Source organism: Nomascus leucogenys, chromosome 9 (genome assembly GCF_006542625.1).
Source record: "Nomascus leucogenys isolate Asia chromosome 9, Asia_NLE_v1, whole genome shotgun sequence".
Lineage (NCBI taxonomy): Eukaryota > Metazoa > Chordata > Mammalia > Primates > Hylobatidae > Nomascus > Nomascus leucogenys.
In genome coordinates, this window is record NC_044389.1 from 97,225,337 (window position 1) to 97,369,515 (window position 144,179).

The 144,179-nt window shown below is 39.8% G+C and overlaps 1 protein-coding gene across 4 annotated transcripts; it reads right to left on the bottom strand.

Annotated features, from left to right (window-relative positions):
• Positions 1 to 29,895: 29,895 nt before the first annotated feature.
• SLC39A12 (solute carrier family 39 member 12) lies at positions 29,896 to 113,056 on the bottom strand. Of its 4 annotated transcripts, none has more exons than XM_012499338.2 (13): positions 112,870 to 113,056; positions 111,305 to 111,651; positions 103,178 to 103,459; positions 99,324 to 99,531; positions 86,885 to 87,057; positions 83,486 to 83,657; positions 77,302 to 77,474; positions 73,661 to 73,813; positions 71,688 to 71,795; positions 69,021 to 69,087; positions 63,981 to 64,139; positions 61,184 to 61,371; positions 29,896 to 30,478 (listed from the first exon to the last, which is right to left on the bottom strand). In XM_012499338.2, exons 2-13 carry the CDS (start codon positions 111,563 to 111,565, stop codon positions 30,350 to 30,352), a joined length of 2,073 nt encoding a protein of 690 aa, XP_012354792.2. In that variant the 5' UTR covers positions 111,566 to 111,651; positions 112,870 to 113,056; the 3' UTR covers positions 29,896 to 30,349. The 4 variants fall into 4 exon arrangements, with proteins under 4 accessions (XP_012354792.2, XP_003257738.2, XP_003257739.2 ...); XM_003257690.3 differs by having other exon boundaries at positions 71,688 to 71,798; XM_003257691.3 differs by lacking the exon at positions 71,688 to 71,795.
• Between the last annotated feature and the right edge of the window lie 31,123 nt (positions 113,057 to 144,179).

Sequence of the window (144,179 nt, forward strand, 5' to 3'; positions counted from 1 at the left end):
TCCCATTTATCCTGCATAATTAACATGTGATTATTGATGATTTGTTATGTACCCAGCATGTCTTTACGATTTTTAATACTGCATTAGTTTTCTATGGCTGTTGTAATCATTTACTACCAAGTTAGTGGCTTAAAACAACACGATTTTATTTGATAGTTCTGTAGATTAGAAGTTTGATACAGTTATCGTGAGGCTAAAATCAAGGTGTCGGCAGGGCTGTGTTTGTTTCTGGAATCTCTAAGGGAAACATTTTCTTTCCTTTTCCAGCTTCTAGAGGCCACCCGCATTCCTTGGTTCATGGCCCCTTCCTTCATCTTCAAAGCCAGCAGTGGCAGGTCCAGTTCTTCACATCACACTGGCCTCTCTTCTTGCGCATCCCTCTTCCACTTTTAAGGACCCTTCTGATTATGCTGGGCCCACACAGATAATCCAGTATAATCTTGTTTAAAATCAGCTGATTAGCAACCTTAATTCCATCTGCAAACTTAGTTCCCCTTTGCCATCTCCTCAAGGTCCTTAATAGTAATCAAACTGCAAAGTCCCTTTTGACATATAAGTCAACATATTTATAGATGCTTGGGTTTAGGACATGGGCATCTTTGAGGGACATTCTTCTGACTACCCCAAATATTTCACTTAATTCTCACCATACAATTACTATTATTATTTCCCTTTTCCAGAGCCTCACAACCTTAGGACTGTCATTCTTCTATGCGATAAATAATGAACCTAACACTTAATGGAGTTAGATACAATGACCCCTAAAACACACAGATGTTACAGTAGCCAGGCTAGGATTTGATCCTATGCCTCCTGTGATGGATCTTTTTTTTTTTTTTTGAGACGGAGTCTCGCTCTGTCGCCCAGGCTGGAGTGCAGTGGTGCAATCTCGGCTCACTGCAAGCTCCGCCTCCCGGGTTCACACTATTCTCCTGCCTCAGCCTCCAGAGTAGCTGGGATTACAGGCGCCCGCCACTACACCCGGCTAATTTTTTGTATTTTTAGTAGAGACGGAGTTTCACCATGTTAGCCAAGATGGTCTCGATCTCCTGACCTCATGATCCGCCCACCTCGGCCTCCCAAAGTGCTGGGATTACAGGCGCGAACCACCGCGCCGGGGCTGTGATGGATCTTTTAACCATTCAACTGTACTAATTGTCACAGATGTCACTTTTCTCTGCCTACTCCTTTTCTGCCTCAGGGTATTCATCCTTCTGTGATACTCCCTCAAAACGTTACAGCAGGGAAAGATGTAAAACTTGTTGAATTTTTTAAATACAGTGGCTTAAATAGTGCATTCAGTGGTACCCAGGGGCACTCGCCTTCATAAAGGGTAAGAAGTGTTAAAGTTGCTGGGCATGGTGGCTCATGCCTATAATCCTAGCACTTTGGGAGGCCGAGGCAGGTGGGTTGCTTGAGCCCAGGAGTTTGAGACCAGCCTGGGCAGCATAGTGAGGCCTTGTCGCTACAAAATTTTAAAAAATTAGCTGGGCGTGGTGGTGCATGCCTACGGTCCTAGCTATTTAGGAGGCTGAGGTGTGAGGATTGCTTGAGCCCAGAAGGTGGAGGCTGCAGTGAGCCGCGACAGCACCATTGCACTCCAGCCTGTGCAACAGATTGAGACACAGTCTGAAAAAAAAAAAAAAAAAAGTCAAGGTAGATAACACTCGAGCTAAAGAAACTGAAGGAAAATCTGATAAGTTCAGGAGGGACATTTTGAGCTGGGGGCTTTCTCAGCACTTCTGGGGCATAGCTGTTTGTCTGCTTTGCTCATTGTAGGGAGCACGTGGACCACAGGACAAGGCTTTTGAGAATCAGAAGTGACAAGGTTTTGAGAGTGTTATCTCAGAGTAAGGTCAGATAGTGCCTTGCTGCCCTTCTTGTCCCGGGAGCCATCCACTTACAATATCAAAAGGCAAAATGGCCACATGTATTTAAAATTAGATCTGACTTAACAAACTAAGTTCATTTTTTAAAAAGAGAGAAAAGCTACAATGCTAGTGTAAGTTGTATCCCAAGTATGTGCACAATGAATGATTAGATATGCTCATTATGGCAATTCAGGAGTACCATGCACATATTTCAGTGAGAACTCATCTTTTGAAAGACAGTCCTGTTTTAGCTAAAAGAGGCATTATTCTATGGCCCATTTATTTTGCCTTGGCCTCCCCTGCTCCTTTGCCTTCTGGGTTGTGGTTCATTTCTTGATGTGAGTGCTGGTTATCCAGGTGTGTTCACCTTGTGGAAAGTCATTGAGCTGGTCTTTTTTTTTTTTTTTTCGAGATGGAGTCTCGCTGTGTTGCCCAGGCTGGAGTGCAGTGGCATGATCTCAGCTCACTGCAACCTCTGCCTCCCGGGTTCCAGCTATTCTCCTGCCTCAGCCTCTCAAGTAGCTGGGATTACAGGTGCCCGCCACCATGCCTGGCTAATTTTTGTAGTTTTTAGTAGAGATGGGGTTTCACCATACTGGCCAGGCTGGTCTCAAACTCCTGACCTTGTGATCCACCCACCTCAGCCTCCCAAAGTGCTGGGATTACAGGCATGAGCCATCGCGCCTGGCCTATGGTCATGATTTGTGTGCTTTACTGTATGTGTGCTATACTAATACAGCTTTTAAAAACTATGATATATTTTAACTTTAAAAAGAGAAAGAAAAAAGAGGGCAGGTCCTAAAAAGCTAAGTCATTCTTAAAAGAAAATCTAAGGCTGGTCATGGTGGTGTACACCTGTAAGCCCAGCTGCTCAGGAAGCTGAGATGGGAGGATTGCTTGAGCTCAGTAATTTGGGATCAGGTGGGCAAAATAGCAAGACTCTGTCTCTAAAAAGTAAATAAATACATAAATAAATGAAAAAAATCTATAAAGGGAACACATCATACCAATCATTAAGGTTTATCAGAGTCACAGTAATTTTTTAAAGTATGATTCTGGCAGCAAAGTAGACCAACAGAACAGAAAAGAGAGATCACAGGCAGACCCACATATCTAGGGGGACTTAATATGTCATAAAATGTCACCACAAATCATTAGGGAACGAATAAATTATTTAATAGCTAGTATTAGGAAAACTAGACCACTACCAGAAAAAAAAATAATGCTAAATTACTGTCTGGCACCAGAAGAGTGAACCCAAAATAGATTAAAGGTCTAAAGTTATTAGAAAATATAAAGAAATATTTCTGTGACTTGTGATAGGGAAAATTTTTTAACAAAATGTCAAAAGCACAAACAAGGCTAAAACTTGATGAGTTTGATTATATTAAAATTAAGAATTTCTGTTTAGTGAAAGACATCACGGAAAAAAGAGATTGAAGGAATGGACAAAGTCATTTGCAATACCCGGAACTGGCAAAGGATTAATATGTAAAAAATACAAGAGGCATTTGATATCAAGCAAGAGCAAGATAAGTCCAACAGAAAAGTGAGCAAGAGATACAAAGAGATTTATAGCATTGGAAAGCCACATGGCAATAAGGCATGTGAAATCATGGTGAAACTCATTAGTCATCAGAACAATACAAATTAAAGTGACAAAGAGCTATCACTTAATAAAATGATTGGCAAAACCTAGTAAGCTGTAAAATGACAAATGTTTACAGAGATGTTAAGAATACCCGAATCCTTACGCACTGCTAGGAAAATGTAGTCAGAGGCCATCAATCTGGGGATGATCCCGTGCTTGAGCATACTTTATGACCCAGGAATTCCATTCCAGGAATACATTCAAGGAACTCCTCACATGGGTTTATACGGAGAAGAATTTTACTACTGCAACACTGCACCTGGCAGCAGGAAGCCATGGGCAATATTGGTGCATGATTCTAACATCAGATAAGTCAAATGTACTCTTTTTAAAATTCACACATGCCCACACATGTGCACATACAGTTACAAAACTCAGTAGTTACAAAACTCAACAACCTTAAGAAAAACAAAGTCTTCCTTTCTTTAGATTTGATTTGCTGAACCTATTTCTAATTCCAATCAATGGGAAATCTCATGTTGTTCTTGAATCATAGCTCACCCACTGCACCCGTAACCTATCATGCTGAGTTTGGATAGCATGAATTTTTTTTTTTTTTTTTTGAGACGAAGTTCCGCTCTTCTTGCCCAAGCTGGAGTGTAATGGCATAATCTCGGCTAAGACTGAGCCACAAGCCAATAAATAAAGATACACTCTTTAAGTTGGAAAAGGCAAAAAAACTCCACATACTCTCCAGCAGAGCCTCGAGAAGGAACCAGCCCTGCCAACACCTTGACTTTAGCTAGTGAAACTTACTTTGGAATTCTGACATCCGGAACTGTAAGAGAATAAACTTGCATGGATTTAAGCCAATAAATTTGTAGTAATTTATTACAGCAGCAATAGGAAACTAATATACCCAATAATAACTCTCAAGATGTTACACCAAAGACCTCCTAGCCATGAAACCCAATGGTCTTTTCCTTTCCTCTTTCTTAGCAGCTCTTGGGAGCCTGCCAGATATAGTCATGGAAAGAACGTGAGTTTTAGAGGGGGGAAAAAACCCAGACCTGGTTCTAATTACTATTTCTATGCAAGAATTCTTTCTTGGCATTTCTCAGAAAATTCAGATTTTTCCAAACCCTGAAAATCAGTTGAAAACTTGGGGAAAGTATTATAATTCTCTAGCATGAACTGAAGCTTATCAATCAATATAGGAGAGACAAGTTCACAATTGAATCAGTTTGGCTTGTGGCTGTTGCTGTGTTGTGAGTCTATGTTTCTGGCCCTGTGTGAGGCTGACAATGAGTCACATTGGCATAGGAAATAAATATTAATAAGCTTATACCCACCTCATGCTCCCTTTAAATTCTACGAATGCTGTTCTAAGAAATACCAAGTTTTAGAAGCCCATCAATCCTTACGTTGGCACATTTCTATGTAGGATTCTTTGTAGTTCTGTTAAGCTTGCTAGGAAATCCAAATGTTACATTATTTGAATACCACTCGATACCATTTCCTAGCATTTTCTAGTATTTGAACATTCACTATACTTCATAAATGCTACTAAATACTTCTCATTTGTCAAACATACCTTCCAAAGATAGACATAATAATGAGTAAAGTGTATGAAAATGTTGAAACTATTTTTAAATAACTTATGATTGCAGAACTCCTGAAAAATCTTGTAAATTATAATATCTCATTCCCGAATCCTCCAAATTAGTACCAGTCAGGAATTTGGAAACACTAGTTCAAATCCCTGCCCTACCATTTTACTAGTAGTAGAGTCTTGAGCAAATTATTATAAGGTTAGATATCCTTATCAATCAAAAAGGGACAATAATATCATTTGGATTTGTTGCAAGGATTAAGTAAGATTACATATGAGAAGTGCCTGAGAGATACGTTAAAAAAAAAAAAACAGTTCACAAAAGTATGGGAGTAAATTTTCATGACCTTAGATTTGGTAAACAGATTCTTACACACCAAAAACATAACCAACTAAAGATAAAATAGATAGATTGAATTTCACCAAAGTTAAAAATTGTATGCATCACAGAATATTATCAAGAAGGTGAAATGATAACCTCTAGAATGGAAGACAATATCTGCAAATTATAAGGGATGTTTCTGAGCATCAAACCAGAATACATGAAGAACTCCCGACTCCCAACCACAAAAACACAACGCAATCAAAAAGCAGGCAGAGGGATTTCCAGTTTCCTGTACTCCTTGGAACTTGCCACTGCGTCCTAACAACAAGTAAAAGGTTGAAAAGTTGAAAAATCAACAACTCTTCCTGGATCCATAAAAGAAGTGAGGCTTCACAGGCACAGCACTGCCCCAGAAGTTGGAAAGACAGATAGGCCAATGCAGAGAATTGCAACTTACCAGAGCAGAAACCAGTGAGTGTCCCGCCTAACTGTAATTGTCAAATTCCTGGAGACTCAGTATGAACAAGCCTGGACATTAAAAACTCCAGGGGGCCCAGTCATAGGGGTCTCCATCCCTTTGTGAGTTTTACCTCCAGGAGTTTGACCAGATTCTTAGAGTGAATGGAGAAGAATCTCTTCCTGCTTCTAGGAGTGGGAGAGAAAAGGAACCAGAACCCTGCGTTCTTCTTAACAAGGTCCACCCTCAGGAAAATCCAGTTCGTTAATCAGAGCCCAGGCTGCTGGGGCTTCATCAGAGCCTAATTGACCTTGGGGAAGGGAACTACCAAATGCCAGCCATCAGCCGCTCAGACCTTCCACCTGGGAGAGGAAAAAATACCAAAATCCAGCCCACGCAAGCCATCCAGCCTCACCTCAGGAGAAAGAAAAACACTGAGAAACACTTGTGAAGTTCACAATCAGAGGCATCAGCCCACTAAAAGTCCTAATCAAAGAACTATAAAATCATCCCCTTTCCCCTTCGCCTTACCACCACACTACTGACGGCCTACGTACAGCAGTTCCTGTTACAATAAAACTGACAAACTTCTAGCCAAGTAAACTGCAAAGAAAAATAGATGCATCTGCTATTAGTTTCGGAGACTTCAACAGCTCTCTATCAGAAACAGGCCCAGCACGCAGACAATCAGTAAGGATGCAGCGGAACTCAATACACTATCAATCAAGTGACTATAATTGACACCTGTAGACGTACAACAGCCGAATACACATTCTCCTCAAGCTCACATGAAGTATTTACTGGGTTTGACCATATTTTAGGACATAAAAATACATATTAACAAATTTAAAAGAAATCATAAAATGTCTTCTTTCAGACCATAATAGAATTATACTAGAACTCCAGAACAGGAAGATAACTGGAAAGCCTCAAAATCTCAAAATTGAGATTAAACAGCACACTTCTAAACACGAGTCACAGAAGAAATTGCAAATGAAATTTTAAAATGTTTTATACTAAATGAAAGTCAAAACCCAACTTATCAAGAGAGAAAAGTACTTAGAGGGAAATTGATAGCATTGAATGCATATGAAAGAAGAGAACAACAATCTAAAATCAATAATCTAAACTTTCATTTTAGAAAACTAGAAGAGCAAATTAAATCCAAAATAATTTAAAAAAGAAATAATAAATAATTAGAGCAGAAACCAGTGACACTGAAAACAGGAAATTAATAGAAAAATCAATGAAACAAAAAACTAATTCTTTAATAAAATCAATAAGACTCTAGGCTAAATTTTTTCTTAGGCTAGCGAAGAAAAAAGAAGATCCAAATTACTAATATCAGAAACAAAAGAGGGGACATTGCTATAAATCCCATGAACATTAAATGTACAATACAGAAATATTATAAACAATTTTATGATGACAAATTGTATAACCTAGATGGAATAGGTCATTTCCCTGAAAGACACAATCTACCAAAACTTGCACACACAAAGAATAATTAATCTAAAGAGCTCTAGGTATGTTAAAGAAATTGAATCAATAATTAATAATCTACCAAACACAAAAGCACCAGGCCCAGATGAGTTCACCAGTGAATTCTACCACATCTTTAATGAAAACATTATACCAATTCTCTACAACATCTTTCAGAAGAAAGAAGCAGAGGAAATACTTCCTATGTCATTCAGTGAGGCTAGCATTACCTTAAGAATGAAACCAGACAAAGACTTTATAAGAAAAGAAAATCATAGACCAATATCTCTTATGAATATAGATGTAAAAATTCTCAACAAAATATTAGCAGATCAAATCCAACAATGTATGAAAGAAATTATACACCACAACAACCAAGTATAATTTATCCCAGGCATGCAAGGCTGGTTCAAAATTTGAAAACCAATTAATGTAATCCATCACATCCATTGGATAAAGAAAAAAAACACATGAGCATATGAATAGGTGGAGAAAAGGCATTTGAAAGAATCCAACACCCATTCATGATTAAAAGAAAAAACTCTCAATAAATCAGGAATAGAGGAGGATTTTCTCAGTTTGATAAAGAATATCCAAAAAAAAAACCTATTGCTCACATCATATTTAATGGTAAGAAACTCAAAGATTTCATGCTAAGATCAGGAACAAGGCAAGGATGTCCTCTCTCACCGCTCATTTTCAATATCATACTGGAAGTCCTAGCTAATGCAATAAAACAAGAAAAAAAGAAATAAAAATTATATTGATTAGGAAGAAAAACATAAAACTGTCTTTGCAGATGACATAATTGTCTATGCGGAAAATCCAAAAGTATCAGCAAAAAAAAAAAAAAAAAAAAAAAAAAACTCCTGGAACTAATAAGCACTTACAGTAATTTTGCAGGCTACAAGGTTAATATAAAAACTTTTTTTGATATTGGAATATTTGCAGTCTACTTACCAGTTCAGTATCCCTAATCCAAAATTCTGAAATCTGAGATACCCCAATGGGCATTTCCTTGGAGCATCATGTTGGTACTCAAAAAGTTTTAGATTTTAGAGAATTTTAGATTAGGGATAAGCAACCAGTATAAAGTTACAGGTAGATCAATGGAACATAAAAGAGGGCCCAGGAATAGACCCACATAAATATAGTCAACTGATTTTGACACAGGAGAAAAGACAATAACATGAGACAAAGATAGTCTTTCCAACAAGTGGTGCTGGAACAACTTGGCATCCACAGGCAACAAAACGAAACAAAACAAGAATATAGACAGAGACTTTATACCTTTCACAAAAATTAACTTAAAACGGATTGTAGATCTAATTATAAAGTGTAAAACTATAACACTCCTAGAAAATAACATCGGAGAAAATCTAGATGATCTTGGGTTCGGTGATGACTTCTAAGTGCAATATTAAAGGCACCACCCATGAAAGAAAAAATTGGTAAGAGAGACGCCATTAAAGACTTCTGCTTTCTGAAAGACACTGTCAGGAAAATGAAAAGACAAGCTGCAGACTGGGAGAATATGTTTGCAAAAAAACTTACTTGATACAAGACTGTTACCTAAAATATACAGAGAATTCTTGAAGCTCAACAATAAGAAAATGGACAACCTGATTAAAAAGTGGAGCAAAAGATCTGAACAAATACCACACCAAGGAGGATATAGATTGAGTATCACTAATCTGAAAATCTGAAATGCTCCAAAATCTAAAACTTTTTCAGTGCTGATATGATGCTCAGAGGAATTGCTCGTTGGAGCATTTCAGATTTCAAATTTTCAGATGAGAAATGCTAAACCAGTATGCTGCAAATATTCCAAAATCTGAAAAAAAGTCCTAACTCTGAAACACTTCGGGTACCAAACATTTCAGGCAATGAACATTCGACCTGTGCACACATGGCAAATAAGCATACGAAAAGATGCTCCACGTCATATATCATCAGGGAAATGTAAATTACAACAACAATGAGATATCGCTGTATACCTATTAAAACAGCCAAAATCCACAACACTGACAACACCAAATGCTGGTGAGGATGTAGGGCAACAGGAACTCCCACTAATTGTTAGTGGAAATGCAAAATGGTAGAGCCACATTGAAAGATACTTCGGTGATTTCTTACAAAACTAAACATAACATTACTATACAATCCAGCAATCATTCTCCCTGATATTGACCCAAAAGAGCTGAAAACTCATGTACACACCAAAATCTGCACACGGATGTTTATCGCCTCCTTACTAATCATTACCAAAACTTGGAAGCAACCAAAGTGTCCTTCATTGAGTGAATGGGTAAACTGTGGTACACCCAAACAATACAATATTATTCGGTGCTAAAAAGAAATGAGCTATCAAGCCATGAAAAGACATAGAGAAAACTTAAATGTGTATTACTAAGTGAAAGGTGTCAACCTTAAATGGCTAAATATGGTACTTCTTCAACTGTAGGAAATTCTGAAAAAGGGACAACTATGGATACAAGAAAAAAATCAGTGGTCGCCACAGGTTAGGGGGAGGAAAGGATGAACAGGTGAAACCCAGAGGGTTTCTAGGGCAGTGAAACTACTTTGCAGAATACTGCAATGGCCATTTGTCCAAATCCACACATTCCATAACACTAGGAGTGTCATAATGCAATACTAATGTTAGGCTATGTAGAATCCTAATGTAAAGTACGGATGCTGGGTGATAATGAAGAGTCAATGCAGGTTCATCAATTGTGATAAATTTACCACTCTGGTAGGGAATATTGATAATAGGATAGGCTATTTATGAATGGAGGCAGGTAACACATGGGAAATCTCTGTACTCTTCACTAAATTTTGCTGTGAACTTAAAACTGCTCTAAAGATCAAGTCTAGCTTTTCAAAAAATAGGTAAAGGATTTGAATAGATATTTCTACAAAGAAGATACACAAATGGACAGTAAGCACATGACAAGATGCTTAGTATCCTCAGTCATTAGGGAAATGCAAATCAAACAATGAGATAATTTCACACCTACTGGAATGAGTATAGGAAAAAACAAACAGCAAATGGAATATAACAACTGTTGTCAAGAATGTTGAGAAATTGGAGCCCTCTTACATTGTTGATGGGAATTTAAAACGGTGCAACTGCTGTGGGGAACAGTTTAGTGGTGCCTCAAAAATCTAAATATGATGTTTCTACGTGATGTAGCAATTCCAGTTCTAAGCATGGTATATGCCCAAAAGAATGGTGAGTGGGAACTTAAACCGATATTCATTGCGGCGTAGTCACATAGCCAAATGGTGGAAAGACCCAAGTGTCTTCCAACACATAAATGAAAACACAAAAAGTGGCATCAACATACTGGAATATTATTCAGAAATAAAGGGGAATGAAGTTCTCAAATATCCCATTACATGGATAAATCTTGAAAACATTTATGCTAAGCGAAATATGCAACACACAAAAGGACACACTTTACATAAATCCATTTATATGAACTATCTAGAATAGATGATTCGTAAGACAGAAAATAGAGGCGCCAATCAGAGGAGCTCCAGGATTCCCATCACACTCCTATAGCCAGAAAAACCTCAGTGATGGCTGGACTTTGTGAGATTTTGCTTGAGCAAAGGGTTCCATGGTTGGGAAACTTGGAAGCCACCTTCTCACCAGAGCTGTCCCCCAAGTATTAACTATTCTGTCTTAGCAAAGATATTTTTTACCTTTACCCAATGAAGTGTCTTTTGTTGTTTTATTTTTCTCATAACAAAAAAGACTTCAAAAAAGGACATATAGAAAACCACATCCACTCGAATGCAGCATGGGATAGTGATCCCACAAGCATCACTATCTCTTTTCTTTTCTTTTCTTTTCTTTTCTTGTCTTGTCTTTTCTTTTCTTTTTTTTTTTTTTTGAGACAGAGTCTCGCTCAGTCACCCAGGCTGGAGTGCAGTGGCACCACCTCGGCTCACTGCAAGCTCCGCTTCCCAGGTTCAAGCGATTCTCCTGCCTCAACCTTCTGAGTACTTGGGATTACAGGTGCCAGCCTCCACGCCCAGCTAATTTTTGTATTTTTTGTAGAGGCGAGGTTTCACCATGTTAGTCAGGCTGATCTCACACTCCTGACCTCAGGTGATCCACCTGCCTCGGCCTCCCGAAGTGCTGGGATTACAGTCATGAGCCACCGTGCCCGGCCACAAGCATCGCTATCTAATGCTCCATTCACAGAATGGAATCGGAGAGCCCCACTCCTCCTGTTCCTTTAACTTTATGTGTCTTCAGTCCTAAATTATAGGGCAGAAGGAAGGTGCCCATGCTAGATGTCTGCAAATGAAGAGATGTGAGAGAAGAATGGGATTTCAGTCTTATTTAAACAGCGGCAGTTCAACCTGGCGGAGTGGGAGGATGCTGGAGGGAAGACGCTATCTCTTACTTTGTTTTTCTACATTCAGAGAGTCTTAGTTTTTAAATTTTTAAAATTTCATTTTTTAATATTTATGGATACATAGTTATACATATTTATGGGATGCTTGTGACATTTTGATACAAGCATACGATGTGTAATAATCAATTTTAAGTCATTGGGTTATCCATCAGCTCAAGCATTTATCATTACTTTGTGTTAGGAATATTCAAAATGTACTCGTTATTTTGAAATAAACAAAAATTTTTATTGAGCTTTTGAACACTGTATTTTATTCTATCTAACTATATTTTTGTACCCATTATCCAACCCCTCTTTATCCCTCCTCCCCGCTACTCTTACAGTCAGAAATTCTTTTTGCTTTTTTTTTTTGAGACAGAATCTCGCTCTGTCTCCCAGGCTGGAGTGCAGTGGCATGATCTCAGCTCACTGCAACCTCTGCCTTCCCGGGTTCAAGCAATTCTTCTGCCTCAGCCTCCTGAGTAGCTGGGACTACAGTCACGCGCCACCATGCCTGGCAAATTTTTGTATTTTTAGTTGAGACGGGGTTTCACCATATTGGCCAAGCTGGTCTTGAACTGCTGACCTCCTGATCTGCCCGCCTCGGCCTCCCAAAGTGCTGGGATTACAGGCGTGAGCCACCGTGCCTGGCCCAGAAATTCTTAAATCCCTTCAGTCAGGAGTGGAAAAGAAGTGGGTGGTTTTGAGTCAGCCCTGACCAGACAACGGCAGCCATGGGCCCAGGTTTAGCCTGAGAAAGGCCAAGTATGGGCCCCAATACCCTCAGCGGGTTGACTTTTCTGTTTGCTTTTCCTCACAATAGATTCATTGCAATGGGAGACTCGAGCTGTCACCATAAAATACTAACACGAGGCAGGGCCTACTGCAGTGTTAACCTTATCTGAGAGGCATTATGCGATCAAGGGAGGCTTGGCAACCTTCCTGCGCTCTGCTCCGCAGAGCAGGCTGAAGTGCTGATTTTCGCTTCTCCAGCTCATTTTGACTCAGCTAAATGAAGGAATAGCAAACACGATGTCAGTGTGATGACTGAAAGGACACAAACCAGATACGGGCTCGCTAAGTTAAGTACATTCAAAGGAGAAATATTTATATTTTACATTTTAAATAGTCCCTGAGGGTTGCACAATATGTTTTCCATCTCACTCGTGTTTAAGAACTTATCGTACATGAAAAGCAAAGCAGCCCTCTCAAGCTGTGGATTCAAATGATAGTGATTTTCTTATCGTATAGATCAAAATAACAGACTCAGAAAACCAACAGAGCTTTCTGTGCAAACACAAGGAACACAGATCACTCAGAAGACAAGGTAAACGATTGCGCTGATTCTGAGCCTACATTCTGTTGTGAGCCCTGGCTTTTGGGATGCAAGCTGCTAAAAGGTAACATATGTCCCCACACTTCTCCTGCATGATCATGAAATGCAAATACACATTTTCTGGAATGTGTTTCCTGAGACTCTGGGGGAATGATATCCAGATTTGGGCAAAGGGGGAATGAGGAACAATCTGGGACTCTCACAGAGGGAAGGAGAAAGGCAGGAACATTTTTAATGAAAAGCTTGACCTATACCATACAGTGTGAAGGGAAATGAGGTTGTTTTGAATGGCAAGTCTCTTGAGAGAGAATGGCGATTTTCCAAGGCCACTATGTGATCAGAAAGAGGAAAGGGACCTGTGTCGTTGGATTGCTCTCTGTAGAAACAAAGGACCACCCAAGCAGGTGAAGAGAGAGAGAGAACTGGATGTTAGGGGATTGAAAGAAATTATTATCGGAGGAAAGGAGGGAAAGAGGTAACATGCAGAAAAACGCAACAGTGAGTCACACCCCTCATTTCCATAATTGGGTGCATCCATGGAAAATACCAGTACAGTTCGCTGTGACACTTAAGTGTAGGGGCTGCAGGAGTCAGCCTGCTAGGGTTGGGTCCCAACCTCACTACTTTCTAGCTGTGTGACTTGGCTGAGTTCCCTAATCTCTGTGATTAAGTAAACGTAATCTCTGTGATTAAGTAAATGGAGGAAATATGAGTATTGACCTTTTTTCACTTTCAGAAACACATATAGCACTTATTGTATGCCAGAAATGATTCTAAGTACTTCAAAGTATGTCACTTAACAAGGGGGGTATATTCTGAGAAATCCATCAGTAGGCAATTTCGTGGTTGTATGAACATCATAGCATGTGCTTACACAAACCTAGATGGTGTGGCGTATGACACACCGGGGCTAGATAGCACAGCCTATTGCTCCAAGGCTGCAACCTGCATAGCATGTGACTGTACTCAATTCTGTAGCAACTGTAACACAATGATAAGTATTTGTGTATCTAAACATATCTCAGCATAGAAAAGGTGTGGTGATAATATGGTATAGAGGATTTTCTTTTTTTTTTCTGAGACAGTGTCTCGGTCTGTCTCCCAGGCTGGAGTGCAGTGGTGAGATCTCAGCACACTGCAACCTCTGCCTCCCAGGTTCAAGCAATTCTCCTGCCTCAGCCTCCTGAGTAGTTGGAACTAGAGATGCCCGCCACCAAGCCTGGCTAATTTTTGTATTTTTAGTAGAGACGGGGTTTCACCATGTTGGTCAGATTGGTCTCGAACTCCTGACCTCATGATCTGCCTGCCTCAGCCTCCCAAAGTGCTGGGATTACAGGCATGAGCCACCATGCCCAGACTTAGAATATTTTTTAAAGTCCACCTCTCTGAGGCACTTACCATGAATGGAGCTTGCAGGACTGGACTTTGCTCTGGGTCAGTGACTGAGTGGTGAGTGACTATGAAGCCCTAAGACATTACTGTTGTGAAAGGAAAATAAATCTTGGGGCCCCCACATCACTAAGCTAAAGGGAAATGTCAAGCTGAGAACTACTTAGGGCAAACCTGTCTCCCATTCTATTCAAAGTCATCCCTCTGCTCACTGAGATAAATGCATATCTGATTGCTTCCTTTGGAGAGGCTAATTGGAAACTCAAAAGAATGCAACCATTAGTCTATATCTGTGTTTTGGTACCAGTAACATGCTGTTTTGGTTACTGTAACCTTGTAGTATAGTTTGAAGTCAACCCAAATGTCCATCAATGATAGACTGGATTAAGAAAATGTGGCACATATACACCATGGAATACTATGCAGCCATAAAAAAAGATGAGTTCACATCCTTTGTAGGGACATGGATGAAGCTGGAAACCATCATTCTGAGCAAACTATCGCAAGGACAGAAAACCAAACACCACATATTCTCACTCATAGGTGGGAATTGAACAACGAGAACACTTGGACACAGGATGGGGAACATCACACACTGGGACCTGTCATGTGGTGGCAGGGGGGAGGGGAGAGGGATAGCATCAGGAGATATACCTAATGTAAATGACGAGTTAATGGGTGCAGCACACCAACATGGCACATGTATACATATGTAACAAACCTGCACGTTGTGCACATGTACCCTAGAACTTAAAGTATAAAAAAAAAAAAAAGAATGCAACCATTTGTCTCTTACCTACCTGTGATCTGGAAGCTCCCTGCCATCTTCAAGTTGTCCTGCCTTTGCTTCGAGTTGTCCCACCTCTCTGGACGGAACCAATGTTCATCTTACTTATGTTGATTGATGTCTCATGTCTCCAAAAATGTATAAAACCAAGCTGTGCTCTGACCACCTTGGCCACATGTAGTCAGGACCTCCGGAGGCTATGTCACCTCAACCTTGGCAAAAGAAACTTTCTAAATCAACTGAGACCTGTCTCAGATATTCAGGGTTCACGCTGTACACTATTGTAGACTTTAGAAACGCTGTATACTTAGGCTACACTAAATTTATTTTCTAAGTAATTTTGCTATGATGTTATGATGGGTATGACATCACTAAGCAATAGGAATTTTTCAACTCCATTATAATATTACGGGGCCACCATCATAGATACGGCATGGTGTTGAATGAAGCAGTGTTGTGAGGTTCATGACTGTGTTTACTCACCAGTTCTCATAATGATACCGTGAAGTAGGTAGTAAAGGTTGTTGTGAGGATTAAATGAGATAATATAATCATTTATAAACAGTGCTCCAAATATAGAAATTATTCAACAAATGTTGCTGATATTATTATTACGATTGCTTTTGAATGAACTCAATTTAAGCTTTACTCATTTTCTAGAAACCAGGCAGGTAAATAATATTAACAGAAGTGACAATATAATGGTAGCTGTGGTTTGTTGAGTACTGATTACATGGAAGGAGCTGTGTTAGGTTCCTTACACATATGATGATCTTGCAAGACAGAAAGTATTAGATCCGTGATGGAAACTGAGGCTCAGAGAGGTTGAGGAATTTGCCTAAATTAACACAGCAAGGTTTTGTCAGGCTCCAAAACCTATGTTCTTCCCATACTTCATGCTGCAGAGGGTAGAACTAATAAACAGATTTCACCATTAGTAAACAGACTACAAAATGTAAGTTTATGAGAATTGTTGAATGATCCCTATATATGGCCATGTCTGCTCTCTAAACACCAACGTGTTCATGTAAGAGTAACTACCTCAAAGTAGTGGATAGCTGCATATTGCCTGGAACAGTGCCAGGCACACAGTTGGTGCTTGACAAATGGAGGTGTTGCTTGTAGTGCTGGCAGTCTTTGATATGCAGGGAGTAGCTACTCCCATTCTGTGATGTGGACATATTCATTCTAGAGTTGCGTAAATAATATTGTTAATCTTTTTGCAAGGGAAGTTCTTGCTTAAGAGGAAGACAGTTGAAGTCTAAAAAGAAGATCAGAGCAAAAGACAGAAAACAGACTCAAAAAGGCGGTCAGGAGGGCTGGGTTTAGAGTGCAGCTCAGCCCCTCACCCGCTGCAGTGCTATGGTCAGGGCCATCCTGCTTCCTTGGTTCCCAGGCCCTGGATTCTCAAATCCTCTGATGAGCCCATGGCAGGAGCAGGAGCAATCGGTCTAGCAGAGCTAACCTTGGGGTTGGTGTTGGAATTCAGACACACTCCTCTAGGGCTGAGGTGCAGGGACCCAACCATGATCCTGGTGGGAGCCTTGGACCACAGCCCACTAGACCCTGAGATCTGGATTCTTTGAGGTCATGTGGAAGGAGGACTTCTGGAATCAGAATTGAGGCTGTGACACCTCTTTAATATCATGTCTGAACAGCTTGTATTCCCTCTCCCAACTTCCTACTTTCTGCTCAGCTAAGCTAGCCTCTGCAAACCCCTTTCCGTTGCTTTCTCTCCTTTGTTGCTAGCCCCTTGTCATCCATAACCCTCCAACAACATATTTCTGATCACACCACATTGAGCTGCAGGTTATCAAAGGCTCCTTTAATAGCAGCCCATGATTCTGTGTAAGAAACTGTATCTGCTCACGTCACACATCTATTTCAAAGAAAAATTCTGTTTAACTGTTTAGGCTCTAAGTGACCAGATGAACAATTGTCTTGATGCAGGACATAATTGGACAGTCAGACAAATATTAGTACCTGACCTCAAATTTGACTGTGTTATTATTTATTTATTTCTTTAAATAAATTGTCAGCAGTAAAGTCATCTTCTGTTTTGTATAGAGAATTATGGTTGCATGTACTCTCAAATGCATTTTCTCTTGTGTTCCTTACACTGAACCTGAAAGATAGATGCTATTAACCCCTTGCCAATATCTTATAAACACCAGTGGACTCATGTAAGATTAACTACCTCAAAGCTGCATTAAAGATTAAAGGAGATGATACAGTGCCTTGCAGAGTGCTGGGTACAGGGTCAGTGCTTAACTTATAAAGATGACTCTAGTACTGGCAGTGGTATGGTTGGGGGAAGTTGTTTTCATTACATCATATGACGTAGATGTGAAATTTATCATCAAAGCTCATTTCTAAACTAAGACAACTAAACATAGATCCTGTCATTTATTTTTTATTTTTAAATTTTTATCTATTTATTTTTTTGAGACTGAGACACCCAGGTTGGAGAGCAGTGGCACAGTGATGGCTCACGGCAGCCTCAACCTTCTGGCCCAAGTGATCCTCCCACCTCAGCCTCCTGAGTAGTCAGGACCACAGGTGTGCACCACCACCACATCTGGCTAACTTGTCATATTTTTTACCTAATTTTTAATGTTAACCATAAAGGAAGTGTCTGAGCAGTAGCAAGTCAACAATTGAGTTCTGGAACTAGCAGTAGCTAAAAGAATCTGTTACTACTCACTATCATAGCATATTAGTTCCAGGAGCTTTTTTGTTAATTTTTTCAGATTCTCTACATAGATAATCATGGAATCTATATCAAAGGCGATTTTACATCTTCCTTTTCAATCTGTGTATCTTTTATTCCCTTTTCTTGTCACATTGCATTGGCTAGGACTTCCAGGAACATGATGTAAAAGAATGGTGAGAGGAGACATCCTGGTCCTCTTCTTGATTTTAGTGGGAAAGCTTCAAGTTTCTCACCATTTAAGCATGATGCTAGATGCAGGATTTTGCAGATGTTCTTTATCAAATTGAGGAGATTCCTCTCTATTCCTAGTTTGCTGAGAGTCTTTTGTCCATTTTTAAATCACGAATGGGTGTAGGATTTTGTGAAATGCTTCTTCTGGATCTATTGATACAATCATATAATTTTTCCCCTTTAGCTGATATGATGGAATAATCAGTTTTCCAATGTTGATCATACTTGCGTACCTGTGCTAAATCCCACTTGGTCATAGTATATAGTTCTTTCTATACATTTTTTAATTGTTTGCTAATATTTTGTTGAAGATTTTTCTATCTATATTTATGAAAGATATTGGTTTGTTATTAGAGTAACGCTGGCTTCATTGAGTGAGTTAGGAAGTAGTCTCTCAGCTTTTATCTTCTGGAAGAGATTGCAGACAATTGGTATAATTTCTTTCTTAAATGTTTGATAGAATTTACCAGTAAAGCCATGCGGGCCCAGTATTTTCTGTTTCAGAAGGTTATTAATGTTTGTTTCAATTTCTTTAATAGTTGTAGTCCTATTCACGTTATCTCAGTCTCTTTGTGAGTTTTGGCAGATTGTGTCTTTCAAGGAATCGGTGCATTTTATCTATTGTGAACATAGAGCTGTTCATAGTATTTCTGTATGATCCTTTTAATAACTGTGGGATCTGCAGGGATGTTACCTCCTTTTATTTCTGATATTACTAACTTGCATCCTGATTCTTTTTTTTTTCTTAGTTAACCTCACTAGAGATTTATATTGCTCAAGAACCAACTTTTGGTTTCTTTGATTTTCTCCATTAATTTCCTGTTTTAAATTTCAGTTTCTCTTTTATTATTTTCTTCTGCTTAACTTTGTGTTTATTTTTTCTTTCACTGGTTTCCTAAAGTAGAACCATAGATTGATTTTTGACCATTCTTTTTTTTCTAATATATTAGGATGATAATTTCCAAGTACTACTTTCAGAGCATCTCACAAATTTTAATAAGTTGTATTTTCATTTTTATTTAATCAAAATACGTTAGTTTCTCTTGAGAATACTTCTTTGGTTCATGTGTTACTTAGAAATGTGTTGTTTAATCTCTAACTATTTGGGGATTTTCCAGCTATCTTTCTATTACTGATTTCTAGTTTAATTCCACTGTTATCTGAGAACAGACATTATATAACTTTTATTGTTTTAAATTTGTTAAGGTGTGTTTTATGGCCCATAATGTAGTCTGTTTTGGTAAACGCTCTGTGTGTGCTTCAGAATAATGTGTATTCTGCTGTTGTTGGATGAAGATGAAATAGTCTATAGACGTCATTAGATCCAATCGATTGGTGGTGTTGTTCAGTTCAACTACATCTTTACTGATTTTCTGCCTGCTAGATCTATCAATTACTATTTATTTCTTCTATCTACTGATAGAGGCCAACTGAAGTATTCAACTACAATAGTGGGTTAATCTATTTCTCCTTGCAGTTTTATTAGTTTTTGGCTCACATATTTTGGCACTCTGTTGTTAGGCACATACACATTAAGAATTATTATGTCTTCTTGGAGAACTGACTCTTTTATTATCACGTAGTACTCCTCCTTATCCTTGACAATTTTCCTTTCTCTGAAGTTTTCTTTAATATAGCTACTCTAGCTTTCTTGTCATTAATGCTAGCACAGAATATCTCTTTTGTTTTTATGTCTATTAAAGTAAAATAGACATAACGTAGAGTTTACCATTTTAACCATTTGCAAGTGTACAGTTCAGTGGTGTTAAGTACATTCACATCACTGTGTAGCCATCACCACCATCCATCTCCAGAATATTTCGTTATCTGAAATTGAAACTTTGTACCCATTTTCCCGTTCTGCAATCCCTGACAACTAGCATTCTGTTTTCTATCTCTGTGAATTTGACTACTCTAGATACCTCACATATTATCGAGTCATGAAATATTTGTCCTTTTGTGTCTAGTTTATTTCACTGAGCATATCTTCACAGTTCACCCATGTTATAGCATTTGTCAGAATTTTATTCCTTTTTAAGACTGGATAATATTCTTTTGTATGTATACACCATATTTTGTTATTATATTCATCAATTCAGTGAAAATTTTTCACCTTTTTGCCGTTGCAAATATGTGGATATGAACATTGGTATACAAATATCTGTTTGAGTCCCTAATTTCCAAATTTTGTGGTACATACCCAGGAGTGGAATATCATCCCTTTAATTTTAAATTTAATTAATGCATTAAATTTTTTATGTACAAATGGTGTCTTGCTATATTGCCCAGGCTGGTCTTGAACCCCTGGCATCAAGAGATCCTCATGCCCTGGCATCCCAAAGGACTGGGATTATAAATGCGAGCCACCACACCCAGCCCCTTTTAATTTTAATGTTAAATCTGTGTCTTTATATTTAACCTGGCTTTCTTCATATAGTTGGGTCTTAGTTTTTGTATCCACTTTGACAATATCATGTCTTTTAATTGATGTATTTAGACCATTGGTGTTTAAAGTGATTCATACAGTTAATTTAATATCTATAACATTTGTTACTGTTTTCTATTCATGGCCTGTTTTTTACTTGTTTTGTTTTGGTCTTCCACTTTTTTCTGCATTCTCTGGTTTAAATTGACCATTTTGTATGCTTCTATTTTTTCTACTCTGTTAGCGTATCAAACTTCATTTAAAAATTTTTTTAGCAGTTGCTCTTGACTTTGCAATATACATTTACAACTAATCCAAGTCCTCTTTCAGATAACACTGCATCCCTTCCCATGTAGGGCAAGTACCTTAACAGAGTACTCCATATTTCTCTTCCCATTCCTTATAACACTGCTGCCATTCATTTCAACTACCTGTAAGCGATAATTACCAAATACATTTTTGATATTATTTTAAATAGTCATCTATTAGACCAATTAAGAATAAGAAAAATAAAAATTTCTTGTGTCTTGATTCTTTAGTGCTCTTTATTTCTTTATGCAGATGCAACTTTCTACTTCATTTTCTTTCTGAAAAATTTATATTTAACACTTCTTGCAAGGCCAGTCTACTGGCAATGAATTCCCTCAATTTTTGTTTGTCTGAGAGAGTCTTTATGTCTCCTTTACTTTTGAAAAGTAATTTCTTTAGATGGAGAATTGTAGGTTGGCAGCTTACATCCCTTGAAACATTAAATATTTCATGCCCCTCTTTTTGATGGCATGGTTTCTGAAGAGAAGGCCAATATAATTCTTATTTTTCTCCTTGCTCCTGCAAGGGTAAAAATATTTTTCTGTTGGCTTCTTTCAATATATTTTCTTTGCCTTTTTCTACAGCTTGAAAATGGCATGGTTAGGTGTACATTTTTTGGTGTTTCTCCTGCTTGGTGTTCTCTGAGCTTTCTAGATATGGGGTTTCATGGCTATTATTAATTTTGGAATATTTTAACTCATGATTGCTTCAAGTGGTTACTGTTCTTTTTTCTTTCTTCTCCTTCACATTCCCATTATGTGTATGTTACACCTTTTCTAATTGTTCTACAGTTCTTCAATATTCTATTTTGTCTATTTTATTCTTTTTTCTCCTTGTATTTCAGTTTGGGATGTTTCTATTGACATTTCTCCAAGTTCAATGATTCTTTCATTGGCCATGTCCAGTCTGTTGAGGAGGCTTTCAAAGGCATTCTTCATTTCTGTTCCAGTGTTTGGGATTTCTGGGATTTCCCTCTTCCATCCTTTCCTCCCTTCCTCTGTCCCCTTCCTCCCTTCCTTCTCTTCTTTTTTCTTTCTTTCTTTCTTTCTTTCTTTCTTTCTTTCTTTCTTTCTTTCTTTCTTTCTTTCTTCTTTCTTTCTTTCTTTTCTTTTTCTTTCTTTCTTTCTTCTTTCTTTCTTTCTTTCTTTTCTTTCTTTCTTTCTTTCTTTCTTTCTTTCTTTCTTTCTTTCTTTTTCTTTTCTTTCTTGTTTCTTTCTCTTTCCCTGTCTCTCTGTCTCTCTGTGTGTGTGTCTCTGTCTCTCTCTCTCTCAGGCTGGAGTGCAGTGGCATGATCATGGCTTACTGCAGCCTCGATCTGCCAGGCTTAAGCAGTCCTACCACCTCAGCCTCCAGAGTAGCTGGGACCACTGGCACATGCCACCATGTGCAGCTAATTTTTGAATTATTTGTAGAGATGGGTTCTCACTACATTGCGTAGGCTGGCCTCGAACTGTTGGGCTCAAGTGAGGCTTTTGTCTTTCAATCATAGTCATAGCTGTTTTAAATTACTGGCCTGCTAATTCTAACATCTTTGCCATATCTTAGTCTGGTTCTGATGTTTGCTCTGTATCTTCAAATTATGTTTTTTGTCTTTTAGTATGCCTTGTAATTTTATGTTGAAAGCCAACACGATACACAAAATGAAAGGAACTGAGGTACTAGTCCTTTATCTGTCCAGGGGTTAGGCTACAATTAGTGTTTGCTGGAGCTGTAGTTGTCAGACGCTAAAATTTCCTCTGGTATCCTTGTTCTTGTCTCCCATGTTGTCTTTATATTTCTCCAGATGCCTCTTCTGAAATCGCACGTGAGATGCACAGTGCTTACAGTTGCATGGCCTTGTTATTATACAATAGCCCTGTTGATGTGTTGATAAGGTGTAGTGGAGGGGAAGTGTTCTAAAATCCCATGATTAGGGCTCATCCTTTTCATGAGCCCATGTCCCTGGGCTGTGACCTCAGTTTTTATTTTCTCTCTCTTAGGTAGACAGAAAGGTTAGGGGGAGCTGGAGTTGGGCATTTCTCTTTTTCCAGGCTGGTAGTCTCTGGTATTTTTATCAAATAGGCTCTGGTAAAATGGCTTCTCTTGAGGGCAGATCTTGTTAAGAACAGAATGCTCTGGTGTATTTCCAAATGGCTACTTCCCCTATCCCCATTCTAGAAGCATAGGGTGATTTTTCTCCAGTCTTCACTGTGGGAACCTGGTGGGGCTCCTGGAGGTAAAAATCATGCAGGTGAGGGCCCTCCATGCAAAACTGGGCCATCCTAGGGTTTTTAGCTCTCAAACTTCTCTACAGTATGATTTGGGCAATTAATCAATGCCAATCTAAGTTTTTTCTACCTTGTTATTGGATACTGGTCCTGGGTCCTGCAGTGTTTCCTGCTCCTGGGCTTCGGCTTTGGTAAGTTGCAGTTCTCTGTATCTGTCTCTTACATTTTGAGGCCAACAATTTGCTCTGCGACCTTTGCTCTCTGAAGGACCTTAGAAGCATTGTTGCTTTTTAGTGTGTTTGACTTTTTTCTTGTAATGATTTCTAAGCTCCTTACATGTCAGAGTGGAATCCAGAAGTCACATATGGCAGATTTTTGAACACATAGGCGACTTCACTCATTATCTTTTTGAAATTTTAGGTTGTTTAATAATGGCCCAATCTTCCAGAGTTCTTACGTATTTTTTTAAATTTATTTTACTCGTTTCTTATTTCCAAAGCTAAATATAACATAGTGGTGCCAAAAATAATGAAATATAGGTTGTTTTTTAAAAAAGCAAAATCGTATCATTTAAATACCACCCCTTAGGAAATATTATGAACATTTTAGCGTATAGTCTTCCAGAAAATTTTCAATAGGGATATATATATGTACTATATCATACTGTATATTCACAACGCTGGAATTATATGCTCAGTTGGTAAATTGCTTTTTTACTCAATGGGTTGTGAATACTTTTTATAACTATAAATATTTGAAATATTTACTTACAATACAGGATTGTATTCTTCCAAGAATATTAGTAGGGATCCCTTGGAGACTTCTACAGGAAGGAAAGGGAGAGACCAAGAAATTAGGGCCCTGATATCCATTCCTTGGCTTTCACCAAGGCAGTTTTAAGAGCATCTGTCAGATTCCACACAAGTTTTTCTGTAATGAAAAGGTCTTATTGCTTAAAATATAAACATATATATATAAAATATAAACATATTTATTGAAAGCTGCTGCTCTGTATGTAGATTTCTCATCCGTAGCATCATTCTTACGAGCTGAAAGGCATTCTGTGTGAGGTTTACTTTTGAGGTTTAGGTAACCCTATCATCCATCATTCAAGTTGCTTTCAGCTTGATTGTCACTTTTTTAGAAGCGTCATTCTGTTGTAGACATAGTTATGTGTCTTCTTGGTTTGTGTCATCTACAAAGGTAACAGCCATGTTCTCTCTGTTGGGGCCAGTCTGTTGAGTTTGTTGAAGAAAATGAACCTAAAGAGAGAGTGACCCTTGGTGACACTTCCTAGTTTGCAGTCCTTAACCTAGGTTTTAAAAATATAATTCTTCAAATATTTATGCCGAGGAGAATCCCAAGGGCTTTAATGTTTGGGAATATTCCTCCTTTAGAAAGTTCGTTAGTTTTCCAGCCGGGCATGGGGGCTCATTTCTGTAATCCCAGCACTTTGAGAGGCCAAGGCTGGCATATTACCTGAGGTCTGGAGTTCGAGACCAGCCTGGTCAACATGATGCAATTCTGTCTCTATTAAAAATACAAAAATTAGCCAGGTGTGGTGGCAGATGCCTGTAGCCCCAGCTATTCAGGAGGCTGAGGCAGGAGAATTGTTTGAACCCAGGAGGTGGATGTTGAAGTGAGCTGTGATCATACCACTGCACTCCAGCCTGGGTGACAGAGCGAGACTGTCTCAAAAAAGAAAAAAGTAAAAGAAAAAAAAGAAAGTTCATTAGTTTCCTAAGGCTGCTGTACAACCAGTAACCACAAACTGGTAACTTCAAACAGCAGAAATGTATTCTCACAATTCTTGAGGCTTAACACCTAAAATCCAGGTGTCAGCAGGGCCAGGCTACCTCTGCAGGTGCCAGGGAAGGATCCTTTCTTGCCTCTTCCTAGCTTCTGGCAGTTACTGGCAATCTCTGGCATTCCTTGGCTTATAGCTGCATCATCCAGTGCTCTGCCTCTGTCCTCCATTGGCCATCTTCCCTGTGTGTGTGTCCTCTCCTCTTCTTACAAGGACACCAGTCATATTGGATCTAGGGTCCACCTAAAACCAATACAATCTCATTATATCTTAACTAATTATATCTGCAGAGGCCTTATTTCCAAATAAGGCTACATTCTGAGGTTCCAGCTGGACATGAATTTTGGGGAAATACTATTCAACTTACTGTACTAATGGCTTCTACAAGAATAACAGAACCTGCCATAAGCTGTGTGCTATTTGATGTGTAGTAGATGAACCACCCCTTCCACTGGGGAGAGTGTCCTTAGTTCAGGATTAAATGGCCTGTATTCAGTGAGATCTTAAAGGATCGTCTAGTCTAATCTCCCATTTTTCAGAGGAGGAAGTGGAAGCTTGAAAACTCACAGACAGTTGCTGCTAGATCCGGAGCTAGCACCTCTGATCACTTTCTTTACTATCCCATAAATCAACAATTAGAAAACCCAGAAGGCAACGCAAAAACTTACTGCATAGGTGGCAGGTCCCGATAGGGGGATATTAACATGAACTGGAATAGTAAAAGTAACCTCAGATGACTGAGACCTTATAGGTGAGAAGGCTTGATTGAGCGGGACCAGGGAAGATTGTAAAGATTATTAAGATTGCTGGACTAGAATTCAGAGATCTAGAATTTAGTCTTAGGTAAACTCCTTTCCAGAGATAAGAGCTTAGGTAGTAATTCAGACTGGTTGAACCTCAGTTTCTCTATGCAGAGGTGGTGGGAGGTAGAGATTAGTATCACGGACTCTGGAGCTTACTTCAGCTCTGTAAACTTGAGCAAGTTAATTGACCTTTCTGGGCCTCAATTTCTTCATCTGTAAAATGGAATTGAAAACCGCATTACACTATAACTACAGGGTTCTTAGAGTTGAATGACTCTCATAAAGCACTATTAGCAGTGTCTGCTATATAATAAGTGCTGTAAAAATACTTGCTATTACATCACCATCATAAATCAAAGAGTTGGATTCATCTCTGAAGCTGGTTCAAGGGCTAGCACTATATGATACTGTGGGCTGTCTATGATCACTCTGCACACCCTGAAATTTAATGGAAATGCTGAGACCATGAGACCCATCTAGTCAGTAAAGAAGAAATCCCAGATGGTTTCCAAAATGTGTGCTCTCCCACTGGAGTGCTGTTTAAACAAGACCAGGCCTCCAGTGAGCAGACGCCCTGTTTACCTTGATGGTGTTGGACTCTCTTCAGAGGTGGTTTGATTTCCTCAGCAGGTGCATTGGTAATAGGAGAAATTAGTTGAACTGCTTTTTGTCTTCCCTGAGTTGAAATCAAACTGTGACAATAACAATGACCTCAGACAGTTTCTTTTCTGTGAGTCTCTATTATTCAACCTTAGAAGTGTAACTGGAGTGGAACATAATGGATTTTCACTTGTTACGACAGATAAAGAAGAAGAGAGAGGTGCTCATGCTGCTTGTAAGCCTGGAAAGATGGGCAGAACAGGGCACACCAGAGGGGGCCCCCATGTCTCCAGCTCTGGAAGTTGAGTCAACATGAAAAAAACATTCAGGACAACTTCAAAGGGCTGGTGGGAGCTGGTGTGGAGACCTTATTGAAGATTGCAGTTATATAAAAAGGCTTGATCTCCATTTTCCACCAAGAAGAAAAAAAGCCTCATTGACCAAAGGTACAGCACTGAGAGGTAAACTGTGAAACTGTGATGAAAGAGGGGAAGACCGATGGTGATGATGATGATGTTAGTGATAACAAATTAACATTTATTGAGCCACTAGTATTTTCCAGGCACAGTGCTAAGTGCTTCATGAGCAGTATCCCATATTGACCTTAGCACAATTCTGTGAGGGAGGGTCTCTTTTTAGCCCTATTTTACATAAGAAGAAATTGTTGTTCTAAGAAGTTACAAGGCTATTAGGCAGTGTAGCTGGGATTTGAACCAAAATTGTAGTTAGAGCCTGAATTCTTAATGACTGCCTAGAACCCAACTGATTAGTGCTGTCTACCCAAGTGGTTAGTAGCCTCATGACCCAGCCCTTCCTTTCCAGTTTAGGTGGGGAAACGAAATTGTAAATGTGCAGAACCCAGAGAGGTGTGTCTCATAAGAAGAGGCACAGTCTCACCTCCAAATCTGGGTTCTGGGAAACAGGAGAGGGATTTGTAGTGACCACAATTGATGGACACGTTTATCTAAGACTTCTGCTTGTCCAGCATGAAGCAGTGGAACCAGCCTCCCAGGCTCTGCTCTCAGCACTACAGAAACACGGGCCAATTCCCCATCCCTAAAGATGGCCCTGTCTATGGATGATAGATGTTCACATAAGATTTCTGTGTGATATGCTCTTTGATTTTTCTCCAGAAGCATTTCTACTTCAGGGAAAAAAATAACAATGACAAGTCAGTCACCAAGTCGAAATACAGTGGAATGCTAAGTTTAAGCCTGGGAAACATAAATACCCGAATGCTATTGAGAAATCTGGTTTCAAGGAAAACACCATTCACCCCAAACATCAGTGAGTAACACATAACTTAAATAGCTTAAAGCGATGACGCTATGGAGAGTCAAATTTAGACTCTGCGCATATTTAGAAAGCAAATAGTTGCCATCATCCTTTTACTCTTGCCATTCAGTTTTGAGGAATAGTGATTTTCTAGCAATTCTAAGTCTGCTTGTGGCTGGAGGTCCATCTCAGGCTAGGGTTTGTTATCTGGAACCTGAACTCCTTAGAAGAACACAAAACCACTGATAAGGCAGAGGAAGGGAGAGATGGTGATCCAGAAAGGTGTCCCCAGGGTCCAAGGCAGCACACTGTTCTTCAAAAGACTTCTGCAGATGACCACAGGTTTCTGCTTACAATAAAGGCACCTTGGTGATAGGCTTGCAAACACCCACTGACGTCCTCCTAAATCCTCTGACAGCTCACTTCCTTTAAGCCTCTCTGCATACTATTTCCAACCTCAACAGGGGGTTAAACTTAACTTACTCTGACTTGAAGGTGAGCAGCTCATACCAAGAATTTTAATTTAGCCAGCTCTAAATGACTCCAGACTTGAACTTGGAACAAAGTCGTCCATCAGAACTTTTCTAATTAAAATGGCATCAATTAAAGCTTAATGTCAAAATCAGAACCCGGTCATAGAAACGCAAACACAGACAGTGCCAAGTATTTTGACCTCCACACCATGCTGACCCACACAAAGAGATTTTTGTTCAGCTGCAGTTTATCCTCTAAAAGAAAGGGCAAAGCTCTATGTGTCAAATCTGCTTACCTTTTAGGGAAAATATGAATATGAAAAAAAACTGCTGCATGGAGTCCTAATCCAGTAATTCCTGGGATTGATCTGATGTCCCATGGCAAGCAAAGAAAAGGGAGTTTTAGCCCAGGAGCTCGCATCTAGCATGTGGTTTGTAGACGGGTTAGCCTACTTACTCAAAAGCACATGACTTGACTCTTGGGCAACAGAGGTGTGTGCCTAAACTTTCTTGAAGCCAAGTCAGCCCAACATCTATCACACCAGTGGTACTGAGTGGTGCCCCATCCAGCAGAAGCAGCATCACGTGGAAGTGGCTCAAAATCAAGGTCACAGGCCTCACTCCAGACCTACAGAATCAGAATAGAGGGATGGAGCCCAGCAATCTGTGTTTTTGTTTAGTTCTTGAGATAGGGTCTTGCTCTGTTGCCCAGGCTGGAGTGCAAAGCTACCACCATAGCTCACTGCAGACTTGAACTCCTGGGCTCAAACAATCCTCCCACCTCAGCCTCCCTAGTAGCTAGGACTACAGGCATGCACCACCACACTTGGCTAATTTTGTTTTTCTTTTTTTTTGGTAGAGATGAGGTCTTGCTATGTTGTCTGGGCTGGTTTCAAACTCCTGGTGGTCTCAAATGATCTTCCTGTATTGGCCTCCAAAAGCACCAGGATTACAGGCATGAACCACCATGCGTGGCCAGTCTGTGTTTTTCATAGATAAGTATTCTGGTTAACTCTTGTTTGTGCCAAAGTTTTAGAACTATTGCACTATCCAATGATGATGCATGGCCTTTGCTTAAATTAAGCTCTAAAGACAAATGGAGAAGAAATCCACCTCATTTTGAAATCAAAGAAAGGTAGTTGAAAAAAAAATATTGTGTTTGGGTAGGGCATAGCAAAAACAAACAAACAAACAACAACAACAAAACCTACTGGTAAGAGATAGGAGAGATGTTTTTGACTGAGCACCATGAATCATTTTGGCAGTAAAATGGGCTTTTTTCCCTTGTCAAGACATATCACTTAAAAATAAGAAAAATCTAAGGCATCTGTTTTCTAAGAAAAATGACTAAAGCCAGGGTTATTTTCTGTTTTAATACGTTCACTAGGTTATCAGTAAATTGCATGTACATTTCATGAACTTACCTACTGAAATCCTGTTCAGGATTCTGTTTCCTCAGAAGGAAGATAAAATATATCTCACATGTTAGTGAGATTATTCCCTTAAATATCCTCTGTTAAATCTGCGAGAGTTTAGGCATTCATCTACTGCCTGACTCCAGTTTTGTTATTTTAAAAATTTTGAACTTCATCTTCTGTTTCCAGCTCCCCTTGCCTGGAACAGATTTCATTTGACGACTTACATAGAAGAATGCTGACATGTTATCCTTTAGGTCTCCAAAGATGGCTTGTTCATGAGCGTGCTAGAGTCAGTGGGTGAACTATACATTGTTTTTTTAAGAGATGACTCAGAATCTGACATCCAGTAACAGAAGGTAACAAAAACCACCATATTAAAACTAGTCTTTATTACATTTTCTTGTCACTTAACTTGCTTATAGTTTATAATTGCACAGGCAAAAAAAATTAACATCAAAGAAGTTGCAGTTGATTTTATCCCAACAGGCATCTGTCCACTTTAAATGCTACAAACAAACATTCTTTCTTAGGGAAAATTTTTTAAAATTTACTAAAATTCACGCAGAATTTACTATCTACTTTTTAAAAAGCAAGAGTTTCATCACGGTGTTGGAAACCAAAGACAAAATTTCAATTAAGGACAGTCTGATATTTATATGTTTCCAAAAATAAAACTGCATTATAAAATTAATAAGTTAATGAATTGAAAGAGACACACTTTGCCTAAGATAAAAAATTCTTAATTTAAAAATCACTATAGAGTGCACTGAAAGAAACAAAGTAAGACTATATAAATGCATTGTTAAAAGATGTTGAAGATCCTAACTTATATTTTAATATTTTGCTCATATATAGCCAAGAGCAGGAGAGAAAGCCAACCTAGGATCAATCCAAAGTTTTGCAGGAGAAACATCATCCAGGGTCGTTGTGTTTGAACATGAGTCATTTCAGGAAGCTAAAAAAAGAATAAAAAACCAGAATAAGATCCAGATATATTCAACTGCTGGGAAAAGCTTGGTGGGAAAACATGAGCGACTGTTATTCAGAACTTAATAACCTTTAAAGTTCCCAAAACAGCTACAAAATGCTGAATACCTACTCTACCATGACTTTGAAATGTGAGCTAAAAGTAAGCCACTTGATTGTGGTTATGAGGATCCTGGGATTGGCAAAGTCTTTCTTTTTGTTTTTTTCTTTTGAGGCAGGGTCTTTGCTATGTCACCCAGGCTGGAGTGCAACGGCTGCGATCACATTTCACGGCAACCTCCTGGGCTCAAGCGAACCTCTCACCTCAGCCTTCCAGGTGCACGCCATCGCACCCAGCTAATTTTTGCATTTTTTGTAGAGATGGAGTTTCCCTGTATTGCCCAGGCTAGTCTCGAGCTCCTGGGCTCAAGCAACCTGCATGTTGCGGCCTCCCAAAGTGCTGGGGATTACAGGCGTGAGCCACTGCACCGGGCCTTTGGTAGAAGTCTTAAAATGACATAGTTACCAACCAAAAACAAACCCAACTCTTACTTTTCAGAAAATGTTTAAATGTGACGTAGATAATGCATGAAAATTATTATTTTGGACTGTTCTATTAGGTTTATAAAACCACTATATGCACAGGTTGATGTAAGGCATATATGTATATATGACCAAGTATATATACATATATATGGGGGGAGGGAGGAAGAAAAGGAGAGAGAGAGGGATGACTAAGGTCTTCCTGATCTTTAGAACAGTAAGGACATTATCTCCTGTGGCTACATATATATATATATGTGTATATATATATACACACACATATATATATACACATATATGTATATATGTATATGTATATACCTATATATACATATATACACACATATATATGGTAGGTGTGTGCGTGTGTGTGTGTGTGTGTGTATATATATATGTGTGTATATATATATATATATATATATACATAAAATTTATTTTTTTTGAGACAGAGTCTCACTCTGTCATCCAGGCTGGAGTGCAGTGGTGGGATCTCGGCTTACTGCAACGTCTGCCTCCCGGGTTCAAGCAATTCTTCTGCCTCAGCCTCCTGAGTAGCTAGGACTACAGGCATGTGCTGCGACATTCGGCTAATTTTTGTATGTTTTGGTAAAGACACAGTTTCACTGTGTTGGCCAGGCTGTCCTGTGGCTATATTTTATTCTCAGAGAAACACATGGCAACTATTTCATGTTTGTGAAATGCCCTAACACCATTTAGAGGGAAAGGTTCACTCATGTGTCTATGTGAAGTGCCCCAAGGTGTTTGTCTCAAATTATTTCAAAGCCCTCACCCTGAGAAGGTCAGAGCAAGCATACCTCTTTCATTACACAGTCATTTCCATTGGGACATAGGCTTGTGTCAACAAGGATTGGAGATTTAACTCAATCTTGCCATTTTGGGCCAGAGAATCCTTCATTGTGAGATCCCTCTCCTGTCCATTAGAGGATGTGTAGCAGTATCTCTGGCTCCAACTAGATGTCAGCTGTGCCTCTGCCCCCAATCAGAACAACCAAAAATGCCTCCAGACATAGTCAAACTTTCCCTGGGGGATAAAAATCACCTCCAGGCCGGGCGCGGTGGCTCACGCTTGTAATCCCAGCACTTTGGGAGGCCGAGGAGGGCGGATCACAAGGTCAGGAGATCGAGACCACGGTGAAACCCCGTCTCTACTAAAAATAAAAAAAAAAAAAAAATAATAGCCGGGCGTGGTGGCGGGCGCCTGTAGTCCCAGCTACTAGGAGAGGCTGAGGCAGGAGAATGGCGTGAACCCGGGAGGCGGAGCTTGCAGTGAGCCGAGATTGCGCCACTGCACTCCAGCCTGGGCGACAGAGCGAGACTCCGTCTCAAAAAAAAAAAAAAAAAAAAATCACCTCCAGTAGAGAATGACTCAGATTATTTTATCGGTCAAATGAATGATCAAGGACTTTAGGTTTATGGCAATAGAAAATGGTTTGACACTTTTTTTTTTTTTTGAGATGGAGTTTCACTCTTGTCGCCTAGGCTGGAGTACAGTGGCATGATCTCGGCTCACTGCAAACTCTGCCTCCTGGGTTATGGCAATTCCCCTGCCTCAGCCTCCCAAGTAGCTGGGACTATAGGCATCCACCACTATGCTTGGCTAATTTTGTATTTTTAGTAGAGACAGGGTTTCGTCATGTTGGCCAGGCTAGTCTCAAGACTCCCGACCTCAGGTGATCCACCTGCCTTGGCCTCCCAAAGTATTGGGATTACAGGCATCAGTCACCATGCCCGGCCAGATTGACACATTTTTAAGTACACGGAGAGGAGCATCCTGAATGCTCTGTTTGAGATATTTCTTCATCTTAGGTAGTTACTTCAATGGCATGAGGGTGGTTTACTATGACCCGCCATCTCACATCCCGGCATGGAGCAATGTACTCAAAGACAAAGTAGGATCCAGAACTGCTCTCCTGGGCGGACCATTTTAAACAAATTACATGCCCTTTTGGTGTCTTTACGCCATGTTTAAACATGTTATACTTTAGAAAAATCTTACCTGATTCATCAATTATAAATTCAAAATGACATTTTGGAAAATCTACGGAATGTGGATAAAACATAGTGTATATTTTCAATTTTGTAGTAAAGTGACTTAGCAAGAAGCAGCTGAAACATTTGATTTTATGTTTCATACACTACACGTTTTAAATTACACTTATTTAATGCTTGAACTAGATGTAATTGTTACAAGTTGCTTGTATAGTTAACAATGGATTTATGATAAACTTTCCCCATTTCCTCCTATGTAGTGAATGAATATCTTTCATTTACTAAATGCCTTGATATTAGTTCAACATTCAAAGTGTTTTGGTTTCTAAATGCCTTGATAATAATTCAACATCCACAGTGGATATGGCAGAAGTCTAAGTTATATTAAGGTTTATATGTATAGGGAAGAAATAGTATTTGTTCTCAAAGAGCTTGCATTTGATGGTACTCTTGAGGGATTAACAAGGTACATACATTGGAATTTTCCAATACATTTTTTTTCTTTTTTTGATTCAGGGTCTCACTGTTGCCTAGGCTGGAGTGCAGTGATGTGATCATAGCTCACTGTAGCCTTGAACTCCTGGGCTCAAGCAATCCTCCCACTTCAGCCTCCTGAGTAACTAAGACTGCAGGTGCATACTACCCTACCCAGCTAATTTTAAAATTTTTAGTAGAGACGAGGTCTTGCTGTGTTACCCAGGCTGATCTCAAATGCCGGGGCTCAGCTGATCTTCCCGCCTCAGCCTTCCAAAGCATTGGAATTACAGGCATAAGCCACCATACTCAGCCCCAATAACTTTGATTCTCAACAGTTTTCAGTATTTTTTAATAGTTTCCTCCAAAGCCAGACAACATAGGCCACCACCTTCCTTTGTCCCAGTAAGCTGCATCTCAAACTGCATCTGTGAGACACAATTATACCATCTGTGGTCATTTATAGGCTCAAACTTTGATTAACCTAATTCCCAAATATGGAATAAGACCTTGTGTAGTTCCCTCTCCTCCTCCTTCTCCGCATTTTTCAAACAAGGTTATTATCTTTTATAAAACATGGCTGAATTAACAGCATATTCCATCTCTGTCCCTACTGCCACCTGGTGTTGTTAGTCTTCGATGAAGTACACAGTACAAGTGTTTTCTGGAAAGGTTTTGTTGGCAAAGACTTATAACGTATAGGTCATTTATTGAACTATCATGATTATTTTGAGTGGACTACTATGGAGAAAAATATTTGAGGCAAGATAGAAGCATGGTAGTGAAAATGGTTCTGGTTCAAGAGATAGAATTTGAGAAGACTTTTCAAGTCATCAATATCTTCATGAACCTACATTTTAGAAAGCTCACTTTTGAATTTCCATCTTTGCCTCACACTTCCAGGAAGGATCTTTGGCTGGGGAGAAGTAGACCCTAGATTAGGGTCGATTTAATCGCCAAAATGTTTTTGATACAAAAACACAGAGCTAGAATTAATATCTTGGAAATTATAGCAGAATTTCAAGCTGTTTCTGGTTTGACTAAATCCAAAACATGTCCCAATTATTTTTATTTATTTATTTATTTTATTTAATTATTTTTGAGATGGAGTTTCACTCTTGTCACCCAGGCTGCAGTGCAGTGGCATGATCTCAGCTCACTGCAACCTCCCCGCCTCCCAGGTTCAAGCAATTCTCCTGCCTCAGCCTCCCAAGTAGCTGGGATTACAGGCACACACCACCACACCTGGCTAATTTTTGTGTTTTTAGTAGAGACTGGGTTTCACCATACTGGCCAGGCTGGTCTTGAACTCCTGACCTCAGGTGATCCGTCCACCTTGGCCTCCCAAAGTGCTGGGATTACAAAATTGTCCCAAATTTTTAAAACAATTGTTCAATCTATTATTTTTCTCACTAGCCTAAGCTCATAAACCTGCTGCTTGCTTAGAGGATTTAATACCTATTGAATTGAATGTATCTTTTATGAGAGTCAGTGACCCTACTCCCAGTGAGAAAATCAAGAATTCTTTATTCTTGTATATAGATGATGGCATTATCCACCAGAAAACACCATGAATATTTTCACAACTCCAGAGGCAACATTTACATAGAATACAATGTCTTCAGGAGCTGCAAAAGGCTCCTGCATTTTTTTAATCAAAATAATGGACCCTATGATAACTTGCCATACAGTTAGCTGTGCCTTTTTTTTGTTTGTTTTGAGGTGGAGTCTCACTCTGTTCCTAGGCTGGAGTACAGTGGTGTGATCTTGGCTCACTGCAATCTCCACCTCCCGGGTTCAAACAATTCCCCTGCCTCAGCCTCCCAAGTAGCTGGGACTACAGGCACGCACCACCACGCCTGGCTAATTTTTTGTATTTTAGTAGAGATGGGGTTTCATGATGTTGGCCAGGATGGTCTCCATCTCCTGACCTCGTGATCCGCCTGCCTTGGCCTCCCAAAGCGCTGGGATTACAGGTGTGAGCAACTGCACCTGGCCTAGCTGTGCCTTCTAGCAGCACTTCTTTCCTGCCAGGTCTTTCAGGTTGTCCTGGCTACAAAGTCTTATGCAATGCTTATTTTATTTGCCTTTCATTTACATCTATTTATCACGTCCTTTCTTATATATTTTCCCCCCTTTTACTTCTCGTAATCCTGCAAGTGATAAAACTATTCACTCCTTTCAGTTTTGAAGAAACATTAGCTCAGAGAGGATAACAGCTCACCCACAGTCACATTGTTGTGATGTCAGAAGGAGGACAAGAAACCAGGTCACCTCATAACTCTAGTGAACATACAAAGAACTGCAAAGACCAACTCTCTATCTGAAATTCACCCTTTCTATCTGAAATTCATCCTTGTCTATTATGACCAAGGACGAACTGGTCTAATTAGAAAAAAATGGAAAATATCAGTGGTAGAAATGTCCCATTAAGCATAAAAATGTCACTGCACTTGATGAAAATTTGATAAAATACATGATGCAATCAATAATGAATTAGTTATCAATAATCAACACTTAATAAATCAATAAACAATAACAGCAAACACACCAATAGAAACTCAGGCAAAAGATACCAAACAGGTAATTCAAGAGGAGGAAAATTAAATGGACCAAAATATTTTGGAAAAAGGTATAATGTATAATAATTTTTAGGTTGGGCATGGTGGCTCACACCTGTAATCCCAGCACTTTGGGAGGCCTAGGCTAGCAGATGACTTGAGGTCAAGAGTTCAAGACCAGCCTGGCCAATATGGTGAAACGCAGACTCTACTAAAAACACAAAAATTAGCCAGGCATGGTGGCGGGTGCCTGTCATCCCAGCTACTTGAAAGGCTGAGGCAGGAGAATCGTTTAAACCTGGGAGGCGGAGGTTGCAGTGAGCCGAGACTGTGCCACTGCACTGCAGGCTAGGTGACAAGAGTGAGACTCCGTTTAAAAAAATATATATGTATACATATACACATATAATTTTTAAAATGCTAACTACAAGATGCCAGTGATATAGCTATTAGGCTGCCTTTGTTGTAAAAGATATCACAGTACTGGTTCTATGTTTTCAAGGCAGACAATATGTGTTTGAAAAGACTTGGCCAGGCACAGTGGCTCACACCTATAATCCCAGCACTTTGGGAGGCTGAGGCGGGCGGATCACGAGGTCAGGAGATTGAGACTATCTTGGCTAACACAGTGAAACCCCGTCTCTACTAAAAAAATACAAAAAATTGGCCAGGTATGGTGGTGGGCGCCTGTGGTCCCAGCTACTCGGGAAGCTGAGGCAGGAAAATGGCATGAAGCTGGGAGGCACCACTGCACTCTAGCCTGGGCAACAGAGTGAGAATCCGTCTCAAAAAAAAAAAAGAAAAGACTAAGTTTGCAAGCTCATAGATATGGACAAACAGTGCAAATCAACATTTCAAAAAAAGTTTAACGACATTCTCATCTGAAATAAAAGTTTTAATTTCAATTTCGGTGGCCTATGTGAACTTTCCATGTTCACACGTAAATCATTTTGGTGAGAAACCCAGCTAAACCTGCTTTTGTGACAATACTTGGCTCTTTTTAGTATGATTATGGATGAACATATGAACCATAATATCTCTTGGATACCAAATACCAGAGAGTCCTACAGAAAGTCTTTCCAACAGCTACAAATACGAAATGCCAAAACTCAAACCCTATCTAATTACAGCTTTCCACTTTCTCTTAATCTCCATATATGTATATATTTTTTCCATCATTTTAGCCAGTAAATTATTTTGAAGGAAAATAAAGGTTCATATGAATTAATTTTCAAGAGTATTTATTTTATTTTTTTGTTAGAAATTTAAAATTTTTGGCAAGAGTTTAAATGCCACCATTTCCCCCCTGAATTTCAAAAAAGAAAGAAAAATCCCTTCTTCCTCCAGGGCAGTTAAGTCCCGTTATTGAGCAATTTTACAGATCTTGATTTATACTCTAAGAGTAGAGGAGGGGAAATGATGAACAGAGTATATTAACAATGACGTAAAGGTACAGAGAGAAAGGAGGACATTTTAGCAAAAGTGTCTTGCCCAGAGGTAGTGCTAAGAGAAATGTTCTTTAGATTTCTGCCAGAAACTTGGAAACCTTGACGTAGAGAAGTAACTTCCTTTTTTACCACTATGTTTCACAAGTTGTCCAACCCAAATCAGCAGATGCAAAGAGTTGTTAGTCAAGTAGTTGTAATTTTCTGGAAATAAAAAATCTTTAGCTAAAGTGCATCCCTTTGGTCTGCCATTTTTGAGTTCTTTTTTCAGTTTTGAATCAAGGCACAGGTAAGAAATTCCTTAAAATGCAGCAGAGTCCACAAACTATGACTTATCCACAGAGAATGGTCCTCGCAAGTTCTGTTACCTAATTGAAAACTACTTATGATAGCTAACTGCTAAGTGGCATTTCTGAACATTTTAGAAAGTGACATTAAGAAAACGTTTTGGGCCGGGCACGGTGGCTCACACCTGTAATCCCAGCACTTTGGGAGGCCGAGGCGGGCGGACGACGAGATCAGGAGATCGAGACCATCCTGGCTAACACGGTGAAACTCCACCTCTAATAAAAAACAAAAATTAAAAAAAAAAAAGAAAGAAAACGTTTTGGTGGGGCGTGGTGGCTCACGCCTGTAATCCCAGCACTTTGGGAGGCTGAGGCGGGTGGATCACCTGAGGTCAGGAGTTCAAGACCAGCCTGACCAGTATGGTGAAACCTCATCTCTATTAAAAACACAAAAATTAGCCAGGTGTGGTGGCAGGTGCCTATAATCCTAGCTACTCGGGAGGCTGAGGCTGGAGGGTTGCTTGAATCTGGGAGGCGGAGGTTGCAGTGAGCCAAGATCACACCACTGCACTACAACCTAGGCGACAGAGTGAGACTCCATCTCAAAAAAAAAAAAAAAAAAGAAAAGAAAATGTTTTAAACTTGAGTCAATCTCTATAACCACATTCCTAGTTAAGTTGAAGCTTTAAAATAAATACTCATGAAGAAAATTAGGAGAACCATCAGGAAAGAAAGTAGACAAATACCAGCATCTGGTCCTATGTGGTAACTGTATACTAGGGAGGACCTGTCACAAAGAAGGATGATCTGTAAAACATCCTCTGGAACTCGTATTTTGTCCCGCTTTCTTGTACATCTGAGTTTCAGACTCTCATGACAAGCAAAGCCTTCACTGTCCACTTCCACCTGTAACCTAAAACTAGTTTCCTGTTGGCATCACTAAAGACCCATTACCAAATATTTCAACATTTACCTCTATTCATGATTCATAAATATACACACTGAAGAAGAAAGATCAGCCTCCAATGCTTCCAAGATAAAGATGTCAAAGAGCTTTCATTGATAAAAATTTGCAACTCAAATACAGAAACAATATTCATTTACTGATGACATTTAGAGACGTCTCCTAGGAAGGTAAGGTTGTACTTTAAGTATTTTTCTCTCTCAGGAATGCATAGCTTTTGGCATTATGAATGTTTAGAAGTGATTTGCTTCCCCATTCATAAAGTTCACTTAATTGACGTATGACATCTGTTTCCAAGAGGGATCCTAAAAGTCACTGTGCACACGGAGGCAGGTATACATTTGCATTGGATAAGCAGAACCATGTTTGTTTCTAAGAAATGTGATAAAGAAGAAATCTCAGAAACTTATCTTGGGGGGCATCCTAATTATGTTTAATTTCTAGAGGAACACACATTCTGTGGGAGTCTCTAACTCCAGCCCGTTTGTAAATGGCTTAGTTTGTCCTTACAGAAGGCAGGCATCTAAGAACAAAATGGAACTTGGTGCAAGTCACCATTTGGCTTACAAATGAGCAATTGCCACTCTCTCCTAACAAGTAAAGCTGATCAACTGAAAAACCAACAACTCTCTTTAGATGCATCAAAGAAAGGTGCACACTGTCTCAGACACTGGAGAGACAGCAGGTAGACTCAGACAATCACAACTTACCAGAGCAAAAGCCCAGTAGCAGAAACCTCTGCTAGAACCAGTCAGTGGAAGGTTGAGAAAATCTGACTGCAATGAATGAATTGCTGAGAGCTCAGCCTGGACAACTCTGGAGCGACGGAAGTGGAGCCAAGGCAGGGTACCCACCAAGGGAAATATTAAGTGAGCAAGAGTGCCTGGGGACCCACACTTCTTCCGTGGACCTATGCAATCCTGGGCACAGGAGATCCCCCTGGCCTCCCCTCAGTGCCTCCAGACTGACGTGGAGAACTACATGGAGTCAGGGCAGAGCCGCTGCTCAGGCCCATGAGGAACCCCAAGGGCCTTGGATTCCTGAACACCATGGCACCAGCTGTCTTAGCTCCACCAAGAAGGGAAGCCAGGCTCTCTTGCAACCACAGTGTTGAGAAGCACACAGACAACAGGCCTCACTTTCATCAACACCTTGCCGGGCAAAGCCCACTGGCCTGGGACCCCGACACAGCCACCCGACCTCCACCTGGGCACTAGGGCCAGTAGCCACTCTGCATTTCTCTGGGATGCTGATCCCAGAGGTAACCAACAGGCCTGCCCTTTTTGACACTGCTGCAGCCCCCACCCCTTCTGCCCTCAGGCTGCAGTTATGCCAAAGAGCCTAAGACTTGTAGGCCTCCAGCGCACCACAGCTGCCTTATGGAAAGTGGCCAGACTGTTTTCCACAGGGGTCCCTGTCCCTGCTACTCCTCACTGAGCAGTGCCTCCTGACCTGGGTCTACAGCACAGCCTCCCTTCCCCAACCTGGGCACTTCGGTTGGTGGTGGCTCTGCATTTTTCTGGGGAGGAAATCCCAGAGATAACCCAGACTCTCAGCCATTGCTGCTACAGAGGAACTACCCTTGCTGCCCTTGGGCTGGAAAGAGAATAAAGACCCTGATCACTTTGCTGACACCCCCAGCACACTGCAACCAGCATAAGGAGAGGAGCCCAGTCTCTCTTCCCTGTGAGCCCTTGACTCCCTGCTCTTTACCAGGCAGGGTCCCCAGGTTGGGCTTGCAGTGCAGCCACCCCACCCCAGTGAACATTCCCATTGGCAGTGGCTTTGTGTCTCTCCATCATGGAATTCCCAGAGGAAACTGACAGCCCCTCTGCCACTGCTGTAGCAGCAGAACTTTCCCTTACCAGTGCTACCTGGTCCCCTACCACCAGGCTATGGAAGGAACAAAAAGACTGAGTGTTTTACTTGCTCCTCCAGCATAACCCAGCTGCTCTAGAAAGGAGAGGCCCGACTGTCTTCCCCATGAACCCTCTGACATCCTTGCTCTTTACCAGGCAGCTTGGGCTTGCAATGCAGCCACTCTACCCTGGGCTGATCATTCCAATTGACAGCATTCTGTTTCTCTTGGGTGGAGCCCCAAGAGACAAGCGAAAGGACCTCTGTCATTGCCACTGTCAAGGTCCCCATCCCTGCTGCCCCCCAGCTGGGGAAAGAACAAAAAGCCTGAGCTTGCCCCAAGGCTGTGGTGCACAGCCCCAGAGGGCCAAGCTGAGATCTGTGACCGGCACTCAAGTAGAAGAGGAGCCTACATTCTCAGCACTGAGAAGGGGCATGGATGCAAACACAAGGAAATACAGAGGAACCGAGTGGCTAAGAGCCTGTCTACTGGTCATTACTCTTAAGCACCACTTGGATTAGAGCCCAAATTTCAACACCAAAAATACTATGCTAATATAGACCTCTGTGAAACCAGGTACTAGAATTCAGCCACAAAAAAAGACCCTGCATAAAGCCTTGGCCCTCTGGAAACATCCAGAAATGAAGCTAACTGACCAGGCTCAAATTACACCACAGTTAAAGGAACATCAGCCCACACAGATGTCAAAGAACCAGCACAAGAACCCTGATAACTCTAAAATTAAGAGTGTCTCCTTACATCCAAACTGCCACACTAGCTCCCCAGTAATGGTTGTTAACCAGAATGAAGTGGCTGAAATGAAAGACATAGAATTGAGAATCTGGACAGCAACAAAGATCATCGAGATTCAAGAGGAAGTTGAAACCCATTCCAAGAAATCTAAAGAATCCAGTAAAATGATTCAAGAGAATGAAAGAAAAAATAGCCATTTTAAGAAAGAACCGGCCGGGCACGGTGGCTTACGCCTGTAATCCCAGCACTTTGGGAGGCCAAGGTGGGCGGATCACAAGGTCAGGAGATTGAGACCATCCTGGCTAACATGGTGAAACCCTGTCTCTACTAAAAATACAAAAAAATTAGCCGGGCACAGTGGCGGGCACCTGTAGTCCCAGCTACTGGGGAGGCTGAGGCAGGAGAATGGCGTGAACCCGGGAGGTGGAGCTTGCAGTGAGCCGAGATTGCGCCACTGTACTCCAGCCTGAGCGACAGAGCCAGACTCCGTCTCAAAAAAAAAAAAAAAGAAAGAACCAAAGTGAGCTGATAGAACTGAAAAACTCACTATATAAATTTCATAACATAATTGGAATTATTGACAGCAGAATAGACCAAGATGAGGAAAGAATATCAGAGCTTGAAGAGTGGTTCTTCAAATTAACTCAGTAAGACAAAAATAAAGAAAAAAGAACTAAAAAAAAAAAATAAACAAAACCTCTGAGAAAGACCGGATTATGTAAAGAGATAAAATCTATGACTCATTGGCATTCCTGAAAGACAGGGAGAGGAAGCAAGCAAATGGGTAAACGTATTTGAGGATACTGTCCATGAAAATTTCTTCAATGTTACTACAGGGGTTGACGTTCAAATTCAGAAAATTCAGAGAAGAAAACCCTTGCAAGATACTATATAAGACAACCATCCCCAAGACACATAGTCATCAGATTCTTCAAGGTCAATGCAAAAGAAAATATATTAAAGGCAGCTAGAGGGAAGGGGCAGGTCACCTACAAAGGGAAGCTCATCAGACTGACAGTGGATTTTTCAGCAGAAACCCTACAAGCCAGAAGATGCTGGGGGCCTAATTAAGAATCCTTAAAGAAAAGAAATTTCAACCAAGAATTTCATATCCAGCAAAACTAAGCTTCATAAGTGAAGGAGAAATAAAATCCTTTTCAGACAAGCAAATGCTAATGGAATTTGTAACCACCAGACCTGACTTACAAGAGGTCCTTAAGGAAGTACTAAATGGAAATGAAAGACCATTACTGGACACCACAAAAACACACTCAAGTACATAGACTACTGACTCTGTAAATCAAATACACAATTATGTCTACTTAACAACCAGCTAACAACACGATGACATGATCAAATCCATACATATCAATATTAACCTTGAACATAAACAGGCTAAATGCTCCACTTAAAACGCACAGAGTGGTAAGCTGGATAAAGAAGCAAGACCTAAATGTATGCTTTCTTCGAAGAGACCCCTCTCACATGCAAGAACACCCATAGACTCAAAGCAAAGGGATGGAGAAATATCTATAAAGCAAACAGAAAACAGAAAAGAGCAGGGGCTGCTATTCTTATCTTAGACAAAACAGACTTTAAGCCAACAATGATCAAAAATGACAAAAAAAAGGGCATTACGTAATGATAAAACGTTTGATTCAACAAGATGTAATTATCCAACCAATGGAGCAGGTTAGAAAACACAGGGATAAAGCTGTACACTTACAATGATCTGATCTTTGACAAGGCAGACAATAACAAGCAGGAAAGGACTCTCTATTCAATAAATGGTGCCAGGATTACTGGTTAGCCATATGCAGAAGACTGAAACTGGACCCCCTCCTTTCACCATATACAAAAATCAACTTGAGATGGATTAAAGACTTAAATGTAAAACCTAACACTACAAAAACTCTAGAAGAAAACCTAGCAAATACCATCCTGGATATCAGTCTTGGCAAAGATTTCATGACAGAGACTCCAAAAGCAATTGCAAAAAAATCAAAAGTTGACAAGTGGGACCTCATTAAACTGAAGAGCTTCTGCACAGCAAAATAAACTCTCAACTGAGTAAACAGACAGCCTATAGAATAGGAAAAATATTTGCAAACTATCCATCTAACAAAGGCCTAATATCCAAAATTTGTAAGAAACTTAAATAAATTAACAAGCAAGAAACAAATGGCCCCATGAAAAAATGAGCAAAGGACAGGAACAGACATATTTCAAAAGATGACATACACATGGCCAACAAGCATATGAAAAAATGCTCTATATCACTAGTCATGAGGGAAACGCAAATCAAAACCACAATGACGCACCATCTCATACCCATTAGAATGGCAATTATTAAAAAAGTTAAAAAACAGCAGATAGTGATGAGGTTGCAGAGAAAGGGAATGCTAATATACTGCTGGTGAAAATGTAAATTAGTTTAGCCACTGTGGAAGACAGTCTGGAGATTTCTTAAAGAAGTTAAAATAGAACTACCATTCAATGCAGCAATCCCATTACTGGCTATATATCCAAAAGAGTAAAAATCATTCTACCATAAAGACACATGCACTCATATGTTCATCACAGCACTATACACATAATCAAAGACATAGAATCAACCTAAATGCCTGACAATGGTGGAATGAATAAAGAAAATACGGTACAAATACACCATGGAATACTATACAGCCATAAAAAAGAAAAGATTGCATCTTTTGTGGCAACATGGATGAAGCTGGTGGCCGTTATCCTAAGTGAATTAAAACAGGAACAGAAAACCAAATACCATGTGTTTTCACTTATAAGTGGGAAATAAATATTGACACAAAGAAGGGTATAATAGATATTAGGGCTTACTCAAGGTGGAGGGTGAGGATTGCAAAACCACCTATTGGGTATTATGTTGATTGCCAAGGTGACAAAATTATTTGTATACCAAATTCCCACGATATGCACCTTACCCATGTAACATACTTGCACATGTATCCCTTGAACCTAAAAAAAAAAAATTGGAAGATTAAAAAAAAATGTACAGACCTAGAAGGCAGAAAATCAGTAGACATAGTTGAATTCAGCAGGACATCAATCAATGGGACATAACTGACATCTTTAGACTACTTTATCCAACAAGAGCAGATTGCAAATTCTTCCCCAGCTCACGTGAAACATTCAACAAGATAGACCACATTCAGGGCTATAAGACTGACCTTAACAAATTTAAAATAATAGAAGTCATACAATTTCTATTCTTAGATCATACGGATTAAACTAGAAATCAATAACAGAAAGATAGCTGGAAAATAGCAAAAGAACTGGAGATTAAATAACATACCTCTAAATAACACATGAGTTAAGAAAGAAATCTCAAGAGAAACTAAAAAAGTTTTGAATGAACGAAAACAAAAATAAACTGTATCAACATTTGTGAGATAAGACTGAAAGTGTGCTCAAAGGGAAATTCAGAGCATTGAATTTCAGAAAAGAATCAGAAATTATATATATCAGAAAGGAATAAAGATCTAAACTCAACATTCAAAGCTTCCTTCTTAGGAAACTAGAAAAAGAAGAGCAAATTAAATCCAAAAGTAAGCAGAAGAAAATAATGAAAGAGCAGAAATCAATGAAATTAAAATCAGATAATCAATACAGAAATTTGACAAAGCCAAATCTTGTTCATTGAAAAGATTCATAAAATAGATAAGCCTCTAGCTAGGCTAACAAAAAAAAGGAGAGAAGATACAAAGTATTGATACTGGAACTCAAAGAGAGGATGTCACTACAGATTCTGTGGACATTAAAGGATAATAAAGAAATATTAGGAACAACTCTATGTCCCCAGATTTGATAACATAGATGAAACGGACCAATTCCCTGAAAAACAGAGTCAGCTAAAACCCACACAAGAAGGAATAGAAAATTTGAATAGGCCTTTATCTATTAAAGAATTTGAATTAATAATCAATAACCTCCCCAAACAGAAATCACCAGGCCCAGATGGGCTCACCAATGAACTTTACCAAACACTTTAGGAAAAAAATTTTACCAATTCTCTAAAATCTCTTTCAGAAGATAGAAGTAGAAGGAATATTTCCTAACTCATTTTGTGAGGCTAGCATTACCCTAAGAACAAAACCAGGCAAAGACATTACAAACAAAGAACACCAATAGATCAACTACAGACCAACGCTTCTCAAAAATATAGATGCAAAAATGCTGAACAAAGTATTGGCAAATCAAAACCAACAATGTACAAAAGGAATTATAACTACAATCAAGAGGGATTTATTCCAGGTATGCAAGGCTGATTCAACATTTGGATTATCAGTTAACATAATCCATCACATCAACAGCTAAAGAAAAAAAATTACATGATCCTATCAATAGGTGTAGGAAAAGTATTTGACAAAATCCAACATTCAGTCATGATAAAAACTCTCAGTAAACTAGGAATTAAGGTAATTTCCTCAACTTGATAAAGAACATTTACAAAAACCTATAGCTAACATATACCTAATGGTAAGAAACTAGAAGCTTTTCACTAAAATCAGAAGAAAGGCAAGGATGAGCCCTCTCACTGCTGCTTCTCAACATCATACTGGAAGTTCTGGCTAATGCAATAAGATAAGAAATGGAAATAAAAGGCACGCAGATTAAAAACAAAGAAATAAGACCACCTTTGTTCACAGATGACATGATAACTATAAAGAAAATCTAAAAGATTCAACAACAAAGCTCCTAGAACAGATAATCAAGTATAGCAAGGTTGTGGAATACATGGTTAATACTCAAAAATCAACTGCCTTTGTCTATATCATCAGTGAACAGGTGAAATTTAAAGTCAAAAATCCATTACCATTTACACTTGCACTTCCAAAAATGAAACATTCAGTTATAAATCTAACAAAATGTGCACAAGACGTATATGAGGAAAACTACGAAATTCTGACAAATGATGTCAGAAGACTAAATAAATGGAGAGGTTTTCCATGTTCAAGGGTAGGAAGACTGTATATCCTCAAGATGTTAGTTATTTCCAATTTGATGTATAGATTCAATTCAATCCAAATCAAAGTCCCAGCAAGTTATTTAATGGGTATCAACATACTGATTTTAAAGTTCACATGGAGTGGAAGAAATCCATAATAGCCAACTAAATATTAAAGACTGACACTGAAAAATATTGGAGGCCTGACACCACCTGACTTCAAGACTTACTATAATGTTACAGGAATCAAGATACTGCTGTGTTGCTAAAAGAATAGACAAATAGATCAATGGCATATAACATGGTCCAGAAATAGACCTATATAAATACAGTGAGCTGATCTTTGATAAAGGAGTAAACACAATAAAATGGAGCAATGGCCTCTTTTCAAAAAATGGTGCTGGAACAACCTGAAATCCACTTACAAAAAAAGTGAATCTAGACACAGTCTTACATTCTTCACAAAAAGGTGGGTGGATCATGAGGTCAGGAATTCCAGACCAGCCTGGCTAACACGGTGAAACCCCATCTCTACTAAAACTACAAAAATTAGCCAGGCATGGTGGTGCGCACCTGTAATCCCAGCTACTCAGGAGGATGAGGCAGGAGAATTGCTTGAATCCAGGAGGCAAAGGTTGCAGTGAGCTGAGATCATGCCACTGCACCCCAGCCTGGGTGACAGAGGGAGACTCCGTCTCAAAAAGAAAAAAATTAATTACTTCACAATAAAGCATAGACCTGAATTAAAAATGCAAAACCATAAAAATCTTAGAAGATTATGATAAAAGAAATCCAGGAGACCTTAGATATAGCAATGAATTTTCAGGCAAGATGCTAAAGACATGATCTATGAAAGAAAGAGTTCATAAGTTGGGCTTCATTAAAATTAAAATGTATTTTTAAAAATATATAAGTAAATAATTTATTTGGGCCAAGCTTCAGGATTGCAATCCGGGAGCATAGGTTCAAGTTGCCCTAAATATATACTCCCAAAATTAAAACCTCAGTTCAGTGAAAGACAATGCCAAGAGAATGAGAAGATAAGCCACAGACTGGGGGAAAACATTTGCAAAACATTATCTGATAAAGGAATGGTATCCAAAATAGACAAGGCACTTTTAAAAGACAATAGGAAAACAGATAATTTCCAATTAAAAATGGGAAGATCTGAATAGAGACTCCCCAAAGAAGATGTATGATGGCAAGCAGTCATATAAAAAGATGCTTAGCATTTTATATTATTAAGGAATTGCAAATTACAACAACAATGAAATACCTCTATACACCTATTAGAATGGCCAAAACCCGTAACACTGACAGCAACAAGTGCTGGTGAGGATGGAGAGCAAGTGAAACTCTCATTCATTGCTCATGGAAATGCCAAACGGTACAGCTACTTTGGAAGACAGTTTGGTAGCTTCTTACAAAACTAAACATACCTTTATCATATTATCCAACAATCATATTTCTTGACATTTCCTCAACAGATTTGAAAACGTTTGTTCACACGAAAACCTGCTCAAGTGTATTTATAGCAGTTTAATCCATAATTACCAAAATTTGGAAGGAAGCAAATTTGGATGTCTTGCAGTAGGTAAATGGATAAATGGTGATGCGTCCAGACAGTGAAATATTATTCAGCACTAAAAAGAAATGAACTATCAAACTGTAAAAAGACAGAGGAAACTCAGATTTATATTATGAAATGAAAGACGCTAATCTGAAAAGGCAGCATACTGTATCATTACAAATATATTCTGAAAAAGGCAAAACCATGAAGACAGTAAAAACAGCAGTGGTTGACACAGATTTGGGGGAAAGAAGAATAAACAAATAGGCAGAACACAGGGGACATTTAGGCAGTGCAACTATTCCATATGATACAATGCTGAGTATGTGTCATCGTCCATTTGTCAAAACCCATAGAATGTATAAAACCAGGAGTGAAATCTAACGTAAACTGTGGACTTTGATTGATAATGTGTTAAGGTATGTTTGTGAATTGTAACAGATGTATCATTGTGTTGCAGGATGTCCATAGTGGCGTGGTTGTGCATGTGTGGGGACAGGGGACTTATGGGAACTCTGTACTTTCTGATCAGTTTTGCTGTGAACCCAAAACTGTCCTAAAAACAAAATTTAACTAAAAAAATCCATTTTTCAGTCACACTAGCCTCATTCAAGGCACAATAGCCACATATAACTACTGGCCACCATTTGGATAGTGCAGGTGAAATAAAAAAGTTGATTATTTATCTTTAGAAGCACATTTTACAAGAGTTACACATCCACTTCGAGAAAAATCATCATGATTATGGTTCATTCTGTACTTTTTATGTCCCACCCACATAGTTCTGTTACTCTAAAAATTTTGTAAAAATAAAAAAGAAGGAAAAACTAAAGCATATTTCGAGTTACTGGAGTGTTTGATGTCTAGGGCCCAACTAGACTGTGCCTTTTCACAGTCTTTTACTGATACTCAGGACAAGATTTAGTCCAAGCACTTTCCGCAATATTATACCACCAATGTACCTAGATTTTTTTCCCAAATGTGATCACTATTATGAAGAGTCACTGGAACATCTCCCTAATATCAAACACAGAGAAAAAATGAAAAAAAAATCTTTTGAGTATTCACTCATTCATATATTGAGAACAATGTTAATAAGGCATTCAGCTAATTTTTTATCTCAATTTTTTGGAGTCTTTTGATGATTATTGATAACACTTCAACTAAAAAACGATTACAAAGAGACATGTAATAGTCTTTCCATTAAACAGATACATAGGTAGATAGATTTAATATGGTTCTTAGTGGCACCCAAAAGTTTATGCAGTTTTTGCCCAACCTAATAATCTGTATAATCCTTTATCCACGCAGTGTCTCCAAGAAAATTTACTGAAAAATTCATCTATGAGATCACAACTTGTTGAAAAATTGGTAAATTAGGAAGACCGTTTGGCCTTTATAAATCCAAAAAGTGCGTGAACTGGCTTAGTTCGTCTTTCTTCTCCCATACATCATCTAGCCATCTTCCTAGTTGTTGTAGTGCTTCACCATGAAGTCAATCACACTACTTTTTTACTTTTCTTCCAGATAGTTGGAAACATGAAACCATACATAGGCTGTCTCTTCACAGCTGTGATCCTTATGACACTCAAACTGTAGATGCATCAGATTTGTAAACCTATATTAGTCCTAACAAGCAAGGCAATTTGTACCTGGCATTCACTATCACAAACTTTAAGGAAATACCAGAAAAGTTGCTCCAGTGAACAAGAAAAAAATTCACGCAAGGATTAATTTTGTCATACAGCACAAGGACTTAAAAAGACATGATCCCTTCTAACACTGAAAGACAATAGAGATTTCCTTTATTTATTGTCATAAATGCATATTTCCGTATTCATACAACTTAAAATTGAAGAAGGGAAAAACAGACACTGAATGAGCTAAATTTTGATTTCTGTTTCCAGTGGGTTTCAAAAGCAAAACAAGAAGAAAGGGCTTATGTGATTGTTGTAGAATCTTTTTGACTTGTAAATTTGCCTTTAATGTACAAATTTTTATGCATTATAGCATTATATTTTTTAAAATACTGCTTGTAGAACACATCTTTCTGTTAAATAATAATTTGTTAAGCAGTAGGTATATATTTTTTCACTCCCAAGATGTTAAAACAAAATCCAAATATATAAATTTAGCAAAGTTGAAAGACAAAATAAACACACAAAATTAGTTGCATTTATAAACACAGACAAGAAACAATCCAAAAAAGAAACAAAAACAAATATATTTACAATACCATCAAAAAGAAGAAAATACCTAGAAATAAAATTAACCGAGAAAGTCAAAGACTTGTACCCTGAAAACTATAAAACATTGCTGAAAGAAATTAAAAACAAATAAATGGAAAGATATCTCATGTTCATGGATTGGAAAATTTAGTATTATCAAGATACCAATACTACTTAAAGTACAGACTAAAGGTAATCTCTATCAAAATCCCAATCACTTTTTTAAAAAAATAGAAAAATTAACCCTAAAATTCATATGAAATCTCAAAGGATCCTCAAATAGCCAAAACAATCTTGAAAAAGAATAAATTTGGAGATCTTAGATTTCCTGATTTGAAAACTTACTACAAAACTAGAATAATCAAATGAGTGTGGTACTGGCTACAGACAGCCATATAGACCAAGAGAATAGAATAGAGAGCCCAGAAACAAAGTCTTGCACATGCAATCAATTGATTTTCAGCAAGGATGCCGAAACCATTCAATGGACAAAGGAGAGTCCTTTCAATAGATGGTGCTGGGGAAACTGGATATACACATTCAAAAGAACAGGCTGAACATGGTGGCTCATACTGTAATCTCAACACTTTGGGAGGCCGAGGCAAGAGGATCACTTGAAGCCAAGAGTTCCAGACAAGCCTGGGCAACATAGTGACATGCTGTATGTACAAAAAATATTTTTTAAAATTAGCTGGGCATGGTGGCATGTGCCTGTAGTCCCAGCCACTTGGGAGGCTGAGGTAGGAGAATCACTTGATCCTAGGAGATCAAGGCGACAGTGAGCTATGATCATGCCACTGCTCTGCAGCCTGGGCAACAGAGCAAGACTCTGTCTCTAATAATAATAATAATAAAAGTTGGATGTTTACCTAGCACCATATATAAAAATTAACTTAAAATGGATCAGATCCAAACATGATAGCTGAAACTCTAAAATTCTTAGTTTGCTTTAACTGTTTAGCTTTTTAGCTTATTGTGATATATTTAGTGTACTGTAATATGCTTATTAACTACTTATCTTTTTAACTTTTTGTAATATCATTGTTTAGCTTTTTAGCTTATTATAATATAAAAATTATAATATTACAATATTTTTAATAAAGCACATTTAGGTTAGATCTAAGAACCTATGTGATAATAAGAGAGGTTACTTGCTGCCTGGTAAAGATTCATTGTCATTACTTTCCACTAAAAAATATGAAATTCTAAGTTTTCTTTAGATCTCCAAGTCCATGAGCATAAACTCAGCTCTCATGCCCTCATGCTTCATTAACAACCACAAACGAATCCATTTTTGCAGGATTGAAGCCCTTTTTTTTTTTGAGATGTAGTCTCACCCTGTCACCCAGGCTGGAGTGCAGTGGCGCAATCTCGGCTCACTGCAAGCTCCGCCTCCCGGGTTCACGCCATTCTCCTGCCTCAGCCTCTCCGAGTAGCTGGGACTACAGGCGCCCGCCACCACGCCCGGCTAATTTTTTTGTAGTTTTAGTAGAGACGGGGTTTCACCGTGGTCTCGATCTCCTGACCTCGTGATCCGCCCGCCTCGGCCTCCCAAAGTGCTGGGATTACAAGCGTGAGCCACCGCGCCCGGCCGTGTCTTTCTTTTAATGAACCTGACTGACCCTCTGACTGGACCTTGGTGGTTACATATGCACAGAGATGAGCTTTTATCAGCCACAGAGTCTTAAAAAGGCCCTCCAGGATTTCTCTTTCTACAACATTCTGGAGAATAAAAATCTTCTCTGGAATGTTTGCTTAGAAATGTATCAATTCTTGCTTTTGACAATCTTCTGAGAGTTGAATTCAAATAAAAGTTTGGTTATGGTTATCTTGTGCTTTTCCTTTTTTTCATGGAATTCATTTTTTTGGTTGTCCCTTTTGACATCAGTCAAAAGAGGGATGTTAGAATATATTCTATTTTAGAATCATATTTGATTAGTAATAGTAGAATCTTCAACACTCTGTTGACTCAAGAATCTCCTGACATTGGGAGGTTTGTTCCCACTGTTTTGAATTTAGGTCTTTTTCAACTAGTATTTATGTTCAATAAACAACTTAACATAGCTGTTTTAACCTTCCTTATTATGCAAGAAAGCAAAGACCACAGCTCTCAACCTATATGGGATAGCCAACCTGGAGGCTTTTCTCAAGGTTATTTTAAAATCTTCAGCTTTAAAAATTTTATTTGCTGAATAATTAAATGCAGAATCTTATATGTCTATCACTTCCTGGTGGGATCTTCTCAAGGCAATTCATGAAGCAGTTTGCAGCAGAAGATAAATTAAATTTTTTTTGAAAACTGTGAGTTATAAGATAAAGAGCACACCACTGTCACACACAATTAGGAGAGACAAAGATGTTACCTGCTTTAAACTTGTATTTAACAATTCTCTTCTCCTTTTTTTTCCTTAGGGGAAGTGATTCAGTTAGACAAATTCTTAGTCGTAAAGCTCAGCGAAGACAGACGTCAGCCAGCTTTAGTTCAGTTGAACAATGTGGGAGTTAGGATGGTGATTACCGCACAGTTGAAAATTCATGTATAACTTTTGACTGTCCCAAAACTTAACTACTTATAGCCTACTGTTGACCAGAAGCCTAACCAATAACACAATTAACACATATTTTATATGCTCTGTGTATTATATACAGTATTCTTACAATAAAGTAAGCTAGAGAAAACAAAATGTTATTAAGAAAATCATAAGGGGGATGAGTGCAGTGGCTCACGCCTGTAATCCCAGCATTTTGGGAGGCTGAGGCAGGTGGATCACTTGAGGCCAGGAGTTCCAGACCAGCCTGGCCAACATGGTGAAACCCCGTCTCTACTAAAAGCATAAAAATTAGTGGGCATGGGTGCACACACTTACAATTCCAGCTACTCCGGAGGCTGAGGCAGGATAATTGCTTGAACCTGGGAGGCAGAGGCTGCAGTAAGTCAAGATCGCGCCACTGCACTCCAGCCTGAGAGACAGTGAGAGTCTGTCTCAAAAAAAAGAAAGGAAGGAAGAAAGGAAATACCTGGAGGGGGCACCTGGGCTTTGTATTATTTTGTTTTGAGAAAGAAAAGAAAAAAAGAAAAGAGAGAAGAAAAGAGAAATGAAATGAAATGAAAAGAAAATCATGAAGAGGAGAAAATACACTTACTATTAGTTAAGTAGAAGTGGACAATCATATAGGTCTTCATCCTCATCTTCACACTGAGGGGATGGAGGACGAGGAGGAGGAAGGGTTGGTCTTGCTGTCTCAGGGGTGGCAGACGTGGAAGAAAATCTGAGTATAAGTGAACCCATGCAGTTCAAACCTATGTTGTTCTGGGGCCAACTGCATTTTTAAAATAACTGCTTTGGAAGATCTGTGTGTATGTGTGTGTAAGATTTGAGAAATTAGTTAGAAGAAAAGAGGAATGAGGAGTAGAAAAATGCCAGCATTTCTGATGGTCAATTTTTTTTAATTATAGAGAGAATTCAGCCTTCACCAAAGTTGACTTAATTACTCATTTTCTCAGCAGAAAATTTCTAAGTGTGGGGTTTGACTGATTTTTACAGAAAGAGAATAGAAGTCTTTCAAAATCGTTGGTAAGAATGATTCACTCTTCTTGCTTTTGTTAAGAAATAATTGTGAATGTTAAATTACATTAATTTTGCTGCCTGAAATGAGTCTTGAATGCTTGCTATTTCTTTCTCAGCCAAAGGATATTTAAAATGATGCCAAAGGAACTCATTGATTTTAACTACAATATTCGTTGAAAACAAATAGGTATATCAAGGTTCCTTCACATGTCTTTTTCAAACGAAATGTCTTCCTGTGGGTGGATGCTTAACAGAATTACACTTAGGTGTTGCCAAACTTCAAAGAAAGGAAGGACTTACTCACCCTCTGGATAGAGAAAGGATTCATTTACCAGACCCGACTTGGTGATTGTAGATCTTTGACTGAATTGCCCTGGAGTCTAGATTTCTCTGATAAAGAAAGACTCATTCAAACTCAATAGATCACAAGAAAAAGAAAGAAAAATGGGGAGGAGAGAATGGGATCAATATTCTAAAAGTCTAGGATTCTAGTTCAGTTTAATTTTATAGTTATATGACGAAGAGAGGAAAAGCCTGGCTAGAAAGGTGGATGTTTGTCACTCAATTAATGTTTTTTTGTATTTACCCAATTCATGTTCTTGAAGGTGCTACATTTACTGAACTACAATAAGTGTAGAGAGAATGAACTATATTGATAATCCTATTTATTGACCAGATTTAATACTCAGGTTTGATTTTTGCATTTTTGGATGTGTTTTAAAGGTAGAAGATCTTAAATTCATATTCAAAATACCTTTTATCCTGCCTTTCACATAAGGAAAATTATCCAGAAATTGAAAGTGCTCCAGGCAAAGGTCTGGCTGTGATATTACTTCTGGAAGACACTTCTCACAAGAGGGAAGGTAAGTAAATTGCTCTGAGTGACTGCTTTTTATTCTTGAGGTTCCTGCTCCCCCCAATCCCCTGCCTGCGAAGTTATTAGATAAGTAAAATAAGGTTGAAGAAACATAAGGGATAGTGTTGGAAAGGAAATGAAGTTTTTAAAGAGCATCCAAAAAACGTGAGGGTGGGGGAAGAGATCTAGAACCCTATATGGTGAGGGAGGTTGATGGGGGAAGAGGGTTTGAAATTGGATATTTCCCCTATTCCAATTCATTTGCCTTGGATACAGCTGGAGGCGGCACCTGGGCTATGTTTTATTTTGTTTTGGCATGAATTGGACAGGTACTTCCTTCTCCATTAGCTCCCTCCCTAAGTTATAGTTCCTCCATCAGCTTGGGTTCTATTAATGTACTAAATTCCTGGGCAGTTGTCCAGTTCCCCCCATTGCAGGGACATCTCTAGTTACATCTACAGTGATAGCCCCTTGAGGTTTCTATAGTCCTGTTGCTATGGAAACACCATTTTGGCAGGATCTAAAAACCCTAGGAAAAATGCCTAAAGGTTTGAAACTTTGCTTCAGATCCAAAATAAACCTTCCCTTGGCATAACCCATTTACGTTTTTTTAATTAATTAATTTATGCTTTAAATAACAAATTATATTAGATAAAAATAAAGTCTCTCTTATCCAAAAGCTGGAAGAAAACAATACTTTGAGGGCTTTTTTTTTCTATTTGAGCAATTTTTATAAACTTTAGAGAAGCTGGATTTAAGAAATCCTCTAGATTTCCAATTCTGAGAATTTTCTTAGAAGGGACATTCAGCTCTCAGACAAAATGAGATGCTCTTACATAGCTGCAAGAAAGTAAAGAGAAAATTAAATGCAAAGTAAGAAGGAAGGAAATAATGGAGATTAGGGCAGAAACAGTACAAAATTATAAAGCAGTTGATAGATAGGTATTGCTAGTTTTTTCACTTGGGGTATTTATGCTCCCTGTTCCTGTAAACTTAGGTACTGTCAGACACAGGTCCCTGTTCCTGGGGAGAATGCACCAGGGAATACAAGAAAGCAGTGGTCCACAACCTTTTTGGCACCAGAGACTGGTTTCATGAAGACAATTTTTCGGTGAACCGAGGGTCGGAGATGAGGGAGATAGTTTCAGGATGATTCAAGCACATTACATTGGTTGTGTACTTTATTTCTATTAGTATTACACTGTAATATATAGTGAAATAATTATGCAACTCACCAAAATATAGAATCAGTGGGGGGGCCCTAAGCTTGTTTTCCTGCAACTAGTTGGCCCCATCTGGAGGTGATGGGAGATAGTGACCAATCATCAGGCATTAGATTCTCATAAGGAGTGTGCAACCTAGATCCCTCACATGTGCAGTTCACAGTAAGGTTCACACTCCTGTGAGAACCTAATGCCCCCGCTGATCTGACAGGAGGCGGAGCTCACGTGAGCAATGCAGAGCGGCTGTAAGTACAGATGAAGCTTCGCTTGCTCACCTGTCGCTCACCTCGTACTGTGTGGCCTCGTTCCTAACAGGACCAGGGGTTGAGAACTCCTGCAATAAAGTTTCCAGTCAACTTGAAACTATCAGTACCACCTGCTCATTTGGGGCTCCCTGTATTAGTGGATCAACCAACAGTGAGGAAATTTACTATAATAGTAAGAGTAACTGTTAGTGATTATGTCAGAGGCATGTGAACAAGAGTAATCCATCTAGAATAGGAGCTGGGTGAAATGAGGCTGAGGCCTACTGGGCTGCATTCCCAGACAGTTAAGGCATTCTACATCACAGGATGAGATAGGAGGTCAGTAAAAGATACAGGTCATAAAGACCTTGCTGACAAAACAGGTTGCAGTAAGGAAGCCAGCAGAATCCTACCAAAACCAAAACGGCGATGAGAGTGACCTCTGGTCATCCTCACTGCTACACTCCCACCAGCGCCATGACAGCTTACAAATGCCATGGCAATGACAGGACATTACCCCATATGGTCTAAAAAGGGGACCATGAATAATCCAAGCCTTGTTTAGCATATCATCAAGAAATAACCATGAAAATGGGCAACCAGCAGCAATGGGGCTGCTCTGTCTACGGAGTAGCCATTCTTTTATTCCTTTACTTTCTTAATAAACTTGCTTTTTCTTTGCACTGTGGACTCTCCCTGAATTCTTTCTTGCACAAGATCCAAGAACCCTCTCTTGGGGTCTGGATTAGGACTCCTTTCCTGTAACAATTACCATGAGGAGTTAGGTGTGCTGCTGCATGGTGAGGAGAGAAGGAACACAGCTACAAATTCAGATTTCTTGGAGCATCTCTTGGTGCTTCTTGATGCCTGGTAACAATGGTCACCAGGCAACTAGAGGATACACAGCCTAACAGGGACAAAGCAGTGAACATTCAGACCCTTCACTGAAGACCTAAGTTGCGCCTCCCAGGGTTGGGTTGATGTAGATCAACCCAAGTGCTGCTTGGAGCTGAGGAGGATCAGGATTGGATGCTGGAGAGCAGAGATGAAGAATACCAACTATGGCCTCGGGGCCAGCAGGGTTTGGAGCTTCTTCCACTTATTATTTTGTATTAAGTCTTTGTGGTATTTTGGCTGGCTACCACCATGAAGGGACCTGGGGAGAGATGGGTGTTAAGAGGAAAGGAGGGCATTTGAGGAGCGCAAGGGGCCAACCGTTAATGGACATCACACGTGTGCTATTTCAGATGCACTCAGCCCCATCTCTGACCCCAGTCACTGCTGCAGAGACCCATTCCAAGGAGGTGTTGATTGGTTTTGCAGAGTCTTGCTTCTGGTCCACACTGCATTCCTCTTTCTCCTGCCCTGGGCTCCTTTGATGTGATGGCTTGAGCCCCTTTATGGGAATGCTCTCAGTACTCAAGTGTGTATAACCTGGAAGTGGAGATGGGGAGATAATGCTGGCAGGGCCAGTGTTGAACACAGGGACAAGAGCTTGTAGATAAAGCCTCTTCCTTTCCCAGGTAAACTACCCTGCGGCATATTTCTTGAGCCTCATCAGAAGGTCCTGTGTTATGGTGTTCCCATAGTCCTGGTCAACTCAGTAAAAACACAGATGGTATTGACTTTCTTCCTTCTCTGTTTCAGTTTGCCGGCCCTTCACTTCTGCTCCCTGGGATCACCTCCCAAATGACTTGCTGTCACCCTGTCCTTTGTCTTCCCAGCTGCTTTGAAGGAAACCCAGTCTAGGATACTGATCTTCATAACAGAGCATTAATTTCCTCTGGCCACCCAGAGCGGCATTCATTCTTAACTTCCTTTAGACATGCTTCAGTGCAATTTGGAGTTAGTATACTTGAATAAGCCAATTCTACTTTGGAGAATTAAGTTTGGCACTTTTCCCCGGAGAGGACTTTCTTCTTTGCTGACCTCATTGCTAATGGCCTCATTTATGTCTCTAGTTCTTGTTCTTTTGGGAGTTTGAAATAACACAACCAACTTCTTTAAAACAAACAAACAAAGATCTAGCTGGTCTTTTCACATTAACCTTGTTCAGAAGGTACCTGGTCAATATCCAGGATTTAGCAATTAACTAGTATATTCTATCTAGTGGTCCCCTTTACCCTTTAGTTGATGCATTTATTTTCTTTACTGTTTCACAGAGTCTTTGCAACCTTGTTTTCTTCCCTTTAAATGACCGACTATTTTCTTTGGCATGGCCCCAGAGAACAGCAACAGTTAAACTTATTGCTATGTGAAAGAGCTGCGTTTGTTTAGAAGTTGCTCAGAAGGCCGTGAGAGCAAGCGACCTGGATGATAGAAAGTAGCCCCGGGAAACTCACAAGTATTTTTTTTCCTGTCTTTCTGCCAGGATGCTGGTTCTTCCTCGGCTAATAGTCACTTGCAATAGGGTCAAGATTTATGCCAGCTGGAATCTCACAGGCTATCAGTCACATTGCTTTCTTATAAGCAATTGCTTACCCTTACAAGAAAAGGAGCAGGAACATTGAAAGGAAAATGACATATTTAGCTTAGGGTTCTGAATGACAAATGGCTCTTGATAACCTTCCCGGGTCAATCCTGGGAGAGTAGACAAAAGCAAGGAAAACAAATTTACTATAGACATTGACATTCATCCTACTTGAAGAGAGAACCAGTCTGCGTGAAAAACAGAGTAAACTGCAAAAGAATCCAGCAACTGCCCTGAACTGACGCATAAAGAGAAATTAGAAATCGAAAGTTGGAAATTAGGAAGCTCAAGAGTGAATCTGAGGACTGATGTGCTCCACACATTACCTTCAAGACTGTTTAGTTTAAACAAAGGATAGCTCACTTCATTAAATGGTGAGTGACTGTGGTTTCAAAGTCACAACAAAGTTGTAAATATAGATTTCTCAAGTTGAAAGAATCGCAAGATTCCACAACATTGACCTCAGGTTGGGGGATAGGTTCAGAAAAAGGGGTAAAATTTGCTCCGCTTTATTTTATTTTTTTAAGTTCCGGGGTACATATGCAGGTTTGTTATATAGGTAAGCATGTGCCATGGTGGTGTGCTGCAACTATCAACCCATCACCTAGGTATCAATCCCAGCATGCATTAGCTCTTTACCCTAATGCTCTCCCCACCCCACCCTCCCCCGACAGGCCCCAGTGCGTGTTGTTCCCGTCCCTGTGTCCATGTGTTCTTATTGCTCAGCTCCCACTTGTAAGTGAGAACACGCAGTGTTTGGTTTTGTTTTGTTTTGTTTTTTGAGACGGAGTCTCGCTCTGTCGCCCAGGCTAGAGGGCAGTGGCACAATCTCAGCTCACTGCAAGCTCCGCCTCCCGAGTTCACACCATTCTCCTGCCTCAGCCTCCCAAGTAGCTGGGACTACAGGCGCCCGCCACCACGCCCGGCTAATTTTTTGTATTTTTAGAGACAGGGTTTCACCGTGTTAGCCAGGATGGTCTCGATCTCCTGACCCTGTGATCCACCCGCCTCGGCCTCCCAAAGTGCTCGGATTACAGGGGTGAGTCACCGCACCCGGCCGGTGTTTGGTTTTCTGTTTCTGCATTAGTTTGCTGGGGATAATGGCTTCCAGCCTCATCTATGTCCCTGCAAAGGACACGATCCCATTCCTTCCTATGGCTGCATATTATTCCATGGCACATATGTATCACATTTTCTTTATCCAGTCTATCATTGATGGACCCTTGGGTTGATTCCTTGTCTTTGCTATTGTGTATAGTGCTGCATGTATCTTTATAATAGAATGATTTATATTCCTTTGAATATATATACAGTAATGGGATTGCTGGGTCAAAATTTGCTCCACTTTCACTTTACCATCAAAATTAGAATGTTCTCAGAGCATCACAAGTAATATATAAGAACATTTCTAAATATGGAAGGACATTTGGTGTTTACCTCATCTGCATGCATCTCATAAGAATTAAGAAAAACAACGGGAAACTCAGGAGCCTTCGAGTGGGGTTTAAAAATGGCAGGATTTACTTTGAGAATCCCCTTATTAAGACTTAACTTCAACAACGCACTGCTATTCTCGTTGTATTAGCACAGGTTTCTGCCTCCTATATTTTTTTTCCTTATGAAATATTTCTTTTACTTCCAGGATAATCTTTGGATTCTGCTTCATTAGTAGTCAATCTCAATGAATCTGTTCCACATATTACCTTCAAGATCAATTTACTTTTTCTTCTCCAGGACACAGGTAATAACATATCCGACTTGTACTCAGCCTGATTTCAGCCTTAAGTACTTCTTTTGTTAATTTATTTTATTTTTATTCACCATATTCCAACCCATGAGAAGGGATAATCAATATGATTTTACCTTAAGATATTTTTAAAGTTTTAAATAAGCCCAATAGAGAGTGACCTTCAAAAAGACTTTTATCTTATGGAGACCAGAATTTAAGAAGCAAGACAACGTGAAATTTCCCAGGTTCAATTCCCTCATCATGTTATACAGGAAGAAAACTAATGACTGAGTTATCATTAGGGTCAGCAAGGACCTCTATAGGAAACATACATTGCAATTTTAGAGACCAAATACTATAAAAATCTTCTTTCTTTCTCATTTCATCAGCGCAATGGTCCTTTGGCCATTAAAACTTCAAAGATGTAATCATTATTTTAAAAATACGTTTGGTTAGTTAAGTCAAACAGTGATTTAATTCAATGACAAATTCAGTTGAATTATTTTCCATTGTATAAATAAAATAGCTGGCTGATTGACAGAACTTTTCATTTTTCAACTGGAAATACAGGCATCATATATAGATACAAAGCTGGAATCGAATGACCTGATGATTACTTTTTGAAGATTATGAACATTTCATTCTTTCCACTTAAATTCACTAAAACAAAAAAGTCTTACATGCAACTGCTATCACACACCTGTCACTTTAATGCTACAGAAATTGTCAGTATTTTCTGTACCTCAAATTACGTTCTTTCTGACTAGAATGCACTTTCTTGGAGTACAAAGAATATTTCCTTAATGGTTTATATTGTTTTATGAATTCTTCTCTTCTACTCATATATCCTTCCATTTTTACTGTTTTTTTTCTCTGTTTTACATTTTCAGTGTTTAGAAAAACCAAATAGAAAAGCCACCAAGCTTACCATTTCAACCAAGGATAAATATAAGAACATCCCAGCAGTGACTGTGAAGATCCAGTCTTGAACACATGGATCAGCTGACACGGAAAGGCCAATGTATAATCCTATGAAGGCAGTTAGGGAGCTTATAAAATTCATCAGGATGGCAGTCTTCATAGAAAGTCCAGAGCTTAAGAGCACAGCAAAGTCTCCTGAAGTTTAAGAGGAAAGGGAGACATAATTACCATTTAATGGAAGATGCCTTTGCTAAAGTAACGCACTATTAGCTATTTCGAACGTCAGCACTGGAACCAATTTTGTAGGTAGAGTTGAGTGATCAGTAAATAAAATGCTTTCCGATATTTCTCTAGAATTCATAGCCCATTCATCTTACTATTAGGAAGCTGCATTTCAAGAGTTCCATTCCTTTGGCTGCTCCTAAAGACTGTAACTACAGAGAGATCAGTGACATATTCTTGAGTTCTTGATATCTTGTGACATTTCCAACTTAGATAAATGCAAAACAGTCACTCACTGTCCCAGCGTTTCTAAATCTTTGGGCCTGGAAATTTGCCAGGTGAAATCATGACACTCTATGGGCTTTTATTATTTACTTATGCAGAAACTGCTGTGGGGAGAGAAAACTACTTAATATGAGATTTTTAAAGCATTGCAAAAGTTGGTTAGGAAACAAATTTTTCCCTTTAGAAAATGATTATAGGAAAATGATCTCATTCTCTCCATGCCTTCCCTCCAAGAGAAGATTGACCTGTTAGTAAATCTGAGAACATCTACTTCTTAGTTTGGGGGATTGAGACTAAAATTCAATAGACAGCTTGGGGACCCAGTTTTCTAGTTCCATTGCATAATTGTTCCCACGAACGGGGCTTGAAACATCTCCGCTGGCCTGCTGCAGACTGTCACACTGCCCTGTGGTTTTGGGTTGAGGACTGGGGGCTACATCACTGTTATAGCAGCAAAACTCAGGACCATAGATAGGGGATGGCTTCCAGACCAGGTGCATTTTAATGCGCTCAGGAAGGACCTTGGATAAACTGCTCCAAGAAGGATAGGTCAGTAATGAGTCAGCGTCAGGACTTTGAGCAACGGACTCCAAGCACAAGAGGACAAGAATTTCCTGGGGCAATGTAGGTGCGAAAGTGGAAGCAGAGAGACCGTGAAGAGCGCTCTCCCTTGGGAGCCTATGCCAGACCAGCCTCTACTATTTCTGGGTCTGTTTCAGAAACGTCTGTTCTAACCCATCTTGCGTCCTGGGAGGCAAAGAACAGAGCTATATTGTTCTCACTTATTTGTGGGATCTAAAAATCAAAACAATTGAATTCATGGAGTTAGAGAATAGAAGAAGGTTACCAGAGGCTGGGAAGGGTAGTGGGGTGGTAGGGGAAGGTGCAGGTGAGGTAAAGATGGTTAATCACTACAAAAAAAAATAGAAAGAATGAATAAGACCTAGTATTTGATAGCACAACAGGGTGACTACAGTCATAATTGTTAGGTAACAAGAGCACCCTAATGGCGCTGGTTCCGGGTTCTTCTTCCTCAATGTAAACCCGCCAAAGGAAAAACCAATCAGAGAGAGGTGTTTTCCCGCCTCGCTCTAAGCCCCACCCCAACCCACGCAGCCCTCCTGGGCATAAAAGAAGCAAACCCCCACCGCTCTCTCTCTCTCTGTCTCCTGCCCAGCCTAGCCTGCTGACTCCAGTAAAGATCTCTTGGCCAAACTGGTGTAGCGTGGTCTGAGTCTGAGCCTACAGAGTCACTCTTTCAATAATAATTTAATTTGTACATTTAAAAATAACTAAAAGAGTATAATTGGATAGTTTGTAACACAAACAATAAATGCTTGAGGGGATGGATACCCAATTTTGCATGATATGATTCTTACGCATTACATACCTGTATCAAAACATCTCATGTACTCCATTAATACATACAACCACTATGTACCCACAAAAATTAAAAGAAAAAAAGTTACAGGGCAACTAAGATTATCCAGAAAAAGAGATTTATGAGCATCTGCCACCACACACCTGTCATTTCAATGCCAGGCTTGGCTTTAAACATTTTGTATAAGTCAGGTTGATGAATCCACGGTTTGGCCTTTTGTTTTTGTTTTTGACATGGAGTCTCACACTGTTGCCCAGGCTGGAGTGCAATGGTGCAATCTCAGCTCACTGCAACCTCCACCTCATGGGTTCAAGTGATTCTCCCACCTCAGCCTCCCAAGTAGCTGGGGTTACAGGCCTGGGCCACCACACCTGTCTACGTTTTTGTTTTTAGTAGAGACGGGGTTTTACCTGTTGGTCAGGCTGGTCTTGAACTCCTGTCCTCAGGTGATCCACCTGCCTCGGCCTCCCAAAGTGCTGGGATTACAGGTGTGAGCCACCGTGCCCGGCCGGTTTTAATTTAAATGTTATTTTATCTTACTGGCCCATTTGCTGACATGATGGATAAAGTTCCCCTCCTAATATTTTTCTCACATTTAATATGCAGATTTTAAAGTCCTTGTCAAAATTCTTTAAAATATTTCTCTGAATGACTCTCTCCCACATGGAATTCTCTGGAATCCAAATAGAGTCATTTCTGGCCCTGGGAAACATCATAAAGAGTTTAACTGCGTTTTATTCCAAGGTACAGCAGTTATTTTTCTAGTCCTCCTCTTCTTATGGTTTAAATAAATTATAAAAGGAAAGTATTCATCTTTAAATCATAGGTTAGAAAAAGAATCCTAGTAAACCATAGCTGGAAAGATGTTCTTTCTTTCTCAACAGGCCAGAAACAGTAATTCCATTGTTGAACTTACCCATTTCATGTGGGATTTCATGACACAAGATAGCAATCGTGGTGGTCACTCCTGACTCGGATGATGATGAGAAGGCTGCTCCTATGGCTAGGCCATCTGCAAAATTATGCAGGCTGTCCCCAACCAGAATCATGATTGCTAACAAGCTAATGGCTTTACCTAAGGAACCAAATAAACACAGAAGAAGCATTAACAGAGCACTACATATTTCACCAAATCCTTCAAAACCAACCAACCTTCTCATCTACCCTTGACATTCTTATATTCCATCTGATTAAATAACATCACTTTATTTCAGCAAAAGTCAGGACTAGAGATTCAAGTGTGACAACCAACATACTTAAACATATGGTCACTGTTTTGCTAACTGGTCTAATGAGATAAATTACATGCTGGCATTCATTATTTTAACATCTTATGCAGTTATGCCAAAACAAGAAAGTAAAACCCATGTTATAGCCTCCCCAAATACCACCGATGACCTTCCCATCTGTCTTTTGTAATGCATTTAAAAATAATTTAAGAAACTTGCTATAAATATTTGTGTCTCCCCAAAATTCATACGTTTCTACTTATTCCCCTAGTGTGGTGGTATTAGGAGGTAGGGCCTTTGGGATGGAATTAATACCCTTATAAAAGAGATGCCAAGGAATTCCCTTGCCCCCTCTGCCACTTCCCACTGTAGGAAGGCGCCATCTACAACCAGAAAGTTGGCTCTTGTCTTGCACCTTCATCTTGAACTTCAAGGCTCAAAGACCACAAGAAAGAAATTTTTGTTGTTGATAAGCCATCCAGTCCATGGTAGTTTGTTGTAGCAGACTGAGTGGGCCAAGACAAACTTCCCAGTGGAATGTCACTAAAATGGAGTGTATTTCCCAAAGCTGTTTGAGTCAGACTGTTCTGTGTCAATCTAGGGCAGGGTGCTTTCTGTCATTGTGTGATTGTTTTGGTTCCCTTCTGGCGAGTGCTAGTGACTTCCCTGAAGCACCCCATTCACTCCCCACTGTGACTTCAACAGAACCACGACCAACGTTTCCGGCCCCAAAGTTAGCTTTGGAATAATTACTCAAAGTTTTTGTCTTTCTGCAAGATAACTTTCAGCACTAGACCAGTTAGATGTTGAACAAAATAAAGAGAAGCTTCTGTCTTCATGGAATTCGATTGCATAATATATATTATCTGGTCAGGAGAGAGCCAGTGAAATCATTTTGATCATAATTAGGTTCAGCTTTTTAATGGACAGAATTTCTGTTCTGAAAATTCTAAATTGTATGTCAGCATAACTCAATTGTAGAGTTGAACGACTCAAAAACATGAAAATTATTTTGAGCATAGTACTTATTTTGGTAGTAATCTGCCTAGGTAGACCATTTGATAAGAATAGTCATTAATCAATTCTCATAGTCTAAACTTTCATTAATTATTCATTTGCATATATACTGTGTGACAGGGGTAAGTAGTAGTTACTGTTACTGTTAGAACTGAATGCATAATGCTTCCTTTTTTTGAGATGGAGTCCTGCTTTGTTGCCCAGGCTGGAGTGCAGTAGCATGATCTAGGCTCACTACAACCTCCACCTCTCTGGTTCAAGCAATTCTGTCTCAGCCTCCCAAGTTGCTGGGACTACAGGCACTTGCCACCATGCCTGCCTAGTTTTTTTGTATTTTTAGCAGAGACGGGGTTTCACCATATGGTCAGGCTGGTCTCAAACTCTTGACCTCCGGTAATCCACCCACCTCGGCCTCCCAAAGTGCTGGGATTACAGACATTAGCCACTGCACCTGGCCTAATGCTAATAATTGTGCTCAATAAAAATTCTAATTATTCTAATTGTGCTCAATAAAAATTGTAATAATTCTAATAATTGTGCTCAATAAAAGTAGAAAGAGGATACTTCCTGGTTTCTAACTGTTACATGGCCTAAGACTACAAGACAGATTGCATTATAATGTGGTTTGCCATCTCATTTGGGGAATATGATTTGATTCATATCATATCCCACACTGTGAGATAAATAACTTCAGTGAATAGCAGATATAACCCAAATTACCATCTAGGAGATAGCTCCATTTACTGTGTTTCAAAGATGGCCTGTGTATTTTACTTCTAAAAATCATGGGTATTTAGAAATATCGCTGTAGGACTAACTTACATCCTTCTTGTGGTTCACTAACTTATTTTAGTCCCTGCTAAAAAGGGAAAGATTTCAGGCAACAGCCATAAGAACAAAGAATAAATACTGAATTATTGAATTCACGGAGTTCTTATTGACATTGCCTGGAAACTCTCAGAATCCAATAATGCTACCAGATCATTTAACTGCTCCTGCCAATTTTCAAAGATAAAGCTCTTCTTTGTGAAAGGAAATTTAAAAAAACTTAGTGATACATTTGACAACACTGCAACATGCAAATAAACTTGTAATTTCCACATGCCTACATGTAGCCTTGATATTAATAGCATATATTCCAAAGGAGGATTTTTAGCTAATATTACACTCTGCTAGAAACCAATGTGGCCTATTTTTGCTATTATTTTGTTATCTCTGATCATGGGTTTCTAAATGTCAGATCGTGGATAGGTAACGAGCCACAGGCAAATATAAACATTTGCATGTAAGCCATAAAGAACACACTGTGTATATTTCTTAAAGTAATTTAAGCATTATTTAGCGGGAGGCTGAGGCAGGAGAATCGCTTAAACCCAGGAGGCGGAGGTTGCAGTGAACCAAGATTGTCCCACTGTACTCCAGCCTGGGCAACAGAGCGAGTTTCCATCTGAAAAAAAAAAAATTATTTAGTGGAAGATAAGACAGATATTCACTGGTAATTTAATGTACTCATTACAGAATTACCTATAATATTTTACCTCTATTCATGTACTTAGCAGTCATATTCAGTTCCATGTTTCTGAACTATCAGAGGTTTTCCATGGTAAAACATGGGGGCTGAAAGTTGTATCATTGTGCTTTTTTAAAATTTAAATCAGACTGTGGATTGAATTTTTGCATCTTGTCTTTTGAAACACAAGTTGAGTTCCACGGATGAGGTAATACAAAATGAGTCATCAAATATTTGAAGCTTAATTCAACATGTCCCTGGCAAAGGGGCTGTTGAGTAATGTAATATGGATATGTTCACTATTCATTCTGCATACCAAGCTTGACAGGAAGTAAGCAGGTAGGTAGGAGGCCTATAAATGTTTGAAGAAGACCATCCTTACTCCCTAATCTAGCATCTTCTTTCAGCTCCTGATTTGACTGGGCATATCCTTCTTTCAAGACCACAACCAAAGAGAAAAAAAAGTCTACTGCAGACCTACCATGTGCCCAGCATTCTAAAATTACTCTTGGAACTAAAAGTTTAGAAGGAAAAATATTACTAGCAATGCTCTGAAAGCATAAATGGACAAAATATGTTATTACATATTTTGAATCAAATATATAAATTACATGAGTTAATGTATCTAAAACATTTAGAACAGTAGTTGTTATAATGGTGTTTGTTTTCAGTAGTATTTCTATCCCTGACTACATCCCAAGCTAAGGATAAAGACCATGCTTATTTTATTCTGCACTGATAAAGACCATGCTTATTTTATTCTTCATTGCATAAAACATGCCTGAAACAGGGCATGTCTTCAAACATTTCTTGAATGAATAAAACAATGTGAAAGAATGCATCGATGCATGCACGACTGAATGATCACAAATTTTTCTTTTTTTTCTTTTATTTTTTGAGACAGAGTCTGGCTCTGTTGCACAGACTAGAGTGCTGGAGTGCAGTGGCGCGATCGCGGCTCGCTGCAAGCTCCGCCTCCTGGGTTCACGCCATTCTCCTGCCTCAGTCTCCCGAGTAGCTGGGACTAAAGGCGCCCGCCACCACGCCCTGCTAATTTTTTGTATTTTTTAGTAGAGACGGGGTCTCTCTGTGTTAGCCAAGATGGTCTCGATCTCCTGACCTCGTGATCCGCCCGCCTCGGCCTCCCAAAGTGCTGGGATTACAGGCGTGAGCCACCGCGCCCGCCGGTGCATTGGTATTTCTTTAGTTCCCCAGCATTACAGCTGACTAGCTATATAATCTTGAGTAGCGATTTAACCTCCCTAACAACTATTTTCTTCATTTGTATAATTCAGATAATATTTATTCTTACTTAAGTTGTAGGAGAATTGAATGAGATCACATCAGCTGGGTAGCCCTGTGTCTAGCATACAAGAAGTGTTCAACATGTGTTAGCTACTTTTACTATTTGCTAAGTTATTATGGTAGAATGGGAATAACTAATAATGATGCATAACATTAAAACCTTAAGAAGTTTGTGTCACAAAAGGGTAAAATAAGTGAGAAAAACAGGGCAAAACTTCAAGAGTAACAGATGAAAACCAAAACAGACAAAAAACAAAAACAAAACACTTTCACGAATTATTCAGAAACATAAGCACAGGTTAATAAAGTTCTATCCAAAATAAAGTTCTATCCTAAATTAAATGCAGAAGAAGAAAAAATCATAGAAAAAAATCAACCTTTGTTAATTAAAAACTAAATGAACAAATGAGTTATAGAATAAGATGTGAATAAATGAGAGGACTGATTTGAACTTTACCATCTCAATGACAGTATGATAAATAAGACACATCTGTGATGAATTTTCAGTCGACTGTGCTAGAAGACGAAAAACCAATGATATATCCATACTTCACAGTGAAATAAAAGCCTCAATTATCACACAAATATGTTTAGAAATGAGCTATGATAAACACACATGTGTTTACATTAATTCAAGTTTTCCCTGAAGGGAATTAGTTTAAATCAATTCTAAGAAAAACTTCATTTTTAAAGGAAGGAGTAAAATTAATATGAATATGTAGTAAATTTGAGAGCTGGATAGGAATTAGTTTTTATTACAAATCCTACTGCAAAGTTTTTCATAATAAACTACATACCCAATATGATATCTATATGGTTTTGACATTTTATTTTAAAACAGACGTAACTGTTTTCTATGGCACTTTCTACATGTAAAGTTTAGCTTGGTACTCACATTTTCTGTTGCAGGCTGTCACACTGCCTCTAGGCATTTCAGCTGCCTGTGAATCTTCGGGGCTTTTCTATTTTAAATTAAAAAATAACTGATGAAAGATAAGTAACGGGCATCATTTTGTTGGAAAATGAAACATCTGGAGAGTTATGTTGGTTTTTAAAAGACATTTTAATACTCTAAATGTATATTAGAACCTCTAGGTTTCATAGACACACACAATGTAGAGCTGAAAGTCTGCGGGCAAAGCAAGCCTTTTGCACTCTTCATAGTTAGATGAAAATAGCCCGCTCAGGTAGATCAGAATCTTCCATAGAGAGCTGAAGGCTACTGAGACAGTCTGTAATTCAGACTCGTAAATTATGTAAGCCTTTATGAAATTCAAAAGCTATCAAAAAAAATTATCCTTGGCCTAACTCAGCACTTCTCCTGTATGGTGGATTGTGGATTTAAGATCCATCCTCTAACCTGTGAGCAGTCGACGTATTTTGGATGGAAAAGACACCCATGCAAATTCAACACCTCATTTTATTCACTGCAGCATAATAGTCTGTGTTAACTGCTTTGCCAGTCAGTAAAAGAATCTTGCCCATTATGAAAGTACATCCACCGACTTATAAAACACAACAATAATAGATTCAAACTTTTTTTTAATCCTTTTGTATGACAGAGACTGAGATTTTGAAATTGACTTTATGAGATAAGATTACATGATTTTATTTCAGAGACTGACTCATAGTCCAATTTCTGAAAATATATTTTCCCTCTTGGCGCCTCTGATTTCAATTTTATAAAAAAGCTTTTTATCTGCATATTAAATATGTCCTTTTAAAAGCATATGAATAGAAGTCTATCACCCAAAGTTGTACAAATTTTGACACAAATGTAATGAGATAAATGCATTTTGTGTGCGTGTAAAAGAGAGAAAGTAAATTTTACATATTAGTAAAGTTCACATATTAGAATAATAGCAGCTATTCAAAAGATAATGATAGGCTGTTTTTGGAGAAGGATGGCTGAGAAGTAAGGTAGAGCCTGCAGGATACAGAGAGCAGAAAGTAGACCTCTTACTTGAAATTGGGAGGATATAGAAACAAAAAACAATGTGATCCCTTTATGTTATATGAAAAACCTAATTATAATCACAATGCTTTATAGTTCTGTGAAAATACCAGAATTCAGATATTTATTCTAGAATATTTTGTCTTGTTTTTCAAATAAAAGCTATTTATTGTCACACTGTGTAAAGTAATTTAGAGCCAAACATTCAGGATTTCTTATTGATTGGGAAAAAAATGTACGTTCTTCTTTATCCTCGAGTTTCTCGAAAAAAACAAGAAATTAAACTCATCAAACACTCCTAAAAGTTTATACGATTTCTGTTATGCTTTAGGTCAAATTTGCAGCTTAAATAACAAGAGGAATTATGCATATGTTAGTGAGCTGGAGTGTTCAAATAGCTCAAGACTCACTAAGGTACCTTCAGAGATTTGGTTATATGCATCTTGGGGCTCTGGACACTTCAAAGAGAAGGAATAAGATCAGTATTAAAGTGATTTTTAAAACGAATCCCACCTGAAGTTATCTTCTTTCAAACCACATTTAGAATACAAAAAATAAATGCAATTAAGCCTCTTAAAATCATATTTTAAAGGGAATTTCTGGTTCCTATCTCTGAGTTAGCACGAGATCTGAAATCTACTCCCAAACTTCTATTTTGCTATGTCAATGTCTCAGGAATAGCCTCCTCATTTCTACTGAGGAACCTGTCCTTACACTGTAAACCCTTTACCCTAAGGCCATGGTTCCAGGAGGCAGGGATTCTAACAATTATATATTACTTTCATATTTTTCCCATTCCTATACTTCTTACTTTAAGATTTCGAATGGGAATATTGTTTTGAACGTGATCGGACATTGTGCTTTGAGAATTAATATAGAAGATTTTATTGTGAAAATTTAGTAGAATGAAGGCACTTACTATGAAGCATCTCATTGGGCAGAATCAGTTCTCTCCTGCATTATGAAATGAACACCCCAGTCCTAGGTGCACTAAGTAATCCCTTGCTCCACATCTGTTTGCATCCACCTAGTCACGGCTAAGGATTACTCTGAATGCAAAACCCAAAGGTCAACTGGCTTGTGAAAACTTGTAAACACAAGGATTAAGGACGTGTCTATGATGTCAGTCTGATCCATACATGTTTGAAAGTGATGCAGAGAGCAATGATTTGAATCTGTGGAGGATACCTGTTGCTCTTTAAAACAGCTTTCAGGGCAACATCACACTCTGGGGACTGTTGTGGGGTTGGGGGAGGGGGGAGGGACAGCATTAGGAGATATACCTAAAGCTAAATGACGAGTTAATGGGTGCAGGAAATCAACATGGCACATGGATACATACGTAACAAACCTGCACATTGTGCACATGTACCCTAAAACCTAAAGTATAATAATAAAAATTAAAAAAAATAAAAATAAAAAAATAAAAAAATAAAACAGCTTTCAGGTGCTTGGCAGAGTTTTCTAAACAGTATTTATCATAGTTAAGAATAGGCAAATCAGGAGTATGGAATCTGTTTATCTACGCTACTGATTTTCATTTGTTCATTGAGGAATGAAGGAGAGAAGGTAATCACATCAGTAGAATGCTTCAGATCAGGAACCTACCAACTGGATAGTTGATGCAGATTTGCCTCTGCCTGCCTGGTCACTTAATTCAGAGTTGAGTGCAAGATGGTGGGAATGTCCCACGTGCCCATTAACCAATGACAGGCCCTGCTGGATGAGGATGGTTTAAAATTAGTGTTGAAACCAGAAGAACACAGGTGTAGTCTTTGTCAATGCCATGGTTCTATTCCATTGCTTATTGGCCAAAATGGTAGTTGCCACAAAAGAGAACTGGGATGCTTTAAGAGTGGAATGCAACTTCAAAAATGTCTAGTGACGATTGAAGGAGGCTTGAATAGTGGTAGTTTTTATACTGTCTTTGTATTTACTAAAAAAAATTATATTTACACGAAATTAAATTTTGAATTCTTTCTGATGGAGATACCACAATGATAATAATCAAAACTGTATGACACCCTGTGGCTACTAAAATAATGTCTCTGGAAACGTATTCACCAATTAAAGCATTTGCAGTTCCTAAAACATGTGCATTCCTTTTATTTTAGGCAATATTATAAATGTTGGAATTATTTTCTTAAAACTCATTTTAAGCTCCCTGACAAGCCCATAAACAATCTGAATAAACTCTACATTTTTGGGTGTTCAGAATTTCTTTCACTCATTACCACACTGGATTTCCAACTACTGAATTATTGGTATGTTGGCTTTCTAATTTAGTTTTCCCAACCCAGAAATGTTAATCCATTGGGTATAAGTGGGGATTTGTTATTTTTTTAATGCTTCTTGGGAATAGAACTTCTTTTGTGAAGGGTAAGTTCCTAAACTTTTAGGGTAAGTACTGTGATAGAAGTTGGCATTCCTAATTTCCAAATTACCATAGCATCCTAGTTTGAGCCCAAGGCCAAAGAAAAGTCATGCTTTATTAGAAAACTTTTACAAAAGTTGACTTGTAGTCTATTTGAATTCATGACATCTATTTATTGCTGAAAGGTTTTCAAATATATAGAAAGCTGAAAGAATTGTATTGTAATGTAAATATTGAGCTATCCACTTCCTGGATCCTATGATTATTTTATTAAATCTATTTTATCATGTATCTATCCATCTATCATCCTTCTATCCATCCATAAATTCATTTTATTTTTTGAATCATAAAACAGAATTTTGAACAAATTTAGGGATGAAAAACAATAAGTGCTGTTTCTTTTTTCTTTTTTTTTTTTTTTTGAGATGGAGTCTCGCTCTGTCACCCAGGCTGGAGTGCAGTGGCGCGATCTCAGCTCACTGCAACCTCCGCTTCCTGGGTTCAAGTGATTCTCCTGCCTCAGCCTCCCAAGTACCTGAGATTACAGGCGCGCGGCCCTATGCCTGGCTAATTTTTGTATTTTTAGTACAAACAGCGTTTTGCTATGTTGGCCAGGCTGGTCTCAAACTGCTGACCTCAGGTGATCCGCCTGTCTCAGCCTCCCAAAGTGCTGAAATTACAGGTGTGAGCCACTGCGCCCGGCCCATATTTGTAGACATTTATCAGCTACTGGCATAATAAAAGAAATTACTAAAGCTGAAAAAAAGCTTTGCCGCAAATCTCAAAATTCCTAAGATGCTTGTTTTTGTAATTTTAAATGCCTTTAAGATAGAAAAATGACATGTGATTTTATGAATTTTCAAAATTTTTGTTTGCTTATTTGTTTAGGTTAAGAAGGACATCTAAAACGCTGATTAGTAGCTAGAATGTTGGGCCCCTTCATTCCCCAGACATAAAATAGTCCCCAGTTCCTAAACCAACCATGAAGGTTAAACAAAAGGTCATAACAAGTACATTAACTGCCCAGGAAAAGATGTTTTAAAAAATTAATATCCTATTAGAAGGAGCTGTGTATTCTTGAAATCAGCATTCCATTAGACATCCCTTATACAGGGAACTTCATTACTTTTGAACAAGTACTTGTGAAGGAACAGATGAATGTATATAAGACTTTAAAGCACAAGACAAATAAAACTTAAAAATATACCTTGTCATTTGGTGATACAAGAAGAATAAAACATTTTTCTATCAAGAAAAATCCATGGATGCCTCCAATTAATCCCAAAAGTTTCCAAATATGACCTTTGCTTTCATGGAAATGCCCAAATTCTGGGGCTTCCTGCTTATGTAAACCAAGAACCTTCAGAAAAAAAAAAAAAAAAAGGCAGAGAGAAAGGAGATAACTCTTGCTGACTTAACTATTAAATAGGCCCAGTGTTTAATATATTTAATTTTCATTCTGGGAAATGCCATGACAACTATTAATACAATCACTAGAAGTCCAGTTTGCTTTTGGGTATGTGAATGCTTCCACTATACGCTTTAATCAGGGTCAAATAAATTGTGTACAATAGAAAACAAAAGACAGCTTTGAATAGCTTGTGCTAATGAACAGAATGAAGTCTAAGCTTTATTTCTGCAAGTGCCCTAGATTTTCATACAAACTCAGTCCTTCGGCCAAATTGTTTTTCAGGGGTCCAATCTGCACCTGTTTGTACAACAATGCCTCATAAAATATTAATAAATTTTATATTTCATCTGGGGTTTATTCTCATGCCCCATAGTAATCAAAGTAAACTTTTATTAAATATCAGATAAGAAATCCACCTTGAAGAACTTGTTCCATTGGGAGCATACTGTACGACTGACAATATTGTCAGGTCTCTGGGACACAAAAGGATACGAGAAATGTGTTGGGAATTTTTCTGTAATTGACTCATCCCATTGGTTGAGTCATTCCATTGGTCAACCTCAAGATTTCTTGTGAGCCAGTAGGTCATTCTATACCATATCCCTTCTCTTAGAGAAGGCAATTTATGAAGTAGCTTATAAATGGTTTCCAGATTTAGAATGTTACTATTAAATTTTAAAAAGGAAAAAGAAATATGTGTATAGATTATATGTATATACATTCATACATATATGTGTATAGGCATTTATGTGTACCTACACATATGTACGTGTGTATAACTGAGTATACATATGTATCTACATATATACATTGTATATGTAAATATCACTAAAAACCAATATATGTTAGTCAACTTTTTCTCTTGCTAAGGGCATTAAAGGATACCCACCTAATACTTCTAATGACCATTATTGCACAAAATAGAGAACATTTGTAATATCATAAAACAAAACAGAAGAAAAACCCCAGATCTCAAAATAAAATGTAGATCTTTCAGTTGAACAAATTTAGCTGACTAAAAAAGGCAATCATATGAGTAACATTTTTCTCACTTCTGTGCAGATGTTTGAAAACTTGCCACAGATCACTGATTCTTCTAGCACACCACCACACTTGTCCTGCATCTTTCTTCCTCTTTCCAACAATTTTCGTCCTTGTCTCTTTTTTGTTTTTTTTTCTTAAGACAGAGTCTCGCTCTGTTGCCCAGGGCAGTGGCACGATCTCGGCTCACTGCAACTTCTGCCTCTTGGGTTCAAGCGATTCTCCTGCCTCAGACTCCTGAGTAGCTGGGGTTACAGGTGCCCACCACCACGCCCAGCTAATTTTTGTATTTTTAGTAGAGACGGGGTTTCATCATGTTGGCCAGGCTGGTCTCAAACTCCTGACCTCAGGTGATCCGCCTGCCTTGCCCTCCCAAAGTGCTGGGATTAGAGGCGTGAGCCACTGTGCCCAGCTCTTGTCTCTTTCCTTAAGCAAAAGAAACTGTCTACAAAATTTTGTGAAACCCAGCTGATCTCTGAAGTTCTCCTCTGTAACATGTTGCACCCATCCTCAAGTCCACCTTTGCTGTGGGCTACCTCACTGGGGGAGACTCAGGCTGACCTGAGAGCCTTTTTCTGCTTCTCAGGCTCCTGGGCAGTAAACAATTCTGCTACCACTGCTGTGACCTAGAAAAAAGGCCTCGGCCACCGCCTCTACTCAATCATAAGCCCTGAAATATTTCCAGGATATTAGATTATGAAGGCAATTAAAACTCATAATGGTTTTATTTTTCCAAAGCTCCCTTTGTGATTTTCAGAACACTGAATAACAATTGAGCCTCTAAGCAACAAGAGTGACCCTGCAGGAAATTGCCAGAGGCTTGTGGAAAATTTTAACCAGCTCAGGCTTTGCTGGAGTGGGGATCATTGGTCCACCATCATTCTCCCTAGTAAGAGATTTCACAGGGAAGAGAAAACCTCATCTGTAGATGACCTCAACTCAGGTTTTACTCCTTTCCTTTCTGAAAAACAGCCTCAGCACACGTCAACAGGAGGCAGCCTCCTGGTGCTTACTTGCTCCTTAAGAGAAATCTAGACACTGTTAGTCAGGCAAGAAGGAGAATTCCACTGTGATGGCTCAAATAAAGAGACATGAAAGATAATAAGACTATTACAGAGGTGGGCAGCGTCAAGGGTATAAACAAAGGATAACGAGGCACCCAGAGACTGGCAATCCCAGGAAAGCATTGCCAGCCTTAGGGGTGAAAGGGAAAAGGGAGGAAGGCCAGTGAGCCATGGAGCTGTGGGGAAGCTTTCCACTGGAGACGTAGCCCACGGCAAATCAGCCACTTCTAGAGCGGATGCCGGAGCCAGGAGGGAGCTGGGCACAGATGCCACTGCCTCTCTCTCCTCCTCCCCAGTTTTCCATTGTTTCCCTCATTGGCTGACCCCAAACAAAAATCCAACCTGCAAGGTAGCTGAGGAGATGCAGCCTTCTGGGCAGAATAGAAAGAAGGACAAGTGAATTCGGCCATTTTTGCTTTGCTATAAAGAAATATCTGAGGCTGGGTAATCTATAAAGAGGTTCAATGGGCTCCTGGTTCTGCAGGGTGTACAGGAAGCATGGTGTCAGCATCTGCTTCTGATGCGGGCCTCAGGAAGCTTCCAATCACAGCAGACAGTGAAGGGGAAGCAGGCACATCACATAATGAGAGAGAGAAAGCAAGAGAGAGGGAGACGGGGAGGTTCTGGACTTTTAAACAACCAGGTCTTGGGTGAACTAACTGAATGGCAAATTTTTGAGACAGAGTCTCACTCTGTCACCCATGCTGGAATGCAGTGGTACGATCTCTGCTCACTGCAACCTTCACCTCTTGAGTTCAAGTGATCCTCCTGTCTCAGCCTCCCGAATAGTTAGGATTACAGGCGCATGGCACTACACCCAGCTAATTTTTGTATTTTTAGTAGAGATGGGGTTTCACCATGCAGTCCAGGCTGGTCTTGAACTCCTGATCTCAAGTGATCCACCTGCCTTGGCATCCCAAAGTGCTGGGACTACATGCGCATGTACCATGTGCAGCTAATTTTTGTATTTTTAGTAGAGATGGGGTTTCACCACGTCGGCCAGGCTGGTCTTGAGCTCCTGGGCTCAAGCGATCTTCCCGTCTCAGCCCCCCATAGTACTGGGATTACAGGCGTGAGCCATCATGACCTGCCACCTTTTCTTTCTTTTATTTCAAAAATACTACTACTATGTGGCGAGCCTAATGTTGGAGCATCTCTTCTCTTCTACAAGTGCAGAGAGGACAGGGGGAAATAATATTTCTTTTTAAGGAAAACACCAGCCATGATACTCTCTCTTTGCAGTCTCAGTAACATTTTGCATAAATACCTCCAGTGGTTAGAAGTGAAGAGAAATGAAGCGAACATTATCTGAAATGGAAAAGACCAGATTACCTGAGGGATAAGGTGGAGCAGAGCGTCCCCAGACAGTGTCCCGACGGCCAAGCCCACAAACAGCTGTAAGATAAGCCTGTAGTTCTCCTCACAGCTATGGAAAAGGACCAGCGCTGTCCCCAGCATGGAGCCCAGTGTGAGAAGGGTGACAGCCACCGTGCTGTAGCCGTATTCTAAGTCAAAGGAGATCGTAAACACGGTCAGTGCCCAGTGCCCTCCATTCCGGCCTCAGCTGGTGAAAATGCCAGAAGAATCGGTCTTACAGTAACAGCCAGTAGGGATATGGATTTTTTAAATAAGTGTTTTGTTTTTATTTTGAGACAGGCTCTCTCTCTGTCACCCAGCCTGGAATGTAGTGGCGCTATCATAGCTCTCTGTAGCCTCCACCTCCTAGGCTCAAGTGATCCTCCCACCTCAGCCTCCCAAGTACCTGGGACTACAGGTGCACACCATCATGCCTGACTCATTTTCTGGTATTTTTTGTTTGTAGACATGGGGTTTTGTCATGTTCCCCAGGCTGGTCTCGAACTCTTGGACGCAAGCAATCCACTCGTCTCAGCCTCCCAAATTGCTGGGTTTACAGTTGTGAGCCCACTGCCCCCAACTTGGAATTTTTAAATAAGCGTTTTGTTGTTTTTTTTGTTTTTGAGACAGGTTCTCACTCTGCTGCACAAGCTGGGGTGCGGTGGTGTGATTACAGCTCGCTATAACCCTGAACTCCCAGGCTCAAGTGATCTTCCCACATCAGCCCCACGAGCAGCTGGGACTACTAGCAGATGCCATCACGCCTGACTAAGCTTTTATTTTTAGTAGAGATAGGGTCTCACTGTATTACCTGGGCTAGTCTCAAGCTCCTGGGCTCAAGCAATCCTCCTGCTTCACCTCCCAAAGTGATGGGATTACAGGCATAAGCCACAGCACCCAGTCTTATAATGTTATATGTGGTAAAAGGTTTTTAAATTTTTAACAGAAAGAATGAACAGATTTGCTATGGTCTAAATGTTTGTGTCTCCCCAAAATTCACATGTTGAAACCTAACCACCAAGGTGGTGGGTGGTATTAGGAAGTAAGACCTTTGGGATGTGATTAGGTTATATACTCTTCACCCCTGTTGAATGGGATTAGGGTCTTTATAGGGGCTACAGGGACTGGAGTTCTTCCCTTCACCAGTCCATGAACCAAGAAGCAGACCCTCACCAGATGCCAAATCTGCTGATGCCTTGATCTTGGACTTCCCAACCTCCAGAACTGTGAGAAATAAATGTCTGTTGTTTATGTAAGCCACTCGTTTGTGGTATTTTGTTATAGCAAGGACTAAGACAAGACTTTCTTCAAATAACCCTGTTGTTTTGAAGTTACTCTGACTACCCCTTACTAAATATTATTGTGGCAAGCAAGGACTGAGCTCACCTCCAACCCTCAAAGAAATAAATTTCTCTCACTTGAAACTACAACACCCACTGACAGACACTAGTAAAAATTTCCCTTTAATCATATCTTAAACTTCTCAGAGGCAAAAAACTAGCTCTTACATAGGAAGCATAAGGTTTGGCAGTATTGTAGACCTATGTTTGTGTATAAAATGAGGACACGTTTTGGAAGAACTTCCTTCCAAAAGCTGTCTGAATTACTTGTAATGTCCAGAGTGATATTATTTCAGTGACTAAAATGAGTAATGTTATTGGTGAAAACAGATCAATGAATGTGTAACAGTTGATAATAAAAATCTGAACAATCTACATTTTGGATGATTGCAATGACTTTTATAATCCTTAGAATTTCATGTTTCTAGGCTTCCTTTTAAAAAATATAAAGTATAATTTACAAGTTTATTTGAAAGAAAAAATACATATATATGAAGGGAGAAGAAATAAAGGAGAAAAGGGAAGAGATAAGATTAAAAGAGAGGGAGGAAATGACTTTCAGAGTCAAGTACAGATAACATAGAGATAAGGAGTTATCTATGACATCATTTTCATCTGCTTGTAGATATTCAAAGCAAATGCTTATTTCTCTACCTATTTAGAAATTACTAACAAGTCATGGCAAACTAGTTAGTAAACAATAAGGAAAGCTAATTATGAAATTAAACTATCACTTTCTTCAGTGACTATAGATACACAGTAAGTTAAACAATCCTGGCATCAAAATACTTAAAGTTCATTGCAATATTTTTTTAAAAAAAACTATCCTCTTAAAGTTTGTTAAAACAGAAAATGTTTCATTCTCATCATCCTTGTATTTTTCTAAAAGGTTCATTCTTTAAATTAGATCATTTTATTTTATTTTTATTTTTGAGACAGTCTCGCTCTGTCACCCAGGCTGGAGTGCTGTGGCACCATCTCGGCTCGATGCAACCTCCACCTCCCGGGCTCAAGTGATTCTCCTGCTTCAGCCTCCTGAGTAGCTGGGACTACAGGTGACCACCACCATGTCTGGCTAATTTTTGTATTTTTAGTAGAGACGGGGTTCCATCATGTTGGCCAGGCTAGTCTCAAACTCCTGACCTCAAATGATCCACTGCCTTGGCCTCCGAAAGAGCTGAAATTACAGGCATGAGCCACCATGCCCAGCCTAGATCATTTTAATAATGTAACTGGTAACAGAAAAATAGGCTTGTGATATTAAGAGGGCTTTACTGAAATATAAGTTCTAAATTACCCAGGGGTTTAATATTAAAATAGAGTTGGCAGTATACTCAGAAGAGGCAAAAAAACTTTTAAGCATCTATTCCTGTACCCCCACTACCACATTTTCATCGCTATGGAATCCCTACAAAATGGTTTAGAAGCAAGGTGAAATGAAGAGTTGTTCTTCTATGGGTAGAGAGTTTTAGTTTTGCAAGATGAAAAAGTTCTATTATCTACTGCACGACAATGTGAATATACTGAATTGTGAATATAGTGAATTGTGCAAATACAAATGGTTAAGATGGCAAACTGTATGTCATGTGTATTGATCAGACATCTACATCATCATGTCTTTCATCATTCTAATGTAGTAAAAACACTCATGCTATAGAAACTTCCCTGAAAATCTTCAACCAAGTTTCATATCCCATTCTTTCCCACAAAGACTGTATATGGGAATGCCATTCTTTTCATTTATTACATAAATCAAAGATATTTGAATAGTAACATGGGCACCTGGATGTCTAATAAAATTTAAAGCTGTCCTATTTTAGAAGTGGTAACTGCAAGAGACCACAAAAGGCCAAGAAAGCGCAATGACAAATCAAGGTATGATATTTCCCAGGCAAAAGGCAAAGTTGAAACTCCTTTAGTTATTTTGCTACACCCCACCCCTGTGGGCTCCTACCCATGCAGGAAAATGAATGTTTCATAACTTCAGAGGTTAGCAAATCTTTTTAGATTCTCTATGAGTCATATTTCACTTGCTTTCATGTAGGAAGGATAGCCTCAAAACCGTAAAATATCTGACCTGTGGTCACAGGACTCTGCTAATTTACCCCAGGTCCCTGAATAGGTGCCATGAAGTATTGGTTGGCGTCAGGCAACTTGCAGACAGGTTCTAAAGTTTCCCGTTATTACAATAGAGCTTGACCTAGTCACTAAACTCTTAGCCACTTCTGAGCAGCTACTTTGAATAGGTCTGAAACTTAATTTGTACATGGCCATAATACTCTTTCCTGGAAACTCAACTGAAGGTGGTGCTTAGCGGTTGAGTTTCAGCATACTCAACAGTATTTTCTTAATAATGTCTCCCCAAGTCCTCCTGCTTTCAATATAATATCGTACATTTCTATAATTTCGAAAGAACTTTTGAAATTAAAGCCTTTCCCTATTCACATAATGCAACATTTTCGATTGAGGACAGTGATGTTTTTCTAGGTTTTTTGTTGTTGCTGTTGTTGTTTTTGAGATGGAGTCTCACCCTGTCGCCCAGGCTGGAGTGCAATGGCGCGATCTCAGCTCACTGCAACCTCCGCCTCCTGGGTTCAAACGATTCTCCTGCCTCAGCCTCCCGAGTAGCTGGGATTATAGGTGCCCACCACCATACCCAGCTAATTTTTGTATTTTTAGTAGAGACAGGGTTTCTTTCACCATGTTAGCCAGGCTGGTCTCGAACTCCTGACCTCATGATCCACCCACCTCGGCCTCCCAAAATGCTGGGATTACAGGTTTGAGCCACCGTGCCCAGCCTAGGTTCTTGTTTTTAAGACAGGGTCTCTGTCACCCAACTGGAGTGCAATGGCACTGTCATAGCTCACTACAGCCTCAAACTGCTGGGCTCCAACGATCCTCCCGCCTCAGCCTCCCAAGTATCTGAGACCACAGGTACGTGCCAGCATGCCTGGCTAATTTTTCTTTTTGTAGAGATGGGGTCTCCCTATGTTGCCCAGGCTAGTCTCAAATTCCTGGGCTCAAGCAATCCTCCTGCCTTGCCCTCCCAAAGTACTAGGATTACAGGCGTGAGACACTGCACCTGGCCTTTCTAGATTCTTTTGTTGTTGTTGTTGTTGTTTTCAGACGGAATTTCACTCTGTCGCCCAGGCTACAGTGCAGTGGTGTGATCTCGGCTCACTGCAAGCAGTGCCTCCCGGGTTCATGCCATTCTCCTGCCTCAGCCTCCCGAGTAGCTGGGACTACAGGCGCCCGCCACCACGCCTGGCTAATTTTTTTGTATTTTTAGTAGAGACGGGGTTTCACCACGTTAGCCAGGATGGTCTCGATCTCCTGACCTCGTGATCTGCCCGCCTCGGCCTCCCAAAGTGCTGGGATTACAGGCGTGAGCCACTGCGCCCGGCCCCTTTCTAGATTCTTTAGTGAGTGTGACATGTTGGGATGTTTCCCAGGAAGACTATTCCCCAGAAGTGTCTAGAAGTTCATTCGAGAAGAGATGCAACTTTTTTCATAGGTCTTAATTTCAAAACCCTTTTCCGAGTGGCCTGTACATTCCAGTCCCAAGCCAGGTGGTAGGAATGTCAACGCGGCCAGGGATGCTCCTAGATGCCACAGTGCTGTCTTCACCCGTTTTCTGAGCCTCACTGAACGACCACCAAGTGCTGAGTTATTTAGCTGCTCACTATTAATGAAGCTCTTTTTCTCTTAGTGAATGTGGAATCTTAGATATTTAGGCCTGGCATGTTTTTGTTCACGTAACATTTTCAATTAGGCCACTTGATGTTACAGAATCCACTGTGAGTTAGAGGTGGGCAGCTGAACAACTCAGCTATGATTGGTATTGCAGGCTATCTCGAAGACAAAGAAACACAGCTCTGAGAAAATAATATATCTAAGGCCCTCAGGTCAATGGTAAGTTAATTGTCACATTTTTACTAGATAACATGGATTGTTCTCAACCATTTTTTTTTGTCTTTTAAATATACAGAGCTTTAAGTTTACTGAAGATATTTTTGTCCACGTCATCCCATTTGAACCTCACAGGTACCCACTGAAGCCCTCGGAGAGATCTCACCTGTTGCAATGACTCAGTGGGATACAGTTAACTGCAAATATTGATCCCTTCCCTTCCTGGGGCTGACAGCTACATCTGGGAGGCTGGTATCTCCCTGCATGGGTTACCTTCATCCCACAGCAGCCCAGTGAGCTTTGGTTTATTGTAATGCGTTTTCATTTTTTATACATGCCATGATGTAAGAAAGGCAGCCCTATGGGATATCACTGCTTTCCACTGGGCTGGAAAAGAAACAGTCTTGGGGAGAAATTGCTTAAGATCACAAAGTGAGGAAAAAAAGCATGACTCAGCTCTGCATTCCGCATTCCAATGCTATTGCTCTCTCTTTTACCATGCCACGTCTCAACTATGGCCTTTTATGTTGATCCGTGATTGAGTCAACTATAGAAGACATAATTAATTCATATAAACCACATACAAATATAAAATATTCATTGAAGAGTAGTATGTATTGTGGTTAGAAACAAGGATTCCAGGGCCAGCTTGCCTGGGTTTGAATGGCAACTCCATCACTTCCCAGCTGTGCGTCCTTGGGAAAGTCAATTAATCTCTCTGTGCCTCAGTTTCCTCATCTGTAAAATGGGAATAATAATATCTACCTTGTAGCATTGTTAGGAGGATTAAATGAGTTGATAAATGTAAAATGTTTAGAACAGAGCCTGGTATATAGTAAGTATCCTGCGTTTACAATTATTATTGCATACATTGTGCACATCAGCTTTCTGAAGGAAGATCTAGAACTTACTCTCCAGAGTGGTAGGTGGCAGCTTTGCTTGTTGGTCCTTGGGCAAGTGGCAGGAGCAGCTGAGGAGTTGCTGGATGATCCCTGGACTCATTTGCTTAAAGTCCTCCTTAGAAATGGGTGAGAGGCCCTTCTGCAGAAATATCTCCACCAGCTGCCTAGCAGAGAAGCAAGTCTGTGTGAGGAAAACATAAAATTGTTACTAATCTCAGCATATTTAAACTAGATTGTCCACCAGTTGTCATTCTTGAGGAGTGAATTCTAGATGGACTAGCTAGAACACACACATGAAGCCGGTACGACACATGTTTCCCTGAAAACTTTCAGCTATACGTAATTCCTAAAGATATTTTAAATCTCTGACCAAAGTCTGCAATACCTCATTTTCATTCTGAGCCTTATTTAGTGTGAGTTTTGCACTTTTTCTTTCCTAGAAAGACACATTGTGTTTTACAATGTGTTGAGTGGTATTGTAACCGGCAGCCTTAGGATGCCTTGATGTTTTTGTTCTTTTTCAATGAGGATAGCTTTGCGTTAACAAAGACGTCATACAATAAACAGAAGTCCTATGGTAATGAGGTCAGTGTCTTTAATACTGTTTGATTTTGTCAGCCTGTGTAGGCAACGTGTACTTTCAAAAGTCCTAAAAGCAAAGATAAAATTTTTGAAAGTAAAGCTATGTCAACTAGCTGCTGTGTAAACACCAAATGATATAGCTACTTCTCTCAACTGACATATCCCTTCTCCACAGAGACACACACACACACACACAGTTGAAATCATTATTTCTTACTGACTTTATTGATTTTTACCTAAATCTTTACAATCTGTTTTCATACTGTATAGGCATATTTATAAGAGAGAAGAATAAGACCAAATGCCACAGTCTCTAAAAATGGACACAAGACATTTGTCCACCTCAGAATAAAGGTTGACATTGTGTACTTCAAAAATTACAATTTAAAAGTTTTAATAGGTGAATGAGAATGACGGGTAGTTTCACTCTCACAAATGGATGTTTTCTATTGAAATAAGACCCCAATGCAATGTCTCTGTGATCTTTAGTTGTGATCAGTAAGGTATTGTTTAAAAAATCAGTGCAAAGCTGATTTGGTTTGCCATGCTGTATAATTTCGAGATTTTTTTAACGAAGGCACTTTGCTAATCTGTAAATAATGATGACATAGTTGCTGTTTGTCTTTTTCCTCCACCTAAAAATCTTTAGAGATGATTTCATGGATACAAAGTTTTATCTTGATCAGGAAATGTTTGGGTGCATGGAACAGAACCCACTGAAGTCAGAAAACCAAGAGGAGATTGTATTAGAAAGGCACAGATGGTCTCAAAGAACCCAGGGATTCAAAGAATGCCCACACTTCATAAGGAATGACAACTTGAAGCTAGGAAATCAAAGATGCATGATCTCTGCCCACAACCTTCTTCCCACCCCCGCCCTCCTCTCCCTCCCTGAGCCAAGTATTTTCTTTTTTCTGTTTCCCTCTGCATATATCTATTTCCTTTCACAGTTTGGCCCTCTCTCGTAAACTCACAGCCATATAAGCCCCAACTCTAAAGTGACTTTTCACTCCAAGAACCCAAGAATGCTGCATCTACAAGTCCTGAGAGAGATCTGATTGATTCAGCAAAGCCACAGATGGTATCTCTTGGGTCAGGTGTCCATTTAGTTCAATCAGTTTTGCCCAAGTAGTAGGAGATGGAATAAAGCTGTTCAAACATGGATGCCAACCTCACTCCTGTGGGTGAAGAAGGCATTTCTCAGTAAGGGGTTGGGCAAGAACTCCAGAAAGTTTCTGCTACAAAAAGCATCCACAGAAAGCTAAATTTGTGTTTTTTTTTTCCCTTTATCAAAATAGTGTACATCAAAGACAAGCTTCTCTTTTGCACCACTTGTTATTGACAGAATGTAATTATTTCATCATCAGTAATATTGACAAAAATAAAGGGACACTGGCAACAAACTTTTGATGATAGTTTCATACTACAATTCCTATCAGAAAATGCCTGACTGGTAAATAAAGGAATGGAGAGAGAAACAAGAAGACAATACCATGCGTCTTTCTCCAGTTTGTTGTCAAGAAGTTGAATAGTTTCTAGTTTTAGAATACCTTCTCACAGAGTAAGGTTATTCTATTACAAACTTCTGCGCCCTTAATCTTCGCTTGCTGCTCTTGTGCCATTTAGGTCATTAAGTAAATTTCTTCTGAAATCACTAATATAAATGTCCTTACTGGGGACTCATTATATTCTATAAAATTTTGAACACGACATATTTTTTATAAAGAAAATGAAAATTTAGGTTATGCAGCCAACAATCTTTAAAACATCTTTATTCCTTCCTATGTAATTTTGAAATATGTTTGTACTTGCGTTGACGTTATCAGATTTCTACGGAAGCTTTACAAATATATTCAAAAGCAGTGGTTTCTAATCTTTAGTTTTGACAATTATTTGCAGGGCTTGTTAAAAGACAAGAGTTCTGGGCTCTAGTCTTGGGGTTTATGATTCAGTAGATTCTGGGTTGGGGCCTGAGGATGTACATTTCCAACAAGTTCCCAGGTAGTACTGCTGCTGCTGGCCTAGGCACAACCCTTGGAAAACCATCGATCTAATAATATAGGCAGAGTCCTCAAATCTGGTGTCCCACATTAGAATCCCATCAAGAATCACAAAGAAAGTGACACGCTGGAACAGAGAAGAATTACTGGAGAAGAGGTTGTTTTGTTTGTTTTGCACAGAAAATGATTATTAGCATACTTAGAAGATGCATGCCTTAAATAACCCCTAAATTTTAAGAAATAACTTTTATTCTTTATTCAAATAAGGTCTTCATGAAGAGACCCTATTTGTTCTCTTTCTGAGAGTTGGCCCTAATTAAGGAAACTTCACAAACATGGATTAATATGGAGATCAACTCTTGTCGCCTGCAGTTGAATACAGTAAACATGAGTTTGAAAGAGTCACCTTCAACAGATTGCTTTTATACATGGCAGAAGTAACAGAAATTAACTTTTAAGATACATAATAGCAAAAATATGTGCCTATTTTTGTTCAACATTGTATCTCTCATGGCCAGGATGATTAGTGGTGTACATAAAATGCTCAATATGTTTTCTGAATTAATTATTAATTAATTCAATCTGAACCCAAGCGAGGAAAAAGCAATATATTTCATTCCATTATATACCTTGGCTTTGTTTTTATGTCTACAGAGATACACTTGTAGAAAAAGAAAACTGTAACTACATGGTGGAACTAGAATATTTTGACTTTTCAAGATAATACACAATATTCTTTAAGTTTTCTACAACTCTAATAAAACTTTCACAGCTGGGCTTCCTTTGACAGTAGCAAATGCTTGAATAAGAGAAACAATGGCAATACCTGATCCCAGGAAACTGGACCATCCTCAGACTCTTTGTCCACGGGTGAAGAGAAATTAGAATAGTCCTGATCATGGGTTATTATGTTGTTTTGTTTCCTTTGAAGTTGATGGATTTTATCCTTTTTGATACAAGTACTTCTGGTCCAGAGAGTGTTGAGGAGTTGGTCTAGTTCTAGAAATTTCAAATAAAATCTAGTGTCACATAGAATAGATAAGTTCAGAACAGTCACAATTTCACATAGCTACAGCATAGATATTCCCTTACAAAGAATTCTCACCATTTTTAAGCCCTAGAGATGACGGAATGGGCATTTCCACCAATGAAAATGCCTTCCATTAAGTATTTTCTTTTTCTATGTAATTTTTTTTAATGTAAATTAAAGATGAAACTGGCCTAATCCTTAGGAAATTATTCCCTGGAGGCATTATACGTCCATCATAGATTAATTATTACTTTAGTTAAGTCAATCAAATTGTTTTCCTTTTAAGTGTATATGCAAAAGGGAGAAAAGCCATGAATGGGAGACAAGATTCTAGAAACAAACTAGATCTTCTTTTCTAATGCAACTATGTATGGCAGTCAGTTTAAAGATCACAGATTAGTTTCCCTCAGTATAGCTCTAGGTTTTTAAAAAATAATTTGTACAAAGAAGAAATAAATATAATAGCAAATTTATATGGATTTATACATCTTCTTATGATTAAAATGGAATTTTCCTAAATGTTATCAACAGTGGTAGAAAAAAAAAAGCAGTCAATAAATACATCTCAGTATTTCCAGATGTTGGATTCAGCAAATACAGACTTTAAAGGAGCTATTATGTTTAAGGAACTAAAGGAAATTATATTTAAAGAATTAAAGGAAAGTTTGACAATAATAAATCAATTAATAGCAATTTTTAATAAGGAAATCTAAATTATATAAATGTCCAAATGAAAATTCTGGAGTTGAAGAATATTGAGACAATAAGTGAAACAAAAAGTTCACTAGAGGAACTCAACAGCATATTTGAGAGGGCAGAAGAAAAAAATCACTGAACATGAGTATAGATTAACAGAAATAATTCATTCTAAAGAACAGAAAGAGAAAAAGAACAAGTGTCAGAGACCTGTAACAAGAGCAAGTATACCAATGTATATATATTGGCAGTCAGAGAAAGGAGAAAGAGAAAGGATTAGAAAAAAATATTGGAGGAAATAATGGCCAAAACTTTCAAAATCTGATGTAAAAGCCTGAACATACATGTTCAAGAAGCATATCAAACATCAAGTAAGATAAATACAAAAAGATTCACACCCAGACACATTATAGTCAAACTGCTGAAAGTCAAAGATAAAATCTTGAGGCCCAGCATCGTGGCTCACAGCTGTGATCCCAGCACTTTGGGAGGCCAAGGCGGGTGGATCACCTGAGGTCAGGAGTTCAAGACCAGCCTGGCCAACATGGTGAAACCACCCCTCTACTAAAAGAGAAATACAAAAATTAGCCAGGCATGGTGGCAGGTGCCTGTAATCCAAGCTACTCAGGAAGCTGAGGCGAGAGAATCGCTTGAACCCAGGAGCTGGAGGTTGCAGTGAGCTGAGATGTCAACACTGCACTCCAGCCTGGGCAACAGACTGAGAATCCATCTCAAAGAAACAAAAACAAAAAACAACAACCACAACAGAAGATAAAATCTTGAAAGCAGCAAAAGAAAATGACTCATCACCTACCTGGGAGCATCACTACAATTAATGGCTGACCTCATCTAAATAATGGGGGCCAGAAGGTAGTGAAATGATATATTCAAAGAGCTAAAGAAAAAAACTGGAGGAGGCAGAGCAAGATGGCAGAATAGAAGACTCCACCAATCATCTCCCCACAAGGACACCAATTTAACAACTATCTACACAAGAAAAGCACCTTCATAAAAACTAAAATTCAGGCGAGCCCTCATTATACCTGGTTTTAACTTCATATTACTGAAACAGGCACTGAAGAGATAGAAAAAAACAGTCTTGAATCTCTGATGTCACCCCTCTTCCACCTCCCCAGCAGCAGCACTGTTGTGCAGAGAGCATCTCTGGGTACTGACAGCGGGGGGGCATGGCAATTGTGAGGCATTGAACTCAATGCCGTCCTGTTATAGCAGAAAGGAAAACAGGACCAAACTCAGTTGACATCTGCCCATGGAGGAAGCATTTAAACCAGCCCTAGCCAGAGGGGAATCCCTGATTCTAGCAGTTAGAACCTGACTTCCCCAACAAGCCTTGCCACCTCAGGCTAAAGTGCTCTGGGGTGCTAATAAGCTTGAAAGGCAGTTTAGGCCACAAGGACAGCGACTTTTACGTGAGTCCTAGTGCTGTACTGGACCCAGAGACACTGGACTTGGATAGTGGGGCACATGACCTACTGAGACACCGGCCAGGACAATGCTGGCATTACCCCTCCCTAACCTCAGGCTGCTCATTACCCCAAAAGATACCTCTTACTTCCACTTAAGGAACGGAGAGGAAAGAGTGGGGAGGAGTCTGTATTGCATCTTGGATACCAGCTCAGCCACAGCAGGATCAGGCAGTGGTTAGAGTTGCAAGGTCCTGTTCCCAGGTCCTTGCTCTCAGACAACATTTCTAGACATGCCCTGGGCCAGAAAGGAACCTGCTGCCTTGAAGGGAAGGACCCAGTCCAGGCAGGACTTGTCACCTGCGAACTGAAGAGCTCTTGGGCTCTAAACAACCAGCAGTGATACCCAAGTACTATGTCAAGGGCTTTGGGTGAGGCTCTGAGATTTGCTGGCTTCAGGTATCAGCTCAGCTACAGTGTGTTAGAGCACCAAGCAGACTCTTGGGGTGGGGAGCCCCAAATTCCAGGACTTGGCCCTTGGACAGGATTTCTGGACCTGTCCTGGGCCTAGAGGAGCCCACTGACCTGAAGGGGTGAGTCCTAGGCTAGGCAGCATTCACCAGAAGTTGATTCAAGAGCCCTTGGGCCTTAAGGGAACATTGGCGGTAGTCTGGCAGCTCTCCCCATGGACCTGTGGTGGTGTTGGCCACAGGGTAAGGCTCCTCTGCCTTTGTAAAGGGGAGGTAAGAGTGAGAAGGACTACGTCTTGTGATTCGAGTGCCAGTTCAGCTGCAATATAGTAGAACACCAGGTAGACTTCTAAGGTTTTTGACTCTAGTTCCTGGCTCCTGTATGGCACCTCTGGACCTGCCTGGGAACTGGGGTAACTTGTCACCCTGAAGAGTAGAAGACAAGCCTGGTTGGCTTCACCACCTGCTGATTGTAGAGTCCCAAGGCCTTGAGCAAACATAGCCGGGGAGTGGTTACAGGGGGCCTCGGGTGAGACCCAGTGCTGTGCTGGCTTCAGGTCTAACCCAGTGTGGTCATAGTGGTGGTGGCCACAGTGGTGCTTGTGTCAGTACACTGTCAGTTTCAGGTGGCTCAGAACGGAGAGTGAGAGACTCCATTTGTTTAGGAGAAAGGGAAGAGAACAAGAGTCTCTGCCTGGTAATCCAAAGAATTCTCCAGGATCTTGTCCAGGACCAGATATCTGTATGAGTCTGCAAGAACTACAGTGTTACAGGGTTTGGGGTGCAGATATAGCAGATCTGTATCCTAAAGCAGATACAGCATAGATCACACACCTAAGTCCTCTGGACTATCTGGAAAGCCTTCCCAAGAACAATAGGTACAAACAAGTCCAGACAGTGATGACTACAATAAATACCTAACTCTTCAATGCCCAGACACAAACGAATATCTACAGGTATCAAGATATTCCACGAAAAAAATGACCTCACCAAATGAATTAAATAAGTCACCAGGGAACAATTCTGGAGAAACAGAGATATATGACTTTTCAGACAGAGAATTCAAAATGGCTGTTTCGAGGAAACTCAATGAAATTTCAGATAACACAGAGAAGGAATTCAGAACTCAGATAAATTTGACAAAGATTAAAATTATTTAAAATAACCCAATAATTAAAAATAAAATATTTTAAAATATTAAATAATTAAAAAATAATTTAAAAAATTCTGGAGCTAAAAAATGCAATTGGCATACTGAAGAATTCATCAGACTCTTAATAGCAGAACTGATCAAGTGGAAGAAAAAATTAATAAGCTTGCAGACGGGCTATTTGAAAATACACAGAGGAGACAAAAGAATTAAAAAAAATGAAGCACAACTACTGAATCTAGCAAATCTGAGTTATTGGCTGCAAAGAGGAGATGGGGACAGAGACGGGGTAGAAAGTTTATTTAAAAGGATAATAACAGAGAACTTCCCAACCCTAAAGAAAGACATCAATATCCAAGTACAAGAAGGTTATAGAACACCAAGCAGATTTGACCCAAAGACGACTACCTCAAGGCATTTAATAAGCAAACTACCAAAGATCAAAGATAAAGAAAGGATCCTAAAAGCAGCAGGAGAAAAGGAACATATATACAATGGAACTCCAACATGTCTGACAGCAGACTTTTCAGTGGAAAACTTACAGGCCAGGAGAAAGTGGCATAACATATTTAAAGTGCTGAAGGAAGAAAACTGTTACCCTAGAATAGCATATCCTGTGAAAATATTTTTCAAACATGAAGGAGAAATAAAGATTTTCCCAGACAAGCAAAAGCTGAGGGATTTTATTAATTCTAGACCAGTCCTATAAGAAATGCTAAAGGGACTACTTCAATCAGAAAGAAATAGATGTTAATAAATAATAATAATCACCCGAAGGTACAAAACTCACTAGTAATTACACAGAAAAACACAGAATTCTGTAACACTGTAACTGTTGTGTAAACTACTGCCATCCTCAGTAGGAAGACTAAATAATAAACCAATGAAATACAATAACTACAACAACTCTTCAAAACATAGACAGCACAATGTGATATAAATAGAAACAACAAAAAGTTTAAAAGTTTGGGGACAAAATTAAGGCACAGAGTTTTTATTAATTTTCTTTTTGCTTGGTTTTTGTTTATACAAACAGTGCTAAGTTTCTGTCAGTTTAAAATAATGGATTATAAGATAGTATTTGCAAATCTCATGATAACCTCAAAACAGAAAACATACAATGGATACACAAAAAATAAAAGCAAGAAACTAAATCATATCACCAGAGAAAATCGCCTTCACTAAAGAAGACAGAAAGGAAAGAAAATGACCATAAAAAAACCAGAAAACAAATAAGAAAATGGCAGGAGCGAGTCCTCACTTATCAATAATAACATTGAATGTAAATGAAGTAAACTCTCCAATCAAAAGACACAGACTGGCAGAATAGATAAAAAAAAAATAAGGCCATTGATCTATTGCCTATAAGAAACACACTTCACCTATAAATACACACACGGACCAAAAGTAAAGGGATAGAAAAAGATACTCCATGCCAATGGAAACCAAAAATAAAAGCAGGAATCACTATCCTTATATCAGACAAAATAGATTTCAAGACAAAGACTGTAAGAAGGGACAAAAGTCATTATATAATGATAAAAGAGTCAATCCAGCAAGAGGACTTAATAATTTTAAATATATATGCACCCAACACTGGAGCACCCAGATATATAAAGCAAATATTGTTAGAGCTACAGGGAGACACAAGCCACAGTACAATAACAGCTGGAGACTTCAACACCCCACTGTCAGCATTAGACAGATCTTCCAGACAGAAAATCAACAAAGTAAGATTAAACTTAATCTGCACTATACGACCAAATGGGTCTAATATATATTTACAGAACATTTCATCCAACAGCTGCAGAATACACAGTCTTTTCTTCAGCACATGGGTCATTCTCAAGGACAGACCATATGTTAGGTCACAAAACAAGTCTCAACATATTTTAAAAAATTAAAATAATATCAAGCATCTTCTCTGACCACAATGGAATAAAACTAGAAATCAATAACAAGAGGAATTTTTGAAAACTATGCAAATATATAGAAATTAAACAATATGCTCCTGAATGGCCAATGGGTCAATGAATAAATTAACAAGGACATAGAAAAATTTCTTGAAACAAATGATAATGGAAACACAACATACCAAAACCTATGAGAAACAACAAAAGTGGTACTAAAAGGAAAGTTTATAGCTATAAGTGCCTATATTGAAAAAGAGGAAAGATTTCAAATTAACAATCTAACAATGCATTTTAAAGAACTAGAGCAGCAAGAGCAAACCAAACCTAAAATGAGTGGAAGCAAAGAAATAATAAAGATTAGAGCAGAAATAAATGAATTTGAAATGAAGAAAACAATACAAAAGATCAATGAAACAAAAAGTTGGTTTTGTGTAAAGTTAAAGAACATTGACAAGACTTCAGGCAGACTAAGAAAAGAGAAAAGATCCAAATAAATAAAACCAGAGATGAAAAAAGAGACATTACAACTGATACTGCAGAAATTCAAAAGATCATTAATGGCTACTATAAGTAAGCATATGCAAATAAATTTGAAAAATCTAGAAGAAATGGACAAATTCCTAGACACATACAACCTACCATGATTAAACCAGGAAGAAATCCAAAAACTGAACAGTCCAATAACAAGTGATGAGATTACAGCCATAATAAAAATCCTCCCTGTAAAGAAAAGCCCAGGATGCAGTGGCTTCACTGCCGAATTCTACCAAACATTTAGGAGAACTAATACCAATTCTATTCAAACTATTCCAAAAAATAGAGGAGGAGGGAGTACTTCCAAACTCATTCCATGAGGCCAATATTGCCCTAATACCCAAACCAAAGACACATCAGGAAGGGAAGGAAAGGGAAAGGAAGGGGAGGGGAGGAGAGGGGTGGGGCAGGCCAATATGTCTGATGAATATTGATGCAAAAATCCTCAACAAAATACTAGCAAATTGAATTCAACAATCCATTAAAAATATCATTCATAATGACTAAGTGGGATTTATCCCCTAGCTAGGATGCAAGGTTGGTTCAACATATGCAAATCAGTCAATGTAATACATCACATCAACAAAATAAAGAACAAAAATCATATGATCATTTCAATTGATACTGAAAAAGCATTTGATGAAATTCAACATCCTTTCATGATAAAAACCCTAAAAAATGGGGTATAGAAGGAACATATCTCAACATAATAAAAGCTATATACATTAGACTTAGAGCTACTATCATACTGAATGAGAACAAACTGAAAGCCCTTTCTCTCAGATCTGGAACATGACAAGGATGCCCATTGTCACCAATGTTATTAAACATAGTACTGGACATCCTAGCTAGAGCAATCAGAAAAGAGAGAGAAATAAAGGGCATCCAAATTGGAATGGGAGAAGTCAAATTATCCTCGTTTACAGATGACACACAATTTATGTTTGGAAAAGCCTGAAGACTACACACACACACACACACACACACACACAAACTATTAGAACTGATAAGAAAATCCAGTAAAGTTGCAGGATACAACATCAACATACAAAAATCAGTAGCATTTCAATATGCCAACAGTGAACAATCTGAAAAAGAAATAAAAATGTAATCCCATTTACAAAAGCCACAAATAAAATTAAATGCCTAGCAATTAACCAAAGAAATGAAAGATCACTACAATGAAAACTACAAAACACTGATGAAAGAAATAGAAGAAGACACCAAGAAAATGGAAAGTATTCCATATTCATGGATTGGAAGAATAAATATTGTTAAAATGTCCATACTTTCCAAAGTAATCTACTGATTCATTGCAATCCCTATCACAATATCAATGAAATTCTTCACAGAAATAGAAAAAAACTACACTAAAATTTATATGGAACCAGAAAAGACCCAGAATAGTCAAAGCTATCCTGAGCAAAAGAACAAAACTAGGGAAATCACGTTACCTGACTTCAAACTATATTACAGAGCTATAGTCACCAAAACAGGAAGTACTGGCATAAAAACAGACACATAGACCAATGGAACACAATAAAGAACCCAGTAACAAATACACACACCTAAAGTGAACTCATTTTAGACACAGGTCCCAACAACATACAGTGGGGAAAAGACAGTCTCTTCAATAAATAGTGCTGGGAAAACTGAACATCCACATGCAGAAGAATGAAACTAGAACCCATCTCTCATCATATACAAAAATCAAATCAAAATGGATTAAAGACTTAAATCTAAGATTGCAGACTATGAAATACTACAAGAAAACATTGGGGAAAATCTTGAGGACATTGGCCTGGGCAAAAATTTCCTGAGTAATACTCCACAAGCATAGGCAATCAAACTAAAAGTGGACAAGTGGGATCACATCAAGTTACAGAGCTGCACAGTGAAAGAAACAACAAAGTGAAGTGACAACCCACAGAATGGGAGAAAATATTTGCAAGCTACTCATCTGACCAGGAATAATAACCAGAATATACAAGGAGCTCAAACAACTCTAGAGGAAAAAGTCTAATAATTTGATGCAAAAATGGGCAAAAGATCTGAATAGACATGTCTCAAAATAAGACATACAAATGGCAAACAGGAATATGAAACGCTGCTCAATGTCACTGATCATCAGAGAAATGCAAATCAAAACTACAATGAAATACAACGCCACCCCTGTTAAAATGGCTTATAGCCAAAAGATAGGCAATAAAAAATACTGGTAAGGATGTGGAGAAAAGGGAACACTGATACACCGTTGGTGAGAATGTAAGTTAGGACAACCCCTATGGAGAACGATCTGGAGGTTTCTCAAAAAAACTAAAAATTGAGCTACCATATGACCAACAATCCCACCGCTGGGTATATACCCAAAAGAATGAACTTAGTATATTGAAGAGATATCTGCACTCTCATTTTTGTCACAGCACTGTTCATGATACCTAAGATCTGGAAGCAACCTAAGTGTCCATCAACAGATGAATGGATAAAGAAAATTTGGTACATATACACAATGGAATACCATTCAGCCATAAAAAAGAACGAGATCAAGTCATTTGCAACAACATGGATTAAACTGGAGAACACTATGTTAAGTGAAATAAGCCAAGCACAGAAAGACAAACATTGCATATTCTCACTTATTTGTGGGATCTAAAAATCAAAACAATCAAACTCATGGACACAGAGAATAGAAGGATGGTTTCCAGAGGTTGGGAAATGTACTGGGGGCAGGGAATAGTTAACGGGTATAACAAAATTAATTAGAAAGAATAAGACCTATTATTTGATAGCACAACATGGTAACTATAGTCAATAATAACTTAATTGTAAATATTCATATTAAAATTACTAAGAATATAATTGGACTGTTGGTAACACAAACAATAAATGCTTGAAGGGATGGATATCCCATTCTCTATGATGTCATTATTACACATTGCATGCCTGTAGCAAAACATTTCATGTACCCCATAAATACATACACCTACTATGTACCCACAAAAATTTGAAAAAAGAAAAAGAAAAAAAGGTCAAGAATTTTATATCCAGCAAAATAATCCTTCAAATTGAAGGTTTAAAAAAAGCCATTCTCAGATAAACAATGAAGGAGAGAATTTATTGCTAGCAGACCTGTCTTTTAAGAAATACAAAATGAAGAAAATGAAGTTTTTTAGGCTGAAAAGAAATGACCAAATTTACCACTTGGGTAAAGTTCCCATTTTGATTAAGTTCACTGAAAGAAATGACCAGCACTGGAGATGTAAAAATGTGGGTTAATATGAAAGACTCTATAAATATACTTTTTCTCATTTGTTCTCTAAACTTAATGAGAAAATACTACGGGCTTCTCTTTCAAAGTCAGAAACATAGTAAGGATGCAGATCATCCCCACTACTACTTAACATTATATTGAGGTTATTAACCAATGCAATTAGATGAGAAAGTAAATAAAAGCGTGAGAATTGGAAATAAATAGGCAAAACTATATGTATTTAGAGATAGTATTATATATCTGAAACCCCTAAAAATCATACAAAAATAATCATGAAGCAGGTTATAAAATTAACCTATAAAAATCAGAAACACACATATATACATACATGTGTATATACACACACACACACACAAAGATCAGCTAGAAGATTGATGAAAGAGGACCTCATTTAAGAAAGCCAAAAAGAATGTGAAAGGCATAGGTATAAACATAACAACAAATGCCTACAATGTATGTGAGGGAAATATATATATACATATTATATATACAAATATATATAAATATATAAATATATATAAAAATATACGTATATTTATATATAAATATATATATATATATATATATATTTTTTTTTTTTTTTGAGACGGAGTCTCGCTCTGTCACCCAGGCTGGAGTGCAGTGGCACGAACTCAGCTCACTCAAGCTCCGCCTCCTGGGTTCACACCATTCTCCTGCCTCAGCCTCCCGAGTAGCTGGGACCACAGGCACCAGCCATCACGCCCAGCTAATTTTTTTTGTATTTTTTAGTGGAGACGGGGTTTCACCGTGTTAGCCAGGATGGTCTTGATCTCCTGACCTCATGATCTACCCGCCTCAGCCTCGCAAAGTGCTGGGATTACAGGCATGAGCCACCGTGCCCGGCCTGGGAAATAAATATTTTTAAAAGCAAACTGTTCTCTTTTGAAGGATGCATGGCCACTGTTATTATTTTAAAAACTGTCAAATTAAAGTGTCAAGAATTTCTTTTTACCTTCCCTTAAGAACCTCAATAAGATGAAGTAGTGAGGAGAGGAAGTTTTTCTATTACAGGATTATTACACTAGTAAGGAAGAAATGAGTTAGAAGATCACCATTTTTTAAGCCCTAAATAATTAATCAATCTAGGCAACTATCATCAATAGCTTATAACTTCCGAAAAAGAGACGACCAGATGTTACATGCTTCCTACTGGAAGGTACTAACAAAACAGCTAAGCAACCTTATCAAGCCTCTACATATAACAGCCCCTACACAAGAAACACAGTGCACAGAAATGCATGACAGAGGACTAGGACTGAAATCAGCAAACTCCAGATGGAAACCAACCCCCTTTGTTTTTCAACAAAAAAAAACTTGCAACAAAATAGAAAAGATGGAAGAAGTGTGACATGTATAAAAGAAACTTAAGGAACAAACCAACAATTTGCATTTTATGGACTTTATTTTGATCTTGATTCAATAAAAATAATTTTTTTAAATTATGAAAACATGAACACCAACTGAATTTTTTTTTTTTTTTTTTGACATGGAGTCTCGCTCTGTCTCACAGGCTGGAGCACAGCGCAATCTAGACTTACTGCAACCTCTGCCTCCTGGGTTCAAGCGATTTTCCTGCCTCAGCCTCTGGAGTAGCTGGAACTACTGGCACATGCCACCACACCTGGCTAATTTTTTTTGTATTTTTGGTAGAGACATAGGTTCCACCATGTTGGCCAGGCTGGTCTCAAACTCCTGACCTCAAGTGATCCACCCGCCTCAGTCTCCCAAAGTGCTGGGATTACAGGCATGAGCCACCGCACCCAGCCTGAATTTTTTATGATATTAAAGAATCGTTATCAATTTTTTACTCATGATAATGAGGTGCTTTAAAAAAATAAAATCCAACTGGGCACAGTAGCACACTCCTGTAGTTAGCACTTTAGGAGGCCAAGGCAGGCAGATCACTTGAGGCCAGGAATCAGAGACCAGCCTGGGCAACAGTGAGACCCCTGTCTCTACAAAAAACAAGAAAATTAGCCGGGCACGGTGACACACACCTGTAGTTTCAGCTACTCAGGAGGCTGGAGTGGGAGGCTTGCTTGCGCTCAAGAGTTGGAGGTTACAGTGAATTGTGGTCCCACCACTGCACTTGAGCCTGGGCAACAGAATGAGACCCTGTCTCTAAAAACAACAACAACAACACAAATCCATCTCAGGGGCATTTTGGTGAGTATTTTAAGAATTAGTCATTCCATTTTTAATGCCTTGTCAAGTACAAAGAAATGTGCAAAACAAACATTCTAATTCCAGTTCTGACATCCCATTTCATCCTGGAGCCCCAAAAAGCAGGCAGTCAGGAATGCAGCAAGGATGGCTATTTCACATCACTTCTATTTGAAATTAAATGACTTCCATGATTGCAAGGAAACTGCTGCCAAATGTCTTGCACAATTTGGAATACTGTTCTTTCATTCTACACGACAGTTTGTTAGGCCTGGCCCAGCATTATGTCCCAAATAAGACACTATTCAGTTAGTATTTATGGCAGATCATAAAACCTCCTCCTCCCTCTACATCCACAATTCCAATCACTTAGAAATAGGCCAAGTCCACGTTTTTGCCTCATCGCCGCATAGCTTTCATAGAGCACGCTTGCCTTGAAAGGCCACGTAAGCTGTCTGACTTTATGACTCTATAAAAATGGTATTTAAAACATACCTGAATGAATTCAGTCATCAAGAGCTTCGGCCTTTGTTTCTGGCATAGCTTATTTAGTAGGCGTTACTTGGAAGTTAAATTCGTGAAAACATCCTTACCTGATAGGCGGAGTGTATTCGTACGATTCAAGGAACTGAAAATATATTCTGTAAAGTAGTCTGGGGAAGGCAAGTTTCCTTGTCCCAGACAAACACCCTGGAGGGACAAAGTAATGATCGTGGCTGCCAGCTGAGGAAGCGTGTTTTCATTAGCACCTTCACTGCTCACTATTCCAGATTTTTTCTGCAGCGTTTTGGTTTCCATACACTGAAATCAGATACAAAATAAAGAGAAAATTGTAACTTCTGAAGTTATTTTGATTCAAACATCTCTGAAATTTCCCCCTAAAGCGATAAGGAATAGTTTGCCTAAAAGAAAACTGAATCATTAGAGGAATATGACTATCATCTTTCTCCTGTCTCAGACACAACTCTATTTGGAAATTATGTGTTTATCTACCATGGCACTGAATTTTCTAACCCTCATCTCACTGGTCCTTATTTATCCAGCTTTTCTCCCTATCCTTTTTTTTTTTTTTTTCTTTTTTTTAGACCGAGTTCAGCTCTTGCTGCCCAGACTGGAGTAAAGTGGCACAATTTTGACTCACTGCAACCTCCACCTCCTGGGTTGAAGCGATTCTCCTGCCTCAGCCTCTTGAGTAGCTGGGATTCCAGGTGCCTGCCACCACGCCTGGCTAATTTTTGTATTTTTAGTAGAGACGGGGTTTCATCATGTTGACCAGGCTGGTGTCAAATTCCTGACCTCAGGTGATCCACCTGCTTTGGCCTCCCAAAGTGCCGGGATTACAGGCATGAGCCACCACATCCAGCCTCACTATCCTCTTAAAGATGTGTTTTCTCCAAGGGGATCTCCTGCTCTTATTGTTTAACATCCTTAAAACTGGTGGGTTGTTTCTCTCCCCGCTTTAAGTGCAACCTGCAGGAGAATGATTTCCAAGTTGACATTCCCTACCCTGACTTCACACAGGCTCTGCTGCCTTGCGTCATCACAGGGCCTCTCTACTTCTCATCTGCCTCTGGTCCCAAGCTCAGTGTGTACTCATTGCACGTCAAATCTGGCACACTGTCCATGTTCTTTGAACTCCCAGAGGACATAGGACCTTTTTCAAATGTGTATATCAATTTTCCTCAATTAAATTATAAGCATGTGAAAAGCTCTAATTTTGCTTTATATCCCATTCACATTCCCATTCAGACATTTGAGTGCCTATAATGTGCCAGGCACTGTACTAAGCCCATTTCATATGAAGTGAAGGAGAAAATTCATCAAAAGAGAGATCAAGGGAAGGTTACCGTGTCAAGGTTGCATTCTAATGACTTGGGACAAGGAGAAAACGTGCCCACTGAACTTATTTTTTTAAAGTCTGTCACTGAAGGGCTTGGCAGGGACATATTTATAACCATGGTCCAGAGCAGAGTGGAAGGCTAAGAATCAGTTATCAAAATTTTGATAAATTTGGAGAAGTAGCCAGAAGTTCCATGGGTGAAAAGAACAAGTTGAAATAACAGAGTTCGAACCTCACAGAAGCACAAGTGTTTCATGCAGGTTGTGAAACAATAATGGTCTCAAAACCCCATTGAGGATAAAGGAGAATTCCAACCATTGTTCCCATCCCTGAAGTCCTTCGCGTGGGGTCAGGAACACCCAGCCTCCATGCAGTAGACAGGGCTACGGGAACACTAGGGAGAGATCCCTGTTCATTTACCATGGAATCAGCCAACAGTGGAGAGAATACAAGAGGTGGGAACACTGAGAGATTGAGTCAGGAAGATAAAACACAGAGAGGTTTGGATGAAACAGACTGAAGGAATGGAGAGATGTTGCTTTCTGAGCCATTAGGGAGCTTGCCTGGATTGGGGTATCAAGTTGATTCTCTTGGGGATCTGGTTGAGGCCCACTTAGAGCAGCCGTTAGTGACTTGATCTGTGGAAGCTGGGTCCTGTGCAGACCAAGACCTGGAAATTCAAATAATGATGGGCCTGGTGAGCCAGAACCTCATCTGACCTCACACCATCTAGTCAGAAAGAACTAGATGTGGTGAAGTGCCAAAAGCCTCCTGCAAAGTCTGGACTGATTGACTTCCTAGAGAATCCTAGCCCAGCTGAATGAGCTCACCGACCCTTCCCGGGAACTAGAGACAGTGGTGTCATCCAGGTGTTCACTGGTCTGAGGCGTAGCAAAGGGTTATGACTCAGCAGGTGTTCGACTCTTAATGACAAAGGGTGTTCAACTCTTAATGACCGAAAGTAGCTGGAAAAAGGAGTTCTAGATATAATACTGATTTATTCTGTTCTGGGGCTGTTTTATCTCAGAAATACTCGGAAGCCTGGGTATTTGCAGTATGTGTGGGATAACCAGAAACCTGGAAATACACACCACATCACCTTTTAAGTACTTTTAAGTGCTGAGTTACCCATCAGGCAGTAATGGGTAGGATTAAAATCTTAGCAGCCAATTTGAATCAAACTTGGATTACATAGATGTTGCACTGAAGAAATTATATGTAGGCACGCCTCCTGGTTTAAGTAGAAAACAGTTCTGTAGAGGAACCCCTTTTTCTTTTCTTTTCCTTTCTTTTTTTTTTCTTTTAGAGAGAGGGTCTCTTTCTGTTGCCCAGGGTAAGTATAGTGACACAGTCATAGTTCACTGTAACCTCAAACTCCTGGGCACAAGCCATCCTCCCACCTTAGCCTCCTGAGTAGCTAGGACTACCAGCTCATGCCACCACATCCAGCTAATTTTTTAAATTCTATTTTCGTAGAGACAAGGTCTTGCTATGTTGCCTAGGCTGATCCCAAACTCCTGGCCTCAAGTAATCCCCTTGCCGCAGCCTCCCAAAGTGTTGGGATTACAGGTATGAGCCACTGCACTGGGCCTAGGAATCCCTTTTCCTAAAATGAAAATAGGAATAAAAATATGGTCGCATTTTGAAATTAACAGGATTAGAGCTACAGATGTGACAGTCACAAAGTCCTTAGCAAACAGCTTCTCCATTTGCCCTGCCAATAAAAGAAATTAAACATATTTACAGCAAATTAGAGGATATGTTTGCTGGTTGTTAAGCTGCAGAATGCCAGAATTGAGAGCAGGAACTAAATTTGTCTATACATGTTTATGAATAATTCAAGAAAAAAATGATTTCCCCATACTCTTCAAAATGTAGTAATGGCTTCTCAATTAATTCTTTAAAAAAAAAAAAAAAACCATGGCTTATTTAAACCTTATGTTCAGAGAACTTTAACTGCTGAGATTTCCCACTGCAAACCAGAAAGCAAAAACCTAACTGAAAGGCCAGTTTTGCTAGAATAGTAATGAAGGCAACAGAGACCAGGTGGGAGTTGGGAGAGAGGAAAGGCATTTGAATAGACCCCCCTACACAGGCAGCACAACTCAAACGCCGCAAAGGGATATCATCCAGGGCTGGCAACCGTGAGTAATGCTTTCTGCAAGCTGCTTCTTCAGTGAAATAACTAATGATAATTTATCTCTTTCAAAATGTCTCTGCCTTCTCCTTTCCCAGCCAGAAAGCAAGGCAAATAGAAACATTGCTCTCCACCACTACAGCTCAGTCCTTGGAAATTGGTCAAAAAGCCTTGGGTCATACTGATTTGAGAGCTCAGAGGGACCCGAGAGAAGAGAGCTGCCCTGTCACCTGGACTGCCTGTCCAACCACCCAACTTCTGGCGAAAACTCCTCTTCCAATTAGTCATTACATTTCTTCCTTTGGACTTGGAATTTTAAATTATGTCATTTAACAGCTCATAACCAAAACCCACAAATACTTACCTCCCTTAGAAGTCCTTGAATGTCTTAGAAATAAATGAGGAACAAACAATAAGGCTCTAGGACTGTATCTTAGCAGCAGAGCCAGTTAGCAATTTTGCCTTCTTACCTGGCTTCGAGAAGTGTCAAAGTACTGCCTGGTGAAAGCCAAGATATCTTCTGTCTCATTCTGTGAAAGGAAAGAGGAATCTTCATCCTGCCTGAGGCTCAGTAGGCTGTGTAGGTAAAACTTATACTCTTTATTACTCATGTTGAGCTTTGAAGAACAGATCTCTTCCTGATGAATAATGTAATAGAGAAGGAGAAGAGAAACTCTCTGGACCACTTCTTCTCTAAGCTGATCTTCAAAATTTCCTCCAGCTATTAGTAATAGTGCATCTGGTTCAAAGCACTGTGGAAGAAAACAATAACAACAGCAAAAGAAACAAAGCTTAGCAAATAGTTCCAGAACACTAATGACCACCAGGGTCTTCCTTGCTTATCATTTTATAAATAGAAAGGAAAAGCAGGCAGGACCAATAGCCAGATTCAGAGAGTTGGACTCCCACATAACAATGATGCCCGTCTAGGGAACCCCTTTTTTACACTAAGAGTAATTCCTGTCTCCAACTAGACTGGCCACAAGTTGTTGATCTGTTGCCTTATGTAAAACAGATTATTCTTTGGCTTTTAAAGTGATGCCCATTTGCATTTAGAATAAAATCCAAATTCCTTGCAATCTTCTTTTTGGTCTGGCTCCTGTCTACTCTACCCTCCTTCTTTCTCTTAGCCTTGGTCCAGCATCTCACTCAACTTCTGCCCCTGTGATTTTACGTCAACTTCACCAAGTTCTTTCCCACAATCTTCCAGGACTTCTCGTTCCCCTCATTTTCAGGTTTCAGCCTAAATTGTCACCCTCTCACAACACCTTCCTAAAGATTCCCAACCTGCGTTCCCTAATACAGAACTATTTGATAGAAATACAAGGCACACTGCAAATATGAGCCACATGTGTCATTTGAAGTTCTTTGGCAGCAAGATTTTAAAAAGTAAAAACAGCTAAAAGTAACTTTTGTAATATTCTAACCTTATGTATCCAAGATTAAATTATTTTACCATGTAATCAAAATTTTTAAAAATTAAGATATTTTATATTTTTCTTCTTGAACAAAGTCTTTGAAAACTGGTGTGCATTTTATGCTTACCAGCACATCTCAATTTGGATGAGCCACGAATCAAGTGCCTAACAGTTACACGCAGGCTAGTGGTTACTGTGCTGGACAGCACAATTCTGGAACACACCATTTAAAAAATTTTCTTCATAGCACTCCTATTGTAAAATTGCTTTGTTTACTTGTTTATTCTCTCTCTTCTCTTTGAGAACTGTGGCCTATTAAGAGCAGATTTTGTCTGCTTTTTGCATAGTCCTATCCTCAGCATATAGCACAATACCTGGCACTTAAGAGGTATAAAAATTTTACAAATGACTTCCATCTGCCCCTCTTCTATCCTATTTAGGGAAATTGTCAAAAATGACTTTGTTGAAGGGAATCAGAACATACTGCCCCAAAATATGCCACTGTAGCATATTATTTCGAGCCGAAGGCAACTGAGAAACAGCAGGTACAGGAAGGGTTCTCTGCCCTTCCCCTTACTATCTAAAAGCGGGCCATAAGTTTCCCATGAGAAAGGTATCCTTGCTGTATCAGGAAGAGGAGAACATTCTTATCCCTGGAGATGGAGAATTAATGCTGAGATGAACCTATACAAACGAACCTTACTAAAATAATCCTCCACTGGTATAATGTTAAAAAAAAATTTTGGTTTCCCATACATATTTCCTAGTCACTTTCCCACAATTTACCATCTCTAGTCCAAATTCACTTTTTTTCTTGCTCTTGTCACATCCCCACAATTTATTACTCTTTGTTAAAATGGTATATAAACCCCTGGGTCTAACCACTTCTTTGGAGTTTTCACTTTTTCTATGATGCCCCTATTCCACATAAAAATATTAACATCAAATGTGTGTGGTTTTTCTCCTGTTAATCCATCTTTTGTCCATTTAGTTCACAAGCCCCAGCTACAGAATTTAAGATGTTAGAGGAAAAGCCTTTCCTCCCCTCCACTGTGTTTCATAAACCACAAGCACATGCCCAGCTCCTGCAATCTGAGAAGCTGACGTGGTATAAGGGATTCGGATAAATGTTGTGGGACAGTGAGAAAAGGACACAGGAATTGTGGACCAGAAGCTTTCTCAGCAAGAGGGAAGCTGCCTTTCTTCAGAGACAGTTGGGGAGCTCCTGAGAATTCTCACAAGATCTGAGAAGCAGCCCCAGGACACAGCCACAGAGTGAAAGCACTGAGAAACGCCTTTCCTGACTCGCAGACAGATTTGTCCCATGGTAGGGATATTGTACTACAATATCTTTTAATCTAGTCTTCTTTGAAGTGGAAGTTTTGGGGGTTCTAATTCCAGGTCTGCTGTACAACCCACTGTGTAGCATCTGCTATGTAATCATCTGAGTCAGGAAGAAACAAATGTCATCCATCTCCAAATCAAAGCATAATCACATTCTTCATAAAACCACACAGACTTTAATCTCTCCTGAACCCAACTGCAGGGGGTCAAGTACTCAAATAGAGGGGACCCAGGGGTTCCACTAAGACCAACTCTCAATGTGGATATTAGGCTCCACTTCTAAAACCTCAGCATCCCTTTTCTGCTCCCTAAGTAGCCCAGAAGAAAAGTCCACACCTTGGTAGCTGATGGCAAGGCTGACACCAAGACCCAAAAGGCAAATCCATTGAAATAAAAGTGTAATGAAAAAATTACACTTTTATAAAAAGTGTAAATTAAAAAAATGAAATAAAAGAGGTTCTTTGTACCAAATAACCTCCTGAAACTAAATTATTGGTACTGTTAACTACAATTTGTTGGTAGCTATGTGCCCAGCAATGTGCAGAGTACATTTTGCATTCAGTTATTCCTTGGTGCATAATCTAATTGGTTCTGAAAAATGCATAAAGTAATGAATTTTTTAATAAGAACCCTATTTTATTATTTTAAGTGTGAAAAACAAAATGTCTCCAGCCTATGTAATAATCCACCAAGTATTTCTAAATATTTGATTTTTATAATATAAAGCAACTAGAAGACCAACTACTCAATTATTTAATGCACAATGAATGGATACATTTGTGTACAGTAGGCAAGGATACTGCAAAGAACACATGAATTACACCTTTCTTCATGAGAAAAGTTTACTCATAGAATGTGTGAAAACCAAGACTAAAGTGGGTAAGAAACTTGCCCAAAGCTACACAGCTAATGGTGGAGAGCACTGTTAGTCACAACTCCTGCTCTTCAAAGAACAGGACCCATTCTTTTATTCCTTCCTTTTGTGCCATGGAGAACACAGGCTGTGGACCCACTGATATACTTGATAGGCAACCACTTTGACCGGTAATTTTCTCTCCCTCCTATTTGATGGGAGTAGAGGTCAGTTAGGTGGCTAAGAGATTGGTCCAAGTCTAACATCAATCAGAACAAGGACATGGTACAACGAGAGCGTTGAATGAGTTTATGTTATACTTTCAAGTGCTACTCAGGTTGTTTGATGGGGCTGAGTAGGTAGGAAGAAGAATGTCTATGATGCAAGGAGTAGGACGCTCATGGGGCCATGAGACCAGGGCAGGGCTTGGTGTATGAGCACATGGCAGAACATGTGACCACATTTCAACCCATCTGAGATGCGGAGACTCCTGTCCATGCATCATTCTGCCTCAATGTCTTTGCCATGTACCTTTCCAGGGTTGGAATTGGAATGCATGGCACGGAACAGCAGAGAGCAAGGTCTGCACTGTAATCGTGTGGGTAGGCATTCCAGAACTGTGTATAAAAGGCATACAACATGGAAGGTACAATTGGTTTATGGCTTTGGAAAGCTTGAAACACTTGTAGAAGCATCTTATTTTGTCTGAACAGAGATTTTGGTAACCTTGAATGAAAAGGTGCTGCGTCACATTTGCTTTGATTTTTTGAGGCCTGCTAAATCAAAGCTTAATTATGAATCAAATGACCATGGGCTGGAAACCTTTCTCCTTTTATAATATTTGAATCTTAAAGAATTTATTTTAATACAGAAGGTGGTGGCGTGAGGAAAGAATACGGGTGGAAGCCTCAGAAAAGCTACCATAAAATAAGAATTCTTCCCCTGGACATAGATATGACAAAAAGCACTACTGGGGCTGTTGGATGAGGACAGAGCTGGAATTTTCAGTTCAACGCAACTAGATTTGTTTTGCTGTTAATGTTCTTAGAAGTTGGCTCAGTTGTGTTTGGGAGAGGATGTTTAGCAAAATGTTGCAAATACTGCCACCCCACAGGCATCAAGATCTGTCCAAGGCTGCTGCCTCTGGTGAAGCAATTCTTTGTTCAAGAAGAATGGACTCATTCAGGAATAATCCTTTGATTTTCCTTTTAATCTTGTCAGGTGGGGGAAAAAGCTTTAAAGGAGGGGGGGAATCTCATAAATTCTGGGAATCAGTTTTAATGACTTTAAAAGGAAATAAACTTTGGGAAAAGACTGACTAAAATGCAAGGAGAGGCTCCTCTTACGAGCTAAACAGCCTACTCGGACACTTGGTAGTAATTGCCCACCACATCCTGTAGGCACATCACATGGTCTCCCTCAGCCTTGAAATTCAACTTTGCTTATGATCTATGCCAGGTGAGAGCCTCCGCTGACAAAAAGCAACATGGTAGCTGTCTTCTCCTACATCAGTAAGACAGCTGTCAGGCCTCCAAGATAAACTTTGGGGGTTTTAGACTGAAAGATGTTTAACATTTGATTTTAAATAATGGGAAATTTTATATTATAGAAACTTGAGAACTTAAAAGAAGACAGTATCTTGTAAGTTCTCAGGTTTCTATAAGGTCTTTTTTTTTTCGGAGGTGGGGGTGGCTAACAATTGATTGTAAATATAAGAGAGAACCTGTATGTCTTTTTTTCCTGACAAAGAGCTGGAAGGATGTTGCTGACGGCAGGTACTGGCTCTTTAGGGTCCACACTAGATTTAGTGGGTCTTCTGACTGACAAAAAGTTTTTAACTGAGAAGAGTTAAGATAAAATTGTTAGATAATAAGACAAAGCTGGGTGTTTTCCACACTTTATTCCATGACAGTTATGACAAAGGAGTCAGGGGCTAGGGCCAGATGTGAATTAAATGGAGACCCTTAAAGCAGAGGTTCTCTGCTTTGAATGTGTCTAAGAATTGCCTGGAGAACTTGGTTTAAAATTCTCAGAATCTAGGACAGTGGAGGGGGGCCTGGGACACAGGTGGGTGGGAGATTCTGAAGAATGGCGCTGCTCTGGTGTCCCTGGAAAAGGAGGAATCAGACATTGCTGCGAGGCACAGGGAACAGAAGGAACTGGAGCTCCTATATCTGACTTTCTGCATATGTGTCCATGACATCCTCAGAGATCTTCCTGGGACATAATACATGTATGTCCACGTGATTCTCAGAGATTTGATCCCTGAGAGCATATGTGTCCCAGTGATCCTTGCAAAGACTCCCCGGGGAGCACACATGTCCATGTGATTTTCACAGATATCTCCCTCAGGGGCACATATACATCCATTTGACCTTCACAGACATCTGACCCCTGAGGAACCTGTGTTTGTCCATATGGTCCTCACAGACCTCCCTGAGGAGGGGCTTATTATCCCAGCCTTCCGGGTGAGGAAGCAGAGGCTCCACATGTCTCAACACTAGAAGGTGCCAGAAAAGGGCTCTTTCCCTTTCAGAAACCTGTGTAGGGTTATGGTTCTCATAATTATTGAAGTGGAATGTATTGCTTTGGAGTTATTTCATCTCTCATGAAGTTCATTAAAACTATATTCTAACCCTTCTCATTAAAGAAAGAAAAAGCCAGGATGAGCCCAGAACTATTCATTTTCAAAGACTGCAGCTTGATTGAATTTATTTTAAATGTGCAATGCTCTCAGATACTTCGGATCGGCTTTTTTAAAAATTCACTTTTTATACAGACCTAAAATTGGAAGCATTTTTCCTCCCAACAAATTCAAGATACCTACTTCCCTCTTTTTTCAGACATGTATGCATATCAACAAAACCCCTTAACCTCTCTTTTTACCACAGAATTTGTAGCATGAACCCTCCCTGTCAGCAGACAAAGTCCCTCAGATGTCAGAATAGACTCGGCCACAAGCTGAAGCCCTGCGGTTTGTGCCAGAACCGGCGTGTTTGTGAAAGCCAGAGGACTCTGTTTTCTCCCTCTTTTCGTGAATGATGGGAGACATTTCCTAAGCTCCTTCCTGATGGGTGACTGGGGTGAACTGAAGCCTTCCGAGCAGGTAAAGCTGAGACTCACTTCTGCTTCTCCTGCGTTTCTTTCACAGAGAAGGAGGGTGAAGCTATTAAAGATGGTGTTTCAAGTCCTAGGAATGAAACTGATTCAAATGGGGAGCAAACTGGCTAAATTCCTGATACTGTCACAGAAAACAATAAGTGCTAAACAATCCTTCCCCCTGCCTTGAAAATGGAGAACAATTTTGCATATTTACCTTCCCCCTGCCTTGAAAATGGAGAACAATTTTGCATATTTACCTTCCCCCCAGCAAAACTACCGTTCGACCAGCTTTAATAAGGCACTTCACGTCATTAAAGGAGAACATTCCCCTGAAGCGAATCCTCAGAGGACATGAATAAGAGATGACTTCTAGTTATTTCCAGTGGGACGTCTTGTGTTGCTATCTATATATATTAATGTCATCACAGATGAGTTGCCTATTATAACACATTTCCTCTGGGAACCATTGGGTATTTTAATAATTATTGAATTATTTATTGCTCACACAAAGCAGAGAAAAATTCTCTATGAGCAAGACCTCTTCTGTTATGAAAAAACAAAACACTTGGTCAGAAAGTGTTCCCCTCCCCTCCCTCCCTCACCTCTGCATGATTGAGAAAGTCTGCCAAAATGTATCTTGGAGACGGTTGTTAGCTTTTGTTTTACTTATTTACGTATGCTTTCATTTATGTATTTATGGGTTCATCCTAAAAAATCTCGTGGGTCAGGAATGGGAAGGTGGAATAGGTTTCATTTTTTTCTTTTGTAGTCATTTAAACACATGAGCTCTCACCTCTTTCCATCCTACCCCACCCTCCCTAATGAAGAAATTCTCAGACACCACTGACGTCATATGAAAGTGACCTGGAGGCCGGGCGCCGTGGCTCACGCCTGTAATCCCAGCACTTTGGGAGGCGGAGGCAGGCAGATCACGAGGTCAGGAGTTTGAGACCAGACTGGCCAACATAGTGAAACCCCATCTCTACTAAAGATACAAAAAATTAGCTGAGCGTGGTGGTGGTTGCCTGTAATCCCAGCTACTTGGGAGGCTGAGGCAGGAGAATCACTTGAACCCAGGAGGCAGAGGTTGCAGTGAGCCAAGATCGTGCCATTGCACTCCAGCCTGGGCAACAGGGCGAGACTCTGTCTCAAAATAAATAAAATAAAATAATAACCTGGAGAGACTTTTAAAAGTTCTATCCTAGGCAAGTAAAATCTCAGTCTCTAGAGGATGACACCTAACATGGGTATGCTGGGAAACCTATGCAGCTGATTCCAATCAGGGTTGAGATTCACTTTGTAAGGTAAGATCAGGCTGTGAGTCAGGCCTCAGGAGCCATGGGTACGCCTTCAGCTCCACCTGCAGCATCTGTCTCCCCAGCTCAGATTCCTCATCGTTAAGATGATTATCCAATCATTAACTACCCGCCATGCATAATATTAGAAAATACCATGCCAGGAAAAAGTACTCAAAAATCCAGTGTTGGACAAATATCAGATCCCATTATGCTCCAGCAAACAAATAGCATCTAAAACTAGTCACGTGCAAGTGCACTGAAGGCTTTAAAAAAAGATTAGTCAATCAGAAAAGAGGACTAAAAGTTCATGCTCACAGATAAATACCTCTAAATATGCAGACGGGTTCTAGAAAGCCTTACAGAAACATCATCCTTTCAACAACAAAAATGTCCCTAGGTGCTATACATAGAATGCTGATTTGATGTATCCCAAATATGGAAATTATTTTACCAGAATGCATTGCCCTAATTGCATGTTGGAAGATTTGCCTGTGATTTTGCTTTACTGAAATAAATCCCTACAGAATCCATTGCTTTCTTTTCAACATGCCCTGATACTTGACCCCATTCTATTTCACTAACCAGATTGCAATCTCCTTGCATTCCGTTTCTCCTCCGTGGGCACCCAGTTTTCTCCAACAATGTTTTGATGAGGCTTCTTGAGTGGTTGTGGGGTGGGTGGTCACCAGCAGAGAGAACCTGTAGCAGGTCTGCCAGTTGGCCTGAACTCCCACGGCCTCTGCTGTCCTGGGCTGAGGGTTTGTCTGTCTCAGTAGAAAAAGCACGGCTGAGTAGAAGAAACAACGGCACCCAGGATACTGAAAGCTTTGTCCAGAAGCACATTTCCACGCTTCCTCCACCTTGAGTCTGTCTTGAATGGAGATGAGTGTGTTGCCGTTTATGGGGTAAACTTGTAACCGAAGGAATTTCTGTGGTAAAGGGGAAAAATAAAGCCTTCAATTATTGTGCCTGCAACATGTTTGAAAGGATTCATTAATTGGGTGGCTAAGCTGATTTGCAATGACAAGCTGTTTCTACACAGCACGGGGTCTGTAGGTAATTTCTAACCCCAAATGGCAGGAAAGTACCATGGCTGTAGACTTTCAAACTGCACAGCAGCCAAAAAGCTTCGTAGATTCTCTCTCCCTAAACTAAACATAGCGTCACATAAGTTTCTCCATTTACCAACAGGTGGTACGAGTTACAGGACCCAGGTTGGCAAACACCTTATGTTTATCCCATTATAAAGAACTCCAAGTGATTCACGGTCCTCATCCCTAAATAAAAAGAGAAAATAAATTCTACTAAATGACCAACATCACGTTGAGTTTAAAAGTTTTAGGCCAGGTGCAGTAGCTCACACCAGTAATCCCAGCAGTTTGGGAGGCTGAGGCAGGCAGATCACGAGGTCAGGAGTTCGAGACCAGCCTGGCCAATATGGTGACACCCCGTCTCTACTAAAAATACAAAAATTAGCCAGGTATGGTGGCATGTGCCTGTAGTCCCAGCTACACAGGAGGCTGAGACAGAAAAATTGCTTGAACCTGGGAGGCGGGGGTTGCAGTCAGCTGAGATCGTGCCACAGCACTCCAGCCTGGGCAACAGAGCAAGACTCTGTCTCAAAAAAAAAAAAAAGAAAGAAAGAAAAAAAAAGAGTTTTAGACAAGGAAAAGTACTAGAAGAAAATAATAATGTTCAGAAAACACAGGTCTGTTTTTTTTAGTTTATTAAACTAAACTAACCAATACTTTTATTTTATTAAACTAAATGGAATAAATATTAAACTACTCTAGAATCAAGATTCTAGAGTAGGAAGCATCTTAGAAAAACAGAATTTCAAGACCTCAAGAACATGACACAGGCACTCACTCAGTGGTGACTGAAGGAGAGGGGGACGACTTTAGAGCCAATCAACTTCCTGGAAAAAAAATTATCTTTCTGTTGATGGCTTAAGGCATGTAAAACGTTAAAAGCATCTCATGTCCAATCCTGGCCCAGAGATGAGCTGGTAAATGAGTGTGGGCTAGTAACAAAGGTACTGGGATTACTTTTATGAGTTAAAAACAACAACAACACTTTAACGTTGTTATGTTAGCAATTTAACAGTGACAGAAGATGATGCAACCATTTCTAACCCCAGTGCTTACCTTCAGAAGAAAGATAAATGATTCTTTATCTGGAGCTCCACAGCCTTTTAAATCCTGGAGAGTATTTCACAGTTACAAAGTTCCCTGTTTTTAAAATTCTTTGACTGTGCGCTGGGAGCTAGAGAGGATTATTTCAGCCCAGAAAAGTTTTCAGTTGCTATGGAGAGAGCTGCTCTGAAGGTAACAATGAAGGTGGATAAAAGGGAGAACTTTCTGTCTGGTAGATTTTCAAGGTAATCAAATCAGTGTGGTTCATGAATTTAACTTTTTAGATCAACAATTAACCAATTTTCTTAGGCTCGCCTACTGTCACTTGCCTTTCAAGGGACAGAATCTAGGTCAAAGGATTTCACCTCACAGAATAGAAAGACTTTAGTGTTAGATGAAGATTTTTTCCTCTGCAGTTGATTGTGTAATAACTGTTTCACCCAGGCTCAAACCAAGGATTTGTTGAAAAGATAGGCTCTTTGGAACCCTATTTGTTTTGCAAGATGCAGAAGCCTAAAAGATTGAAGGCTTTTGTAATTAGATGCTTTCACATGAAAAGTATTGGTTGAAGGAATGAAATTCTTACCAGGGATGTAGGTAGTATAAACAAGGGACTTTAATCAGCTGCACATATTGTGATCACCAGCATCGGTGGTAGTTCTTACATCAGATCCTTCATGCTCCACAAAACAAAACCTGTCAACAAATTATTAGTGAGTAAATGACTGAAGGAACAAAGTGGTTCATTTTCTAGGAGGTAAGAGAAGTTAAATCCTAAGATTTCAGAGTGGGCAGAATGCATGCCCACAGTATAGGGGTTTAAGGCAGCTGGTGGGCACGTAGAGGAAATCTGAGATCAGGATGATTAGCCTCATCACTAATTGCATGTGAAACATGGGAACCACACAGTAGGATATTCCCAAGAGAATGCTAGTAATGAGAGATAACAACAAGCTAGCAGCCCTCGCTCACTCTTGGTGCCTCCTCAGCCTCAGCTTCCGCTCTTGCCGTGCTCAAGGAGCCCTTCAGCCTGTCGCTGCGCTGTGGGGGACCCTCTCTGGGGCTGGCCAAGGCCGGAGCCGGCTCCCTCTGCTTGCCGGGAGGTGTGGAGGGAGAGGCGTGGGCGGGAACTGGGGCTTGATCGGAGGCTGAATCCCGTGCGTGGACCAGAACGTTGGCCACGATGCCCGGTCTCCATCTCTTCCTTGCTTGTCCTCTTTTCCTCTTGATTGTCTGGGACTAGCTCCCTCTAGGCTGCCAGAGTGCCCGGGCTAGGTGCTCGGGCTAGGTGCTGCAAAGTCCTGTGGCTAGTGCCAGTGAGAGGTGAAGCCAGCTGGGCTTCTGTGATCATGGGGACTTAGAGAACTTTTGTGTCTAGCTAAAGGATTGTAAATGCACCAATCAGCACTCCTGTGTCTAGCTAAAGGTTTGTAAAAGCACCAATCAGCGCTCTGTGTCTAGCCAATCTGGTGGGGACTTGGAGAACGTTTGTGTCTAGCTAAAGGATTGTAAACACACCAGTCAGCACTCTGTGTCTAGCTAAAGGTTTGTAAAAGCACCAATCAGTGCTCTGTGTCTAGCTAATCTGGTGGGGACTTGGAGAACTTTTGTGTCTAGCTAAAGGATTGTAAGCACACCAATCAGCACTCTGTTAAAATGGACCAATCAGCTCTCTGTAAAATGGACCAATCAGCAGGATGTAGGTGGGGTCAGATAAGGGAATAAAGGCAGGCCACCCGAGCCAACAGCAGCAACCAGCTCAGGTCGCCTTCCATGCTGTGGAAGGTTTGTTCTTTCGCTCTTCACAATCAATCTTGCTGCTGCTCACTCTTTGGGTCCATGCCACCTTTATGAGCTGTCACACTCACTGCGAAGGTCTGCAGCTTCACTCCTGAAGCCAGCAAGACCACGAACCCACCAGAAGGAATGAACAACTCCAGATGCGCCACCTTTAAAAGCTGTAACACTCGCCGCGAAGATCTGCAGCTTCACTCCTGAAGTCAGCAAGACCACAAACCCACCAGAAGGAAGAAACTCCAGACACATCTGAACATCTGAAGGAACAAACTCCAGACACACGATCTTTAAGAACCGTTAACACTCACCGCGAGGGTCCACTGCTTCATTCTTGAAGTCAGTGAGACCAAGAACCCACCAATTCCGGACACAGTAACACTGATGGAAATACAAAAGGCAAATATTCTTAGAAAATTCCAGGCTTTTTTTTTTTTTTTTTTTTAGATGGAGTCTCACTCTGTCACCCAGGCATGAGTGCAGTGGTATGATCTCGGCTCCCTGCAACCTCCACCTCCTGGGTTCGAGTGATTCTCCTGCTTTAGCCTCCTGAGTAGCTGGGATTACAGGCAGGTGCCCCCACATCTGGCTAATTTTTTTGTATTTTTAGCAGAGACAGGGTTTCACCATTTAATGGTGGCCAGGCTGGTCTCGAACTCCTGACCTCAGGTGATCTGCCCACCTAGGCCTCCCAAAGTGCTGGGACTACAAGCGTGAGCCACTGCACCTAGCCAGGGCTTCTCTGTAATAAGCCCTCAGGGAACAGTTGGGCTTAACTAAACTGTCAAGGAAAGGGACTTGGCTTGTGTCTTGTGAGCTCTGTGCTGAGATTAACTGAAGTTAGAGTCTAGAATCAGCAGTCAAAGAGAGCAGCAGGGAGTTGGGACTGAAAGTCACGCTGAGTTAAGCTGAGAGTCCAGTGGAGGTAGAGAAGCAAGGAGGGAGCAGGCTCAGGACCAGAGGGGCACCCGACCACAGCTCCCTCTGAGCTCCTCTCAGTGCCAGCTCTCATCCCCATGGGGACCACTTGAGCATCTTTTTTTTTTATTTTTGAGACACAGATTTGCTCTTGTTGCCCAGGCTGGAGTGCAATGGTGCGATCTCGGCTCACCACAACCTCCACCTCCCAAGTTCAAGCAATTCACCTGCCTCAGCCTCCCGAGTATCTGGGATTACAGGCATGTGCCACCACAGCCAGCTAATTTGTTTGTATTTTTAGTAGAAATGGGGTTTCTCCATGTTAGCCAGGCTGGTCTCGATTGAGCATCGTTTATTAGCTGTGTCCCAGTCTCTAAGACTTGGAGATGAGATCACTAAGGAGAAATAGTCCAATCCCTATTCAGCAAGTTCTCTGTTCCCACTATCACCTATGTTAACTTTAAAAAAGAAAAGTCACACAAATTTAGAAAATAGACTTTATTTCTTACAAATGGGTTACAGCCTGCTAGGTGGCCACTCTGATAGGCTGGGAATCACAGCCTTGGCCATCCAGCATTTGCAGGCACTTCACAGGAGGAGGCACTGGGGCAGGAGATTTATGCTCTGAACGTGTTGGCAAAACATACATATTCAATAGGTTACAGGAGGTGCTATGAATATTCATTAAAGGTCATCGTGATGCATGTATATTGAACATGCATGTAACACACAACCCATGTTCACCTTGAGGTGGAGACTTAAAGTTTAAATGTATTACAATTAGGTCCTATATGTCAAAAGGTGAAGGAGACACACGAAGGTATTCAGTATGTAGTTTCTGAAAACCGGCTAGAACCAGTCCATGGCCAGTGGTCTCCAATCAGGAGAAAGTTACTGAAATCAGACTCTTGTCCAATCAAAGCTGTAGTTCTGGCTGGTAGAATGGGGTGTCAGTCAGCGCCTGCAGGCTGGATGAGTTGTAATTGTTTTCATATTGCTTACCTCAAGGCCAGTGGTTGTTTAGCTGCTAGAGAAAAATAAAAACCTAGTGGCAGTTAGAACATAGCTTAGAGTATGGCACTCAACCCTTGTATGGTATGGTCTTAGGACCTGTTCATAATATGGCATCTTATTGCCACAAAGAGTCCATTCCAGTCTTACGGTCTCTATTTTAATATGAATGCTGGTCAGCGGTGGTGTCTAAACTGCAAAAGAGAGGAGGTACGACAAAGCATATCTGACCTTCCATCAGTCATAGCCAGGAACTCAGTTTTTAAGGTTTCTCTTTGGTCCCCTTGGCCGAGAGGGGATCCACTCACTCAATTGGATGGCTTAGGATCTTTAATTTACACCTGATACTTCCAAGTACCTGTCCTTTGCCCTTGTCCCTGCAATTACCCCCACTTCCTGGCCCATCTCCAATGAGCAGATCCTGAAATTTGCTCAAGTCTCACTGGATAACCTGCCTTGTTGCTACAGGACTGGATCCTGATTCACTTTGACCAGTGCCCCCCTGGGAGAGTGGGGGCTTCTCCTCCTCAGCACCCAGCCTACCTCTTGTGGGGCCTTCCCTGGCAGTTGTATGAGGTCCCTCAACTATGATCTACCTCTAGGCCTGGCTTCTCCCCATATCTCCCTTTATGATGTCATCTTCCCTCTTCTCAAAGGCACTAACCTTGCTAAATAATAATTATAATAATGCTTATTAACATTGATCATCTCTTATGTCTAGGCACTCTGCTAAGTAACATTATATTTTCTCAGATAATAGCAATGAAACCTAGTGAACTTCTCATGGTACAATTCAGAAATGCCCAGGGTCACACAGCTAGTAGGTGCCACCAGAAATCCAGGTCTCTCTGCATCAATTCATTCTTGTACTACTGGGCAACTACCTGTTGCAATGGTACCCCATATTTTTATCTATAATCTAAGATTCTTTTTACAATGTTGTATGGATACACAAATGACTCAAACACTCATCAAAAAGGGAAATAACCTACTACATTTTAATTTTTGCATTCTCTCCAAAGCCTCTTCAGCCCAAAGTCTTAGAAAAAATTAATTTTAAAAAATTGTAGAACTTTATTAGTCTGGCCAGTGGTCCTTCTGTTAATCTTTTCAAAAAACAAGCGCCTGGATTTTTTAAGGGTTTTTCATGTCTCTGTCTCCTTCAGTCGTGCTCTAATCTTAGTTATTTCTTGTTTCTGCTAGCTTTTGAATATGTTTGCACCTGCTTCTCTAGTTCTTTTAATTGTGATGTTAGGGTGTCAATTTTAGATCTTTCTAGATTTCTGCTGTGGGCATTTAGTGCTATAAATTTCCCTCTTAACATTCCTTTAGCCATGTCCCAGAGATTCTGGTACATTGTCTCTTTGTTCTTATTAGTTTCAAATAACTTCTTTATTTCTGCCTTAATTTTGTTATTTACCCAGTAATCATTCAGGAGCAAGTTGTTTAATTTCCATGTAGTTGTGCAGTTTTGAGTGAGTTTCTTAATCCTGAGTTCTAATTTGATTGCACTGTGGTCTGAGAGACTGTTATGATTTCCATTCTTTTGCATTTGCTGAGGAGAGCTTTACTTCCAAGTATGTAGTAAATTTTAGAATACATGCTATGTGGCACTGAGAAGAATGTATATTCTGTTGATTTGGGGTGGAGAGTTCTGTAGATGTCTATTAGATCCACTTGGTCCAGAGCTGGGTTCAAGTCTTGAATATCCTTGTTAATTTTCTGTCGTGTTGCTCTGTCTAATATTGACACTAGGGTGTTAAAGTCTCACACTGTTATTGTGTGGGAGTCTGAGTCTCTTTGTATGTCTCTAAGAACTTGTTTTATGAATCTGGGTGCTCCTATATTGGGTGCATATATATTTGGGATAGTTTGCTTTTCTTGTTGCATTGATCTCTTTACCATTATGTAATGCCCTTCTTTGTCTTTTTTGATCTTTACTGGTTTAAAGTCTTTTTTGTCAAAGACTAGGATTGTAACCCTTCCTTTTTTGCTTTCCATTTACTTGGTAAATATTCCTCCACCCCTTTATTTTGAGCCTATGTGTGTCTTTGCACGTGAGATGGGTCTCCTAAATACAGCACATCAAAGGGTCTTGACTCTATCCAGAGAAGAAAAGAGAGAAGAATCAAATAGACACAATAAAAAATGATAAAGAGGATATCACCACTGATCCCATAGAAATACACACTACCATCAGAGAATAGTATAAACTGCTCTATGCAAATAAACTGGAACATCTAGAAGAAATGAATAAATTCCTGGACACATATACCCTGCCAAGACTAAACCAGGAAGATGTCAAATCCCTGAACAGACCGATAACAAGTTCTGAAATTGAGGCAGTAATAGCCTACCAACCAAAAAAAGCCCAAGACCAGACAGATTCACAACCAAATTCTACCAGAGGTACAAAGAGGAGCTGGTACCATTCCTTCTGGAACTATTCCAAACAATAGAAAAAGAGGGACTCCTCCCTAACTCATTTTATGAGGCCAGTATAATTTTGATATCAAAACCTGGCAGAGACACAGCAAAAAAAGAAAATTTCAGGCTAATATCCTTGAGGAACATCAATGTGAAAATCCTCAATAAAATACTGGCCAACCAAATCCAGCAGCACATCAAAAAGCTTATCCACCATGATCAAGTTGGCTTCATCCCTGGGATGCAAGGCTGGTTCAACATACACAAATCAATAAACGTAATCCATCACATAAACAGAACAAAGGACAAAAAACACATGATTATCTCAATAGATCCAGAAAAGGACTTCAATAAAATTCAACATCCCTTCATGCTAAAAACTGTCAATAAACAAGGTATTGAAGGAACGTATTCCAAAATAAGAGCTATTTACGACAAACCCACAGCCAATATCATAATGAATGGGCAAAAACTGGAAGCATTCCCTTTGAAAACCAGCACAAGACAAGGATGCCCTCTCTAACCATTCCTATTTAACATACTATTGGAATTTCAGGCAAGGACAATCAGGCAAGAGAAAGAAATAAAGGGTATTCAAATAGGAAGAGAGGAAGTCAAGTTGTCTCTGTTTGCAGATGACATGACTGTATATTTAGAAAACCCCATCATCTCAGTCCAAAAACTCCTTAAGCTGATAAGCAACTTCAGCAAAGTCTCAGAATACAAAATCAATGTGCAAAAATCATAAGCATTCCTATACACCAATAACAAACAGCCAAATCATGAGTGAACTCCCATTCACAATTGCTACAAAGAAAATGCCTAGGAATACAACTTACAAGGGACGTGAAGGACCTCATAAAAGAGAACCACAAACCACTGCTCAAGGAAATAAGAGAGGACACAAACAAATGGAAAAACATTCCATGGTAACGGATAGGAAGAATCAATATCATGAAAATGGCCATGCTGCCCGAAATAATTTATAGATTCAATGCTATCCCCATCAAGCTGCCACTGATTTTCTTTGCAGAATTAGAAAAAAATTCCTTAAATTTCATATGGAATGAAAAAAGAGCCCATGTAGCCAAGACAATCCTAAGCAAAAAGAACAAAGCTGGAGGCATCATGCTACCTGACTTCAAACTACACTACAAGCCTACAGCAACCAAAACAGCATTGTACTGGTACCAAAACAGAAATACAGGCCAATGGAACAGAATAAGACCTCAGAAATAACACGACACATCTACAACCATCTGATCTTTGACAAACCTGACAAAAACAAGCAATGGGGAAAAGATTCCCTATTTAATAAATAGTACTGGGAAAATTGGCTAGCCATAGGCAGAAAACTGACGCTGGACTTACTTCTTTAAGCTTTTTTCTGAATAGATGCAGAATATTCAACTGAAAAGGCAGCTTCTAGATGTGGAACTAGTCTTATATATCTTCTGTCTCTGTGATCCTTTCAAAATAATATTTTCATCAATTAAAAAATGTCAGTTTTGAATGTAGCCCTTTGTCTTTGATTTGGAAGCTGATAAATATGATTAGACAAAAACTATAAATTTTATGTGCAACCCTCAAAAAATATTTTTCTTATGAAAGTCCTATATGATCACTAATAAAAGGCTGTAGAAAATATCTAAGAGTTTAAAGAAAGGCAATCTCTCCAGAGGTAACTGATATTATCTGTTATCATTTGGTTTCTCTCTCTTTGGTCCCTTGGCATATTTGGATTATATGTGTAATTTTGCAGTTTGTTTTTACTTTTTACAATATTATGTGATTCTCATTAAATATGGATTTTTCTTTTTTTTTTTTGCTTTGAGATGGAGTTTCACTTTTGTTGCCCAGGCTGGAGTGTAATGGCACAATCTCAGCTCACTGCAACCTCTTCCTCCCGGGTTCAAGAGATTCTCCTGCCTCAGCCTCTCAAGTAGCTGGGATTACAGGCGCCTGCCACCACGCCTGGCTAATTTTTGGTATTTTTAGTAGAGATGGGTTTCACCATGTTGGCCAGGCTGGTCTCCAATTCCTGACCTTAGGTGATCCACCGGCCTCAGCCTCCCAAAGTGCCAGGATTACAGGTGTGAGCCACCATGCCTGACCTTGGATCTGTTTTATTAATCATTGCAAAAGTTCACCTTTCGGAGAAGGAAAAGGAAAGGAGGGGTCTAGGCCTCGAGGATCATCCAACTCACCCTGTGAGCCCCTGGCTACCTATCCTTGGAGTTTTGGTTGAATGAAACCAATAAACTCCTATCCCCAAGAGATTGTTTTTATCAAGTTTTCTGTTGATTTGAGCCAAAGGCAAACACTCATAGAGCTTGAGACAATGATATGTCTTGTCATCTTGTTTCTTAAAGTGACAATTTCAAGCATAAAAGAGGCTGGTGGAAATGGAAAATTGGTATCAAGAGGCCTGGTGGGTGTGGGCACTTCATTTCATAGCTATTCTGAGTCACTCTGAGTGAATCACTGTGCACACAGGTGTATTCCTGATATATTTCTGCATGGAAAATCGACACAAACTTAGTCACTTACAATAAGTCAAGTGGATTATTTCATACTTTCTGTGGGTTAGAAGTCCAGGCACCGCTCAGCTGGGTCCTTTGCTTCTGGGTCTGTCACAAGACTGCAACCCAGGTATCAGCCAGGGCTGGTATTTCTTCTGAAGGCTCAACTGGGGAAGGATCCCCTTTCATGCTCATGTGATTGTTGACAATCTAATGTAATCTAATCACACAATGACATCCTATATTTTACTGGTCAGAAGTGAATTGCAGGCCCCACCCACACTTAAGGGGAGGAGACACCATATAGGCATGAATACCAGGAGGTGGAGATCACTGGGTGCCATAAGGTATTGAGGGTAAGGGTAGAAAATTATGAGTCAATATGACAATTTACTTTCCAAAGCCTGTGTTTGTCACCTGTACTCTCTTCAGGGGAGGTAGTTGGAACTTCTAATGACATTTTCTTTATCTCCTAACTCACAGTCTAACCTTGTCTTTAAGCCGCCCTTAATTAGCTACAAATATTACCAACCAAAAGACATCTTCAATGTTTGATATTTATTCAGAATCTTAAGTATTAGTGTAAAATACTGAACATTTTCTTTCTAAATTAGCCTTATTTACTTGATGCTAAAATTAAGAACTCTAATTTGATATTAAAGAATATTAAAGTACAGGACTATCAGATGTAGACTTTTACTCCAGTAACCAAAAACATTACTGTTTTCAGAAATTTTTTAGAAAACAGAGGGATTATATTTAATACTATATCCTGCTTTTAAGATTTTGGTGTCAATTGACGGATGTATGAAAATTGTGTGACTCATGCTAAAATTACTATCTTTTAAATAGCCCTTAATGATACTTTTTAAAACATGAACTCAGGGGAGGAGCCAAGATGGCAAAATAGGAACAGCTCCAGTCTACAGCTCCCAGCGTGAGCGACTCAGAAGACGGGTGATTTCTGCATTTCCAACTGAGGTACTGGGTTCATCTCACTGGGGAGGGCCAGACAGTAGGTGCAAGACAGTGGGTGCAGTGCACTGTGCACGAGCTGAAACAGGGCAAGGCATCGCCTCACCTGGGAAGTGCAAGGGGTCAGGGAATTCCCTTTCCTAGTCAAAGAAAGGAGTGAAAGACGGCACCTGGAAAATCGGGTCACTCCCACCCTAATACTGCGCTTTTCCAACAGGCTTAAAAAATGGCACACCAGGAGATTATATCCCGCACCTGACTCAGAGGGTCCTACGCCTACGGAGTCTTGCTCATTGCTAGCACAGCAGTCTGAGATCAAACTGCAAGGCAGCAGCGAGGTTGGGGGAGGGGCGCCGGCCATCGCTGAGTTAGTTGTTTGATTAGGTAAACAAAGTGGCCAGGAAGCTCAAACTGGGTGGAGCCCACCACAGCTCAAGGAGGCCTGCCTGCCTCTGTAGGCTCCACCTGTGGGGTCAGGGCACAGACAAACAAAAAGACAGCAGTAACCTCTGCAGACTTAAATGTCCCTCTCTGGCAGCTTTGAAGAGAGTACTGGTTCTCCCAGCACGCAGCTTGAGATCTGAGATCAGGCAGACTGCCTCCTCAAGTGGGTCCCAGACCCCTGAGTAGCCTAACTGGGAGGCACACCCCAGTAGGGGCAGAATGACACCTCACACAGCAGGGTACTCCTCTGAGACAAAACTTCCAGAGGAACAATCAGGCAGCAGCATTTGCGGTTCACCAATATCTGCTGTTCTGCAGCCACCATTGCTGAAATCCAGACAAACAGAGTCTGGAGTGGACCTCTAGCAAACTTCAACAGACCTGCAGCTGAGGGGCCTGTCTGTTAGAAGAAAAACTAACAAACAGAAAGGACATCCACACCAAAAACCCATCTGTACATCACCATCATCAAAGTCCAAAGGTAGATAAAACCACAAAGATGAGAAAAAAACAGAGCAGAAAAATTGGAAACTCTAAAAATCAGAGCACCTCTCCTCCTCCAAAGGAACGCAGCTCCTCACCAGCAACGGAACAAAGCTGGATGGAGAGTAACTTTGACGAGCTGAGAGAAGAAGGCTTCAGACGATCAAACTACTCTGAGCTACAGGAGGAAATTCGAACAAATGGCAAAGAAGTTAAAAGCTTTGAAAAAAAAATTAGAAGAATGGATAACTAGAATAACCAGTGCAGAGAAGTCCTTAAAGGACCTGATGGAGCTGAAAACCAAGGCACAAGAGCTACGTGACGAATGCAGAAGCCTCAGTAGCTGATGCGACCAACTGGAAGACAGGGTATCAGCGATGGAAGACGAAATGAATGAAATGAAGCGAGAAGAGAAGTTTAGAGAAAAAAGAATAAAAAGAAATGAACAAAGCCTCCAAGAAATATGGGACTATGTGAAAAGACCAAATCTACGTCTGATTGGTGTACCTGAAAGTGACGGGGAGAATGGAACCAAGTTGGAAAACACTCTGCAGGATATTATCCAGGAGAACTTCCCCAATCGAGCAAGGCAGGCCAACATTCACATTCAGGAAATACAGAGAACACCACAAAGATACTCCTCGAGAAGATAACTCCAAGACACATAATTGTCAGATTCACCAAAGTTGAAATGAAGGAAAAAATGTTAAGGGCAGCCAGACAGAAAGGTCGGGTTACCCACAAAGGGAAGCCCATCAGACTAACAGCTGATCTCTCAGCAGAAACTCTACAAGCCAGAAGAGAGTGGGGGCCAATATTCAACATTCTTAAAGAAAAGAATTTTCAACCCAGAATTTCATATCCAGCCAAACTAAGCTTCATAAGTGAAGGAGAAATAAAATACTTTACAGACAAGCAAATGCTGAGTGATTTTGTCACCACCAGGCCTGCCCTAAAAGAGCTCCTGAAGGAAGCACTAAACATGGAAAGGAACAACAGGTACCAGCCACTGCAAAAACATGCCAAATTGTAAAGACCATCAAGGCTAGGAAGAAACTGCATCAACTAACAAGCAAAATAACCACCTAACATCATAATGAAAGGTTCAAATCCACACATAACTATATTAACTTTAAATGTAAATGGGCTAAATGCTCCAATTAAAAGACACAGACTGGCAAATTGGATAAAGAGTCAAGACCCATCAGTGTGCTGTGTTCAGGAAACCCATCTCACGTGCAGAGACACACATAGACTCAAAATGAAGGGATGGAGGAAGATCTACCAAGAAAATGGAAAACAAAAAAAAGGCAGGGGTTGCAATCCTACTCTTGGATAAAACAGACTTTAAACCAACAAAGATCAAAAGAGACAAAGAAGGCCATTACATAATGGTAAAGGGATCAATTCAACAAAAAGAGCTAACTATCCTAAATAAATATGCACCCAATACAGGAGCACCCAGATTCATAAAGGCAGTCCTTAGAGACCTACAAAGAGACTTAGACTCCCACACAATAATAATGGGAGACATTAACACCCCACTGACAACATCAGACAGATCAATGAGACAGAAAGTTAACAAGGATACCCAGGAATTGAACTCAGCTCTGCACCAAGCAAACCTAATAGACATCTACAGAACTCTCCACCCCAAATCAACAGAATATACATTCTTTTTGGCACCACACTACACCTATTCCAAAATTGACCACATAGTTGGAAGTAAAGCACTCCTCAGCAAATGTAAAAGGACAGAAATTATAACAGTCTCTCAGACCACAGTGCAATCAAACTAGAACTCAGGATTAAGAAACTCACTCAAAACCGCTCAACTACATGGAAACTGAACAACCTGCTCCTGAATGACTACTGGGTAAATAATGAAATGAAGGCAGAAATAAAGATGTTCTTTGAAACCAATGAGAACAAAGACACAACATACCAGAATCTCTGGGACACATTCAAAGCCGTGTGTAGAGCGAAATTTATAGCACTAAATGCCCACAAGAGAAAGCAGGAAAGATCTAAAATTGACACCCTAACATCACAATTAAAAGAAGTAGAAAAGCGAGAGCAAACACATTCAAAAGCTAACAGAAGGCAAGAAATAACTAAGATCAGAGCAGAACTGAAGGAAATAGAGACACAAAAAACCCTTCAAAAAATTAATGAATCCAGGAGCTGGTTTTTTGAAAAGATCAACAAAATTGATAGACCACTAGCAAGACTAATAAAGAAGAAAAGAGAGAAGAATCAAATAGACGCAATTAAAAATGATAAAGGGGATATCACCACCAATCCCACAGGAATACAAACTACCATCAGAGAATACTATAAACACCTCTACGCAAATAAACTAGAAAATCTAGAAGAAATGGATAAATTCCTCGACACATACATCCTCTCAAGACTAAACCATGAAGAAGATGAATCTCTGAATAGACAGTAACAGGCTCTGAAATTGAGACAATAATCAATAGCTTACCAACCAAAAAAAGTCCAGGACCAGATGGATTCACAGCTGAGTTCTACCAGAGATACAAAGAGCTGGTACCAGAGCTGGTACCAATCCTTCTGAAACTATTCCAATCAATAGAAAAAGAGGAAATCCTCCCTGACTCTTTTTATGAGGCCAGCATCATCCTGATGCCAAAGCCTGGCAGAGACACAACCAAAAAAGGGAATTTTAGACCAATATCCCTGATGAACATTGATGCAAAAATCCTCAATAAAATACTGGCAAACTGAATCCAGCAGCACATCAAAAAGCTTATCCACCATGATCAAGTGGGCTTCATCCCTGGGATGCAAGGCTGGTTCAACATACACAAATCAATAAATGTAATCCAGCACATAAACAGAACCAAAGACAAAAACCACATGATTATCTCAATAGATGCAGAAAAGGCCTTTGACAAAATTCAACAACCTTCATGCTAAAAACTCTCAATAAATTAGATATTGATGGGACATATCTCAAAATAATAAGAGCGATCTATGACAAACCCACAGCCAATATCATACTGAATGGGCAAAAACTGGAAGCATTCCCTTTGAAAATGGGCACAAGACAGGGATGCCCTCTCTCACCACTCCTATTCAACATAGTGTTGGAAGTTCTGGCTAGGGCAATCAGGCAGGAGAAAGAAATAAAGGGCATTCAATTAGGAAAAGAGGAAGTCAAATTGTCCCTGTTTGCAGATGACATGATTGTATATCTAGAAAACCCCATCTTCCCAGCCCAAAATCTCCTCAAGCTGATAAGCAACTTCAGCAAAGTCTCAGGATACAAAATTAATGTATAAAAATCACAAGCATTCTTGTACACTAATCACAGACAAACAGAGAGCCCAATCATGAGTGAACTCCCATTCACAATTGCTTCAAAGAGAATAAAATACCTAGGAATCCAACTTACAAGGGATGTGAAGGACCTCTTCAAGAACTACAAACCACTGCTCCATGAAATAAAAGAGGATGCAAACAAATAGAAGAACATTCCATGCTCATGGGTAGGAAGAATCAATATCGTGAAAATGGCCATACTGCCCAAGGTAATTTATAGATTCAATGCCATCCCCATCAAGCTACCAATGACTTTCTTCACAGAATTGGAAAAAACTACTTTAAAGTTCATATGGAACCAAAAAAGAGCCCGCGTCACCAAGTCAATCCTAAGCCAAAAGAACAAAGCTGGAGGCATCATGCTACCTGACTTCAAACTATACTACAAGGCTACAGTAACCAAAACAGCATGGTACTGGTACCAAAACAGAGATATAGACCAATGGAACAGAATAGAGCCCTCAGAAATAATGCCACTTATCTACAACCATCTGATCTTTGACAAACCTGACAAAAACAAGAAATGGGAAAAGGATTCCCTATTTAATAAATGGTGCTGGGGAAACTGGCTAGCCATATGTAGAAAGCTGAAACTGGATCCCTTCCTTATACCTTATACAAAAATTAATTCAAGATGGATTAAAGACTTAAATGTTAGACCTAAAACCATTAAAATCCTATTGGAAAACTCAGGCAATACCATTCAGGAGATAGGCATGGGAAAGGACTTCATGTCTAAAACACCAAAAGCAATGGCAACAAAAGCCAAAATTGACAAATGAGATCTAATTAAACTAAAGAGCTTCTGCACAGCAAAAGAAACTACCATCAGAGTGAACAGGCAACCTACAGAATGGGAGAAAATTTTTGCAACCTACTCATCTGACAAAGGGCTAATATCCAGAATCTACAATGAACTCAAACAAATTTACAAGAAAAAAACAAACAACCCCATCAAAAAGTGGGCAAAGGATATGAACAGACACTTCTCAAAAGAAGACATTTATGCAGCCAAAAAACACATGAAGAAATGCTCATCATCACTGGCCATCAGAGAAATGCAGATCAAAACCACAATGAGATACCATCTCACACTAGTTAGAATGGTGATCCTTAAAAAGTCAGGAAACAGCAGGTGCTGGAGAGGATGTGGAGAAATAGGAACACTTTTACACTGTTGGTGGGACTGTAAACTAGTTCATCCACTGTGGAAGTCAGTGTGGCGATTCCTCAGGGATCTAGAACTAGAAATACCATTTGACCCAGCCATCCCATTACTGGGTATATACCCAAAGGATTATAAATCATGCTGCTATAAAGACACATGCACACGTATGTTTACTGCGGCACTATTCACAATAGCAAAGACTTGGAACCAACCCAAATGTCCAACAACGATAGACTGGATTAAGAAAATGTGGCACATATACACCATGGAATACTATGCAGCCACAAAAAAGGATGAGTTCATGTCCTTTGTAGGGACATGGATGGAACTGGAAACCATCATTCTCAGCAAACTATCACAAGGACAAAAAACCAAACACCGCATGTTCTCACTCATAGGTGGGAATTGAACAATGAGAACACATGGACACAGGAAGGGGAACATCACACACCGGGGACTGTTGTGGGGTAGGGGGAGGGGAGAGGGATAGCATTAGGAGATACACCTAATGCTAAATGACGAGTTAATGGGTGCAGCACACCAACATGGCACATGTATACATATGTAACAAACCTGCATGTTGTGCACATGTACCCTAACATTTAAAGTATAATAATAATAAAATAAAAAAAACCATGAACTCAATTATTTCCAAGAAATAATAATTTGATGTTATTTATGTGGATTGAACTAATGGCATTGACAGCATTCTACCAAATAAATTGTTCAATGATTATTCAATGTATTTTAGTCTCAGTATAAGAAGGGATCATTGCAATATTTAATTATTAGCACAACATATAATAAAATGTAAAGCATTTATGCATAATACACAGATTAAAACTATGTAAAATATATTCATGGCAAAAACATTGGGTATCAATAACGTATTAATAGTAACCCACAGGTGGTAGGAATATTGGTGATTTTTCCTTCTGTCTTTTATATTTTCCAAATTCTACTGAAAACTTGTATAATTTAGTACAGCCAGAAAAAAAATCATTGTCTTAGTCTATTTTGTGCTGCTATAACAGAATACCACGGATTGGTAGTTTAAACACAACAGAACTTTATTTGGGTCATGGTTCTGGAGGTTGGGAAGTCTGAGTTTGAGGGTGTGCATCTGGTGAAGCCCTTCTTGCTGCATCATGACATGGCAGAAGGCATCACATGGTGTAAGAGCATGAGAACAAGAGGGTTGACCTTGCTTTTATAATAAACCCACTCCCATGAAAGTGACATTTATTCAGGAGGGCAGAGCCCTTATAATCTGCTTACCTATTAAAGGTCCTACCTCTCAACACTATTGCATTGGCAATTAAGTTTTCAACACATAAATATTTGGGGACACATTCAGACTGTAGAAATAATTTTTAAAAGATAGTTATCCAAAATCAATGGTATTTATTTGCCTAATTTGTTTTAGCACCAAAACTCTTCTTTTAAAAGAGTTCTTGAAAAGAACTCTAATATATAAATTTGAGAACAATTATTGTGTCCTGGTAAGTATTTTATTTTGTAGAACTCCACCAAAACCACTGGGCCAGAGGGTTTCTAAAGTTCCTTAAAACAGGCTGTACGAATTCTGTGCTCCATAATATTTTGTTTTTAATCCTACTTGTCCGATGGTGTAATTTATATATTCATATCTATATCTCACTCATTACTGGGGCATGGGTCTCAGGCATCTTTGTGTCCCCTGGAATCTAGTACTGTATTTTATGGCTAGTAAGTATCCATGAATCAGAAATAATGGCCACTATCAGTCAATTGTAATACAGACACTTAACTCCATTAGACATAGACTATTACCAGGTTTTTTTTTGTTTGTTTGTTTTGCTTTTAAAGTACGAGTCCCACAGACCTAGGGAAAAGAATCCTGGCTCTGGATAGGACTTATTAAGGGGCCTCTGAGCCTTATTCTCTTCATTTTTTAAAATGGGGGCATCATCTTTCCTTATGACATCTTGGTACCTAGCACATCCATGAGCTCATCAAATAGGACTATGATCACACTGCAGTTATCATTCAAGCTCTACAGCATTATTCTAGAGAAAGATCCCTCTCTTTGGCTCCTTCTCTAAAGTCCTTCCCTCTGCTTCTGCCACACTGAGCTTCTCCAGATTCTGGTATTCATATCTTCTCTCAGGCTGGAATGGCCTCTTCTCCCCTCAGCAGCCAAATCTGTAGGTTTTATTTCAAGGACCAGCTCAAACACTAATTCCTTTTAAAAGATGTCCATGATTCCTCTGCAGTGGTAGAATCCCCATCATCTGTGCCCCATAATACTTTGTTTTTAATCCAACTTGTCCCATGATGTAATTAAATGTTTACATCTATATCTTGACCATTAGTGGGGCATGGGTCTCAGTCATTTTTGTGTCCCCTGGCATCTAGTACTATATTTGATGGCTAGTAAGTATCCATGAATGGGAAATAATGGCCACTATTAGTCAACTGTAACGTAGACACTCAACTCCATTAAACAGACTATTACCAGTTTTTACAAAAAGAGGATGCAAGTCAACATTGTTGGGATCTACTGCTAAATGTAGAATCAGAGGATATCAGTGAATGAATGGAATTCCTACTATTAGGGGAAGGGCTGGAACCAGCAATGGAAGATTCCAATATAGTGATAACACAGAAGTATCAAAATGCCCTTGAGCTGGAGAGGTGGGCAAAAGCCCCACACTATGGACATGGACCTCAAGTGAATCCAGCAACTTCTCCTACAAGATGTTAAATTCATTGAGGAAACAGTACTTCCCAGTGAGTTGGTTAAACCCATCTATCCAATATTGAGGAAAACCATTGCTTTCTCAAATGGCTAAATCTATCAGTCAATAATTACCCACAGTGCTGTGATGGAACAGTAAGCTCATGTGAAAAACGCGGCTTTTATCTTCTTATGTCACCTTCGGTCTAAATCTGAACCTCCATATTGGCTGATGATGGGGAATTCCATCCTCAGGTGGGGCCAGAGTTCCAGGTCAAACACCAGGGAAACTCAGTGGTGCACCTGTGTAATTGCTGAGAACTCTCACATCTTAATCTCTATAGTCTGGTCAGTCCGGTTTCGTTCATGGACTCTGCTATTTCCACTCTGCACATGGGGCTCAGAATCTTTGCCAAGACTGGACATTTGTCTCGGTTTTAGGCATTCCTCTGAGGCCTGGCCTCGGAGGTTGTGTCACCCGGAGCACAGTTTCAGCACAGTGGGTTAGGCTCCGGTTCTCACTGGAACCAATGCCTGTGTGGGCGACATTTCCTTTCCTTCCTCTTCTCAAAGATGCTTTCATCTCTTCCCTCATCCTCAGGGCCCCTGGCATCATCTCTTTCATGAAATTTGGCTCTTATAAAAGCCATAAAGGCCCTTTGATATCAATCAGTTCTGCTTGCTCTGTGCAAAAATTCCCGAGGCAAAAGAGCACTAAGGTTCTAGCTACTGGTTTGGAAAAGAAAGAAGTAGAGCAGTTTTTTTAAAAGAGATAATCCCAGAATGATTAGCATCATAAAAGTCGATAAAAATTATTAACATTTATTAAAGAAATGCTTTCCTTAATATATTTTTCAGAAATAATTTCTAGAAAAAGTTTAATTCAACAAATTATTCAGCAAGCACATGTTTAGAGCCTGCCAAGTGAAATATACTGCTATAGCTACAGTGTTATGTAACACAAAGATGTATAGCACCAAGACCCTGTTCTCCCATGTGCTTGGTCTAATGGGAGATCCTGGCCCATCCTAATGTAAAAGGGTTGAGGATACATCCTGTGTTCTACCAGTAAAGAGAATTTTCCTTTTAATTAAACTTTGGATAATTGAAAAGAATATAAAAAGACAAACCCAATGGGGGGTTCATAAAGACACCCAGCCACAAAATGAGGCAGGCTTACCTTAAGCAGTGGGTCATGATCTTGTTTTGCCTCTGCACCTTCTTCCCATATACTTTCCCAAACTACTTCCCAACCCTCCATTCTCCATTTCTCTGAACTGACTCATGCATTATTGTTCAGTTTATGTATTACTTTCACATGCCTTGCATAATTCCCATTATGCACCTTCATGGCTTCCTATAAGTTTCCTTCACTGTGTTCCATTAAATAAAAACAAGCTATTTCTGTCAATATTTGTTTAAACTCTGTCCCTGCAGGGCTGTAAAGTCTCCAAGGAGAGGGACTATATCTTTCTATCACTGCTGTATCCCCAGTTTTCACATCATGCCTGCTATATAGTGAGGGCTCAATAGATATTTGATAAATAACTGAGTATATGAGCCAAAGGAGGGAAAGTTGATTAGAATTGATCCTTGAATTGATAAAAGGGAATTAATGTGACCAGGAGATCTGAAACTAAAAGAGGGGAGGGATAGCTTAGAAGAATGTGACTCAACCACTGAAAAAAAAAAATCCATGAAAAAGATAAGGTGCTGAATAGAGAAAATGGTGACATGAGAGCTACACCTTCATCTCTTGTTTTACTCAAAATCCTCCTCTTCTGAAGAGAAAAAGTAGCTCCAGCTAATGGCTGTGCCTCACTTGCTAAACTAAGCACTTTTGTTTAAATAGCCTTTGTCTCCCACATTCCTACTATTAAAACCCTGATCAGATCTTCTTCGAATTGGAGGATATTGTATATTATAAGGAGGGATCTCACTGGGATCCCATAACTACTAGTAAAGAGCCTAGATGCATGAGACTAAAGGTAACTAGCCTCATAGACAGCACAACTCTACTAGATGTCATTCACGTAGTCCATGATGTACATAGCACCCCCTGAGAGATAGGTGATGCAGTGTTCCAGCATGCACTTTGGGAGGGCCAATCCAATTGTATTAGGGTTATCCAGAGGAATAGGAAAAGTAAGTATAGATACAGACACAAATAGACATACAGACCTAAAGATTTATTATGAGGAATTGGCTCTAAAGACCATGGATGCTGAAATTTCCCAGGATCTACAATGTGAAAGCTGAGACCCAGGAAAGCCTGTTGTGTAGGTTCCAGTTCCAGTCCAAAGTTGGAAAAAGAGAGATGTCTCAGCTTGAAGACCACCAGGCAGAGGGAATGAATGCACCCTTCTTCTGCCTTTTGGTTCTAGTCCAGCCTTCAGTGGATTGGATGATGCTGACCCACACTGGGGAGGGACATGTGCCTTAGTCAATCAGCCAACTCAAATGTTAGTCTCATCCAGAATCACCCTTACAGACACACCCAGAAATAACATTTCACCAATTATCTGGGCACCCTGTGGCCCAGTCGACACTAAAATAAATAATCACACCAATATAATATTATTAAAACTCAGCATCCTATTATATTAGAACTTCTGGAAACTTAAGCTTCTCTTTGGGGATACATAGCATTTCCCATTTGATATGGTTTGGCTCTGTGTCCCTACCCAAATCTCATCTCGAATTGTAATTCCCATGTGTCGAGGGAGGGAGGTAATTGGATCTGGGGGCAGTTTCCCCCATGCTGTTCTCATGATAGTGAGTTCTCACGAGATCTGATGGTTTTATAAGCATCTGGCATTTCCATGCTTGCACTTGTCTCTCCTGCCGCCATGTGAAGAAGGTCCTTGCTTCCCCTTGACCTTCCAGCATAATTTTAAGTTTCCTGAGGCCTCCCTAGCCATGCAGAACTGTGAGTCAATTAAACCTATTCCCTTTTTAAATGACCCGGTCTAAGTAAGTTCTTTATAATATTGTGAAAACGGAATGAACTAATATACCATTTGAACCTCTTTAGACTTTACAGTCTAAAAATGTAAAAAATGATTAAGGCCAATCTAGGGGAATACTGGAGGTGCAGTGTGTTTAGGATGGCACTGGAAATCATGGATAGAATGTCATCAAGTAGAACTAAACAAATTCATTCTTATCAACCAGTTTCTAAGATGGCACTGTTCTTATTTATTAAATGCCATTTGAGGAGAAGAACAGACCCTGGAAACCTGCACTGAGCATCCTTCTCTTCTCTGGCATGCATTGGTTCCACCAAACTGAAGTTTGATCCTGAATCTATTCTTGGTCAGGAATCTGCCATAGGAGTATGTAATAAACAGGCCCAAGAGTTAAATGTTTCAGGCAGATGTAAATATAAATCCTTGCCACTGTCATTCATAAGATTTGTGACCTTGGAAGCCTTCTAAGGTTCAATGTCTTTATCTCTAAAAGGCAGATAATGATTTAGTAGCTACATCATGTGAAGATTAAATGACACAGACCATGTGAAATGTAGCATCTGGCACTACAAATGCTAAACATTATTAGCAAAGCCAGAATTTTGTTAGATTCATTTCTTCTTTAAGTTGGTTAAACATCCCTAGATATCCAGCATAAATGCACAATTCTGGATCCAATTTCCAGTTGTGCTACATCAATACCTCTTTTCAGGTTATAAATACGTAACAAGACTTCTGGTTAACATGGTATATATTTATCTCAAATCTTTCCTCCAAACACATTTATAATGAAAATACAGGATTATAAAAAAGCATAAATAATTGAATAAAGAGAACAGAGAAGGGACAACAACAATAAAAGAAATCTAAAAGCTGAAAATGGTTGAGTAGGCATGGCTTGACATGCCAAATTGGAAATCTACTTGCATGAAGAGGAGGAAACTGAAGAGAAACAAAACCCTGCATCGTAATTCAACAAAGAGGCTCAGGAATGGAGCACCTGATACCTTTGAAGACCTGGACTAGGCTGAATGTAAAATGGGGACTGGCTGGAGGTGGTAGTGCCCCCAATTTACGTGTAACTGATGTGAAAGGTAAGGAGCACCTCCCAACGATGGCTGAGTTCTGTAGTATGAATACTCCTACTGTGGCTCATTTCAGGCTACCAATAACACAACACTGAACCATCTATTGGGAAGAGCCGGGTGTAAGCCCACTCCAGCACACCACTAGCTGAAAGTCATCGCAAGAAATCGTTAGACTCCAGTCCTCCTCTGCAAGCCACACCACTGCGTAAGTACTTTTCCCTCACCTTGAAAGAAGGATCAGAGTTTACTCTCTGGAAAGGCTGAGTCAGAAGAATTCTGACCTTGGGGATAATAGATGTAGTTGGATATATGTGTGGGGTGGGGGTAGGAGAGGAGGATGACACTATGAAGAAAGGTATAAATGTAATACTCTATCCTAAATGTTGGCTCCATTCAGGTACAGCTTTTATTCATAGAGAAGATTCGTACAGAAGATTCGTAGAGAATATTACTAATGTGACAGCGTAGTAAATATTTCAATAATAGGGTTAGAAAAGAAGTATTGTAAATGAGCAGAGATAATTGAAAAAAATAAAGATTACAGGTCTAATTTTCAAATAATAAAAGTTCAGAAAGAGCAGAGAAAAAGAGATGAAATTATAAATAACACAAAAATATTTCCTAGAATTGAAGGACATGAGTTTCCAGATTGAAAAAGGCTAGTTAGTCGAGCATTGTAAAATTATTGAGCACTGGAGATGAATAAAAGATCCAAATCGCCTCCAGAAAGGGGAAAAAAAATAGGTCATACAAAAAAGATACAGAATTGGAATAGCACTGGACTTCTTGATAGCAACTCTGGATGCTGAGATTGTATAATAATTTCTTCAAAATTCTTAGGAAAACCAATTCACAAGAAAGGAGAAAAGAGTTTAGAATGAATGTCTCCTAGAAAAACCATAAATCTAATAGACAGCCCTAAATGTTTGAGTGAAGATGACATTAATCATTAAGTATTGAAATTAAATTAGGGATAGAGCCTTCAAACAAAGCAAAAAGAGAGAACATTTTAATGGAGAGCAAAACAAAGTAATATAAGACATAAAAGCCTTTATATGCAGCTTTATATATAGCTCATGATAGTGTAATAGCACTAAATGTAGGTTTAACAAAAAAAGTGATAACTTTGTTGAGAGGATGGAGATAAAGGAACTCGAGGGCAGCAGTTAAAAGAGCTACTAAATAAAATGCTCCTGGTTATAGATCCTAGAGAAACACTTGCATCTTTCTCTCAAAGAGGCAGAAACATGTTAAATGATCTTGTCAGTACTGCTATCATAAAAATCTAGAACCTCCCAGTTGACCATCAACAGGGCTTTAGTATTTATATTTTTCAGTTGACTGTATGCAGCCAATAAATTAATAAAGTCATTTTATATGTACTAATAAGAAACTATCACTAAAAGTAATCATAGGTGGGGCACAGGGGCTCAACCTGCAATCCCAACACTTTGGGAGGCTGAAGTAGGAGGACTGCTTGAGGCCAGAAGTTTGAAACCAGCCTAGGCAACATAGTAAGACCTCCATCTGCACAAAATTAAATAAATAAGCTGGGCACAGTGCCTCAAACCTGTAGTCCCAGCTACTCAGGAAGCTGAGGTGGGAGGACTGCCTGAGTCCAGGAGTTGAAGACTGCGGTAAGCTATGACTGTGCCACTGCACTCCAGCTTGGGCAATAGAGCTAGACCCTGTCTATCTATCAGTCATAATCATAAGCAAAAAAATAAGGCACTTATTCTTGCATTTGTGTAAAAAGAAACATGAGGGAAGGTAAAGCTTGCTTTCTGTCTCTCCATATATACGTGTGTGTGTGTGTGTGTGTGTATGCACACACACACATTTTTAAAGTTTACTATATTCTGCCAAAAGGTTATATATACACAAATATGAGTGTACGTACATATACCTATATCTACATATTATATACACAATTTGCATTTTAAAATTTGTATACATATATTTGCATCATCTATTCTTTGATGATGATAACTTTAACAATCATCATAAGACACCAAATTTGTTGTTCTCAGGGCTGAGAGTGGAAAAGCAGCTTGAAGCTCTTGTATCACACTCTTCCCTCATGGGAAGGCCTCAAGGGCCAGCCATATCCAGGCAGGAAGAAGTGCAATGGCACTGGGAAGCCCATGAGCCCTTGCCTGCCACCAATACCCCCATCCTCAATCCCTTGCTCTGGGTCGCTGTTTTTGGTGAGTACAGCTTTTGCTCTGGAGCCTTTGGCCTGTGCTGGCCTTCAGTCTGGTTTTCACCAGGACTCTATCCCAGAGCCAGTTCTGTTTCTGACCTAGTCTACCTTCAGTGACCTGGGCTCACTCTTGCCTAGGAAGAGAATTCAGACGGATAAAAGTGCTGGTTTTCCTTCCTTCCTTTTTCCTCTTTCTTTCAAAATCCACTTAGTGACTCAAGAGCCAGAATCCCCAGGCTCAAATTCTGGTTCTGCCACTTGCTGGCTGTGGGACGAGCTTCTGAAATTTTCTCTCAGTTTCCTCAACTATAAAGTAAAGGTTATAATGAAACTTACCTTCATAGGGCTGTTGTGAGGAGTTAAATAAATAGTAATAAGGCCAGGCTCGGTAGCTCACGCCTGTAATCCCAACACTTTGGGTGGCCAAGGTGGGTGGATCACTTGAAGTCAGGACTTCGAGAATAGCCTGGCCAACGTGGTGAAACCCCATCTCTATTAAAAATACAAAATATAGCCAAGCATGGTGGTGCACACCTGTAATCCCAGCTACTCAGAAGGCTGACACAGGAAAATTGCTTGAACCCAGGAGTCAGAGGTTGCAGTGAGCCGAGATCACGCCACAGCACTCCAGCCTGGGCCACAGAGCAAGACCGTCTCAAAATAAATAAAATAAATAGTAATGCAAGTAATGACATACATAGCACATAGGAAATGTTAATGAGGCTTAGGAATTATGTATACATTTACATAGTATCGTACTCAGATATCTGAGTATCTACCTATGTTATTACGTTCTAGGTGCTGGTGATATATGGTGAACAGGATGGTCACTGCCCACAATGAGTTCGCAGCTTGTCAAAGAAAGCCTGGTAATCAGTCAACCAGAATGTAGCAGAGTCAGTACTATAATATGGGATATTCAGTGTGTGCAATGGGGATCCCTAACCCAGTACTGAGGCCATAGGAGACAACAAAAAGCAAGTTGGCTTTTAGCACTGTAATAAAATGTAGAGGTTTCTAGGACATCAAATGAAGCAGAGAGGCTAGAAGTGTCCGTGAACAAAGTGGCTACCACTGGACACAAATCACCATCTAGCTACAACCCAAGGTTTCCTCTGGTGACAAATAAATAAGACCTTCAAAATGACCCATGCATGAGGAGTCACAGTTGATACTGACTCAGCAGAGACCTTTGAGCGCCTACTTGGTTTAATGGCTTGGGCTGTGCAGGTTTTTCCTGAGAAGAGAATTAGGGAGTGTTGAGAAAGGCACATAAGGTTGAATCTTGAATTCACATTGGGGTCCAGATTTCTCTAAGCATTGTGCTGGCACACTTTAGAATGTCTCTCGGGCACAAGAACTTTCATAACGTGAACTTTATGGGGCTTTTTCCATCTTTAAAATAAAATCTTCCCTGCTCACTGAAGCAGGAACTTGGAAAGGGTTTTTTTTTTTCTCATTTAGATCTTTAATTTTAAGATATTCACAATATAGGTTTATTTTACAAAACCCACTCATTGTATAAGTACTTTAAAAAAATTTTTTAGATACTTCCATTACTCAGCGTTTTCTAGAGATAGAGCTAATAGTGTGTGTGTGTAAATGAAGTGATTTATTTTTGTTGTTGTTGCTGAGATGGAGTCTTGCTCTGTCACCCAGGCTGGAGTGCAGTGGCACGATCTTGTCTCACTGCAACCTCCACCTCTGGCGTTCAAGCCATTCTTGTGCCTCAGCCTCCTGAGTAGCTGGGACTATAGGTGCCCACCACTACACCCGGCAAATTTTTGTGTTTTTAGTAAAGACAGGGTTTCACCATGTTGGCAAGGCTGGCCTCGAACTCCTGATGTCAGGTGATCTGCACCCCCTTGGCCTCTCAAAGTGCTAAGATTACAGGCATGAGCCGCCATGCCCAGCCCATGAAGTGATTTATTATTAGGAATTGGCTCATGAAATTGGGAAGGCTGAGAAGTCCCAAGATTTGGCATCTGCAAGCCGGAGATCCAGGAGAACAGGTGGTGGAATTTAGCTTGAGACCAAAGACCCAAGAACCAGCAGAGTCAATGGTGCAAATCCCAGTCCAAGAGCAGAAGACCCAGCTCCAGCAGGCAGGAAGAAGCAAAAGCAACAACCTCCCCCTGCATTCTTCTGCCTTTTGTTCTATTCAGGCTTCAGTAGATTGGATGACAATCACTCATATTGGATATGGCAATCTACATTACTAAGTACAACATTTCAAATGCAACCTTATCCAAAACCACCCTCACAGACACACTCAAAGACAATGTTTAATCTGGGCACCCCATGGCCCAGTCAACTTGACACATAGAATCAACCATCACAAATACCAGGTGTCGAGAGGGTAGGGATACTGCTGAAAATATCAAAACTAGACTCGGGGAGGGCATCATTTTGAAGTCTCTGAGTGTCAATACATGATCTTCAGAGAGACCTAAAAATGTACAATTTAACGAATTATTTTCTGCCTAGGTCATGAATCTTGATGTGGAATCACAGAGAAATTCCATATCTACTCTCGTTCCTAGTCAAGGAGCATTTAGATGCAAGTGTTAAATATCTAGCTAAAATAAGTCTTGCAAAAGAACAAAGGATGTCTTTTTTTTTTTTTTTTTTTGGCTGGATGTGGTGGCTCACACCTGTAATCCCAGTGCTTTGGGAGGCTGAGGGGTCAGATCAGTTGAGGTCAGGGGTTCAAGACCAACCTGGCCAACATGGTGAAACTCTGTCTCTACTAAAGTACCAAAATTAGCTGGGTGTGGTGGCTCATGCCTGTAATCCAGCTACTTGGGAGGCTGAGGCAGGAGGATCACTTGAACCTGGGAGGTAGAGTTTGCAGTGAGTCAAGACTGTGCCACTGCACTCCAGCCTGGGCAATAGAGTGGGACTCCATCCCCCCTAAAAAAAAGAAAAAAGGATTTTTTATTAAAGGATCCAGAACTATCTCATAGAATCTAAGAAAGCATTGAACAGGCCAGGCACGGTGGCTCATGCCACCCAGCGCTTTCGGAGGCCAAGGTGGGCGGATCACAAGGTCAGGAGTTCAAGACCAGCCTGGCCAACATAGTGAAACCCTGTCTCTACTAGAAATAAAAAAAAAAAAAATAGCCAGGTGTGGTGGTGGGCACCTGTAGTCCCAGCTACTTGGGAGGCTGAGGCAGGACAATCACTTGAACCTGGGAGGCGGAGGTTGCAGTGAGCCAAGATCGCACCACTGCTCTCCAGCCTGGGCGAGACAGCAAGACTGTCATAAAAAAAAAAAAGATTAAAAAATGAAAGCATTGAACCCTCAGGCCTGAGAAAGGGAAAACCAAAGCCCTATCAGGGTCTTCCTCAACAGGAGGCTACCGAACTATACCCCCATGCTACACCATTACAGCCACTTAACTCCAGTTCTCTCTTGCTATGTTCAAACTCCAAAAAAGATGTTGAGTCCTAGCTGGCCAGTCAACAGAGGGCATCATAGAGTAGTGGTTACGTAACCAGAACCTCGACACAGACTTGGGTTGAAAGCCTGTCTCTACCATGTACTAGCTGCATGAACTTGGGCAGAGTATAAAGACCTAGTTTTAAAAATCTATGAAACAGTATGTATATCATAAGTTACTGTCAAAATGTGATGAGATAAACCATGTACAGTGCTCAGCACCCTTTCTTTCACATATTGGTATATGTATTTTTAAAAATCTCTACTCCTGAACCCATCAGTAGGCAATCTTAGCTTTCTCTCCTAGCCTGATTTATTCTGTACAGATAAGGCCAGAGAAAGAGGTCAGTAACTTGGCCCACCTATTCCCTTGCACACTTTGTTAGCCTCTGGCCAACTTGACCCTCTGAAAACTTAGCAGCACTGAGAAGTAAAATCTCTTTTCCTGAAATGTATAGAAGTCAAGGGAAAATTTTCCTGTTATCCTCTGAAGGTTCACTTAAAAAAAAAACAAACTGAGAAAAGCCAGATTAAAATGAAAAAAATCATCCAAATTTATGTGTTTGGGTAAGAACCACAGAGCGATTACCCCAGCCCCTAATGGGTTTCAGAAACATATATACCATCTAGAGGTTACAGAAAGAATGGGAGCTTGGAACATGGCTGGAAACCGATTATGGTGGTAAATCAGGTTATATTGGCAAGGCAGGTTATGGGAAAAAGACCACAAGGCCTGGCTTGCAAAAGTGGTCTTCTTATGTAGATGAAAGCCCATAGGTAGCTGTTCTCAGAACAGATGGTAAATGTTTCTTTCAGACCTTTAAGGTGTCCGACTCAGTTAATCTTTCCTAGATTCAGAAAAGGGAAAGCCAGGCTGCATCATTGCAGATTTTCTGCACAGATGTGAGTCTCCCCTACAAAAGACAGCTTTTCAACTACTCTTATATTTCCAGCCATGGAAATATAATGGCTTCTGAATAGCCATCTTGAAATATTGGGTTGATGCAAAAGTAATGGCGCTTTTCTCCATTACTTTTAATGGTGAAAACCACAATTACTTTTGCACCAACCTAATATATCAAAGTGGTATATTTGGGGGTAAAATATTTTGGTTTCCTTCACATCTCTCTAGGCTTTAGAGTGAGAGACAACTTTAGAGAAGTCTGTGTGTACATGTCTTCCCCAGAGAGGGAGAATCTGGTGGCAGGAGATAATTGGCAATTACTTATAAATTTTTTTTCTCTTTTTTTTTTTTTTTTTTTTTTGAGACAGAGTCTCACTCTGTCGCCAGGCTGGAGGGCAGTGGCGTGATCTCGGCTCACTGCAACCTCCACCTCCTGGGTTCAAGCAATTCTCCTGCCTCAGCCTCCCGAGTAATTGGGACTACAGGCATGCACTACCACGCCTAGCTAATTTTCCTATTTTTAGTAGAGACAGGGTTTCACCATGTTGGCCAGGATGGTCTTGATCTCTTGACTTCGTGATCCACCCGCCTCGGCCTCCCAAAGTCCTGGGATTACAGACATGAGCCACCACACCCAGCCTCTTTATTTTCAAAACATCAGAAACTTCAACTCAAAAAGGAAAAAAAGAAAAAAAAAAAAGAGCCAGGACATTGCTGAAGTCCAATGGCCATTCGATTGCCATTGAAAAATCCAACAACGCCCATGACGGCCTGACTCAAAGAGTTTAGAAAAAAACTAAACCAAAAAAGAATGGATAATGGATGCAACCACCATACACCCATTAGGATGATCATTATCAATGTTTTAAAAGAAACTGGGAAATAACAAGTGTTGGCAATGATTGTAGAGAAACTGCAAACCCTTATGCACTCTTGGTGAGAATGTAAATTTGTGTGGCTGCTACGGAAAACAGAATAGAATGCTTCCTCCAAAAATTAAAAATAAACTTACCACATGGTCTAATAATTCCATTTTGGGCTATGTACCCAAAACAATGTAAAGCTGGGTCTTGAAGAGTTATGTGTATACCCTGTTCATAGCAGCATTGTTCACAATAGCCAAACAGTGGAAGTAACCCAATATCCATCAATGGATGACTGGATAAACAAACTTGTCTACTCATACAATGGAATAGTTTTCAGTCTTAAAAAGGAAGGAGGCTGGGCACAGTGGCTCACACCTGTAATCCCACGCAGATCACCTGAGGCTGGGAGTTTGAGACCAGCCTGACCAGCATGGAGAAACCCTGTCTCTACTAAAAATACAAAAATTAGCTGGGTGTGGTGGCACATGCCTGTAATCCCAGCTACTTGGAGGCTGAGGCAGGAGAGTTGCTTGAACCCGGGAGGCAGAGGTTGTGGTGAGCCGAGATCGAGATTGTGCCATTGCACTCCAACCTGGGCAACAAGAGCAAAACTCTGTCTCAAAAAAAAAAAAAAAAAAAAAAAAAAGGGAAGGAAATTCTGGTATGCTAGAACATGGATAGAACTTGAAGATATTATGCTAAATGAAAGTAGCCAGTTATGAGAGGACAAATACTGTATAATTTCACTTATATGAGGTTCCTAGAGTAGTCAAAGTCATAGAGACACAAAGTAGCATGTCGGTGTCGGTCTTCAGGGCTTGGGTGGAGGAGAAATGGCGAGTTGTTTCATGGGTGCGAAGTTTCAGGTTTGCAAGATCAAGAGCTCTGGAGATGGACGGTGGCGACTGTTGTGCAAAAATGTGAATGTACTTACTACTGAACTGTGTGCTTGAAATTGGTTGAGATGGTAAGTTTTATATGTATTTTATCACAATTACAACAAAATGTATGTGTATATGGACTCCAGGCAGCTTGGCTGGGTGGAGGTAAAGGTAGCCACCAGCTTCTTTCCCACTTGCTGCTGGTGAATCTGCTCACTACCCTAAGTCAGAGTTTGTCTCTCTCACAAGGCCAAATTTCTCTTCCCGAGAGTTGTTTCAATAAAAAAAAACAACAACAAAAAAAAACACCGCCACCACCGGGAAGATGGTTATTTAAACCCATGTTTCAACCATGAGCTGCCATTGGATGAGCCTGATGTTTTATAAAAATACCATCTCCAGACTCCACCTCCAGAGATTTGAACAAATTATATTGGGGCGGGGCAGTAGTTTCACAGAATGGGACCCTAAAGGAAGTCTCGTCTTTCTTCCACCTGGGCCCCGGGCTCTCCTCCCGCCATTCCAGGGAGGCCACATTCTAATGATTACAGCCTCTCACGTGTGGGTCCTTAAACTCTGCCCCTCCCCTAGCTTCTTTTCTGTACTCAGGTATACTGAAACCTTTCCCTTTAGCTGCTTTTGCTTGGTCTGTCTCCTTCAAACTTCCTGAAACTGCTTTTGGCAAGGTCACGATGACTTTTCTAATGTTACATGTAGTAGACAGCTTTCAACTCCTGTCTTACCTGATGCAGGGCAGCCTTTGGCAGACACTCTATTCTTGGCCTTTGGAAACTCTTGTAGAATCCTGCCTGGCTGCTTCTCCCAGGTTTCCTTGCAGGTTTTTTTCCTGCCTCTCAAATGGTAATATTAGTGCTCTCCTAGATTCTGTCTAAAGCCCTCTTTTGTATTCCAGTTCTTTCACTGGCTCAGTGGAGTTGACAAATACTATCAAGCACCATCATGTACTGGGCACTGTCAAAGGCTCCAGACATTTCACTAATTAACCTAACTAGACCTGGATCTTGCCTTCTTGGAATTTACATTATATTGCAGGGGAAAGGAATAGAGCAGAAAAAAATGAATTAAAGAATTCTGACCAGTGTTATGATGAAAATAATCAGGGGGCTGAGTTGAACAACAGATAGGAGGCTGCCGTAGGA

Bases quoted from the DNA above. Each gene is read 5' to 3' on its own strand.
- SLC39A12 (XM_003257690.3), bottom strand. From the start codon at position 111,565: ATGTGCTTCTGGACAAAGCTTTCAGTATCCTGGGTGCCGTTGTTTCTT. The intron at 77,475-83,485 runs GTAAGTTCTAGA...CCTTTGACTTAG, and splicing joins GCCACCTACCACTCTGGAGA to AATACGGCTACAGCACGGTG. The intron at 69,088-71,687 runs GTAGGTTCCTGA...AATTTAAAATAG, and splicing joins CTGCATCAACTATCCAGTTG to AAAAGCCCCGAAGATTCACA.